The sequence below is a fragment of the Myotis yumanensis genome, unplaced genomic scaffold, assembly GCF_028538775.1.
Source record: "Myotis yumanensis isolate MYYU_CA2020_CCGP unplaced genomic scaffold, mMyoYum1.0.hap1 SCAF_4, whole genome shotgun sequence".
Taxonomy (NCBI): Eukaryota; Metazoa; Chordata; class Mammalia; order Chiroptera; family Vespertilionidae; genus Myotis; species Myotis yumanensis.
Window position 1 is genome coordinate 107,353,283 of NW_027223755.1, and position 141,330 is coordinate 107,494,612.

Consider the following 141,330-nt stretch of genomic DNA (forward strand, 5'->3'; position numbering starts at 1 on the left):
TTGGAGCTGAGACCCTGAAGAGGACAGGGGGGAGACTAGTTTAGGGAGAGAGAGCAGCAAGTGCAAAAACCCTGGGGTGGGAACCAACTTAGCATGTTACAGGGATGACCTGAAGGCCAGATTGGCTGAAAAGCCTTGAGGAAGGGAGCGCAGAAGGAGGGGAGGTCGGAGATGGGCAGACGCAGGCCCAGCAGTGCTGGGGACCCAGAGAGAATGCTGACCCCACCTTGACCTCAAGGAGCGCCTGGTCTGAGAGTGGAGGCAAACTCCTGGGAGTCAAGGGCAGCCCAAGGGGTTCTGTGGTGGAAGGAGAACCAGGGAAGCAGCAAAGCCTCTGGTGAGGAAGGGTTGGCTTGCGGGGGTGGCGGGGTGGGGGGGGGGATGGTGGGTGGGGGGGAGAGTACTTCAGTTCTCTTTCCTCATTATTCACACACTCATTCTCTCTTGATCCTACCGTGTGCCTAACCTGTGACAAATGCTGAGGACTCATGCGCCCTCCCACACCGCAGTCACACTCACTCACACTCACACTCGCATGCCTGTGTGGTCAGTGTTTGAGCCTCGGCAGTTCAGGATGAACGCCACGCTTCCCTCTGTGAGGAGCAGGCCTTCTTTCCTCCAGTCCTGCTGGCTCTGAGTTTGCGCCAGTCTCATCTGCACCCGACAGCAGAAGTCTCACTTGGGGAATGTGTGATCTGGGCTGACGGCCCCGAACTGGGCTCCCACCAGCGTTCTGCATCGTTAAGTCATTCTTTGCTCTTTCCTCGATTGCCCCCAGGCCTGCACCTGCACGCCAGCTCCGCTACTCGCTGACCATGAGACTTGGGGCAAAGCACACCGGTCCCTGAGCCCCAGCTTCCGCCTCTGCAGGGCGGGGTGGCGAGGGACCCCACTCCGAGGGCTGTGAGGGTGGAGGGGTGAACTAGGTGAAAGGTGCTGGGGACAGAGCCTGGCACGAATGAGGCTCCTGTTCACTGTGGTTCTCATCAGCTTGACGGTGAGAAGGAGGCCAGGCCAGAGCCCGCCCTTCAGCCTGTGTGCTGGGCTGTGAAGAGACAGGAAAGGATCGCGCTGGTGTGGTCGGGTGTGAAGGCATTGGGAAAGCTGGGGGAAGGGGATACAGGAATTCTTTGTACTTTCCTTGCAGTTTTTCTGTGAGTCTGAAATTATGTCAAAACAAAGAGTTAAAGAAAACAGGGCATTGTCCTGAGGCCCACGAAAAAGAATAGACGTGAAGTCTGTCGTCTCACACACAGTCCCGCCCAAGCTGTCCACACTGCATCAGGGGCTGCTCTGGGGCAGGCCTGGAGACCGGCCGGGAGGCCTCAGAACAATAAAACCTCAGGCCTGCAATCCAGGGGCTTCCCAGTGTTGCCTCAATACAGGCTCAGCTCAGACTACTTCACAACACACTCACTCGTTTTTAAGCCTATCCTTCGGGTTTTAACAAAGTAGTAAAATTAATTTTAGCCCTGACCCGTGTGGCTCGGTGGTTAGAGTGACAGCCTGGTTTCACTTACTCATCCTCCTCCCCTGGAATCCTAGATGTCACTGGTCTTTTTATTGTCTCTGGAGTTCTGCCTTTTTCAGAATGTCATATAGTTGAAATCAGACAGTGCAGCCTCTTAAGACTGGTTTCTTTCACTTAGTCACTAAGTCTTAGTGAGATGCGTTTCGGATTCCTCCGTGTCGTTTAGTGGCTTGGTACCTCATTTCTCTTCAGTGCTGAGTAATATTCCCTTGTCTGGGAGCACCAGATTCTGTGTCCAGTCACCACTAATGGACTCCTTGCTGGCTTTCAGTTTTTTAAAAAAATATATATTTTATTGATTTTTTACAGAGAGGAAGGGAGAGGGATAGAGAGTTAGAAACATCGATCAGCTGCCTCCTGCACACCTCCTGCTGGGGATGTGCCTGAAACCAAGGTACATGCCCTTGACCAGAATCCAACCTGCCACCTGTGGCTCTCACCACAGAACCCTTTGGGCTGCCCTTGACTTTCAGTCCGCAGGCCGACGCTCTATCCACTGAGCCAAACCGGTTAGGGGGGCTTTCAGGTTTTGCAATTACAAATAAAGCTGCTATAAACACTCATGTGCATGTTTCTGTGTGGGCATATTTTCAACTCCTTTGAATAAATACCAAGTGTGATTGCGGGATCTTAAGGTAGAAATATGTTTAGTTTCGCAAGAAACCCAAACTGGCCTGGTCAGGTGGCTCAGTGGTTGAACATCAGCCCATGAACCAAGAGGTCACCGGTTTGATTCCCACTCAGGGCACATGCCTGGGTTGTGGGCTCCATCCCTGGTCAGGGGCGTGCAGGAGGCAGCCTATCAATGTTACTCTCTCATCAATGTTTCTATTTCTCTATCCCTCTCCCTTTCTCTCTCTCTAAAATAAATAAAAATATATATATTTTAAAAACCAAACTGTATTGCATAGGGGCTGCACCATTTGCATTCCCACCAGCAATGAGCAAGAGTCCTCATTGCTTTGCATTCTCGCCAGCATTTGGTACTGTCAGTTTTTGAAATGTTAGCCCATCCAGTAGATATGCATCTCATGATTGTTTTAATTTGCAATTTCCTTAAAGACGTATTAGCTAAGCATCTTTCCATGTGCTTATTGGTCATCTGTATGTGTATATATATATGGTCTGTTGAGATCTTTTGCCCATTTTAAAATTGGGTTGCTATCTTCTTGTTGAGTTTTAAAAATTCTTTGTATAGTTTGGATATAAATCCTTTACTGGATATGTGTTTTGCAAAGATTTTTCTCCAAGTCTTTGGCTTAGTTTTTAATGATCTTAAGTGTTTGTTTATCTTAAAGCAGAAGTTTTAAATTTTAATAAAGTCCAACTTAACAAAGTTTTTCTTTTATGGATCATGCTTTAAATGTTGATCTAAAAACTCATTGCTAAACCTAGATCCTAGATTTTCTCCTATGGTATCTTCTAGAAATTTCATAGTTTTTCATTGTACATTTAGGTCTATGATCTATTTAGAGTTATTTTTGTGAAAGGTAGAAGGTCTATGTCTAGATTCTTTTTTTCTTTATTTTCTTTCTCTTTTCTCAAATGGATGTGCAGTTGTTCCAGCCCCATTTGTTGAAAAGACTGTCCTTTCTCCATCAAATTGTCTTTGTTCCTTTGTCAAAGATCAGTTGAACCAACTCTTTGATTACCATGTGCCCAGTGCTATATAATCAGTTACTTAATTTTCAAACAACCCTATATATTCCCATTTTATAGATGAGGAAATTGAGGCTCAGAGAGGTTAAGTAACTTGCCCAAGGTCTCGCAGCCAGAAAGAGAACACTGGATGACCCTGCATACCTGCCCTACTCTACAGCCTGTCCCTTCCCCCCTCTGCTTTACTTCTTCTCTGGGACTCTACCCAGAAGCAGCACCGATGGCCTCCTTTCCTTGAGAGAAGGACCCAGACCAAAATGAGCCCCTGTCCTAACAGCTGGTTGGCACCATGACCTGTTTTCCCTCTGCAGCAGACACTGTCGATGCCCCGCCCAGATCCTCTCCCACTTATCAGTCCCAGCCGCGCGTGCGCTGCCGGCACCGGCACCGGAGACTCTGCCCGAGGCATTCTCTGGCCACAGGAGCCAGCTTCACCCGAGCAGAGGGTGTATGAGAGTTGATGCCCACAAGGGCAGGCCTCAGCAGCGATGATTGGAATCGGGGGATGAACACCCGGGTCCTCACTCTCAGGGAATGTGGGGGGCAGCTCTGAGACACGGTCAGCAGCCTCCCAGGGGTCCCAGAGAGACGGAGTCCCGGTCCCCCAGCTCATGGACACACCTCACTGGCTTCTTTCCCTCCTCCTTCACTTCCCCACTCCCTCAGTGTCTTCTGGGACCGTCCCCCGTGCCAATGAAGCGCACTCCAGCCCTCGTCTCAGGAGCCCCTGGGCCATCTTATCTGAGTCGGCCCCTCTTGCAGCATCCTTGATATTCCTCTGAAGAGCCACCCTCTCCAGCTCTCAGTCCAAACAACTCCACCCCAACCCCAAAGTGGGTGGTGACTCAGGACACTGTGGTCTCAGCCATAGTGATTTTGTCAGAGGTGAGCATGTGATCCCTCAGAGCCCATGAGACACTTTGAGATTTTTCCGGGGTGAAATAGCTGCCTCCCCTTTCCACAGGCGTCTCTCACCTGTACCAGCTGGAGGATTTGGGCTGGAGCTCTGAATATAAAGATTTGGGCTTTTTCTGAATATAAAGTTAGAACACGTTTGTAGGAGATTGCAATGATGGTCCCAATTCTTTACCCCTCCCTCCCTGTACCCACACTCCTTGCCATGTAATTTATAAGTGTCTCTCACTTGGACTGCGAGCTCAGCCGCATGACTTGTTTTGGGAAAATGGGATGTTAACAGATGTGATGGGGCAGAAACTTGAAATTTGCTTCCATGACTGGACTTATTTGCATTCATGCCATTGTCATGAGCATGTCTCCAGGATGGGCTCTCCCACAGGATTAGAAATAATGTGCCACAAAGTCACCTTCACTGTCCCAGTCAAGGCCAATCTAGATCAGCCAGTCTATGCCCAGACATGAGAGTCCAGCCAAGATCAGCAGAGCCACCTAATCAACAACCGAGTGTAAGCAATAAATGCTTACTGTTGCAGGCCACGGAGGGCTTGTGGCAGCATTACCATAGCAGTAGGTAATGAATGTAATTCTCAGTTAGAAAGCTAAAGCCATACAGAAAAGTATACAAAATTAAGAGAGCCCGGCCTGTGTGGGTTAGTGGTTGAGCGTTGACCTATGAACCAGGAGGTCACGGTTTATTTCCTGGCCAGGGCACATGCCCCGGGTTGCAGGCTCAATCCCAGTAGGGGGAGTACAGGAGGCAGCCAATCACTAATTCTCTCTCATCATTGATGTTTCTATCTCTTTCTTTCTCCCCCTTCCTCTCTGAAACCAATAAAAATATATAATAAAAAAATTAAGTGAAATAATCTGAAATCTCAGATGTAGCCATTGTGACATTTTGGTGAACATCTCTCTAGGTGCAGGTACACACACATCTTACACACTTCCTCCCATATCCACAGTCACAGAATTTATATCACTTTGGCAAGATTGGGGGAGGATCCTGGGGCAAAGGCCACAAAGATAAGGCTATGATGTCATCCTCATAAATGAGAGTTGTTTGCCTCAGCATGTCTGGGAGGGAGTAACAATGATGAAAGGCCTAACATTGGGCACAGGGAGAAGAAACGGAAAGACTAAGGTTCAGGGCAATTAAAGGAGATTGTAAAGCATGATGGTTAACAAATCAGAGATATAAAATAAGCAGGAATGGAGCCTTGGGAAAGAATCAGGTTGGTGTATCTAAAACCCTGTCACCCAGAGCCCTGGGGTTCATTCACGCATTCAGTGAATATTTACTGATGCCTGTTATGAATCAGCCATCCTAGGAGCTGGGAACTGCAATGGTGAGTAAGGCTTGGTACCAGTTCTAAAAGGGGAGGACAGGAACAGAGAGAGTTTTCTAGAGCAGAGGCCAACTAGGTGGGCATCTGATGGGTGAGTAGGAGTTCTCCAGTGTGAGGGCGAGTGAGACCAGGTGGGGAGTGACCCAAGGGAAGAGACAGAACTTGACAGGTGTGAAGGGGAGACCAATCACTGGGGTAATTCATATGCGATCAGGACGCTGAAGAGGCAGGGAGAGTGACAGGGCAGGAAGGAAAGAAACAGCGTTCTGTTCCAGGAGAACAGTAACTTTTAAATCTCTTTGATGACAACCCACAGTAAGAAATGCATTTTCATCCGGCCGGCGTGGCCCAGTGGTTGAGCATCGACCTATGAACCTGGAGGTCATGGTTCAATTACCAGTCAGGGCTTGATCCCCAGTGGGGGGCATGCAAGAGGCAGCCGATCAATGGTTCTCTCTCATCATTGATGTTTCTATCTCTCTCTCCGTCTCCCTCTCCCTCTCCCTCTCCCTTCCTCTCTGGAATCAATAAAAATATATTAAGCCCTAGCTGGTATGGCTCAGTGGATAGAGCTTCAGCCTGCAGACTGAAGGGTCCTGGGTTCGATTCCAGTCAATGGCACATGCCCGGGTTGCAGGCTCGATTTCCATTAAGGGCATGCAGGAGGCAGCCAGTCAGTGATTCTCTCATGTATCTCTCTCTCTCTCTCTCCCCCTTCCTCGCAGAAATCAATAAAAAAATATATTTAAAAAATATATTAAAAAAAGAAATGCATTTTCTATTTTGGCTCAGTACAATCACACACACACACACACACACACACACACGCACACACACACATCAACAAAGCAATATTTCACCTTGCAAGATGCCACTCATTCATATATTTTCTATTCATATATTTTCTATAGAGGCAGAATAAGCTGATCACAAGATAGTACACATCATAGAACTTCATGTATGTGAAATTCTGTAACAGCAAAACCAAGCTATAGTGGTAGAAACAAGATTAGTGTTGCTTGGGTGCGGGTGGGGTGGGGCAATGTTAACTGCACAGAAGTGAAAGAGAACTTCCTTAGGAGATGGAAATGGTGTATATTTTGATTGGGGCGGTGGTTACATGGGCACATGCATTTGTTAAAAATAAATATACAAAAATAAATGCATGTGAGGAAACTTTCTGGGGTGGTGTCGATGTTCTATATTTTGATAAGGGATTTGCATTGCACAAGTGAATGCATCTGTCAAAACTAATCAAATGAGACACTTAGGTTGTGCATTCCATTGTATGTAAATTTTACATTAAAATTGAGGACAAATATAAAACTGTAGTTGACGATATTCAGGCTGAAGTATTCTGGTGTTTGCAACTTACTTTTTGAAAAACATCAAAAAATAAGATATATTGATGGATGGATAGAGGAATGGGAAGACGGACAGATATGTCATAAAGTAAATATAATAAAATATTAATGCATGTTAAGACAATTCAGTGAGGAAAGACTAACCTTTTCAATAAATGGCACTGAGATAACTGCATATCCACATGCAAAAGAATGAAGTTGGCCGGTACCGGTTTGGCTCAGTGGATAGAGCGTCGGCCTGTGGACTGAAAGGTCCCAGGTTCGATTCCGGTCAAAGGCATGTGCCTGGGTTGCGGGCACATCCCCAGTAGGAGATGTGCAGGAGGCAGCTGATCGATGTTTCTCTCTCATCGATGTTTCTAACTCTCTATCTCTCTCCCTTCCTCTCTGTAAAAAATCAATAAAATATTTTTTAAAAAATAGCATCTCTAAACTGTCAGAAAAGAGTACATATCAGAGGATGAAGCAATTCAGTTGCTTACCCCCTTTTTAAAAAAAGAAAAAAAAAAGAATGAAGTTGGATCCTTATCTCACCTCATATACAAAAATTAACTCAAAATAGAGCAAGGACCTAAATGTAAGAGCTAACGTACAAAATTCATAGAAGAAAACATAAGTGTAAATCTTCCTCAATTTGGATTAGGCAATGATTTCTTAGTTATGACACAAAAATACAAGCAACAAAAGAAACATAGATGAACTTGACATCATCAATTTTAAAAGCCTCTGTGCTTTAAAGGACACCACCAAGAAAGTGAAAAGACAATCCACAGAATGGAAGAAAACTTTTGCAAATCAGATCGCAGCTAAGAGAGTTGTATCTAGAATATGGAAACAACAATTACAATCTATATATAGAAAAGGCTAAGCAACCATCTGACCGTCTGACTGGTAGCTATGACGTGCAATGACCACCAGGGGGAAGATGCTCAATGCAGGAGCTGCTAAGCTGCGGTGACTTGGTAGCAGCAGTTCTCGGAGGATGCACCCTGGAACCAGAGAGGAGGGAGCCCGATTCCAGGGTGCATCACTTGAGAACCATCCTCTCACAATCTGGGACCCCTCAGGGGATGTTGGAGAGCTGCTTTCGACTGATTCCCCACAGGCCAGGCTGCGGGACCCCACCTGCCGGAGACGTGCGGCCAGCTGAGGAGGGACTGGGTCCAGCCTGTCTCGCCCAGTCCTGTGCTGGCCACCTTCTAATTAATTTCCTTTCATGTGCACGGATCCATGCACTGGGGCACTAGTTCAGTAATAACAATAAAGTCCCAATTTGAAAATGGGCAAAGGATCTGAATAGACAGTTCTCCAAAAAATATATATATATATAAGAGGCCAAGAAGCTCATGAAAAGATGCTCAGCATCATCAGGGAAATGCAAATTAAAACCACAGTGAGACATCACTTCACACCCTCATACGCTGCTGATGGGGATATGACACGGACAGCCCTTTGGAGAACAGTCTGGCAGTCCTTCAAATGGTTTAAACATGCTACCATATGATCCAGCAATTCTGCTCCTAGCTATATACCCAAGAGAAATTAAAACGTGTGTCCATATAGAAACTTGTACATGAATATTCACAGAAGCATTATTCATAGTACCCAACTGATGGCAAATAAAATGTGGGGTATTTATACGAGAAAATATTATTTAGGAATTTAAAAAATGGAGTACAGATACATGCTACAACACGGATGAACCTTGAAAACATGTTAAATGAAAGAAGCTGGTCACAAAGGATCACATGTTGTGTGATGGTATTTTTGTGAAATGTCTATGGCAGTGGTTCTCAACCTTGGCTGCATATTAGAATCACCTGGGAATCTTTTTAAAATCCTGATTTCTGGGCCTCATCCCCCGGAAATTCTGTTTCTTTGTTATGGGGTGGGGCCACAACATTAGTAACAAAGAAACAGAATTTCCGGAGGATGAGGCCCGGAAATCAGGATTTTAAAAAGATTCCCAGGTGATTCTAATGTGCAGCCAAGGTTGAGAACCACTGGTCTATGGAGACAGGAAGCAGATGAGTATTGTCCAGGGCTGGCGATGGGACTGGAAGAATAACAGATGGTGTAGGGCTGCAGGGTGTCCTCTTGGGGACTGGAAACGTTCCAAAAATTGCGTGTGGTGAAGGTTGCCCAACCCTGTGAATATACTAAAAAAACCGCACTGTACACTTTCAATGGATGGATTGTAAGGTTTATATCTCAGTAAAGCTGATTTAAAACCTTCATGTGAACACAAATGAAAAATGAGACTGCACTTCAGCAAATGCTTCTGCTCTTCAAAGGTTGAAGAAATAAGGAAATAAAAAGGCACGAATCGGACCGTGAAAAATATTTGCAAATTATATATCTGACAAAGGTCTTATGTCCATAATATATAAAGAACCCTCAACACTCAATGAGAAAACAAATCAATTTTTTAAAAATGGGCAAAAGACTTGAACCTAATAAATACAGATGCATAGCAGGAAGCTCATGAAAGATGATCAACATCATTAGTCATCAGGGAGTTGCAAAATAAAACCACCGCGAGACACTTGACACACAGATTGCAATGGCTCAAACACTTTCAACATGTAGACAACACCAGCTGATGGTGAGGGTTGGAACCGCTGGGATTCTCATACTGCTGCTGGGATTGCAAAATGGTACCGTCATCTGGAAAACAGTGCGGCCGTTCCTTATAAACATAAAAGATGTTTTACCGCACGACCCACTTGTCTAGGCATTTACCCTGGAGAACTCAGGTCCACACAAAAACCCATCTGCAAGTGTTTGTGGCGACTTTATTGGCAATCGCCAACTAATGAAATCAACCCAGACATCCCAGCTGGTGCGTGGATAAACAGCACATCCACACGAGGGAAGACTGTTTAGCAATTTTTAAACATCTGCTTTATACACACTACGGAAGAATCTCCAATGCATTATGAAAGAAGCCAGACTCAAAATGCCACACACTGTATGACTGTTTATATGGCAGTTTATAGGGAGAGAACGTAGACCAGTGGTGGCCAGGGGCCCGGGGAGGGCCGGGGGAGGAGGCGCTGCGAAGGGCCGGGGAGACTCTCTTGGGTTGAAGAACTATTCTGTATTATGGCTGTGGTGGTGGCTACTCGACTGTGTCTGTCAAAACTCACCCAGTGGTCGGCAAACTGCGGCTCGTGAGCCACATGCGGCTCTGTGGCCCCTTGAGTGTGGCTCTTCCACAAAATACCAACTTCTGCGCATGGGCCACGAAGTTTTAATCACACTATACATGCGCGCCCGCATGTGGTATTTTGTGGAAGAGCCACACTCAAGGGGCCACAGAGCCGCATGTGGCTCGCGAACCGAAGTTTGTGGACCACTGGACTATCCACTAAAACGGATGAATCTCACTGTATTTAAATTATACCTTAATCTACAAAATTAAATATAGATTCTAGATCAGTGGTTCTCAACCTGTGGGTCGCGACCCCTTTGGGGGTCGAACGACCCTTTCACAGGGGTCGCCTAAGACCATTGGAAAACACATATGTAATTACATATTGTTTTTGTGATTAATCACTATGCTTTAATTTTGTTCAATCTGTATCAATGAAAATACATCCTGCATATCAGATATTTACATTACAATTCATAACAGTCGCAAAATTACAGTTATGAAGTAGCAACGACAATAATTTTATGGTTGGGGGTCACCACAACATGAGGAACTGTATTAAAGGGTCGCGGCATTAGGAAGGTTAAGCACCACTGTTCTAGATGATGGGGATATGTATGTTTATTGTACAATTCTTTCAACTTTTGATGTGTTTGAACTTGTTCATAATCAGGTGTTTGGCAAAAACATTAAAAAGATCTTAGATGGTTGAAAAAAAAATGTATGCATGACCAAAACAAATGAATCATTAAATAAAATTTAACGAGTCATTTCACCCTTCGAATCTTAAACAATAAAAAATAATACATGTAATGATTACAGCGTTATAGGCCATGATCCATTAAATTGATTTTATAAGCTATTGATGGGCCATGATCTTCAGTTTGAAAAACACTGCTTTAGAGCAGGCTTAGACACTTGAACTTTAACCTGAGAGGGCCTGGGGGATCCGGGCCCCCAGAAGTGGGCTGAGCTGGGCTGATTCCCTGCTCAGGGGGGCCACGGCCAGTTGGAGGTCCTGGGGAGGAGCCGGGGCCTGTGCCCAGCTCAGAGGCAATGGCTGCCTGGTGTCCCCGGGGACGCTGGGCCAGGGCAAGGTCCTGTGTCCTGCATCGGGGAGCCAGTTCGGGTGACCGCAGAGGGAGTCCACGTTCTGGAAGTCACACGTGTGGACTGAATCTGCAGGCCCTCCCCACCATCTGGACCGGATCACACCCTGGATTTTCACTGACTCTGGCTGGGGGAGGGTTTCAGAGTGACAGTGGTTAGCTTTGCGCCGGCCTTGTCACTGGGCACGCAGGTCAGGCTTAACACTAGGAAAGATGTGGGGAACCGATACAGGGTTGAGCCTCGGACTGACCTGCTGGCAAAGTCACAAACAAGTACCAGCTTAGAGGGCTCAGTCCTCTTAGCATAATTAGGCTTGACCTTACAACACTCCCCAGATCTTACCTGGGAAGCTAATGGGCTGAGGGAAGTGCAGAAAGTGTAACTATGGTCAAAACAGGTGAAACTCACAAGAACTGTGTAACTATGGTAACCACTGCCTTTTACCTCTGACTATAAAAGGTTGGTGCGGCCTGAGCACCAGTGGAAGTCCTTCCTCTTGAGTTGGACTTACCCGCCCGGCCCCCCAATATTCCCAAATTATCTCTTGTCTTTTCTCTTTCATTTGTGTGCGGCTCCTCTTCCAGATCCTGAACCCTGAAACATGCAGGACGTGGAGGGAAACATTTACAACAGAAAATCATGCTTCCTGCATCCAAGACCATTGTGGTCAGGAAAAATTGATCTCTATTGTGTCTTAGTTATAGATTGGAGCTGCAGTTAACGTCAATGTATACAGCGGCTCATGAATAAGAAAATGTTCTACTTAAAAGTGCAAGTTTAGAAACTTTGATTTCAACTCATTTCTGCAGTTTTAAGCCTGCAATTCAGACTTGTTTCTGCACGTGGGTGTGACTGACCCACATCTTGGAGCTCAAGATGAGGCCGCAGTGCCTTCTTCAGCCGCCTCCCCTTCTGACCTCGGTGCCCCCACCGCGCAGGCTGCTCACACTGCTGCGGAGCAGCAAGGCCTCAGACCTCTCTGCCTTTGCATAGACCCCCCCCCTCCCACCCCCCAGTGATCTCCTGGTCATCCCTCAGGCCCTGCTTAAGCTGCACCTCACCTGTGCGGGCTTCCCTGGAATTCTTCTCCTCAGGGCAGAAGCAGCGACTCCTTGATCTACTTGTGCATGCAGCTGTCAGGCCAGGCTGGCTTCTCCCTGGATGTACCGAACGCCATGGGAGTGTGTTATTCCAAATAAAACTAAGTCTGATGCCAAGCCCTCTGGCCCCAGAATATAATCAATTACTCTCTGTGGCTGCTGGCATCTCTCCCTGCCTCCAGGGTGAAAGAGAGGGCGAGGCGTCACATGCAGGGCAGACACTCATGGCGAGCCCTCTGGGCTCCCATCTGAGCAGCTGCCGTCCAAGGTCCAAGTCCAAGTCCGCCTGCCCTGCTAGGCGGGGTCCTCGCTGCTCCTTCCCAGCTTGGACATGCGTGCCCAGGCAGCGCGGGGTGTGTGTGTGTGTGTGTGTGGGAGCCTCCCCTCAGAGCATCACACAGGCACTCCCCTGGGTCTTGTCACCTCCCTGAGCACCGTGAGGCAGCCCTGCAGTGTCACCCAGCCCGAAATGCCTGCACCCCTCCTCCCAGTTTGGGGAGCTCGCCTCCTCCTGAGGCCCCCTGGAGCTTTTATTGGAAGCACAATGTGGGTCTCGCGTGCCTAGGGGAGAGGCAAGGGGGGCTGAGGCCAGCGTTTTCTTACTAACTCACGCCCTGTTACATCGATAGCACTTATCTCACCACTTTGTGCTGTTTCAGCTCCCGCCTGGGCTTCCTCTGAACTGTGGGTCTTCCGAGGTCACAGCTGCTGCACTGACCCTGGTCTCCTCCAGGCCGAGAGTGGGCTGACAAATGGTAGGTCGATCGTGGCAAGTTTTTTTCAAAAATATATTTTCATTGATTTCAGAGAAGAAGGGAGAGGAAGGGAGAGATAGAAACATCAATGATGAGAGAGAATCATGGATCAGCTGCCTCCTGCATGCCCCCTACCCGGGATCGAGCCCGAAACCCTAGCATGTGCCCTTGACCGATCATGGCAAGTTTTAAAAATCTCTCTGAGCCTCAGTTTCCTGGCCTGTAAAACACCAGTCTCGTAGCAGTGTGGTTGGGATGAACCAAGGTAAGGCGTGCTGATCCCTTCGAACACTGCCTGACACGCCCCGATAGCTCCACGAATGGTAGCGGCTATATTAGTTTTTATTCTCATTATTGCTGCTTGCAGTGGATGCTGGCTGCCTACCCAACAGCCATCCCAACTCCTTTTTCCCGCTACAGAGACTGAGCGTGCTGTGTGCTCTCCTTCCCGTCCTTGTGCACCTGGGACATGAGCACATGACCCATCTGGGCGGCGGGACTTGGGTGGAGGAGTGCAAAGCCTTCTGGGAAGGATGACCGCTCTGACCAAAAGACAGAGAGATAGAAATCGACTTTGGACAGAGCCGTGGCGCCTGGAGCTACGGCAGCCACCTGGTGACCGTGAGGGCAGAGCTGAGGCTACAAGCCAACACGCTGAAGCTGTCAGAGCAGAGAGGGGGGCGGCGTGGGCCTGCACAGCATGTGGAGCTGCTGCCCCAACCCTGGCACCTTCTAGCTGAGAACACCTTGTTCAGTTATATCTGAGATGTCCTTATTGTGAGGCCACTTTTCGTCGGGTTAGTATCAGCCGCTGAAATATAGTTCATTATTATAGAAAGTGGTACTTGGCAACTCTTGAAAGGAAGTGGCAGGGCCAGGATGGAAATCCTGAACACTGAGGCCCAGGTGAGCGGGCTTTCGATGAGTGCCCCCTGGTCTCCGCCCCCCCCCCCCCCCCCCCCCCCCAGACTCACATTAGGGGAAAAGCTGGCTGCCAATGGAGGTCATAGGTGGGTAATGCTCCTCGGTCCACCAGCACGTGTGCTGGCTCGGGCAGTTTGCAGCCTGCCCGTAGGAAAGTGGGTGAACTCGTGGCAAAAGCGAGTGCAAAGGACGGGAATAGTCCAAAACCCTCAGGCTTTGTTTTTGCTCCGTCTTGTCCCTTGTTCATTTAATATGGGCATCGTCATCCAAACTGCAACCTTGAGCTCAGTCAGCTGCTGGCTGGCAAAGAGCCCACTGCATGCCATCCAGCCTTGCCTCACTGGTATTTCTAACTTGGTTTTGGTCCGTTATTTATTCTCTTCTATTGGAGACCCTGCCTTTCTGTGGCTGAGAAAAGCGGGGAGGAGGTTGTGCTTCTCTTGTTTCTGGTTAATTTTGTGGCTAGAAAAATGTTCTGGGAAAGACACAGGCACAGCCCAGCTTTACCACAACAACTACCGGTCCCCTGGCCTCGCAGGGTGTAGCAGGAATGACTGGTGTGTACCTCGTACAGGTTTGTGTAATACTTACATTCACGCTTCTAGGTGTGCTGGTCCTATGGCAAGTCAAAAGTTAGCTAAAAAGTGGGGAGTGGTGGGATAATTTTAGGAATATGATCGGTCACCTGTAGCCAAGAAATGTCCTCTCTGTGCCCGATGCTTCTGAGCTGGGTGCTCTCTGCTGGTGGCACCACGCTTCCGTGAATCTGACCATAGTTCCTCTCCACCTCGCGCACTTTCTAGGGCCAGCAATGGCAGCGGCACTGAGCACACAGGCCTCTTCCCCTCTCCTCCAGCTCAGCAGCCGCTCCTTCTTCATGGAACGTTCTGCATTGACTCACAGGACTCGGGACCGACTCTCTAGTCAGGTTCTTCTCTTCCTTTTCATCCTGTCCTCTAAACAGAATCATTCCCCACGTCCCCCCTGCTCAGCTCATTCAGAAGCTCACCTTCCCTCATTGGATACATGTCCACATGCAAAGCTTCAGCGTGTGTACGTACATAGTCAGCGGACATCCCCCCGATCTATTCCATCCGGCCCCCCTTCCCGGGAGGACCCAGTAGGAGCCCTTGGAGATGCGCGTGCTGGCGGGACATGTGTGAGCAGAGGCTGCGGCGATAGCGTGGCTGTGCCTGCAGCGCTGTGCTGATGCCCCGTCCCTACACCTGGCCCTGCCCGGGCTCGCATGTCCAGTGCTTGGCGCCCACGCCGGGCAGGCATGTCCCCCGCTCTCCCTCTGACCCCTCCAACCCCAAAGGCCTACGACCAAAGTCACCACCCTTCTCCAGCCCTGCTTCCCTCTGTGCTCTGCCTCAGTGACGGTGTCGCCTCCAGCTAAGCAAGTTGGAAACGATGCCATCATCTAGGGCTTCCCTCTCTGTCTCTGTCTCTGTCTCTGTCTCTCTCTCTTTTTTATGAAGGTGGCATATACTTTCTTTTTAAAAAAAAAAATATATTTCATTGATTTTTTACAGAGAGGAAGGGAGAGGGATAGAGAGTTAGAAACATCGATGAGAGAGAAACATCGATCAGCTGCCTCCTGCACATCTCCCCACTGGGGATGTGCCCGCAACCAAGGTACATGCCCTTGACCGGAATCGAACCTGGGACCCTTGAGTCCGCGGGCCGAGTGGCATATACTTTCAATCATATTATATGTCATAACTTCAAAAACTTTATTAAATGCCAAAGAGTAAAATACTTTTGAAAAACATCAGAACAATAGCAAAATTCAGTGTGTTCTCAACTCCTGACAGGCACTATATGCAGGCTGTTTAGTTTTTCATCTTCTTGTCCCACCCCACTCCCAATCCTGATGTTTAACATCAGATTGTAGACAAAAGGAGAAGCAGCAATTTGGATGTACTTGTCTATTGTTCCTGAAGAAATTAATAATTTTCACATCAGTAAAAAAGTGCCTCAGGAATCTGCTGGACCAAATCCTCCACTTTAAAAGAAAAACCTATAATAATTCTGTATAGAAAAGTGAGCTTAGCCTGACATAATGATATTAAAATAAGCTTGCCCCTCTTTACTTAAAAAAGTTGGTGATTTTTTGCTTAAATTATGTCTATACAAAATAAAAAATACTTAAATGAAAGAAACACCTATAGTACTGGCCAGTGTAGCCCAATGGGTTGAAGCATCTTCCAGTGCCCTAGAAGGTTGTGAGTTAGATTCCTGATCAGGGCATGTACCTGGGATGCAGGTTTGATTCCTGACCCCAAAATATCTTTGGTGAAGATTTTAAAAAAAAGAAAAAAGAAACACCTATAAATGAAAATGATTTACAACCTGCTCCCAATGAGAGAGAGAGAGAGAGAGAGAGAGGTTTCAAAAGTATTTTACTCTTTGGCATTTAATAAAGTTGCCAAATGTGATTGAAAAAATATATATGCCACTGTCATCATAAAAACAGAGGTGTAATCATATTTTAGGATCTCTTTTAATTAATGCTCACTTGCAAATGAATTGGGAAACCAAAGTTGAACAGAAATATATACATATTTTAAATATATATTTTTGTGGATTTTTAGAGCAAGAGGAAGAGGGAGAGAGAGAAACAACATCAACTGGCTGCCTCCTGCACGCAGCCTACGGTGCATGGGTTGACACTCAGCCGCTGAGCCATATCAGCCTGGCACAATGTTTTTGTTGGAATGAACTTGAAGGGCATGGGACATCGGAGATGTGAATAAATTTAGAAGTGTTAGACCACAGGCATGTAATTCACTGGGGACCTTGTTAAAATGCAGATTCTGCTGCAACAGGTCAGGGCGAGGCCTCAGACTCTGCTGCTGCTGGTCCACAGCCCACCTCGGAGGAGCAGCTGTAGACGCTCTGAGTGTGATAAGAATCACCACTGCAATTCAAGAGCTCCTGACAGGCCCACCTGGGGCCACACTGAATTTGGGGTTTTGATCAAGTTGCCGTGAATTCAATCTTTGATCAGTTTTCTTTACGTCTGTTAGGATATTACCATAGCCTTGTCTCTTATCTTGAAATCACTTCTCTGGGAACTTCACTGTCTCTTTAGACACGAGTTGAGAACACAGAAGCAGGCAAAACAGAGGCCTGAGAAGTGAAAAAGGTGTAACCAATTCCACACACTAAAATGTGTGCATTTTCCTGGTATTTAGCTTTATTTATTTATTTTTCCCATTTCATAATAAGACTGGCTATTTATATGCTCAGGCCAGGGGTTGCTGAAAGAAGGTAATTATAAGAAGAGATTAGGACTGCTGATACTCGACAGAGGGAAAGACATGAAAATACTATGAAAAGCTGACTCTATAAAAAATGAAAACTCATGAAATTAAAAATGAAGACACGGAGGTGCCAGAGGAACAGGGCTAATCCTGGGGTGAAGGCAAAAAGCCTGAGATGTAGAAATTGTCCTCAAAGACATCGCTGTGCTCGTCATGTCATAAGAGAGAGATAAGTATATACTTTAGGATTAATAAAGGGAATAGAATTTTAAAAAAATGTTTGTGCTTAAAATGTTTTCTAGTTATATAGAAAATTCACTAATGTGTAACAATTCTCTGATGATGCTGGATAAATGTGGCTGTAAGTATATTCCAATTTTATATAGTATCGATTTCATTATATCTAAAATCTTTGTGATCACATAGAGTCCATTTATTTTGAAAAGTAATATTTCTTGTGACTATAAAACATGCTTCTGGAGGGAGTTGAAACACATAAAAAGTGACAAGAAAAAGTTTACCTAATATCCATCCAATCAGGAATATTCACCAATAATATTTTGGTATATAGAGTCTTCTAGTTTTCTCTCTCTCTTAAAATATGCATTATGGGTTTTTCCCCCCTTCTGACCTCAAGTATTCTTTGAAAACATAATTTTCAGGCTGCATAAGATTTTGCAGAATTTCACTTATTTTGACCACCATTCCCCTTTGTATTTGGAGACGTGTGAGCTGTTGCCATTTCCCCTGAAGAATCAAGGCCATGATGCCCTTCTCTGCATTTACCTTTGTGAGCATCTCTGGTTATTTCCGCAGGCAGGTTCCCAGAAGTGGAATCACCAGGTCAAACAACATTTATGTCCAGGCTCTTAGAGAGCGAGCCGCCACCCTCCCCCCCCCCCCCCCCCCCCCCGCCGCCGCCCCCTCCCCCACAACGGTCTGTGCTGAAGGGCTGAATGGTCCGCACTGCTTCCAGCGGTGTGCGTATTTCCCCGCCCAGTGTCCAAGTCTCCCCGGACTTTACACAGGAACTGTTTTTAAAGATGACCTTTGGGGCCTGTCACCATCCCTCTCTGGTGAGAGATAAGCTGAGGGGAATCATTGTCCCTCTGCTTCACCAGCACATGCCCATCACCTCCACCAGATCCAACTGAAATGTAATAAATAAAAATGTGAGTATATGGTTTCCATAAGCAACTTTATTTTCTTTTGCTTCTTGTTTTACTCATTTCTGCTTTTTTATTATTTCCTTCCTTCTGTTTTCTCTGGATTTATATATTTTTCTACCTTTTAAATCGATACAAATTAAATTTTGTTTTCTTGTTTTTAATTAAGTACACTGAAGGTTATAAATCCCTCTCTAATTATTGTTTTAGTTGGACCCCACACGTCTGATTATGTAAGACTTTTATTGTCATTCACTACTCAATATTTTGTAATTTCCATATTGATTTTTTAAAAAACATATGTAATTTTGTTTCCAAATGTGTGTTCTTTTTCTTTTTAAAATGTATTATAAAATCTGTTAACATAAAAAAGTATAAAGTATAAGAAATAAAACTAGAACATATGCTTATACATTTTATTATTGACTAGAGGCCCGGTGCATGAAATTTGTGCACGGGGAGGGGATGGGGGTCCCTCAGCCTGGCCTGCACCCTCTCACAATCTGAGACTGCTGGCTCCTAACTGCTTGCCTCCCTGCCTGCCTGATGCCCCTAACTGCTCCCCTGCCTGCCGGCCTGATCGCCCCTAACTGCCTCTGCCTTGGCCCCCCGCCACTGTGGCTTTGTCCAGAAGACGTCCAGTCTAATTAGCAGATTACCCTTTTATTAGTATAGATATATAGATAAGTCATAGATGTGTAAGATAAACAAACCATCCTGTCTTCCTAGTCCTTCCTCAGAAGTAACTGCTGGTACTAATTTAAGATATATTTTATGAATTGTATGGGTTTCTTTTTGGATATCTTTTTGTTGTTGATTTTTTAAAAATATATTTTATTGATTTTTTACAGAGAGGAAGGGAGAGAGATAGAGAGTTATAAACATCGATGAGAGAGAAACATCGATCAGCTGCCTCCTGCACATCTCCTACTGGGGATGTGCCCACAACCCAGGTACATGCCCTTGACCGGAATCGAACCTGGGACCTTTCAGTCCGCAGGCCGATGCTCTATCCACTGTGCCAAACCGGTTTCGGCTTTGTTGTTGATTTAAAAAAAAATATATGTTTTACTGGTTTTAGAGAGAGGGAGAGGGAGAAACATCAATGCCTGGGCATGTTGCCCTGCCTGGGAATCAAACCCAAGGCCTTTTGGTGCATAGGATGTTGCTCAACTAACTGAGCCACACGGGCCAAGGCTTGTTGTTGATTTTAAATTTTATTTCATTGTGGTTCATGAATACGATCTATAGATTCTTCGGAATTCATTGAGGCTTCCTTTGTGGCCAGTACAGAGTCAATTTCTGTAAATGTTCCAAACATGTTTGAAAAGACAGATATGCCGATGTTCTTTTTCTGAAATACAAACCAGATGTTACCACTTCCTCTCTCAGCTTCAATGGTCTTCAGGTGAAAGACAGAGCCCTTCGCCTATGATTTGGGCCCTTATCCTAAGATTTAGCTTATTCCTCTCTAGCCAAGGCCTCGGCCACCTCCTTATGTACAAAACATTTATGTTCACACAGCTTTTGTACCTTTTAGGGTCAACTTTCTGAAACATTTGAACTGTCAGAGTTGTCTTGTAGCGGACAGTCCAAGGTCTGGCAAATCAAAGATCTTAATAGAATCTCACTGAATGGGTTGTCTTTTGAGGGTGGACTCATGCTGAGGCTGGACAGCTGCTCTGTGGTGGGTCACTCCCTCATCGCCAGTTCCAGTCTTCACTCACTACTTCTTCCTTCTGAACCCAACCCAGCTCTCTGAGACCTCCAGCTGCTGTGAGCCTGCATGCTGATTTCTCTGCACTTCCCCCTTCCCATCTCCGCCTGCCCATACAAGGACCCTTCCACAACGCTGTCCAGTGCTTCGCCTTCTAGAGACAACTGCACAAGCCCAACAGAGATCATCCCGGGTGGAATCCACACTGAGCTTCTGCTCAGAGGCCCCTGGCATGGGGATGGGAGGTTGGGGAAATCAGGGAGCAACTGTCCTCTCTACACGTTCATGGCTTCAACCTTAGCTGGAACCTCACTTTTGTATTTCCTTCGGAATCTGCTTCAACCTTCTTGATCCCCTTCAAATCTTCAGCATCTCCCCAGCTCCTTTACTCAGCCGAATGATCGTTTGCTACTTTATGGAGAAAACAGAAACATTAGGGTGAGCTTTCGTTTAGTCTTTTCTACCTCCCTTCCTCCTGCTTCAGAAGTGTCTCCCCTCTTCTCTAGGGTAAGAGTAATCCTGTCTCCATATACCCTTGACCCCATCCTCCCCTGTCTCCCTGTGTTTATCTATCCATTACTCACTCTGCCCCTGATCTCCCCTTCCCAACGCCATCCTTCCTAACAGCAATCAGCACTCCTCTTGGAGGCTGACGTGAGCTTCCTCGCCTCTCTATGGGCTCTTATTGACCATTAACTTCTAGATCAGCGTAGCCTATCTTTTATTTATTATTTAGAAAATGTCTTTATTAATTTTAGAGAGAGAGAGAGGGATAGAGAAATAGAAACATCCATGAGAGAGAAATATCGATAGGCTGCCTCCCGCACTCCCCCTCCTGGGGATTGAGCCTGCAACCCAGGCATGGGCCCTGACCAGGAATTGAACCGGTGACCTCTTGGTTCAGGGTTCGACACTCAACCCTGAGTGCACCAGGCCTATCTTTCATGATTTCTCCAGATCACAGACAAACCTGACCACACCCTGCACCTCAAAACGTTCTCTTAGCTATTTGCCTCTGATACCCCTCAATCTTGACTCCCTTTCTTCTCTCGCTACCCCCTCCTTTGTTCTTTGACCCTGAAATGTCAGGGTTCCAAGTGTTTCCTATTCACAGCCCTCCGTCTTTATTTCTTTACACCCCGGGAAAGCACAGGGTGGTGTTTCTGCTAAGCTCTCCAGTGTGGTCTGTTGTTGCCACGTTGCCCCGTTTTTCAGGAGCCGTCACAGTTTTACGTGACCTCCCTTAACTCTAAACATTGACAATGAACTCAAACGTACACAAAACTGTGCAGGACAAACAAAACGCGGGTGGTCCTGCCCAGGACTGTTCTCTTATTCCAGGGCCCCCAAGGCAGCCTATAAAGTTCTTCATTAGCGATGGCAGCTCACACGGATTGAGGGCACACTATGTGCGGACTGAGGGCACACTATGTGCGAGACACTCTCCCAGGTGGGTTGCATGCATTAGCTCATGTAACCTTCACAACAATTACATCAGCGAAGGGCAACCATTATCCTGCTTATAGACGAGCAGGCTGCGAGGGGCGGCTTCGGTGGCTGTCCTGGTCGCAGAGACGCCAAGTTTCAGAACCTGGACTCCAGTCCCGCCGGCCCAGCTCGGACCTCAGGCCTCGAACCAAACATGGCGCGCCTCCCTGCTCAGCAGAGGAGGAGACGGAGGTCCGGCGGCAGAGGTGTCTAAGGTCGCGGGAGCGGGGACTGGCCAGGCAGGATGGGAAGCTCCCGCCAGGGAGGTGGGTCCCGGCACCGGTCCCCGCGCTGGGCGCGCTCCCGGCTCAGACCTGCGGCCCGAACACTGTACGCACGTGGGCCAGGGCCGCCCGGAGCCTCCCACGAGCCATCCGCTCGCTGCTGTTGATCCCTCCACGGACCCTTCACGGCGCTCCCTGGGCCGGGCAGCAGGACCTTTCAGTCAGCACGGCTGTGTGCGAACCCCACAAACACTCTGCCTCACAGGGACTTTCCCCATTTCACAGGTGAAACAGGCTCAGCGCCGCTGCGGGACTTGCCCCGACCCAGCAACCAGTGAAGGGCAGAGGCAGGACTCCAGTCAGGGGACCTGGCAACAGAACCCTCGTTCTTGGCCACGAGCTCACACTACCAGTTCCACACACGGGGGAGACTGAGGCCCGGCCATGGCGTGGGGTCCGCTGCCCGCCTGCTCTCCCCCCTCTGCGGTCGCGGTCTGTCACTGCTGGGCAGGACTCTGACGCCCTTTCACCTGCCCTGCCGAGAGCGGTGGGGAAGCGCGCAATTCCCTACAGAACGGAGGATCCCGCGGCACCATGGCAACGCGTCGGGCGGGAGAACAGGAAGTGTGTCACCCAGTGGGCGGGGCGAATCTGCGTAACCACCAATGGGAGCACCGCATCCGCGTTCGCTCCGCCCGGAAGGAGGGACCGAGCCGCTTTTCGGCTAGCGCCGTCGGCTGTGAGACTCGCGCTTCGGAGCCGCGGAGGGTAATTCTGTGGCGCGCTTTGGGGGGCGGGGGGGCGGGGAACGGAGGAGAGCGGTCCCGAGAGGCGAGGGAAGACGGGAGGTGCGGGCAGGCCCGCGGTCGGCCCGCGCTGTGCCGAGGGGGCGCCAGGTGCGGGGACCCGGGGGTTTCACGTTTCCGGAGGGGGAAACGGAGGCCCAGAGAGGGGCAGTGAGGCACAGAGACCTGAAACTCGACCCTCTCACACACAGACGTTTTAAAATCGCAATAGTAGGTGAAAAAACACTTTTCATCATATTAGGTGAAAAAGCAGAATACAAAATATATCCGAACTGAATACATAAAATAGGCCTTCGCCGAGCACCCTCCGTTCTCTCGCCGTACTTGCTGCTCCCCTCGACTTTGTGTATGAAACTTGTTTGTGCACGTCCCCAGCCCCTATCTTACAGCCCTGGGCTAGCTGTGCGCAGAATCCCGCAGTTCTCGGGTCTCGGAAGGTGATATGGCGCATATCTATGTTCTGCATACATTCAGCGGGGTTCGGGGCAGTGTTTGGAATCAATACATTAATATTTTCACAGATATATCTCTGTCTGTCTATCTATCTATCTATCTATCTATCCTAACTCTTTAAGGGATAAGGAACAACCATAAGTAGCTTCACCTGAGATCAGATCAAGTTTTCAAACTTAAGAGATTTTCCAGAAAACAGGTTGGAGAATTGCAGATAAGGGACTGGGCTCCTGATGTCACTGTCTGCTCCTCCTCCTCCTCGCCGAGGGGTGTGCCACGGTTGCTGAACTGTGCCTTTGCGTGGGCACCCCCATCTCCATCACTAACAGTGTGTGCCACCTGGTGCCCTCAGTTTCCTCATCTGTAAAATGGGCTCAGTAATGCCTTCCTCCTGAGGTTCTGGTGAGGAGTAAATGAGACCGCGGGTGTGAAGCACTAACACTGTGTCTAGCACCCGGCACAGATGGTTAAAATTGAGGTTTGCCTATTCCACAAACGTTTCTATTTTGAAATTATCTGGATAGGTGGTACCTGTCCATGGTTAACCCCCCTGCCCAGTCAGTCTTCAGAGAGATCACTGGTTTCTAGACATAAGCAAGCCTCTCTGTATCTCTCACCCCCATATTCCTTTTACCCCAGGTTATAGCATGGTATTCCTTTCTATGCTTCCTTCTCCTTAACATTTATTTTGGCTGTTACTTAACATCCTATATAATAAAAGACTAATATGCAAATTGTCCCCGCAACCAGGAGTTCGACCGGGTGTTCAACCGGGAGTTTTTGTGTGTGTGTGTTTTTTTAAAAATAAGATAGCTTTTAAAAAATATATATATTTTACTGATTTTTTACAGAGAGGAAGGGAGAAGGATAGAGAGTTAGAAACATCAATGAGAGAGAAACATCCATCAGCTGCCTCCTGCACCCCCCCCACTGGGGATGTGCCTGCAACCAAGGTACATGCCCTTGACCGGAATCGAACCTGGGACCCTTGAGTCCGCAGGCCAACGCTCTATCCACTGAGCCAAACCGGTTACAGCTCAACTGGGAGTTTGACCAGGATGTGGGGCGGCTGGCCAATTGCCTGAGGCCCCTCCCTCACCCCATCAGGGGTGGGGCCAGCCTGCCAACCACCCTTACCCCTCCCCCCAAGCCGTGCACGAATTTGTGCAACCAGGCCTCTAGTATTTACATAATTTCTTCTTTATTAAGATATGTAACATACCTGTAAAAATAATAAGTTTGAAGAATGAAAATTAAACGAACACTACCAACTTAAGGAATAGAACATTTTCGTATCCTCAAAACCCCCACTGAATCTTTCACTCTTCTTGCCAAATACTATGTAACCATTGCTCTGAGTATTGTTGCTAATTTTCTTGTTTTTCTCTGTAGTTTTTTACTGTTGACATCTCTAATGAATGCAATGCACGGTTTTGAATTTTTTATAAATGGGATCCTAATATATATCTTGTTTGACTTGACTTTTGCATATAATATGTGTATTAGATGCATCCTTGTTGATGTGAGTAGCTCTCTACTTGGTCTTCGTTGCTTTGGATTCCATGGTATGATTATACATGCTTTATGGAGGTGTTCTTCAGTTGATCGTCATTTGTACTCTCGCCAGATTTTTGCTGTTACGTGGTGTTTTTACAAACGTATTTCCTGGGGCCGGTGTGGAAAAGTTTCCATAAGGTATATAGCTAACAGATTTTTAAGGACACCCAAATGAGCTAGCAGTACCCAGTTGTCTGAAGTGATTATAAGAGTGTATGCTCTACCAGTGGTGGATGAAAGTTTCGGTCTCAGCCACTTTGAAGGATTTTTCCCATCTGGTGATGGTTAAGACTTTAATCATGGTGGTTTTAATATTCATTTGCCTGATGACATTGAGGTGGAGCATCTTTTTATGTATTTATTAATAATTTGTGCATCCTCTATGTAAAATTTCTGTTGTTTATTTTTCTCTTATAGTTGTCTTCCCCTTATTTGTAGGCGTTCCCTATATGTTCTGAATACAAATATTTTGTGGCTTAAATACCTTCTGGTTTGTAGCTTGTCTTCTCTTTCTCTTTTCCATTCTCGGGTGTTTTTGGTGAACAGAGTCATTAATGTTAACAAAGCTGAATATATCATTATAATCCTTTATGATTTATAGTTTTTTTTTAATCTTTTAAAGAAATCCTACCCTACTTTTGGTCAAAAAGATATTCTTCTAGGCAGTGTGGCCTGGGTGGGGGAGGGATGGTGGTGGTGGGGGAGATATTCTTCTGTGTTGTTGTACCAAAGTTTCATAGTGTTTCCTTTCTTATGACCTTAATCTTTAGCAGTAGATTTTTGTACATAGTGTGAGGTAAGGGTCTCGTTCTTCTTTTCTTTCTCATGTATGGATAGTCAGTTGTTTTGGCACCTTTTATTGAAAAGTTTGCTTTGATCTGGCATTCCATTTCTCCAACATGTCAAGTACCCGTACATATTTACAATTCTGTTCGGAGTCCTTTATTCTGTTTCATTGATCTTTGTCTATTTCTACACCAGTATCACATTTTATTCACTGCTCTAGCTTTCCAGTTACTTGGTACCCGGTAGGACAAGTTCTCCTTTATCTTTTCCAAGAACGCCTTTGCTGCTTTGCCTTTATGTTTTCCATGAAATTTTAGAATCATCTTTGTCAGATCACACACAGACATAAAGCCTATTGGGAATTTGACTGGAATTGCATTGATTTAGTTGCATTGGATTAATTTGGATTTAATTTTTTTAATCCTCACTTTAGGATATATTTTTATTGATTTTAGAGAGAGAGGAAAGGGGAGAGAAAGAGAGAGAAACATCACTATGAGAGAAACATCAGTCGGTTGCCTCCCACACACGCCCCGACTGGGGATGGAACCCACAGCCTTTTGGTGTGTGGGATGAAGCTCCAACTAAGTGAACTACCTGGCCAGAGCCTAATTTGGATTTTAAAGTGATTGCTTTCAACATCTTGTCCCTAAGTATTATGTTTGCTGTAGGTTTTTGTAGACAAAGGAATTTCCTTCTCACCCGAGAATATTTTCCCCATTGATTTTAGAGAGTAGAAGGGGAGGAAGGGAGAGAGCAGGGCGGGGGGGGGGGGGGGGGGGGGCTGGATCTGAGGTTGAGGGAAAGGAGGATCAGGTCTGTGGTGTTTGCATGACTGTGGACTGTACCACCTAAAGCAGGTGATTTGCAAAGAGCACTCAGGAGAAAAAGGGTTGCAGATGCTGAAAGGAGAAGGAATCCGGTTTAGGATTTGTTGAGGTTGAGATGCTGGTGAAAGAGGCTCGAGGAAAGCTAGTAGGCTGGCAGGGAAACCGATCCTGGGACAGTGCATCTTTCCAGCTCCGAGGTCCAGCTGGTGATGCTGTTGGAAAGAACAGTAACTGGTCTTTTTGTGCATCTCCTATGGGCCAGGTCCTTGGCAAACATTTGGTAGTCATATCTCACTTAAACTTATGCCTTAAATATGGTTATTATTACCCTCATATTATAGGTGAAAAGGCTGAGGCTCAGGGTGATTAAACGTGTTAGCTAAAAATGTTTCTGTGTTATATTTGCCTAAGTAACGGCAAATTTCTTGTCAGATCATGGCATCACCTGAAGTGAATGTTAAAAATCTCAGAATGCCAGGCCCCTATGCAGTCAGAACCTCCAGGAAAGAAGCCATGGGTGCGTATTTTTAATGCACAGATTACGTGATTTTTAAGTTCAGGCAGGCCTAGCAAGAACTGGTGTCAGAGCCATCTGTCCAGTTCTGAACCCGCGCTCTTAGGCCCTGTGCAACGACTGGACCCCTGGCAGCAGCGGGCTTTGTGATCAGCTCTGCTCTTTGTGGTTTGTGGAAAGATACTGTTTTAATAGAGAGCAGGAGGTTTAGAAAGTACCCTGTAGTCCTATGAGGTCAGTTTTATTAGGGGTTTGGGAGAAGGGAAGGAAACTAACACTTATTCAGTGTGTGCTAGCATTTCTCTAGGCAGTGAATGTTGTTCTAATTTTTTAGTGAGAATATGGGGCCTCAGCTAAATTTATCCAGGGCCATAGAGCTGGTAAGTGACTAAGCCAAGTTTCAGATCTAGAATCATCCAATAGTGAAAATAGCTAACACTTATTTAGTGCTTCGTCTGTTACCAGGCTTCTCTGTGTATTATTTCATTTACTCCTCATGGTAATTGTGTGGAGAATGTTTTTATCATTATTCTGATTTTACTGATCCGAAACTGAAGCACTTGGAGGTGACGTTTCCCAATTTCACACCCGAGGTGATGGAGCAGCTGTGAATGCCGGCCTCGGGTTGGCTCCGACCCACGCATTTCACCACTGCCCAGTACTCATTTGACTAGCCCCTGACTTGTGTCCTTTTCATTTTTGTATTATTCAGCATGTTGACCTTGATTTTAGAAACCATAACAAACTTATATTTGTTAATGCAAATTCATACACAATCTAGCACATTGCTTTTGGTGTGTTCAGAGGTAAGTTGATTTCATTTACGTCTTTTCTAGCTCCGTCACCATGCAGGGTAGTTCCAGAAGAACGGGCACCATGACTGATGTCCACCGGCGGTTCCTCCAGTTGCTGATGACTCACGGAGTGCTGGAGGAATGGGAGGTTAAGCGCTTGCAGAAGCACTGCTATAAGGTCCATGACTGTAAGTATCGTTTTCCTGTTCCCAGGAGGCTCTGGAGCTGTGTGATCAGGGACTAGTGACATTGGTATAATGCCAGGTAACCTGTCAGCCCATCCTCCTGACCTGGCCATTCAGGGCTCTCACAATCTCCCTTCAGCCCATCTTTCAAATCTCATCTTTGACTTGTTTTTCAGTAAATCTTACACTTAGCTCAGGTTAGGTAAGACTTGGCCTCTGAAGCAGTGGAGTCATGGTTCACAGCAGGCCTCCAGCACCGCCTCGAGCCTGTGTTTCTTCACCACTAAACGGGGAGAATTCATTGTACTTGACATACTGTGTTTCAGAGTTAAGAGACATGATCCATAAAGAGCACCTGACACAGGAAAAGTGCTTAGTTGGCTATTGGTAGTCAGAGGGCAGCTTAGCATAGTGGTTCAGGGCGCAGCCTGGGACGTGGCCATCCCTGGAAAAGTGCCTTCCTGCTTTGCTGGCTGTAGGCATTTGGAATATCTCAGTGGTTGTTGGGAGGGTGAATAAGATAATACATGTGAAGCACTTACGGACAGGACCGCTGGTGCATACTAACTTTTCAGCAGCTGGAGGTTTCAATAAAGCAACGGGGTCAATGTTGATAGATTGATAAAATCAGTATTAGGTCTTGTCGAGTGTCAACCTGGGTAGGTCTTATGGAGTGAAAAGGAAAGTTTATATTTTTTAATATTTATTTATTTATTGTTAATCCTCATCAGAGGATATTTTCCCATTGATTTGCAGAGAGGGTGTAAGGGAGAGATGCAGAGAGAGAAACATCGATATGAGAAAAACACATTGATTGGTTGCTTGCTGCACGCACCCGTACCAGGGCCCCAGATTGAGCCTGCAACTGAGGTATGTGCCCCTGACTGGAATTGAACCGGGGATGCTTCAGTCCGGAGACTGATGCTCTATCCACTGAGCCAAACAGGCTAGGGCAGAATGTTTATAAATTATACCTGTTATATGATGTTTTGTGTTAGGTTTTGTGTAAAACTTAGTGATTTTTATTGTAAATGAGTGCATACATCTGCATGTGAAAATATGGAAGTGGACTGGAAAGATGTGCAGCACACTCACATGCTTGCCTTTGGAGAGAGGAGGAGAGGAATAGGCTTGTCAACAGAAATCAAAGGACTTCATCTTTACCCTGTTCTGTTCTTTTATTGACAAAAAAAGACTTGAGGCAAACATGGCATTATTAGTTTAGTCTAATGGTTGTCACTTCTGATGAATGGGAATATAGGTTTTATATGCTGTGTTTTTGTATTTTCTCTATTAAAAATTATTTTTTAATCCTCACCTGAGTATATGTTTTTTTATTGATTTGAGAGAGAGAAGAAGGAAGAGAGAGAGAGAAAAAATTAAAGTAAGAGAGAAACATTGATCAGTTGTTTCCCCCATGGGCCCCGATCAGGGATCAAACTCACATCCTGGGCATGTGCCCTGACCAGGAATTGAAGCCCCCACCTTCTGGTGTACAGGATGATGCTCCAACCAATTGAGCCACACCGGCCAGGACCTCTCTCTATTTTTAATTGTTAAAAGAAGAGTGGAAAAAAGACGTGAGCCAAGTCAAGAGGGGTGAGGAAAGGTATGGGAGAGGCTTCAAGGACCTAGTCCTAGGCGGAGGGACACGAGGCCCAGTGTCACCTTTGGAGAACTGCGTCTGCAGCATGATAGAGGCGGAAGCCAGGTCCCGGAGGGTGGAGGAGTGTGTGCGTCAGGAGGGAAAGAGTACAGAAACAAGTCCATTCATGATGTGCAGAAGGGAGATGGAGAGGGTGGCAGGTTAGAGAAGAGGCACGGATTGAGCCACTGGTCCATTGAGGTGTTCTGTGGGGAATTCTGGGAGCTTTGTTATACATCCACAAATAAAGGCTTGACGGGTCTATAGTAAGGAAACCTGTTTACCTTTGTTAATCCTGTGTATCCAAACTTAACTGACAAACAGATAACAGACTTCAGGAAACCCTAGATAAAACTATATGATGTGTGTGAAGAGAATAAGTTTTTTTGTGTGTAGGTTTACAGATCTGGAAAAACCCATAGTATGTATACCATAGTAGTGGTTTTTTCTTTTGGTGTGTGTGTGTGTTTTAATCCTCACCTGAGGGTATGATTTAATGATTTTTGAGGGAGGGAGGGAGGGAAAGAGAGAGAGAGAGAGAGAGAAGAGAGAAGAGAGAAACATAGATCCGTTGCCTCCCGCATAGGCCCTGGCCTGAGGTCGAACCCACAATCTAGGTATGTGCCCTGACCTGGAATTGAATGGGGTGATGCTCCAGCCAACTGGGTCACCTGGCCAGGGCTACCATAGTAGTGTTGTTCCCTCCTCTTAATTCTGTAGACAGTGCGGACCTCCAGGAGGATTTGAAGCTAGAAGTGACAGACTTAGTGCCGTGTTTGGGAACTCTCCTGGTGAGAACATGTCTGCTCTAATTGCCTGCACTGTGGTGGACGGGGTCTTTGGTGAGAGCCTCCTTCATGGAATATTACACCTGTCAAGCTAGCTTCTCTTGCTCTTTAAAAAGCACAACAGGGCTTTAAACATACCCCTCAATATTCTTCAGTGATGGGCATAGCAGGCTTTTCTTGTCCCATTAGTATCTTATATATGTCCCGGATATGAACGTTACTATAGATGGGGAAGTTTCATAGCTCACTGCAAAGAGCTGTATGATGCCTTAATACTAAGATTGAAAGTGTTTTTGCCTTTATTTGACCTTTAAAGTAGTTATGATCTAATATAGAAAAGTCCTGTAGAATGTGTCTAGGAAATGATTTATTCTCACACTTTATGTACCATTTCTGCGTATCAAGATATGGTTATAGTTATCAGGGTAGAACTATAGTTTGTTTTCTCCTGTTGTTCATGAAAAAAAAAAAGGTCATTCACAGTATTATTCTTACTTGAGAGGTTTTAAACAAAGAATGATGGAAAGAAAAGACCTAAAATTAAGTAAATACTTAATAAAACCAGTATTGTCAGTCTCTTATCTTTTGAGAGATGCCTAGGAAAGGCCCTTTTACCAACTGGAAACATATTTAGCTTTTAAGAGAAGTAAAAACAAAGGAGTAATTGAAACTGCAAGTTACTCTAATTAATTGCAGTTTCCCTTGGGTTTTGTCCAGTTTATCAAAGAACTTCCTGTTCTGGGCTTTGTTTTGGGGTCTCTTCTTACTGTCACTAGGGGAAAACAAATTTCCCAAATCTCCCGGCTAGTGAAGAATTTAGACTTTGTTCTGCGGTCCTGGTGGAAAGCCTTGGTTTTGGCCTTTGAATGGCATTGGGACTTGTATTCCTAGTGCCCCTTAGATTCTGTGCCAGGGCTTGCGAACACGCATATGGTCGTTCAGCACAACTTCCTGAGACTCTCCCGAGCACCAGGCCTCTGCTAGGGACAGCTGCCACAGAGATAAAGTTTTGCTGCATCTTGGGTCTTGTGCGTCCTACACATATAGAATCAGATGTTTCCAGTAGACACTCCTAATGGTGGTAGGTACAGGAGGCCTCAGGAGTGGTGGTTAAGAAGACTTGGATTTGCCCTCGCTGGTTTGGCTCAGTGGATAGAGTGTCGGTCTGTGGACCAAAGGACCGGGTTCGATTTCGGTCAAGGGCGCATACCTTGGTTGCAGGCTTTTCCCCGGCCTGGGCCCTGGTCAGGGCACATGCAGGAGGCAACCAATTGATGTGTTTCTCTCTGTCTTTCCCTCTCTCTTGCACTCTCTTTAAAAGATTAATGAAAAAATATCCTCGGGTGAGGATTAACAAAAAAAAAAGGAAGACTTGGATTTGAGGATTTCTGCTTTGGATTGAGACAGAGTAACAGGGACTAGTTTACCTTCTGTCTGAAATAATTAAAAATGGACAGACTATATGAAACACTGGGCATTAGTCAATGAAGGACAGTAATCTTTTGACAGAGACAGTGAGGGTTTTTCCTCTTTTTTTTTCAAATCCTCACCAAAGGATATGTTTTTCACTGATTTTAGAGAAAGTAGAAGGGAGGGAGGGAAAAAGGAAAGGAAGGGAGGGAGGGGGAGAGAGAGAAACATCAATGTGAGAGAGAAACATGGATGGATTGCCTCCTCTACGTGCTCCTACCAGGGATTGAACCTGCAAGATAGGTATGTGCCCTGAGTGGGGATTGAACCTGAAACCTTTTGGTGCACAGGATGATGCTCCAACTGACTGAGCCACCTGGTGAGGGCGGTTGTCCCCCTCTTGACACGAAATACATATTCTCTTTTCTAACACCACCTCTCCAATTCCCTAGACACCAACTAGATATCCAGTAACTTAATTCAGTCCTGATACTGACTGCCTAGCATTAGTATCATATCCCACACATTAAAGGGGCTCAATCCCACAAGGGTACCCCCACTTCAGATGTCAGACCATCCTACTTCTCCTATGACACCCTCCTCAGGTTTAACAGTTTGCTAGAATGGCTTACAGACACCAGGAAAACACTCTGCTTACGCCTGGCTGGCCTGACGCAGCAGATGTTTCCTACAGAAAACTAAAGAGACCCTAAGGAGCAGGGCATAAGCAAGATAAACAGAACCTCCGGGCTTAGAGCGAGAGAGGAGAGACTAGTCAACAACTCTCTGCACAGAGTTTAAAAAGCCAACAGCTATTTCTGATAAAAACCCTTAAAAGAGTAGGAAAACTAAGGAACTTCCTCAGCTTGATAAAGGAGACCTATGTAAACATCACACTTAATTGTGAAAGACTTAATACTTTCCCCCAAGAACATCCATTCTCACCATTTCTGTTGTAACCAGTACACTCAGGCAAGAAACAAATAAAGGCCTCCAGATGGGAAAGGAAGAAGGAGAACTCTATTCACAGACATGATCTTCTGTGTAGAAAGTCTATGGAGTCCTCCCCAAAGCTACCAGACATGGTAAGTGAGTTTAGTCAAGTTGCAGGGCACAGCATCCCACTTCTACCCACTAGTCTTAGCGTCTGTTGGTGTTTCTTCCCTAAATGCACTCATCCTTTATTGGTTACCAACTTGCTATGAGGAGCTATTCTATACTCTAGCACCAACCTTTTGGAATTATGTTGTGTTATGTTTTATTTTTAAACTGTTAGTGGGTTTTATATTTTTTAAATTTATTTTTATTTTTTATAACTGTTAGTGGGTTTTAAAATTATCTATTGTCCTAAGGACAAATTAGGTAAAATATCTAAAATTTTAGATTAAAAAATTAGGAGCTGGCATTATTTCACTGAGCAGAATAAATAATATGATGTTCAGGCAAAAAGCAAGTTAATTTAAATATCTGTACCAAGAATAGATCAGTGAGTACAGTATCAGAAGGACATTGGGGTTTGATAGATAGTTTCTGTTTTGTCAAACCTCTATCCACCTTCATCCTAGCTTTCTTTTTCTCATGCTGACTTAGGAGACTAGACTTGCTTCGTTGTTTCGGTGAGTATTTAAGGCTCATGCACACAGTAGGCTGCACGCATGCATGTGAGTCACAGCGATACTGTTGACATCTTGGGTTAGTGTGCCATCTCGTATCTGTAGCTGTAAATACCTTCTCTTTCCAAGGAGGACTCAGTGATACTGAGAAGCTGGCTCCAAGTACTTTCTCCTCCTACAGTGATTTCATTGTACATTTCTCCTCTTTGGACATGATGAACAGTTAATAAACTTACGACTGTCTGGGCCTGCTTGCCTTTCCAGTTAATCAAGGGGAATTATGTCTGTGGTCATAACTGAAAAGTGGCATTAAAATCAGCATGAAAAGTAACATCTAAAATGTAAATTTGAGCATCTGATGGGTCGTCTCAGCTTTGCTCAGGTGAAATCTCAGGAAGAGGAAGCTTACACAGCAGGGACAGAGCCAGCTGCTCTGGTTTCAGGGTGGCCGGCCATCCCCTGCAGAGCCTTCATCAGCAACTTGGGGTTCCCCGAGGCAGGTGGGAGTGGGGCCTGCCACTCATCTCAACAGACCACCTGTTTTCAAAGAGTGAGACAAAAATGAAATGCACATGAACAGCATCAACAGTAAAGTTGAGCTGAAAGTGGTTTAGTTTTCTGCGATGACTCAGATTGGACTTCAGGACTTGCCCTGCCTCAGTGCCTTCACGATGAAGAGTTGGTGCTGCTCTGTTGCTCCCTGGGGCACTGACCGGCACAGCTCTGGGGAGAGGGATGGCGATAGGTGTGTTTCCTGCACATGTGGGGACAGGGGCCCACGTCCACTCCAGCCGTGTTGTTTTATGGGTTTTAGGGCATGCGGCTGATATGCAGGAACTGTGCCAAGCACTGAAAAATAGGTTTTATGCACTGTCATTTGAAGAAAGGACAAAGACTTCCTAACTGAAATAAGCTCTTGATAAAAAAAAAAAAAAGATTTACATATACGCACCTGGAAACAGATCTCTCAACCAAAGGTTTGAAAAAGTCCATTGTTAAAGCCTTTCCACCCTGTACCCGCCGAGTCCTGCCGAGTCCTGGCTAATCCACCTTGTCACAGGTGCTGTCAGTTTTCTCTCTGTGATTCAGACTCCTGAGGGTTAAGGTGTCAGGTTACATTGTTGTTGAGCGCTGAAATGTTTTTTAAGCTTTTATTATGGAAAAAGTGAAACAGAGAGAAAGTAGAGAGAATAATACAATGAGACCTCTTGTACCCATCACCCAATTAAAATGATAACTCATGACTCACCTTGTTTTATCTGTACTCAAACCTACTTACCCCATATTATTTTAAAGTAATTCTTAGGCATCATCGCGTATCTAAATAAGATTTTTCTTTTTTACAATGCATGCTCAAGTCCTTTTGTCACTGCCCTAAACTGAAGTCCAGACATCTGACTTCTGGTCCAGGCTTTGTCACTTACTGGCCCTGTAATCTCAGGTAAGTCCTTAACCTCTGTGGCCCTTGGTGTCCTCTTTTGAAGAACAGACTGTGCCGCATCCCAGCTCACCTCCGTGGAGGGTCTGATGGACAGACCGTAAGGGGCAGAGCTCTAGCACGGGGTGAATGATGTGCAGATGGAGAGAATTACTTGTCTAATATATTTGCTGCACAAAAGACAGCTCTCCTCCCTCCATTCTTCTCAGCACCGTTCACCAGCCATACTTGGGGAGCGCCATTGTCACCTCCCATCTTTTCACTCACATACCTGAATTTCGAGAGAACCTTTTCCCCCTGGAAATTGATGCAAAAGCCACAGTCTGAAAAGTGACCCCTCACACACCTTGGTGGCCCACTGTCCCTGCTTGCCAGCCTTTCCCAGGCCTGGGGTCTGCTTTCTCAGGCCTAATGTGCTCCCCCTCCCGCTCCCCTGTCTGATCCAGGGGCCGAGCTTCCCCACTGTCGGTGCCACAGTCAGCAGGACCCCCCAGCCAGCCTCATCAGATGCGAGGGCTATGACAGGGCCCACAGTGTTTGGTCCCCTGGGGTCTTATTTTTTGCTGTTATTTCCTCTGCCTAAAAATAGCATTTCCTATCTGATGTCTAGTTTGGAACAAAACTACTTATTGTTCAGAAGTTAGGGCAGCAGACTTCCGATTGCCTGCTGGCCGAGAATGCAGTGAGCCCTAGGTACCAGAACCCAGTAGGGGGCCTTGATTAGTAAGAAGAGGTTTGTTGGTTAAATTAAAATTTTAATTTTTTAGAAAAGGAGATAATATGTACAGGGGTGGCCAGAAAACAATCTCTCAGAGTGAATTGAACCAATCCCCGCTTCTCAGAGGAGAAGTGTCCCATTTTGCTCAGTGCTGCCCCAGCGTGTCGACTGCCCTGAGTCCAGTTTGTTAATTTCCCCAACAAAAAGGCATTTCCTGCCAGAGAAAGTGCTGTTCTGTCCTTTCCTGGGTCTTTGGCCTTTAGTTCAGCACTGTGTGCTGACCCCCCGGGACCTGGACGAGTGCTGAGGGCTGGACCTCCCTTCTTTGCCACGGAAGTGATGGCGATGGCCTGGGTTCAGCCTCCAGTGTCCTCTGAGCGCAGCCCTCTGTCTTCAGCACCGCCTCGGGCGTCTCCCAGGCACTGCAGACACGTCATCTTTCTCTGGTGTCTGAGTCCCTCTTTGTGACTCTGAAGATGCAGTGCCTGGTCCAGAGGATGCCCGTGTGACTGGTAGGTCCGGCATGGGGAGTGTTCTCAGAGCATTGTCTGTGCTCTACAGAGGCTGTGGCTTACTGCCAGGAGCCTGGGATCTGGAGCAGGGCAGGCCTGGGCTCCATTTCCAAGTTGTGGGAGCTCTGGAGAACTTATTTAACATCTCCCAGCCTCTTACATGTAAAGATGATATTAATAACTCACGGAGTTACTGTTCTTGCTGTGATGAGAAGAACCAAGCTAATGAACGGTGGGCAGCACATTCTAAGGTGAATTACAGCTCCACATCTGCAGGCCTAACAATAGCAACTTCACCACAGCCCACAGAACGTGCCCAGGTATAGCCTGCTGACAAGTAGAAAGAACACAGGTGGCACCTAAGATCTGCAGACCCTTGCTTGCTTCAGATATGATGCTAAGTGCTGGGTTAGGGTGTCTCTGCTCTCTGAGGAGAGGCATGTGATAGGCACAGGCCTTGTTCCTCACTTCTTGTAGCTGTTCATCCCACGTCACTGACTGCGGGTCAGTAGGATCGAGAGAGCTAGGCTCTGATCCAGCTCTAGCTGCAAAAAACCCCTGATACTTTCATACTTACATGAAGTTTGTAGTGGTTTTTTTTTCCCGATTAGTTTGGGATTCTGAAGGGAGAAGTGCTTTATTAATTAGTTCTGTGAAGTCCTTAAAGTGGTAGAACCAAGACTGGAAATGAAGTAGTTGCCTCAGAATTGTGTGATCTGTTTTTATGTTGTGCACTTCATCTTGAGCGTGGACTCATAGGATATTGGAGCCAAATGGATCCTCCGATGCTCCTGCAGCCCAGTGTATCCCTGCAGGTTTGCAAACGGTAGCCTTGACCATGAGCTGTAGCCATAGGGGAGGGGCTGGGCAGAGCAGTGAAGATGAGCTGGTCTAAAGACGGTACTGGAAGTGCTAATCTGGTGTAACCTTGGCACGTAATGAGCGTGTTAGGGATCTTGTTAGTGAGCCAGAGACCCCAGTTATGGCCAACTTCAAAAGGAACATCCGTGTTGGGAGGTTCCTGGGGAAGGGGCACACAGGACTGTCTGATGGCTGGGTGCCAGGCTGAGGAATTGCCAGGAACCAAGGAGCACAAGGGCTCAACCATAGCTGCACCTCATGGCCAAAGCCACCTCCAGCTCTCCCCTCTGCCCTGCCTCAGACTGAGTGTGCCGGACAGGCTGAGCGTAGCCGCTGGGCCCACTCCTGGCTGACCTAAGACCTGCCTCTTTAGCTTCCTGCCCTCTGGTTCTCTGGATATGGGATAATTCTCCCACCAAAATCGTACATATAGGGGAAAGGCAATTTAAAACAACAAGAAAAGCTAGGGTCTGGTTAGGGTTGAAAACAGCTGCTAGGCAGCCAGGTATCACCAGACAACTTCAGTGGGGCAGCCGGGTTTGGTCACTGGAACAAAATGTGTTGGGGAAGGCGGTGCTTGGGAACTGTGGAGGGTGGCATAGGAACTGTGGAGGGTGGCATGGGAACTGTGGAGGGTGGCATGGGAACTGTGGAGGGTGGCATGGGAACTGTGGAGGGTGGCATAGGAACTGTGGAGGGTGGCATGGGAACTGTGGAGGGTGGCATAGGAACTGTGGAGGGTGGCATGGGAACTGTGGAGGGTGGCATGGGAACTGTGGAGGGTGGCATAGGAACTGTGGAGGGTGGCATGGGAACTGTGGAGGGTGGCATGGGAACTGTGGAGGGTGGCATGGGAACCGCATCTGGTCGGGTCAGGGAGGGCCTGTGTAGGAGGGGACATGTCCGGATGCTAGAGAACTGGAGCCTGGGTGGTTGGAGCCAGTGGTGGTGGTGGGAACACGATTGCAGGGATGTGTGCGAGGCATGTGTGAAGTTGGGGGTAAGGTGATGGGTGGCCTTCAGAGGTGGGAGAAAGGGGGAGACTTGCCAGGGACCCACAGAGAGGTGGGCAGGATGGGGCTGGAACGCACGCACTGCTGGCCCCATGGCACCGGCTGCTTCTGTTGCTGCCAGAAAGTTAAGTTGGTGGGGGAGTGTCACTGAGCAAAAGAGAAGTTTATTCTCAGGTTTATGACACAGGTTGTCTGTGACACGTAGAATATCAGCAGTGAAGAGGGACACGTGGCCCTGAAGGAAGCTTGTGTGGTAGGAGAGGGTGGGACTCAAGGGAACGTGAGCAACTGAGCAGATGGCTGGTTTCCGTAATAAGTAAGGACAGCAGTCGGAAGTAGCTTTTAAAATAAAAATACAGTAAAAACATACATGTTTTTGAAATATGAGACTAGACAGCAAATCAGAGGTGGTGGGGAGAGAGGACAGTGCAGGGTGGCTCATCTTCACGTGGCCCAGATGTCTGGAAAGTCTGATGTATTAGAATGCATTTGATCTGCCCCCAGAGTGCATTTTTCTGAATGGTCCCCAAGAGAGGCCTTTTCAGTGGAAAATGTGAACCATCACTTTCAGAGGGAGGTGGGACTTGCCGCTGTACCACATGAGGCGGACAGGAGTGGTTCCTGCTATGAAGAACCCTGTCAGTTAGTCAGCGAGAGGTAGTTCTTGGAGGTCTGAGGTTCCCAGAGTTTGTGCTCTGCAGGGAGGTTTCCAGCGAGCCAAGGCACAGGCCTGTGCAGAACAGCAGGCTCACCCTCCGTTCTGGGTGGTGGAGCAGAGGAAGAAGGCGCAGAAGCACTTTGCACTGGGGGCAGCCGAGAAGCTTTCATGGAAAAAAGTGTCATTTGAGTTGGCTTTCATAACTAGTAGGCAGAAATAGGAATGAGAAGGAGGGAGGCCTTTCAGAAAGGAAGGACGTAAGCAGAGGCACGGAGGCAGGAAATATGGTCGTGTCTCACCCCTCTGATCACCAGCTTTCAGCAGCTGTGGCTAAATTTCATTGTCATTCTACTGTCAAGATTCTTGTCTATCTCCTTTATGTGGCCCACATGGCTGTGCCTTCTCCTGCCACCAGCGTGATCTTTTCTTTAATGATATTTATGTACACAAGGAGCTTACAAATACCTTTCTCTGTCAGAAGTCAAATACAGAGAGCATTTAAATGCCCTGGGATGACCCCCGTGGTCATCAGCTTGGTGGGTAATCTGCCAGGCCTTTTTCCTGGAGTAATGTTTCCTTGGTTTTATTATTGTTTTTAACATAAATGGTCCCACAAATGTGTTTTCTGCTGGTTTTTCCCTCTCAGAGTGATTTTTAAGGCACAAATCTTTTGAAATCAATTATTTTAAAAATTTTTATCATTTTTTAAATTTCCAATTACAGTGGACATACATTATTATACTAGTTTCAGGTGTACACCCCAGTGAATAGACATTATATAACTTGTTAAGTGATCATCCCCATAAATCTCATGCCCATCTGATACCATACATAGTTAATAGAATATTGACTATGTTCCTTAGGCTGCACTTTATAGCCCCATGACTATACTGTAACAATCAATTTGTACTTCTTAATCCCTTCACCTTTTTCACTCATCCCCCAACTCCCCTCCCATCTGGCAACTGTCAAAACATTTTCTGTATCTGTAAGTCTTTTTCTGTTCTGCTTGTTTGTTTTGTTTTTTAGATTCAATCGTTGATAGATGTGTATTTATTGCCATTTTATTATTCATATTTTTTATCTTTTTTTTCTTCTTCCTAAAGAAGACTCATATAATACTGGTTTGGTGGTGGTGAACTCCTTTAGTTTCTTCTTGTTTGGGGAAGCTCTATATCTGTCCTTTGATTCTAAATGATAGCTTTGCTGGGTAGAGAAATCTTGGTTGTAGGTCCTTGCTTTTCATCACTTTGAATACAAACCTCAGTTCTCAAACATCTCCCATCTTGAACAATTCAGTTCTCAACCAACTTGTTTATGGAAAAAATGTCTGTTGTCCAACAAAACTTCAGTTCTCAACCCGATAACCCTTTACTGCTGAAAGCTATGTGATCAGTCATGTGTCTCAGGCAACAAAGGAGAGAATGCGTGAGTATAAGTCAGTTTATTGCTAAACCTCACATTATTAACATCTCAGGAAATTGTTCTGTGATTATTTTCATGTTCTTTTGCTTTTTGTTGCTGCTTATTGTTGTTACTAAATACCTACAGTAACTCGCCATGGGTCCTAAGGAGGTTAGTGGTAGCAGCAAAGTGAAAAGGAAAGTTGAGAGAACAGTGATAGAGCTTAAAAAGAAATATTTGCGCTCTGGCTGTTGTCCCCAGTGGTTAGAGCACTGGCCTGTGCACCAAGGAATCGAAGCTTTGATTCCAAGTCAAGGGCATGTACTGGGTTGCAGGTTCGATCCATGACCTCCGGGGCGCATGCAGGAAGCAACTGATTGATGTGTCTCTCTCGAGTTGATCTCTCTCTCTCTTTCTCTTTCCCTCCCTCCCTCCTTCCCACTCTCTCTAAAAATCAATGGGAAAAATATCCCTGGGTGAGGATTTTTTTTTTAAAAAAGGAAAACATAATTGCAAAGTATGATAGAGGTGTTTGTGTGTGTCTGATCTGGCTATCGAGGATGGCATGGCAAAATCAACTCTCAGCACAATTTTAAAACATAAAGAGGCCATCAAGAGTGCTGATGTTGCTAAGGGTGTGAAAGTGCTCACGAAACAATGATCACCTGCAATTGAGAAAGGTTAAAACAGGGAATCATTTGGGGGTCTGGAATGGAGTAATTCAATTTACATTTTTTCTAATGGGAAGAAATGATTTGGTTTTCAAACAAATCATTTCTAGAACAGCCTTCTGGAATGAATTAAGTTTGGGAACCGAGGTTTCATTGTATTTCTTGCCACTCCCTTCTGGCCTGCATAGTTTCTTTTGAGAAACCAGCTGACAATCTTATGGGAACTTCCTTGTAGGTAACTAACTGCTTTTCTCTTGCTGCTTCTAAGAATCTCTTTGTCTTTAAACTTTTATATTCACTTGTGATGTGTCTTGGTGTAGGCCTCTTTGGGTTCATCTTGTTTGGGACTCTGCGATTCCTGGACTTGTATGTCTATTTTCTTCACCAAGTTAAGGAAGTTTTCTGTCATTTTTTCAAATAGGTTTTCAATTTCTTGCTCTCTCTCTTCTCCTTCTTGCACCCTCATGATGCAGATGTTGGTACGCTTGAAGTTGTTCCAGAGGCTCCTTACACTATCCTCTTCTTTAAAACTCTTTTTCTTTTTGCTGTTCTGATTGGGTGTTTTTTGCTTCCTTTTACTCCAAATTGCAGGTTTGATTCTCAGCTCCATCTTCTCTACTGCTGCTTCCCTGTAAATTATTCTTCATTTCAGTTAGTGTATCCTTCATTTTTGACTGGTCCTTTTTTGTGTTGTTAAGGTTCTCACTGAGTTCATGGAGTATCTTTATAACCAGTGTTTAATCTAGTAGACTGCTTGTCTCCATTTTGTTTAGTTCTTTTTATGGAGTTTTATTCTGTTCTTTCATTTGGGACATGTTTCTTTGTCTCCTCCTTTTGGCAGCCTCCCTCTGTTTGCTTCTATGTATTAGAGCTGCCACGTCTCCCAGGCTTGAGAGAGTGGTGTAATGTAGTAGGTGTCCTGAAGGGTCCAGTGCCCCAGCCTTCCTGATCACCCACCCAAGCTGGGCACTCGAGGTGCACCTCCTGTGGGGACTGTATACACCCTCCTCTTGTAGTTGAGCCTTGATTGCTGTTGGTACATCATTGGGAGGGATTTACCCCTGGGCCAATCAGCTGCAAGGATTGGCTGCGACCACAGACCACTGACTTCTGACCACCATGGAGGATTAGCTGTGCAGGGGTCCACCCCACAGATCAGGACTTACTTCAGCAGGTCTCTGGTTTCCACCGAATCTGCCACTTAACTGTTGCGTGTGAAGGTGGTTGGGTGGTGGTGCTTTGATGTGATCTGAAACTGTCCACTGGGTGCACCGGCTCTGAGGCCTCCTGGGATGTGCAGGCTAAGGTCAGCCACTGCCTGTGTTCTGCCCAGGGCCATCTGGCATGAGCTATAAAGCAATCTGCAGATGGCTGCTACTTGTGCAGGGCTTGAAGGTGCCCTGAGAAGGCCAACCTGTGAGCCAAGGCTGACTGCTGTTAGGGCTGGGCCTGGGCCACTTAGTAAGCGGTATGGGGCTTGCTGAGGCCAAATGCTGCTTATTTGAGATTTTAGGAAAATCTGAAGCATGAGCCAAGAGAGGCCATTCATATGGAAAAGCCACTGGGAAACAGCGTGGGTGGGCCCCAAAGTTGGGTGGGGCGGGGCCTCAGGGAATCTCAGATATGGCACAGCCTGCTGTCTCTGGGAGGGGAGGGCTCATCAAAGGAACAGTGGCCTCTGCCAGCACTTCTGTCTGGGGGAAAGCTGCCCCTCCAGCTCTCGCCCTGATGCTGGACAATTCAGTTCCTCCCATATGTCTCTGATGCCTTTCAAGCTGCTGCCCCAGAGCTGGAGCTGAGAGCGAGTGAGTCTGGGTAAGTCTGTGCGTGTGCCCTTTTAAGAGGAATTGCCTGGGACTCCAGCAGCCCTCTGTCTCACTCAGCCACAATCCTTGCTGGTTTTATAGCCAGAAGTTTTGGGGACTTAACCTTCCTGGCACTGGAATCCTAGGCTGGGGGGCCGGGTGTGGGGCTGGGACCCTCATTCCTGAGGGGGAACCTCCACAGCTGAGATAGCCCTTTCGATTTTTATCCACCACATGTGGGTGTGGGACCAACTCATTCCACACCTCTGCCCCTCCTGCTAGTCTCAATGTGGCTGCTTCTTTAAATCCCTAATTGTAGAAGTTCCACCCAGCCCGATTTCAGGCAGTTCTGAATGATGGTTGCTCTGTCCTTGAGTTGTAATTTTGATGTGATTGTGGGAGGAGGTGAGTACTGTTTAAGCTGCCATCTTGACTGGAAGTTCAATTGATTATTGAAATAAGTGAAAAGAGTAATACATACTCTTGGTTTTAAAATGTGTCATAGTATAAATGGTACGAAGAGGAAAGGTGACCCTGACCATCCTGCTTCCAACTCGGAAAGGCTCCCCATTGCCCACAGGAGGAAGGCCACATGCTCCCCTGCCCACAGGGCCCTGTGCCATCTGGTTCCTGCTTCCACTGCAGCCCCATCGGCCCTTCTGGCCCTTCTTCCCTCCCAGGCTCCCCGCTTTCCATTCACCCCAGACCCCTGCAATACTGGGTTGGGTGGCCCCACCTGGTGCTCTGTCCATCCCCTCCTCTGATTGGCTGATGGACCCTGCCAGTAGTAGCTGCCTTCTTGTAGTCTCTGGGCTGTGCGCCTGCTGTTGGCAACGTGGAGGTGGGAGAGCAGTCAGCCTGGCTGCTTTCACGTGCCTGATGGTGTGAAGCTTGCGGCATCAGCCTCTTCTCCGCATCTGGGGGAAGGATGGTAGTGCCGGCTCGGAGGGCTGTTGGCAGGGTCAGTGAATTACTGTGTGCAGAACCCTGGGATCAGGGCATCTGTTGGGAATGCTCGGTGTGAGCTGCTGTTTGTACCCCTAGCTGCTGTTCCTCACTGTCGCACCCACGCGTTTGTGAGGGTATTCAGGGTCAGAGGCTTCGTGTAGGGAGCTGGGACGAGGTGGGAAGCTGGGCTGTGAGCTGCGTGTGTGAGGTGCCGTGTGGGGACGGTATTGGGCATCAGGGAGCTGTGTGGGAAAGCAGGCTGGGGCTGTGAGCAAAGACAGAAAGGCCACAGCAGGTTCAGATACCTGTTCCTGGGCCTTTCTACCTCCCAGGACCCGTTGTCTCTTCGGACAGACCAGGAAGAGAGAAGCCACATTCACCAGAGAGGCTGGGGCCTTTGCCCATTTCTGGCTTTGCTCTGCCGTTCAGGTTGACACACGTTTGATGAAGCACCCCCCCTCCCCCTTGCCTGTTTGTTTCCAGGCAACGCTCCTGTGGAGAAGTTGGAGGACTTCATCCACAACATTAACAGCGTCTTGGAGTCCTTGTATATTGAGATAAAGAAAGGAGTCACCGAAGATGACGGGAGACCCATTTATGCGCTGGTAAGTGCCAGACAGAGCCCTCTAGTGGCATTTGTGAGGAACTGAGACTGAGACAACTGCCGGGTGCCTCCTGGGGAAGAACGAGGGTGACCCGCCTCAACGAGGGTGACCCACCTCAATGAGGGTGATCCCCCTCAATGAGGGCTCTGAGACAGGAGGGAGACAGACAGATGGCTGAGCCCTGCCACCTCCCGACCCAGCCCGCTCTGTGCTCCCCAGGCCTGTGGTCTCTATAGAACCCCCTGCTGTTTTCAGGGCGGGGTGACCAGAACCTGCACCTGGACTCTTGCCCTCAGTGCTCGCCTCACTGCCCCAGTGGGATGCATTTGACTTTGTTTTGTTTGTTGACCGTGTTCTGCAAGAAGTCACCCAAATGTATGGAATATTAGCATTAAAGGGATAAAATGCTCTTCATTTGGAACAAGACTTAGAAACTGTGGAAAGAAAAGGTGTGGGGCACAACGGATTGAGCCCATTGGAGCCTCCTGTTTTTAGATTTTCTCTCCTAGCTAGGGAACAAGGTGAAGGAGAGGTGGGAGAAGCCGACAAGCCCCCCTCTTTGGCTAGGGAACTGTCTGAGGCCAATCAAAGGAGATCAGGCTCCTATCAGTCAGGCCCACGCAGACAGACTCCAGTGCAGGTTTCCCAAACTCTACCAGGGAAGAAAGGGTTGTGGAGTCAAATAACCGGAAATGCAAGTTTAAATGGTGGGTCAGACCTCTTCACTGCCCTGCTCAGTGCTTGTGCGTGTGAAGCTCCAGGAGTATGCAGACAGGTCTTCCAGATGTATCTTGAGTTTGAAAAATATTGTACAACTTCTGGAGTTCTCAAATCGTTGAGAATTAAACATGTTGACTGAGCTAAAGATTTATGTCTGTAATCTCAGACTGGTTACAAATCCATCGTTGTGGCCCACAGGGCCTGGACATAGGTCCTCATTGCTGGGAGGGAGCACCAGCAAGTGCATTAGCTGACAAGTGAAGGCACAGCCTGACCATCATGCTGACTTGTTTTTTTAGGTGAATCTTGCAACAACTGCGATCTCCAAAATGGCCTCAGATTTTGCAGAGAACGAACTGGATTTGTTTAGAAAGGCTGTAAGTAATAGGGACTCCCACCAGCCGAGCTTCTTATGGGAAGCCTTCATCATTAGAAATGGAAACTGCAGTCTTCAGGGACCACCGCCATTGCGCCCAAGAAAGCCTTCGAAGGGGGATGTCAGTGAGCGCCCACCCCGAATTTACAGCTGCCCGTGATGGTGGGGAGGTCACCGAGGCTGCCTGGGAGAGGCTGGCCCAGGTCTGACCCCTGACGAGCATCGGGCCTCATGGGCGTGTGATGTAGGTGAACAAGCCTCACTGCAGGCACGGGCATGCGGTTTGGGACCGCCAGCAGCAGCACCCCCGGGGAGCTTGCTAGGAAGGCCTCATCCCGTCCTCACCCAGACCCTTGGCTCATTTACACGGAGTGGCGCTGCTCTGCATGCCCTGCTTCGGAGCTGGTTACTCAGTCCTCATTTCACTCACCTGGCAGAATAGCTGAGTAAGATGGTTCTCAGCCCTGGGTGCACATTACAGTAACTGGGTCAGTAAAAATAATTTTGACATTTGGCCTCACAACAGGTCTATCTAATCCAGGTCCCTGAGGACAGAGTCCTAGACTTATTCCTTTCTAAGCCTCCTCTGAGGACAGTCAGCAGCCAGGATTGAGAACCAGGCTCTGAAACACCCTACATACCTGTGTGTGCAGGAAGCCTCTCTCCCCAGCGACTCCGCCCTGTGTCGGGCTGCTCGCCTGTCAGCCTCCCCCGCCTGGGTCCACAGTGCTTCTGTGGCTCCAAGCTTGCGCTCTCCCAGCCCACCCTGGCTCTGCTTTCTGCCCTACCTGGCTCCAGCCTGCCAGTCAGGCAGCCTTCAGGGCCTGGCCACCTTTGAGCTGTAGGGGTGCAGCTTCATTTACTCACTCATCCATTTTTCAGCTTCTCCATCTTCGGGGAGGTAGGGACATGAGAGGTGAGGTGACCCTCTTTTTTTTTTTTTTTTTTTTTTTAAATATATTTTATTGATTTTTTACAGAGAGGAAGGGAGAGAGATAGAGAGTTAGAAACATCAATGAGAGAAACATCGATCAGCTGCCTCCTGCACATCTCCCACTGGAGATGTGCCCGCAACCCAGGTACATGCCCCTGACCGGAATCGAACCCGGGACCCTTCAGTCCGCAGGCCGACGCTCTATCCACTGAGCCAAACCGGTTTCGGCGAGGTGACCCTCTTTGATTTGGGAGCATTGAGAGGATTTATTTGGGACAGTGTTACAAGAGTGACTGTTGAGTTAGAAGGAGTGAACATGATTATGGCTTTTTAATTTATTTTTTAATGAATTTTAGAGAGAGGAAGGAAGGAGGGGAGAGAGAGAGAGAGAGAGAGAGTGAGAGAAATATCAATCGGTTGCCTCTCATACAACCCCAACTAGAGCACTGGAGATCGAACTCACAGCCTGGGTATGTGCCCTGACTGGGAATTGAACAGCCACTCTTTGGTGCACAGGATAGTGCTCAACCAGCTGAGCCACTGGCCAGGCAGTTTATGGCTTTTGATGCATGTGATGAGATTTCCTGAAGGACCGTACCGGTGTGCAGCTCTGCCTGTGATATGAGTAGTTTTACTAGCCCCCCCCCCCACCAGGATTGGTATCCCTGCTTAAAACTTGTGTTTGCCAACTTAATAGATGAATGTGATACCTGCTGTTTATTCCAGTTGGAACTGATTATTGACTCAGAAACTGGCTTTGCCTCTTCCACAAATATTTTGAATGTGGTTGATCAACTTAAAGGCAAGAAGATGCGGAAGAAGGAAGCTGAGCAGGTGCTGCAGAAGTTCGTACAAAACAAGTGGCTGATTGAGGTACTCTGCCCCGTGGGCTCCCAGCTAGCGTGGCTCCCTTTTTAGAATTCGTACTGTTTCCTTCAGAACCCGATTGTACCCAGCTGATGTCCTTCCAGGGCCCTCATCCGCTTTGATGCCACATGTGATCTGTCCAGGGGTCACAGCCGGTGGCAGAGCCAGGGGTTGCACCCAGGTTTGTGGGCTGCAGGCAGTGTGTACAGCGGTGAAGAGCACAGGTGCAGTGTCAGGTCTGGGCCTGCATCATGGCCCGGTGACCTCGAGTTCTGCGTCTGTAAGAGGGAGTATAGGATCCACCTCAGGGCTGCGAAGGACGGAATGAGTGGTGTGTGTCAGGGGCCCGGAGATGGGCTCCCAGAGGAACTGCCTTCATTGTCATGGTGAGCACTGTCCTGACGAGGACACACAGACCAGCTTGAGGCGTGGGAAGCCTGTGCGAGGATCAGACTGCAGCTTCTAGACAGCCATGTCTGGTTCTACTGATGAACAGAACTGATGCTTCCATTCTCTTCCCACAAAAGACAGGCTCCGCTCTTGCCCAGTTCACCACAGCACCCCCTTCTCTGAGCTGTGGAGCAGCTGGGGCCTGGGGGTGCTGGCTGGCCCCCGACCAGCCTTCCTGGGGCAGCACTGCGATCAGAGGGACACCCTCAGAATGGGCCCTCACAGACACACTTGTGGGCACCTCGCATTCATTACTACAGAGGACTCTAGTGCCGGGGGGCCCTGCTCCTGTGCCCTGTGCGGCCCTCTATTGGGCATGGAGGTGCACAGGTGGCTGTGCGGCCTGTCCGAGGCCCTGGGTGGGGTGGTCAGATGCAAGGCATTGGAGGTCACTTTGTGTGGTCTTCCCTGGAGGGCCTGGCACCTGCCTGGGCACCCGACACGGCCCTCCCTGTGACGCGCCCACAGGGCTGAGGAAGGTCACGAATGAGCACTGGGCAGTTTCAGGCATGTAGCAGGTGTTTCATACACACGGTTCGAGCCCAACTCAGCTGAACAAGGTCCACTTGTCTCCCCTCAGATGTTTCTCATGGGGTGAGGGCTGGTCACGGCAGTGCTGGGACACGGAGGAGCAAAGCAGACCGGCTCATGCTCTCAGGGGCTCATGGCCGGGGGTGGAGGGAAAGAGCCCAGAAATTAGTCAGCCATCTCCCTGAAGTACTTGCAGATAGAAAGCAAACATGATGTCATTATAACGTTAACAAAGGCGCCTGCCCGCGCTGAGGACTGGCACGAGCTGCAGGCTGCGGGAGGCAGCTGGGGTGGGGAAGCTTACCCAGGGCTGGAGGAGCAGCCTCTGCAAAGGCCCAGTGCCCCAAGGGGACAGGTGCTCAAGGAGTGGAGGCCAGAGCGTGCTGAGCACAGGCGTGAGGGGGACGCGGGACACCGTGAGCCTGCGCGATGGTGACGGGCTGGCTCTTCGGTAAGAACGGGGCAGCCTTGACGGGTCGAGGCAGAGACAAGGCTGTTTGCCCTGCACAGCTCAGGGTGCTGCAGCGTCAGGGTGCTGTAGAGTCAGGGTGCTGCAGAGTCAGGGTGCTGCAGAGTCTGGGTGCTGCAGAGTCAGGGTGCTGCAGAGTCAGGGTGCTGCAGAGTCTGGGTGCTGCAGCGTCAGGGTGCTGCAGAGTCAGGGTGCTGCAGCGTCAGGGTGCTGCAGAGTCTGGGTGCTGCAGAGTCAGGGTGCTGCAGAGTCAGGGTGCTGCAGCGTCAGGGTGCTGCAGAGTCTGGGTGCTGCAGAGTCAGGGTGCTGCAGCGTCAGGGTGCTGCAGCGTCAGGGTTCTGCAGAGTCAGGGTGCTGCAGAGTCAGGGTGCTGCAGAGTCAGGGTGCTGCAGCGTCAGGGTGCTGCAGAGTCTGGGTGCTGCAGAGTCAGGGTGCTGCAGCGTCAGGGTGCTGCAGAGTCAGGGTGCTGCAGCGTCAGGGTGCTGCAGAGTCAGGGTGCTGCAGCGTCAGGGTGCTGCAGCGTCAGGGTGCTGCAGAGTCAGGGTGCTGCAGCGTCAGGGTGCTGCAGAGTCTGGGTGCTGCAGAGTCAGGGTGCTGCAGCGTCAGGGTGCTGCAGAGTCAGGGTGCTGCAGAGTCAGGGTGCTGCAGCGTCAGGGTGCTGCAGAGTCAGGGTGCTGCAGCGTCAGGGTGCTGCAGAGTCAGGGTGCTGCAGAGTCAGGGTGCTGCAGCGTCAGGGTGCTGCAAAGGGCTGCAGAGGGGCAGGAGGGGGCTGAGTGCAGTTAGGCGGAGTGAGGTGGGTGGGTGGTGGCTGTGGACAGGGACTCCATATGGATTTGGGAGCTTTTGAGAAGGAAACAGCTACAGGACTATGCCCACAACACCTGAGGCACAGCGCCCGCGCACTCTGGCGCTGGACGGCCTGCAGTGCTGGACTCGAGCACCTCCTGCTGCTCTCCTGCTCCCTGCAGCCAGCTCTTCCGCCTGATGCTCTGCACCCGTGGGCCCGTCTCCCTGTGTGGTCACTGGGGCCACTGTGGTGGCCGGAGCGGAGTGAATGCGCTTCCTGGCTTGGTCACACAAGCACACCATTTCCTGGGGCAGGAGCTGGGGTGGGGGTGCTTAATGTCCAAAGTGAGAGAAATTGCTTTTGCTTGTTGTAAAAATTAGAAAGTAGCAGAAGCACAGGGGCCCTTGGGGATGACGTGGAGGCATCCGTCTTCAGGGGCACCTTCTGGAAAGGCGTCTCCCTCTCCCATCAGAGGCCAGGCTCAGACGTAACAAAATGGTCAACAGAGCACATCCCAGTTCATTGGTTGACTTTGTGAATCAAGATAAACTTACAGGGGCTTCGGTGCCATTTGCCTCCGAACTGGTCCCCCTCAGCCAGCCGCCTCTTCCCTGTAACTTGGTGACAGGCCAGCTGAGCTCTTTCCTCGGGTTTCCCGCATTTCCTGGTGTTCCCAGGGATTTTAGGTCACATGGCGTGTGGACTGTGTCTGGACCTGGGACCAGGGAGGCCCCCTCTTCCCTGCCCCCCCCTCCCTCCCAGTGCCACCACAGTGTGACTTGGGGCCTGCCCCTGCCCTGTTGGCACAGTTCCCAGCTTTGTCTGTAAGGTGATGTGGCCGGGCGTGATCTTGGTCTCTGTGGAGGCTCCAGGCAGCAGTGCTGGGAGGCACCTGGTATGCTTCCAGGGAGTGAGGGGGGCTGTCTTGAGTTCACCCCTTGGGGAGATTGTCTCCCTTCCTGGTCGGCCCCATTGTAGGTGGGCTGCAGTGCAGACTCGTGATTCGTCTGTCTAGGCATGAGTGAGGTGCTCAGAAAATGGGAGGGCTTGGGGTCCTCGATTTCTTTCGGTCTTTGCCTAGGTTCCCACTGGGGGCGCTGCCGAGGGGCCAGCGTGGACACCGTGGGCCGGGGCTGGTGCACCTGCAGTGCTGAGGGCGTCGGGCCTTTGTGCCTCTGGGCCTTGAGCCGTGTGGCTCAGAGGGAACAGGATACCAGCGGGGAGGCTGGTGTTCGGTGGCCTAAGAGATGCTGCCCCGTTGTGTCCCTGCAGAAAGAAGGCGAGTTCACCCTGCACACCCGGGCCATCCTGGAGATGGAGCAGCACATCCGCGAGACGTACCCCGACGCCGTGAAGATCTGCAACATCTGCCACGGCCTCCTCATCCAGGTGCCACTGTGGGGCTCCCCACCGGGTGCGCGGCCCCGGCGCTCTGAGGGCACCTCACTGAACTCTGTGGGCCCCGGCCTCTGGCATTGCCGTCACCCCCGATGTGCGCAGGAGGGCCTCTCCTCGGAGGTGTCTGGGCGACCCCATCCATGAACGCAGCGCCTGGCCCTCTGCTGGTCCCAGGGCTCCTGACTGTATTTTCTCCAGGAGGCGGTCAGAGGTCGGCCGTGTTCCTGTCATCTGGGCTGTTGTGTGGGGACCGTCCTCCCGTGCCCGTTGCTGGTTTTACACAGTGGACTTTGTGGGGCTTCCCAGCCGCTGAGCCAGTGCTGGACTTAGGGCTCCTCCTCGTTCACGTTTATCTTTGTGCAGCGCCAACTGCACTCTGCTGAGCCACTTTGCACCTGCCCCCTTGGGTGCCCGGTGATTGCTGCCTTTGGCTGAATCCCTGGAGGTGGAATTCCTGGGACAGAGAGTGTAGGTGTTTTTTTAAGTGTTTGAAGTACATTGCCCGGTGCTTTCTGAAAAGTTGTATCACATCCACCCGCAGGATATGAGGCCTACGCGTGCAGGGAGCTGAGTTTCGGGGTGCTCTTGCTGCTCTGCGGGGCCTCCCAGCCACCACTGCCTGCCCTGGCCTGTAGTCTTGAGCTGCGTTCGTTGGAATTCTTTAATCAACCCATTGCACCAAGGACTTTGAGATGATTATCATTCATCTGGGGTTTGGAAGACAAACATGTAGCGAGCCGGACAGTCTCCTGCAGGTGTGTGCGCGGAGGTGCGAACGGGGCTCCAAGCTGTCCGTTCTTGTTCCAGGGTCAGAGCTGCGAGACCTGTGGGATCAGGATGCACTTACCTTGTGTGGCCAAGTATTTCCAGTCGAATTCTGAGCCGCGCTGCCCCAACTGTAACGACTACTGGCCCCACGAGATCCCAGGTTGGTGTCCCTGAGGCTCCTGGGCTCTCCTGGCCTGTGGGAGGGGCCCTGGGAGGTGGGGCGCATGTGGGGTCTGCATCAGCCGGGCCGGGACCCCCCATGCAGAGGGCTCTGCGGTCAGCGGGGCTCCTGGTTTGCATGGTTCAGAGGCTCCCTGGAACTCACTAGAAAGCCCCAGGCACATGGGTCCTGGTCTAGACGAGGCTCTCTCCCAGCAGCTCCCTCGAGTGGTGCACGTGTCACCGGGCTCACTCCCGTCCTCGCAGTGGGTGGAGGGTTAGCAGTGAGCACTGTCAGGACAGGGTCCCGGGCACGTCACGTGTAGCTGGGAGCGTGGCCCTTGTCAGGAGTGCAGCCAGCCCTGCCCTTCAGTGTCCTCCGGTGTTCTCTGTGTGTAGAAGTCTTCGACCCCGAGAAGGAGCGGGGGGCTGGACTCTCCAAACCCAGCAGGAAGTCCCTGCGGCCCAGGCAGCACTAGCGGGTGCCGCGGCCCCGGCTGGAAGACCTGTGCCTCGAGTTCACACGCGTCACCTCCTCCGAGCTTTATTTTCCCTTATTAGCAGGTTTGAAATAAAACTTACGTCACCGCAGCCCCCTCTGTGTCACGCGCCCGTCTGTGGGAAGTGCGTCCTGGCCTAGCAGGTCTTCTGGAGCTCTCTGATACGGGAGCCCTGGGTCGGGTCCCAGCGGGGGAGGTGCCACAGCTCCTGCACAGCGCCGGCCCAGGGGCCCACTGTCCTTGCTCAGGGTGGCCTCGCCATCACTCTCCAGCTTTGGTTACTTGTCCCACCAGCACTGGCCAGCCAGACCTGGACTGGTGAGGGCCTTGGCCTTGACCTCCCCATGGTCTGGACTCTCCTCTGGCCCATGATGCAACTGGCCCAAATGGCATGTAGCCTGCAGGCTCGGCTGAAGGTACCCTCCTCAGTGGGCAATTCTGTCCCAGCTCAGTGCCTGGCAGCCCTGCCCATCAGCTGCCCAGCCCTGAACTGGGGGTTTGACCTCGGTGCCTCCTCCTCCCTGGCCTCCTGCATCAAACCTGTCATGACACCTGGCTGCCCACCTGCCAGGTGGCCCTCAGCCCCCCACGGCTGCCCTGGGCCAGGTCCCTCCCCCACCTCCCCTCTGCACCAGCTCCTCACTGCTCCTGGCTCCAAGCGGCCCACCTGCTCCATCTTTTCTACCACAGTGACCGTCCCATGATGCCAATCAGCCTGGCACCCCTGCTAAAGACCCCGGTGACTGCTGACAGGACTCGGGTCCAGGCACACAGGACTCACGGGCCCAGATGATGAGGCCCTTGCGCATCTCATGGCCTTTCCTTCCCCCTTTTCAGCGGGGCAGCATTCCTCAAGGTTCCTGAGCGAGGTCCTGCTCCTCCCTCTGAGCCTTTGCCTTGTCCCCCCGCCCGAACCTCCTTCCTCGGAGCCTGCCTGTGCCTGCTGGTCTTGGCTGGGCGTCACTTCCTGGGTCATCACACTTGCCACGCAATTTCAGTTCCTGTCTTTCTTCCCCTCGGTGTCAGTCAGGACCCTGTTAGTCTGACAGAAACCCCAGCTCCAACTGGTCTAAGCAAGGAAGGCCTGGGCCAGAGGGGCCTCCAGGAGAGGCTCGACCTGGTGTTCCGAGGGCACCGAGCATCCAGGCCCCCATCCCCCGGTGTCAGCAGGAAGAGGGGGGTCTGCTAGTGCCTACCCCACTCGGCAAACATCCTCATGGTTTACAGCTCCAATCGGTTACTCGCAGAGGCGGGGATGGATGGTCCAATTGGCATTACCACCTGGGGCTCACCTAGGGACCTGGGAGCAGCCCCTCAGACACCACATGGCTGAGCAAACTGCAGGTGCTATTACCAGGCAGAGAGTGAACTGTGAGCACCGAGTGGGTGGGGAGGCCTCCATCGGGGAAGGCAGGGTGCTTTGCCTGGTCCCCTCCATAAACCAGTGAAGCGGGCACTAGGAGTGGACGGATGACACCTGCTGGTGGGAGGCTCACCCTCCCAGCGCAGTCCTGCGTCCGGACCCTCATGCCAGCTTCCCAGGCAGTGAGAAGGCTGAGCTCTGTGAGCCAGCTGGGGTCCTGCCCAGTCCTCACAAGGCACGTGCCAGCCGATTGGCAGAGGCCTGTGGGTGCCTATGACTGACTGGGTTGCGGATTCAGTTGTGTCAGGCAGGAACAGGCGCCATCCCGGCGGCTGCAGGACTTTTGGGAGGGAATGAGGGAGCTTGCAGAGACGTGGGGAAGGCAGGAGAACAGTCCAGAAAAGCCGGGGTGGTAAGAGTTACTCCTGTCACATGGCACTGTTGCCACTGTAAATGACCCCAGCAGTTTCAGTCATCCTCAGGATGCAGCCCCAGGGCTGGCCCTCCAGGACTGCGAGGCTGCTCTCCCGGGAAAGGTAGTCTCCCAAATGCAATCCATGAAGAAGGGAGACTAGATACCGGGGCTAAGAGCAAACCGACCCCCGGAGTGGGGGCAGGGCAGCTCGTTTGTCCTGGCAGGTGGCTGGTCTGAGCCGCCAGGGGAGGCAGGGTCTTCCTGCAGGTGCAGCTGAGTCCTAACTGTGACCCAGGAGCCGAACTCCTTGCTGCGGGGACACTGGCCCTCCTGCTACCAGTCTCCCCTGGGCTCATACCAACCTGCACTTCCTGCAGACTCCTGGGCCCAGCCCACCCAAAACCCGAACACAAAACCCCAAGCCTTGCCTGGCACTCACGGCCGCTGTGATGGCCCTGCCCGCTCCCTGCGCAGCCTGACAGTCGCTCAGGAGTTACTGACTGGACCGACACTCCCTGCTCTTCGGATTTCCTGTCTTCCTTTCAGGCCCTTCTCACACAGCAACACGCAGCCCGCCTGCCTCCCTGGCTTAGCCCCGTCCTTCCCTCTGCTGCTGTAGCCAGGTCCCTGCCCACCTGCCCCTGCCCCTGCCATTCTCCCGCTGCCCCCGTTGTACCGGCTCCTCCTCACCCATGACCGACACTTTCCTGCCTCAGGACCGTTGCACCTGCTCTTGGAGCTCCTTCATGTCCCCACCAACCCTTCCCTTGTCACATTTTAACTTGTGACCCTGTTCTGTTGTCTGCATCGCACTCATCACTCGGCACGATCCCATTGTCACTGTCCTCACGGGCCCCCACGACAGTGGGAACCACCACGGGAGGGGCCTTATCCGGCTCAGTCCTGTCCGATGGGCGGGCAGTGGGTCCTCGTGCCAGCACCTGCCCTGGGCTCAGGGAACAGCAGTTTGGCACTTTTTCCCAAGCTGATCTCAATTCTAGCTGCATATCTAGGCGATGTTGGAGCCTTGCCCAGAGGACACGCCCATCTGACAAGGGGCGTTTGCTTGAGGTAGGCAGGCCTCCATGTCAGTTTTTTCAATACACACACACACACACACACACACACACATATATATGTATATATATAATTTTATTTCAGAGAGGGAGAGATAGAAACATCAATGATGAGAATCATTGATTGGCTGACTCCTGCACGCCCCCTACTAGGGATCAAGCCCGCAACCTGGGCATGTGCCCTGGACTGGAATCGAACCCAGGACCCTTCAGTCTGCAGGCCAATGCTTCATCGATTGAGCCGAACCGGCTAAGGCCATGTCAGATTAGAATGATCTCTCCTCTGGTCCCTGACGTTAGAATCACATTCCAGGTGAACCGCTGTTCTTCCACAGCGGCTCAGAGCAGGAGTGGGCAGCTGTGAAGGCTGGGCCCGTGGAGGAAGCTGGAGCCGCAGCCGCCCTCCCCTGTGAAGGGCGAGTTCCGCTCGAGACCCCTGAGTTACGCTCCTCCATGGCCAGCAGCTGCCATGCCTCACTACCTTCAGTGGTGGTATTTGCTGGAAATTCTTCATGTGAAGAATTAGGTGAGTAACTATTAATGATGCCAGAGAGGGGAAGAAATCCTCACAGGCAGTTGCTCAGAACTCGACTCCACATTCTTTAGCTCTGGCGTTGGCCGTCCTCCGTGCACACTGCCCACCTGAGCTCACTCACCACATCAGCTCCACCGCCTGCCTCCCTGCCACCAGCCAGCTTTCCTGTGTTTATTCCAAGTCTCTGCTCAAATCTCTGAAACCCGGAGACCTTTGTGATCAAGTTCAATCTCCTTGGCCAGTTACATTAGCCGCCATTTTAGCTTTCCCCACCGACTTTCCACGCCTCTCCTAGTGACCGGGTGGCCTGGGGTTTCTGAGCCCCCAGGTTGGGTCCTGGTGCTGGAGGATGTGGAGCTGATCAGATGTGTCATCTCCCCTGGGGAGACCCACGTGCCAGAGGAGAGACTGAAGCCAGGGCCAGGCCAGCAGTGTGGCGGAGGGAGGCCTGGCCTGGGCTTCCTCCACGGCATCCCTGTCACGGAGCCACTGCACCTGCTTTGCTGTTTCTGCTTAAACTGCCTGAGCTGGGTTTCTGCCACCAGTGAGCCCCAGCCGCTGGCAGCCAGAGCCGGCACAGCCTCGACTCCATGACCTTTGATTTTATCCCGTGCCACGGCCCTCACCCCATCCTGGCCTCTTGCAATCCCAAACACAGGAGCTGCACCCGTCTCCAGGCCCACACTGTGTCTTCTGTGTGTCCTTCCAGACGCCCTTGACTCCCCTGGTCCAATGCTTCCTCCTCCCTGTGACCACCTCACATGGTCCCACCAGCCTCCAGCACCGTGATTACTGCCAACGAATTGGACTGCCCCTCCCCTGCCCCCGCCGGCCTGCCCGAGGCTGGGAGCAGCCTGCTGCTCTGTCCTGTCCTCAGTGCCTGAGTGCTGCCTGCCCAGAACAGCCCGTGGGACTGAGCCCTACCCTGTGGGATCTGCCACTCCGCCGGCAGACATGTCAGAACCGCAGTAAACTGCAGGACACCCGGCTCGTGTCGCAGGCTTGCTTGGTGCCCCCCGCCCATCTGGTGAGCCGAAGTGTCAGGAGTGTTCCAAGAGCCTGGTGTGTATTGAAAAGGAAAACAGTGGGGCTCCTCCCTTAGCACCGCTGTTACAGGTGACGCCACCTGTATGGACCGGCATGTGTCTCCGACCGCCGTGCGCTGTCTCCTGGGACGGATCCAGAAGAGGATGAGCAGGCCCAGCGGCGGGCGTGAGGGTGTAAGGCTGGGCTGCTGCGAGCCCGTCAAACTGAACCCAGCAGGACATCCTCCTCTCAACACGGAGTAGTTTTAAACAAGCTGCTATCATGTAGCTGGGAGCTTGTCCAAACTGCATATTGTTGAGTATTAGTGAGACTGTATAACTTTGTTGTTATTCCTCTCCCAAGGACACTTTCCCATTGAGTTTTAGAGAGAGATACACCGACTGATTGCCTCCCACACGCACTCCAACTGAGGATCGAACCCGCAACCCAGGTACATGCCCTTGACTGGGAATTGAACTCACAACCCTTTAGTGCTCGGGCCGGTGCTCTAACCACTGAGCACACCAACCAGGGGAAGAGTGTACTTTTTTAAAGGTTTATTATAAGCTTTTAAAATTTCTTTTATGATTGGTTTGAACAGATTACTGTTTACCTCACGGTCACGGTGAGACAAGTGTCACCTGCAGGCAGTCCTGCATAAATGGCACTAATGGGGGACCCGTGGACGGCAAGTAGGCCCGGGGCCTTCCTGGTGTCAGCTGTGGGGATGTGCCTGCCTGCCTGCAGTCACAGGGCTGGGGGAAGTCTTAATGGCTAAACACAAACAACAAGCTACGTTTATACAAACAGAACCAACACATTTATACGAACAAAATAAATGTACATGGAAAGCCTGATGTCCGGGCCTCTCCCCAGACAGCAGTGAGCTGGGAGCTGGGAGGGTGGAGCCCCCGGGGGGCAGGAGGGGCTGCTCGGCGTTGGCGAGGGGTCGCTTTCTTGCTTTGGGAACAGCCTCCTGGGAGGGCGCCCAGGGAATGCACCACGCAGTTCCCCGAAGGCAGGTCACACCTCAGCAGTGACAGCACGGAAACGGAGCTTGGAAATGGAGCTCGGCTGCAGTGTCGTCCTGATGTGCCAAGGTTGCAGGTCCATCCCCGGTCATGTGAGAACCAACCAATGAATGCATAGGTAACAAACTGATGTCTCTCTCTCTCCTCCTTCCTCTCTTCAAAATCAATGAGTAAAATAAATAAATAAAGAACCAAAAAGGATGTCCCTGGACTTCCCATTGCCCAGCAGAGGTCTGAGCTCTCCAGCAAGCTGGCAAGGACTCTCCCCGTGACCAGGGCCATGCCCACCATGCCCACCTGCAGGCTACGGCGTGGAGGCCCCGTCATGACAGCTGTGTGACAAGCATGACTGTCCGGGCTCTGCACACGCTCCACCTCCCAGACCCTCTGTGGTGAGGACCAGTGCCCCGTTTTCCAGGTGGAGACACACTTGCCCGAATCACATGGCACTTAAGCCATGGGGCCGGGTTTGAACCCAGGCCGCCAACCTCAGAGCCCGTTTCCCAACACGTCAGGCCTTATGCCCACGCCTTGCCGTATGGCTGGAATGTCCTGGGCTCTCGCTGCACACACCTGGCCAGCACAAGGCATGCCTATGTCCACCAGAAGCTGACGGAGAAGCTCAGGTCCAGGGCCCGCACGTAATGCCAGTATTTAACGGGGATGAACAGCAGCTCTCCCGGGGACAGGATGCAGGACAGGAACGGGGCCTCCGCAAACCTGGGGAACTTCTCCAAGTCGGGATTCTCCACGTCAACCTGGAGGGAGCAAACAAGTCACATGCCTGCCTCCAGGTGGTAGGCGGGGGGGGGGGGGGGGGGGGGGGAGCTGCAAGGCGCGGGGCCCACCTGGCTGGTGTTGTGCAGAAGGTGCGTGTCATGAGGGTAGACAGCCTCCGACTCCTGCGGGGAATACAGGCGGATGTACTTCCTCCCGAGCACCTGGAAGAGAGTGACCGTCAGTGAGCCAGCTGTGACCTCACCTCCCGCCGCTGCCCCACACTGACTGCAGGTCCCTGAACCCCCTCCCTGCCTCTCTGCACCTTCCACGCTGCTCCTGCACCAGCCAGCCCCATCCCCACCCCCACCCCCATCCCCGCTGCACATGTGCCGAGTCCAGCGTCTGTCCCTTCAGGTCAGGTCCACTGTCGACCAGCGCCTGTCACTGTGGCCGATCGCTAGGCAGTGCCGTGACAGCCACAGTCCCAGTGCTTCACGCGGACCAGCTCCGATCCCACCGCCAGGGGCGGGTCCTCCCCAGCACAGAGCACAGGGCTGGCGAGGCAGCGTGAGCTGCCCGGTTCACAAAGCGCTGGGCCGAGCGGTGTGCAGGGGACACCTGCTCTGTGCACCCATCCGCCTGGCTGGAGGCGTGTTCCCATCGGTTGGACCCTGTGCTTAGGAAACACTAAGGCGGCTGCACAGCTGCCCTCCCTTGCCCTCTTCCGGGTCCCAGGAAACCAGGGGCCGAGCAGCTGCTCCTCATGGGGAGGGTTCTGGCAGGAGAGGCCAGCCAGGCAGGGGCGGGAGGGGAGGCAGCCATGAGGCAGCACTGGGCCGGCGCGGGAGCGGCAGGTGCTCTGGAGCGACTCCCACCTGGGCCAGGAAGTTCTGCTGGGGATCCTGGTGAAGGGGGGACACGGTGCCCGGGGGCCCAAACCAGGCGTTGATGGTGATCTCTTCCTCCTCCCCGTCGCCCAGGCAGCAGTAGTCAGGGATGCTGATGTCCTGCTTCAGCTCCGGGATCTGTGGGTGGCAGAGCAGGCGTGGGAGGCAAGGCCAGGCCGGGCACGCCAGCCCAGAAGTCACAGGACTACCTGACAGAAGGCCAAATGCACGCTGTCCTCCTGTGTAATACACGCCTGGGCCTCACGTGCTGGACAGGAATTTAAAACTCAATTTGAAAAATGTAATCATAGGGAAGAGCTGATTTTATGTCAGACTTGTTTCCATGTCATATGCATTTTATGTGTCTTTCCTTTTAAAAACCCAACACCAGTGCTTTGTCTTTGTACTTAAGGATAAACCAGTTAGGGGCGTCCGGCGACATTTTCACTTAAATGCGCTCAGGCCTCTCAGGCTGCACAGGGGCTCAGGCAATCTACGTGAGTATAATTTCTTATAAGTGTGTCTGTAATGGGTTTAATTCACCCTTTAAAAAAAAATAAACCAGTTGGTAATTTTCTTTTTCTTTTTTTCTTTCAGTTAGTAATTTTCTAAAGAGTTAATTATTTTAAAAAATCAGAACAAAAAGAAAATGGGACTGACGGTCACATCTCTGAGGGGAAGAGCTCCCAGATGTACCGACGGTAAAGAACGACGGCCGCACGCGCCAAGTCACTCAGTTATAAAGCCAGCAGACCGGGCACCCTGCTTGAGCAACCGTGGTAAGTAAGGGTCAACGTACACAGTTCATTCAGAATGATAAGGATCCCACTACAAAGGACAAAAACGAGATAATACCTAGAAATGAATTAGATATAAAGGCGCGGTTCAGTCCTGTTAGCAAAAAATCCAAATGAGATGTTATCGTTTCCCACCCATCAGACTGCAGAGTGGCAGCAGCCAGCGTGGTGAGGATGTGGTGGAAGGGGTGCCCACGCGGGGCTGCCGGTGCACCACGCGGGAAGCCGTTCAGATAGCGAGGCGGTCCTGTGCACAAGGCTTCAAAGCCTGCGCGTCTGACAGATGGAAGCGAGCTGCGCTGCGCTGCGCTGCGCTCCGGGTGGGGGGCTGAGGCTGTGATGTCCGCTCCCAGGAGGCGGCGGCTGCCAGGAAAGCAGGTGCTGTGGGCTCGCGGCCCGCACCATCAGTGTCTGCATCTCGTCTGACGTCAGTGCGTCCGATAAGATGTACTTTAAGATGGTCCCCCTACTGCTTCCTCACCGCCCCTGCCTCCCCAGCCCACGCCCTCTTTGGGCAGAGGCAGCCTGACATCTCTGCCTCAGGAGGAGGAGGGAAGGACACTGGAAATCAAGGTGGCCTCCTCCTCTAAAAGCCCGGGCGGGTCTCCCGCAGGTTTCCAAAGCTGCACACAGGCCGGCGCAGGGACCGCCCCAGACAGACAGTCTGCGCTCAGTGAGTGAGAGGAGGCATTTTCCCTGCGAGCCCAGCCCATTTTGTACTCAACCAGACTTCCTTTATGGCTTTAACTCATGCGATTCTTTTTGGGCCCAGGCTTCAGTTTCCCTTGAATTTCCCAAAGCCTCAGGACCACTGCCAGCGTGGGCAACCCTGGCAGTGCGGGCAGGGCGCGCTGGTCCTGGCCTCATGTGGAAAGAACCAGCCAGCGGCTCCCAGTGAAGACACCTCTCACCCTGGATGAACCCACCTCCTGCCCCGACCCCCAGTGCCGGCCCCACCAGAGCAGCCTCCAGCCCCACCCTGAGGGGTGTGGGTCCCTCACAAGCCCATGGCAGGGCCAGCTCTGAGCCCAGGGGCACTTCCCAGCCTGAGAGGGATGGGGCCTGCCCGGAGCCGCCTCTGCTACTTGCCTCGGGGGCTTTCAGAGGAAGCGCCTGGTCTGAAGGTGCCCAGTGTCAGGTGCCAGGTGTCCTGGGCAGGGAGCCTGGCCACGCTATCCCTGCAGGGGGGTTACTGCGAGTTGGGGTGCTGGGAACAGCTGGAATGTCCTGCAGGACCCTGACCAGACCCTGCAGTCTGTGGTCTAAGTCTGTCTCAGCAGCCGGTGTAGACACAGAAACGCGTCTGTGGGCACTGCTCGGGGCTAAGGGAGAAGGCCCTGTCCGCGGCCTTCTCCCCATACCAGGCCCTGTGGGATGCTGAGCAGCTCACTGGTTCCTGATGACATCATCAGGATTTCCGAAAGGTGGTTGGTTGATGTTATCAGAGCACTGGCCCAGGATTCAGAGACCCCAAGAGACGAAAGCCTCCCGCAATATGACTTAATAGTTAAAAGCAGGCCTAGTGCAGTCGCCAATATATCCTAAATCCGGGGCCTCTGGGAGGAAGTCAATAAGAGACACTGGGCAAGAGGTTGAGTGGGCGGCCCTGAGCCTCGCGTGGGCAGAGAAGGCCCGGAGAGCAGCGCAGAGGCCCCAGCCCCTCCGCCCCGCATGACGCCCCAGGGCCCCGCTGCTCACACTTCCCCACCACGCTCTGAACAGCAGAGGGGAAAACGCCCCTAGGACCCCAGATAAAGACTCCGGCAACAGCCAAAACATCTTCAAAATAATCACAAGCTGCCTTCTCTTCAAACAGCTTCCTCTTGTTCTCCTCCGATGGCTGCTCCAGGGCAGGGAGCCATATTCCTGTGGCTCACGGCCTCCTGGGGGGCTGTGCCCAGTGTGACTGAGGTCTCGGATCACACAGTAGGGGCTGGTCAATGAGAACCCCCTCTCCTCCTAGCAAGAGAGTCCAGGAGGCAGGACCTGCAAGCCCTAATACGGGAGGCCTGGGGAAAAGACAACACGCCCACCCAGCCCTCTCTAACTTTGGGGTGGAGGTTCCTGGAGGGTGGCGCAGCCCCTACTGAACCTGGGACCCCCTACCCCACCCCAGGACAGGCAGTGAGGATAGCGCTGGCAGACAGGGGCCCAGCCCATGCTTGGCTGTGGTCCTGCCACCGACTCACTTGCCTGGCCTCGCCTCCTGCAGGAGCTGCCTTCCCTGGGCATTCCTGCTGCCCCCCTCTCCCCCCAGCCTCCTGTCTCTGGCCTGGCTGAGACCACACCAGCACCTCTCCTGGACTCCTTCATGTAATGAGTCAGTTGGCTCCCAAATCCAGGAATTGTCCTTGATTGCTCCCTTCCCCTCAACCTCGGTTACCCACCAGTCCAGGTGCCAGCACCCCACATGCTGTCAACACCACCCTCTAGTCCCCCATCACATTCGGAAAACTGTCCTTCCTCACCCAGCCCCACCTACTTCTCAGCCCCCACCCCTTGAAGGTGAAAGTTCACTCCTGTTGCTCCCCTTGCCGGCCGCCCTGCTCCAATGTTACCCCAAGACGCCTTCCCTGGCTGCTCCACCCCGAGAGCCACTCTCCCGCCAGCCTCCTCCTGGAAGGCCCCTCCTTCCTCTGGGGACTCCTCACCATCTGAGTGATGGTCTTAGGCCCCCGGGGACAGGAGTGACTCTGACGTCTTTAGCCCCGTATCCAGGGTGCACAGGGGCCTACAGAGAAGCCCACTCCCTCCTGGCCCCGGGTCCTGGCCTAGCCACCCCCCCAAGTGCTGAGTGAGAAGTGAGGGGTGGGCACGTGGAAGGGTCTGGGTAGAAAGCCGAACTTCACCCCTTTCCCCAGGACAAGCCGCCTCTGGCTGCCCAGCCTCCTCAGTAGACAGCGCTGCAAACGAGCCCAACCTCATTCCCGCCACTTCTCTTGGTTCTCGGGTTGTTTGCATTTGAAAACAAGTCTACCTTTTCTCATTATGATGAGCGTTCATACTCATTCTAGAGGATTTGGAAACTACAGAAATGAGAAGGAAAAGACCGCTCAGCGCCCACAGACAATCACTGCTATCTTCTGTGGCATTTCCCATCCTCAGCGCAGCGAAGCGCATCCTTTACGTAGTCCGGCGCCCTGGTTTTCTCCGCTCCCACAGCCAGGAGGTCCTGAGCTCCCGTGACCGCTTCATGAGCTCCAAGTTTGGCAGCTCTGGAGCCCCCGTCACCTCGAGCTCAGCCACCGAGCCCCAGGATGGAGGCCACATGGCTGGGAGCTCCCAGTGATGCCCATGCTGGCCAGGGTCACGCTCTGCTGTCTGTTCACAGGCGCTGATTTGTGGCAGCGGCACCTCTGCTCCCTACGCTGTGTCCATCCCTCCTTCCCCCCCATCACTGTCCCTCGCAAGTACCCCGGCTCCCTGGCTGTCCTGCTGGATTCCATTGGAATTACTGCCTCTCACTAGGAACCCTCCTGTGAAAAACCTCACAGGGCTCCTTGATGTTTTCCAGATAAATCTGAGTTCTTGGCCTGGCATTCAAGGCCCTCCCCAGTTTGGCCCCAGCCTCCCTCCTCGCCAGCTCCTTGCTCTGCAATTCTGGACAAACCCTCCCAGGCTGGTTGATGTACCCAACACGGCCATCCCACTGGCCCCTCTGGCCTGAGTGAGGCACTGCCCGCTGGGAGCTCCTCCTGCCTCTGGCCTCGCTGTGCCCCCTTCCTCCCAGCTGCAGCTGGCACCCCCTTCCTCGTTCAGTTTTCAGCAGGTGTGTCCTCGGGGCCTTAAATCTGGCCCACCAGGCTGGGTACCCAGGGAGTCAAACCCGGCCCCTGCCACGAGTGCGCAGGCCCAGGGTGGGGAGAGCCTTGCCGGGGACATGAGACGTGTCAGGGCGGTGCCTGGACCTGCCCAGAAAGCTGTTGCAGGGAAGGCAGCGACTCGCCCTTGCCTGGCTGCCCGGGACTCCTTCTCCAGTTCTGACCACACCTGAAGCTGTGGACTCCCCCAACTACCCCCGGCCCCCCGCCCCACCGTGTCCCCGCTCCACCCGGGCCCTGGGCTCTCAGGCCTGGTGGCCTTGCCTGCTCTCCTGCCACCTGCTGGTGAGGAGGGCGATGCACAGGGCGCCAGTCTGCTCTCTGCAGGGAGGAGCACCAGTGGCTGGCAGATGAGGCTGCTACCCTTTGCTGCCCTCTGGAGTCAGAGCCCAGGAAGGGAGCAGGGGAGCTGAGAGTGAAGGGCAGAGGAGCGCGGTCTCAGACCTACCTGGTCAAAGAGCTGGTGCTGGGCCAGGTACCCGACGTCCCTCGGCTGGTCCATGGGAGAAACACCAGAGGCAACACAGAAAGCCCGTTAGTGGTGATGGACGCCCTCCAGGTGCTACTACTGTTTAGCTGGCTCTCAGCACCCCATGCCCCTGCCCCTGCCCCAGCCCCGGGCAGCCACGCGGAGGGCCCCCCCTGTCCTGCTGGTCCCCCTCCTCCCACCCAGCGGCTGATGTGGTCTCGGGACCTGTGCCGCCTCTGCCAGAGGTTGCTGGAGCTTATCAGCTTGTGCCCAGGGCTCAGTTGACTCAAATTAAAAATGAAGGGGCAGGCCCTGGCCAGGTAGCTGAGTTGGTTAAGCATCGTCCCCATACACCAAGATTGTGGGCTGGATCCCTAGTCAACGCACATACAAGAAGGAATCAACGAATGCAGAAGTGGAACAAATTGGTGTTTCTCCACCTTCCTCTCTCTAAAATCAATTTAAAAAAAGGGCAGATACGTTGGTTAGATCACTCCTTTCTGCCGTGGAGCCGCGGAGTCAGCATCGCTGGTCTCCCCTCTCGCAGTCATCAACCCTTCTAAGTCCGAGTCTCCCAAAGAGCCAATAGCTGCCAAGGCTCTTCATCGGAGGTTTGAGCTTTGCAATAAACGATGTGAGTCGGAGGAGCCCTTCTGAGCCAGGGGGCACAGGCTGTGATGAGATCAATCACCAAGCGCCCCTGAGGCTCTGGGCTTGTCATGATGCCAAACAGGTGGATGCAGCCACGAATGCCAGGTCAGCAAGGGCTGTGTCCAGAGGAATCTCAAAGACTTGGTCCCCACCGCACTGTGAGGAAGATTTCTGCTGGCTGCACTGAAGAAGACACAGGAGAACTCACCTAACAGGCTATTCTGAACTGTGGGAAGATGGAGTGATTGAAACCATGACTGAGCCAGGCAGTGGCGAGAGGAGAGGTTGGCTTTGGTACCTGACTCCATAGACAGGACTGTCATTCAGAAATACCATCCTGTGAATGGCCACACTGAGAAGTAGGGAGAGCCCTGTCCAAGCAAGAGATGGCCAGTGCCCAAGAGGTCGAAGGGTTCTGGAAACTTCGGAGGTGGCCGTGGAGGTGGTTTGGTGGGAATGACGACTTTGGTCGTGGAGGGAACTTTGTGGCTGAGTGGCTTTGGTGGCAGTGGGGACAGTAGCTGTCATGGGTTGGTAATGATGGGAGCAGTTTTGGAGGTGGCGGAAGCTACAGTGATTTTGGCATCTTCAAATTGTGGACCCATGAAAGGAGGAAACTTAGGAGGCAGAAGCTCTGGCTCCTATGGTGGTGGAAGCGAACACTTTGCCAAACCACGAAACCAAGGTGGCTGTGGCGGTTCCAGCAGCGGCAGGTTTCATTACCAGGAAACAATGCTCAGCAGGAGAGGAGAGCAGAGAAGGGCCAGGGAAGCTGCAGGCTACAGCGACCTGTGAACGCAGCCAAGCTCAGTGGTGGCAGGGCCTCACTGCTACCAAGAAGATGTGGTTTAGACCAACGGTCGCCAACCGGTGGTCCGCAGACCACTGGTGGTCTGTGAGGTCTGAAAGGTTGGCGACCGCTGGTTTAGATAACACTCATGTGAAAGGGCAAAAACCTCGAGGACTGTGCTTGTGACTAATTGTGTTAACAGGTTATTTTAGTTTCTGTTCTGTGGAAAGTGGAAAGCATTCCAACAAAGGGTTTTGATGTAGATTTTTTTTTTTAAATTAAATCTTTATTGTTCAGATTATTACATTTGTTCCTCTTTTTTCCCCCCATAACTCCCCTCCTTCCAGCTCCCACCCCACCCTCCACCCTCACTCCCCACCCACTGTGTTCATCCATAGGTGCATGATTTTTGTCCAGTCACTTCCCGCATCTCCCACACCCCTTTTTCCCCCAAGAATAGTCAGTCTATTCCCTTTCTATGTCCCTGATTGTATTATAATCACCAGTTCATTCTGTACATCAGGTTATTTATTCACTTGATTCTTAGATTCATTTGTTGATAGATGCATGTTTGTTGTTCATAATTTGTATCTTTACCTTTTTCTTCTTCTTCCTCTTCTTAAAGGATACCTTTCGGCATTTCATATAATACTGGTTTGGCGGTGATGAACTCCTTTAGCTTTTCCTTATCTGTGAAGCTCTTTATCTGACCTTCAATTCTGAATGATAGCTTTGCTGGATAAAGTAATCTTGGTTGTAGGTTCTTGGTATTCAGCACTTTGAATATTTCTTGCCATTCCCTTCTGGCCTGCAAAGTTTCTGTTGAGAAATCAGCTGACAGTCGTATGGGTATTCCCTTGTAGGTAATTAAGCCTCTTTCTCTTGCTGCTTTTAAGATTTTCTCTTTGTCTTTTGCTCTTGGCATTTTAATGATGATGTGTCTTGGTGTGGTCCTCTTTGGATTCCTTTTGTTTGGGGTTCTCTGCGCTTCTTGGACCTGTAAGTCCATTTCTTTCTCCAGGTGGGGGAAGTTTTCTGCCATTATTTCTTGAAATAGGTTTTCAATATCTTGCTGTCTCTCATCTTCTGGCACTCCAATGACTCTGATATTAGACTGCTTAAAGCTGTCCCAGAGGCTCCTTACACTATCTTCACACTTTCGGATTCTTTTTTCATTTTGCTTTTCCAATTGGGTGTTTTTTGTCGAATCTTTGGTTTGATTATTGTACTCCTCTGGTCTGCTATTGGGTATAATATTCTTTATTTCAGTCCGTGTATGCTTACTTTCTAATTTCTTTATCGTAGCATCGAGGGTCTCATTAGTTTTCGTGAGGCTCTGCACAAATTTATGGCAAGCCCTCAAAATTGCGATTCTTAGCTCCATATCCTCCATTTCTGTCATGTTTCTTTGTCTCTGCATCTTTTATGCTTTCTTGGTGCACCCCCTTGTGGTCTCTGTGCGCAGTCTTGTTCTAGCCAAGCCTTAATTGTTGTAGTTAACACTAGAGGGATTTGACCCCCAGGCCGGCTGGCTATAGGAATCAGCTGTATGGAAAACGTCTGCCTTCTGGGGAGGCGCTAATCTAGCCTTTGCCTGAGGCGATCGGCAAATGGCTGTGCGCAGGCTTTGGGCGGGGCGGGATCCACAGGGCGGGCGGAGGGAGCAGTTATGGCCACGCTCAGTCCCGTTCCCAGAGGCTCTGCTTCTCAGAACCCCGGCAGCCGCTGCAAACCTCGGAGAGAAAGTTGCCCTCAGGTTCCAACTGATGCCGGATAATCCCGCTTCTCCCGTTTGAGTCTGGGTCCCTAGAGACTCGCCGGGATCTGGAGCCCAGAGTCTGAGACTCACTCCCGACAGAAAACGACAACCGCGCCCTCAGCCACCAGCCCGCTTTGCGCGCGCACCTCGGTACCTTTGTATTTTCCACACTGCGCCGCCTCTGAGCCTCGATTTGCTGTTCTCTTTCCTTCTAGTTGTAGAGTCTCTCTTCAGCCAGCCTTCCTGTGGTTCTGGGTGATGTCCGTTCAGTCTTTTAGTTGTATTTTTGAAATGGTTGTTTGCGGCAGCGGTCTCCGGTGTTTACCTACGCCGCCATCTTGGTCTCGCTCCTGATGTAGATTTTTTGCACCATGCTGTTGATGGCTAAATGGAATAGTCGGATCACGACACTGAGTGACGTGTCTTTTATTACATGTGCTGGGTAAAGCTAGGCTGCTCTGAAGCCATCTTGGTAAATTACCCCAAAGGTGTGACGTCGGAATCACTTCAGAGTGATGTCAGGTTCCATCTGAAACTGCTGGGCACAGGAGCCAGTGTCTTCAGAAACCCTAGTGTGTCGAACTGACATCTACTGTGTAGTGGCCTGCAGTTCACCGTTAAAAGGGTCACCCAAGCAGAGTCATGGAGTCTATTAGGTTATTACTGATTGTTGACTTATCCTGTGCAATATATCTACACTGAATTACAGCACCAGATAAAATTACAGATGGGAATGAAACCTGTGTATCATCCATTACCGTGTGTAATCAATAAACAATTTAATATCCTCTTGGAGAAAAAATGAAGGGGATGATTTAAAAAAATAAAAATGGAATCATATTATATATATTATATGTATTGCTTTGAAATCTGCTTTTTTCATTTCACCACGAATCTCTCAAGTCGATACATACGTGTCTGACTCATTCTTTTGGATATTTCTTTATTGACAGGTACACTGTTATTAACTCACCTTTCCCCCTGCTGGCGGACATTGGGGTTGTTTTGCCCATTTGGGGTGTTTGCTAGTGTTTCATCAACAGCCTAATAGTTTGGTCCTTATATTCATACTAGTGGCCCGGTGCATGAAATTCGTGCACATTAAAATGGAATTAATTAGAGGAAATATTTTAATATTGCTGTTTGCCCTTTCTCTATAATAGAAGTGTCAGAGATCTGGGGTGTGCTGCGGGACCCAGAGTCAAGTCCCTGCCCACCCGTGCACGCCTCGAAATCATGCGAGACCCAGACCCGGCCAGCCCCAACCCCGTCAAGCCCCACAAGGCGGGGGCTCGGCCGCAGGTCCCCTGGCCCTGTCACGAGGGCGTGACGATCATACGCATATTAGCTCTTTAAAAAAAAAAAAAAAATTTTATTGATTTTTTTTTACAGAGAAGAAGGGAGAGGGATAGAGAGTTAGAAACATCGATGAGAGAGATTGACCAGCTGCTTCCTGCACGCCCCGCCCCCCCCGCCCAGTGGGGATGTGCCCGCAACCAAGGTACATGCCCTTGACCGGAATCAAACCTGGGACCCTTGAGTCCGCAGGCCAACGCTCTATCCACTGAGCCAAACCGGTTCGGCTGCATATTAGCTCTTTATTACATAAGATACTATGTCCAAAAGCAGAACTGAGACAAGGAGTATGTGCTTTTTATTTTCATAGCTTCTGCCAGGTTATTTGCCCCAAAGTTAAATGATTTAGACTCTTTCCAGCAATTAATCTGAGCACCCATTTTCCCACACACCGGCCCCGGACCGAGGGCTTCTCTGCAGGCCCCTGGGCCTCGGTGAGGATCCACTGGAGGAGTGGAGGGACGCCAGCCGCGGCCCTTGGGCTCCAGGGCAGAGGTGGCTTGGCCTCAAGCTCTGAGGCTGAAACGGTGTTGAAGGAAAGAAGTTCCTCCAGGATTCCTCAAAAATCTGTCTTTCTGTCTCTCTCCTTCATCCTCTCTTCCTTCCCACAAACAGTTTAGAAATGCCAGACCCTGCACTAAGCGCCGGGCAGAGCCAGATGTGACGTGACCTCCAGCCCCTGGGGCAGAGGGACCGAAGGCCGCGGTAACTGAGCGCCAGCTGTGCTCTTGCAGCCCCCCTTGCTACTCTCGCAATGACCCTAGGAAGCGTCGGTAACCTCAACCGACCCCAACCGACCTAACTAAGCAAAGGTCAGGGCACTGGCGACCCGAGAGGTTAAGTAACCAGCCGACGACACACAGCCAGCAGGGCCAGTGCTGGATACAGTGCTGTTCTGCCTGAACTGCAGGTGCACACCCTGACCCGCGCACACCCTCTGGCTCCGCCTCTGCCGAGCAAGCAGGCTTCCTCCTGGCGGAGGGAGATGCCCAGGCCCGCGCGGGGTGTATGCCTACAGCAGAGGTGGACGTGCACACGGCACGTCTCTAGCCCACAGCTCCCTTTCCAGGCCTCCAGGTGACAGTGAACTGAGCAGAGATGGGGCCGGGAGAATGCAGAAGCAGGAATGGAAGGACGTCTGTGAGCCCTGCTGGAGGGGCCCCGCAGCCAAGTGAACCGCACCGAGTGCCGTGGAGGAGGGGAAATGTAGGAGCGCAGAGATGGGGTCAGGAAGGGCCACGGGGTGGTCCGTCAGGTGAGGAGGTGAGAAGGCCAAGCGAGGAAACCTTAGCCCCATGGTCATTGACCTGGACCGTCAATGCAGCAGAACCATGACCAAACCGGTCAGAGCTTTACAGAGCCCCTGGGCTGGGGGCGGGCTGCCGGGTGCGGCGGAAGAGGTGCAAAGCACTGATGCTGACCGCGCACACCTTGTGAAGGACCTTGCCCACCACAGGTGCGGGTGGACAGCCCCTGAGAGCTCCCCTTGTCCCGGCCAACAGGGATGGTTCAGGCCCCTGCAGACAAGCTGCATTCCCGGCCCTCGCTAGTAAGACTCTGAAATGACAAAACGGCACAGCTGCTTTGGAAAACAGTCTGGCAGTTCGTTCCTAAAAGGTGAAACGCAGAGCTACCACGTGGCGTTACCAGCAGTTCCACTCAGTACACACCTAACAGAAACGAAAACGATGTCCACACACACACTTTACACGAGTGTCTACAGCAGCGTTTCTTTTCTAAATCCTCACCCGAGGACATGCTTTTATTGATTTTCAGAGAGAGAGGAAGGAGAGAGAAACATCGACTGGTTGCCTCCCATATGCGCCCCGACCGGGGATGGAACCCGCAACCTAGCTTTGTGCCAACAGGGAATCGAACCCACAACCTTTTTGGTGTACGGGACGATGCTCCAACCAACCGAGCCACCCGGCCAGGGCTCCAGCAGCATTTTGATACTGACGGAAAGTGCACACAGCTCAACTGCCCCAACTGACGAATGGATAAACAGCACATGGCCTCTCCACACAGTGGAATACGATCAGCCGTAAAGAGGAATGAAGGGCAGCACTGACAGATGCCACAACCTGGATGAGCCTTGGAAGCATGAGGCTCAGTGACAGAAGCCAGACTCAGAGGGCCACACACTGCATGACTCCATCTACAGGAAATGCCCAGAACTGGCAAATCCATAGAAACAGTAGCAGGTTAGTAGTTGCCTGGAGATGGGGGAAAAGGGAGTGGGAAGCGACTATGACTTAGTTTAGGGTTTCTTTTGGGAGTGATAAACATTTTCCGGAATTACATAGTAGGGATGGTTGCACAATGTTAGAATATACTCATGATACTGAAATACAACAAAGTTTTTGAAATGAGCCCCTCACGTCCTGTCATGTGGCCCACCTGCCTACCCAGTAGCCTGCCTTCCTGGCTGTGGCCGCCTCCTGACAAGACTCCTAGAGACTGACCACTCCCAACCCTCCAGTGCGGTGCACGGCGTTATGTGCCCAAATGTAACGTGTTCCTCCAGTAAGTATTAGAAAGGAGTCAGAATGACATACCTCGTTGAGGATGTAGCAGCTGATGAACTCACTGACCGTCATGAGCCTCTGGGACCATTCCTCGTCGGTGTACCTGGAGCCCACTTCCACCGGGACAGTGCGGCAGCCAGCAATTTCTTGTATATACTCCAAGCTGTCAGAAAACATACACGTCATTTCATCACTATTGCTCGCGCGTGCAGGGCACTCTGCTCAGCACGCTGGACACTGGTCTCCTCTCAGCATCACCACCTGCGAGGTGGAAGCTGCCACCCCCATTGCACTGGCTACCACCTGTCGCCAACCTTTTGGACCTCACGGACCACCGGTTGGCGACCACTGGATTAGACCTCTGCCCACCTGGCGCTGGATGGCTTTGCGGACAGATCCAATAAACCTCATTGGCCTCAGTTCTCCCCGGCTGCTCTGCTACAGCTTGGCAGGAGCCTTCTCTCTGCACGCCTTGTCACGCAGCTGAGTAAATGGCCGGCAGTACAGGGTGGAGAAGTGCCTGGGTCTCAACCCTGGTGGCCTGGCATTGACTCCAGACCCTGCCGCAATAGACCTGGGGATCGAGCAAGTTACCTAACCTCACTGAGCCTCTGGTCATCACTGCAAAATGGTGGCGACGACTGTGCCTGTCCCACAGGAACCAGGACAAAGAGAGTTAAACATGGCAAGGGCCTGTCTTGGCACCTGGTACGCAGTGAAACATGTACCACGCAGCAAACATGTAACACCATTGGCATGCAGTGAAACATGTACCACGCCTGGCAAACAGCAAACATGCAACACCACTGGCATGCAGTGAAACATGGAACACGCCTGGCACGCAGTGAAACATGCCTGGCACATGGGCTGCTGCAGTCAGAGCTCCTCTGTCTCAGTGGGAGCCACTCCCTCCACAAGGCTACCACCGTGGCAGGCTGACTCGCTCACCCTTCCCTAGAGACCCTCTTCATTTCCAAAAAGATGCGCAGCTATGGTGATATGGCCACTCTCCAGCTGCCAGCCTCCCTGAGCCTGAGCCTGAGGCGGGACTACAGGCAGGTGTGAGGAGGAAGAAAATATAAGAGCCGTAGGTGCCCAGAGAAGGGGACAGGCTGTTTCTGGGGCTCTGACTTCTACTCTGAAACCTCAGGGCCCTCGAGAAAGTGCACAAAATTCTCAAGATCCTACCAAACTGTTTTAGAGACTTAACCCTGGACTGCCCTGAAGCCCGAATTAAAAACGGCTTCGGGCAAGCAAGTGGGAGGGTGATTGTCTTAGATCTGGCAAAGATCCAGAGCTCTGACTGTTGCTGTTTGTTTTTAATCCTTACCCGAGGATTTACTTATTTATTGTTTAAAGTATTACATATGTCTCCTTTTCCCCCTATTTTTATTTTTTTAATTTCAGAGATGAAGGGGGAGAAAGAAACACTGATGTGAGAGAGACACATCAATCGGTTGCTTCCTGTACGCACCTTACCAGGGATGAACCCGCAACCTAGGTGTGTGCCCTGACCAAGAATTGAGTCCACAACTTTTTGTTGTTGTTGTTGTTAATCCTCACCTGAGGATACTTTTTCCATTGACTTTTAGAGAGAGTGGAAGGGAGGGATGGAGAGAGAAAGATAGAAACAACGATGCGAGAGACACACATTGACTAGTTGCTTCCCGAATGCGCTCTGACCAAAGCTGGGGACCGAGCCTGCAACCCAGGTATGTGCTCTTGCCCTGCAGCCTTCAGTGTGCAGGCTGATGTTCTAACCACTGACCCACCAGGCCAGGGCTGTCAGTTCTTGTTTAACCCTCAGCCACCCACCCCAGGGCCTGGTAGTGACGTGTCCAGGGGCTGTGCTCCTTAGAGATGCTGAGGAGGAGTGCAGGGAGTCTGGGAATGATGAAATGGAGGGAGAACCTCTGGCCCTCAGCAGCCACCCACCTCCACTTCTTCATGCACGGCCAATGGTCGGCCACGCCTTCCAAGATCACAGGCGTCTGTGGAATCAAATAATGCTTCCTGAAATGCTGCAGGGACGGACAGTGAAGCCGAGGGACTGCTTTCTCTGACCTCATATCGGGAATCGAAACATGGCCATTCCTGGCTTTCTGTTTAAAATAAAACAAAACAGGTGGCAACCACCAAGGAATTTGCATCAATAGTAGGCAAGCTTTGGAGTCATTAATAACAATAATAGCTAACATTTATTATCATTACTACTGCTGCTGCTACTGTTCACTTCTCCTGAGAGCAAGGTATTTTTTTCTTTACCAGGTCATTTCCAATGTTTGTTCAATTATAAAAGTAGTATGTTGCTTTCACAGAAATTCTGCATTAGAGGAAAACTTACTATCCCACACTCCACCATCTAACATATGGGCATTCTTTCTCCTTCCCTAGTGCCTTCCCCACCATTTCAGACACATTGCTGATCCGTGGGTAATATACTCATGATGAACACGCAACTCTGCCTCTCCCGTCCAATAATTTATCTAAAGCAGTTTCCCTGATACCACCAGTCCTTGCAATGTCCCAGGAGTGGTTGCATTATAATTTACTTAATCATCTCCCAACTGACTGACCTGAGTAAGTGACTGTCTCTGAGCTTCCGTTTCCTTATGTTAAACTACTGGGAGACAAGTTCTCATGTGTGAACCCAGGATGGCCGCCTGGCGTGTGTCAGCGTCCTCTGCCCCCATCGCCGGACCCCAAGCCAGTTCTCCACATTTGCAGCAGTGGCAGCAGCGCAGCTAACATCCTTACATGCAGGCAATGTGCTGGGACCTGTACCTGCTTGTTCTCTTCACTGTCACAACAAGCTTTTGTGGTCACACTAGAGGCCCAGTGCACGAAATTCATGCATGGGTAGGGTCCCTAGCGGCTGCTGGCTGCCTGCTGCTGGCCGGGGCCTCCCTTCACTGGCTGCCGGCTGCTGGCAGGGGCCTTCTTTCATTCTGCACTGCCCCCTGGTGGTCAGTCAGCACACGTCATAGTGAGCAATCAAACTCCCTGTCGGTTGAACTCCCAAGGGGACACTTTGCATATTAGGCTTTTATATATGTAGATGTCCCTCATCAAAGAGGCCTTCCCTGAACACTCCCTGAAGCTGCCTCCCCCCATCTTTTACAGCCTCACTCGACTGTCAGCGCTGGGAGGACAGGGCCTGGGCCCTTCTGTACTGTACCATCACCTAGCGCTGGCACATCTGGGCCACTGCTGGTGCTCCATAAAGCTGCTGAGAAAACCCCCTCTTACAGGCAAGGGAGCAGCGGGGGCACAGAGGGACTATGACACTTGCCTGACTCACAGGTCATGGATGGCAGTGTGGGAGCTTGAGCCCAGGCAGGCTGGCTCCAGAGCCTGCGCTCTCGGGCCCTTATCTATTAGCATGTCCACTGGCCAACACCACCCACACCATGAGTACCACCTTGGCCATGAAGCCACCTCCATATGCCCTGGGACAGACTCAGCATGGGAAAGGGCACTGTAACACCTGGGTCAAAGGGGACAGGTTTTTGTCCCTTGGTCTATATGTCTGCCCAGCCCTCTCCAAGGTCAGTGAACACACCATGTACTTAGCTCTTGGCACCCTTGGCAATGCTGGATATTGTATAAAAGCTCGTTTAATAATTTCACAGCTAAAAATGACTGCCTGTTTTTTAAAACCAAGATGAGGTTGAACATTTCCCCACACTTTTTTATAGATGTTTCCTCTTTGTGAACAGACCTGCCCAGAGGTCTGTGTGTCAGCACTGGGCTTTGAAGCCGTCTCAGTAAACCATCCTTTGCCACGTGCACTTAAATACCAGCAGGGACATGTGCAAGGATCTACAGGGCAGGACTGATCAGTCACCTGATCAGAAGACAGCTAACTGTGCTATCTCCCCCACACTCAGCAGCACAGGGACAGAGGCAGCCAGGAAAGTGGGTGATACTTCAACCAGCTGACCAAGAAGCTGAAAGAGATGGGTGAGCTGGCTGCACTCTCACCCACACAATCCCTGAGCTGTTTCTCTTAGGAAAGATGAAGCTGCACCCTCCCTCTCCCAAAAGGACACTGCTTCTGCAGAAACCGGAAGAAGAAATTGAGAAAATAGGCGGAACTGTTCTATTTCCAAGTCGATGGAGATGCTATTTTCAGCCAGAGAGGTGACTTGTCCCTTCTAGAAAAACAGGGCTGTTGGGTTGTGTTAGGTGTGGTCGCGGACAATGCCACCAAGATACCTTTAAGCGGGGCTGCTCCGGGGCCGGACCTTGGGCAGGCCTTTTTCCAGGGGGAAGGTGCGCCTGGAGGACAGCAGCGACTTTAATGAGGATGTCATCGAAGATGGCCGCTCCCATCAGCAGGCCCATGTCACAGACTCTGAGGGCTGCGGCCATGGTGGCCGAGTCCCCAGGCGTTTCACACAGACACATGGCTTTCAGGAGGCAGCCGAAGGCATACACCCGACGCCAGTCTTTGTCCACGTCCTGCCACAGCCCGGTATTGAGTTTCTCCCAGGAGTAGTCAAGGACCGCCTCGCTCGTCTGCAGACACTCGCTCCTTCTGCCCCCGTAGAAGAGGTCGGCGGCTTGCTGCAGCAGCACCACCACACTCCCCTCCACGCTCGAACCGAGGTCCAACCGCAGTTCTTCTTTAGTGCGGGGCAGGAGCGCCCGGAGGGCCTCCCAGAGAGCCCCTGGCCCCGCCAGCGCGTCTCGGTTGCTGTCTTCTGCCGTCAGGCCCACCGCCAGCTCAGGCTGAGTGCTGGTGGAGGAAGAAATAAGTTACAGCAAACACCATGAGGGACACGTGAATCCATACAATTCCTTTTTATAAAATAAAACTGTGATGACTCCTGTGGCCAACATGTCAACCACTGAGATTTAGAAAATATATACAGAGAGAGGGCGACCACATACAGACTTGGTCCCCAGTAGGTTCCTGCAGCTTCCTACACTTGTCCTTTTAACACACATCTCATGTGCCAGGGCGAGGGTCCTTTGACAATGGACTCCTCTGCTGGGCATAAACTCTGAGGGCAGGGCCCCATCTGTCTGGGTCACCACTGTGTCTCCAGGGCCCGGCACAATACCAGGCGTGCAGTGGGCACAGGATAAATATCTGTTCAGGAAGAATATTTATCCCTCTTCTCTGGCAAACCTATCCCACCCTCAGTGACCCCCTGCAGGGGCCCGCCAAGGCTCCCGGGCAGTGTTTCATGTTCCAACAGCCCTGGAGCGTCTTTGATAGCAGCTGCCACATGCAGCACTAATACCTGCTCACACGTCTCTCTCTAATACCAGCTTGTGAGCTCTTCCAGGGCAAACACATCGCTCTGCATTTCCCTGGGACCTGTAAACCGCCCGGCTCACAGCAGGCACTCAACGGAGGCTGCTGAACAAGCGAGACCTTAACTTCTCAGGAAGGAGCCTGACGACAGGGCACCATTTGAAACTGAGGTCCTTAGGACTGACTTGGTTTCAATCCTCGCTCTGGAAATCCCATCCCTTTCTCTCTCTATATTCAGAGACCGAGGCTTTCCCCTGGATAATCAGGACCCGCCCCCTGCCTCCCCCCCAGGCATCAGAAGGCAGCAGCCGGGCCGGCCGAATGGGGTCCCAGTCCCGGCCTCGGTCAGGCTGAACATGACATCTTGACCTACGTTATAGGTCAGCTCCTACTTACCCGTGAGACCGGACAGACGGACCGGAAAAGACCTCAAAGCTCTCAAGATCAGAAGATTCATTTCCCTCACCTCACCTCATCATGGGCACCCAGCACAACCGGAACCCCTAACCCACGGTGTCCTGTGCCTTTGCCGGAATAATCTATAGCCAAGTTCCTGCTTTTGGGCATTAGCGCCCGTCTCCTGGATGGCGCCCTTCATCAATAAAACAGCCCGTATTTCTCCACTTCAATCCCCGTGTCGAGCGTTTGGCTCTGCCTGCACCGGGTGGACGGGTTCTTTCTGTCGCCGTGACCCCAGCCCCTCGCCCCCCTGGACGGCCCCCCCTAAGCATGGTGACTTACCGGCCTTCGCATCCTGAGGGGCACAACGCGATGCTGATGCTGAGTTAGCTCCTGCCGAGTGGCCAGTGGGAAAGCCCGGTCCTTCAGCGCCCAGCGCGCGGGCCCCACCTGCTCCCTCGGGCGCGGAACCTGCCCACACCCTCCCTCCTCCCCCAGGCCTCACCCTTTCCCTCCCGGCGCTGCCCCCCAGGTTGGGGTTCATCTCTGGCGGGCCATTCGGAACCCCGGAGTTCAAACGTTCCCAGTCCGCCGAGCTCCAGGCCCAAGACAACGCCGATTGGTCCGGCAGCTACGAGTAAGAAACAAAAGACCGCGCAGGCGCACTAGAGTCAAACCAAGGCGACACAAGAACTGCGCAGGCGCAGAACATCCTGGCTTGTAAGCATACGCAAAATTCTGAAATAAATTCATTGCCCATGCGCAGGGCTACTCTCTCCTACCCAAGGTTGCTCTGGTCTGGAGAGTTGGAGAGTTGCTACCCGGCATTCTCAGAGCGCATGCGCTAGCTCTGTCGGGTCTCTGACGAGCCTTCCAAGGCGCGTGCGCAAAGTTGTCCTCTCTGGATTGGATCTTTAATCCAACGCCTGCGCAGTTCTCCCCTCCTCGTGTAAGGACCTTCTTCGCGTCCGCGCCGCGTCGCGTCTTGCGGGGACTCGTTCCTATTGGTCCGTACTGCCCCCCCCCCCGAGACGTCAGAGGTTCGCGCGAGGGGTGTGGACTCTCAAAGCTCGTCCAATCGGACGGAGTCCCTGGAGGAGCGGTGGGTGCCGCGGCCCGTCCCGGTTAAAGGTCTGCGGTCGGGGGCCGCGCTGGGCTGCTTCAATTTTTCTCCCACGTGGGTCCTGCCTGCGGTTCCTCTGCGATGGACAGCTTCACAGCCATCATGTTTATCCCATCTTTACAACTAAGGTTCTTAGCTTTGAGTTTCACAGCGGGGTAGCCCGAGCTCGGTGACATAAAGTGGCAAACCCTGCCCTTTGGAAAGCGACCGATGCTGACTTTGAGCTCCGGATGCTGCACCCGCGGCCGGTGGGAGTGACGACTGGGTTTCAGTGCGGCCGGTGCCCCCCCTCCCGCCAGGCCGCCTGATGCTGAGCGGGGGCGCCCCTAGGGGTGTGGTTTTGGGGAACCCAGGGACGCAGGCCGTTGTAGCCTTGGACAGAGGCAGTAGAAAGTTCTGCTGATACTTAGTGTGGACTCCGAGTAGAAAAGAGAAGCAGATCCTATATGGTGTTAAATTACCCATGGCAGCTGTAAAAGAGGACGAAGCGGGCTTGGTTCAGGGGTCGACCGCGATGGGGGGTTGCGATGGGGAGGGCGATGGGACACAGCAAGTGCAGATCTGTCACCAAGAGCAGGGCGGGTCCGCGGGTGGAAATATTACAGAGGAAACACGGGGTAAGGGCGATTCTGCTAAATCGACTTCACAGGTTTCTTGCCGGAAGGCCAGGGTCATAGCCATCAAGGCTGAGGGATGAGGAATTCGATGATAGACTAAGGGCAGGGATTTTTACTAAATGGACCCAGCAGGATTCTTGCTAAAACTAAACAAGACCCTAACCCGTATTATGTCAAGGGGAGTCTTTGCTGCTGGTCACCAGGGATGTGTCTGATATTGTCTGGGCCCGTCGGACTCCTCAACATTGTGTTATTCTCCCAACAGCCCGGTGAGGTGGAGATCATGTCTTATTTACAGATGGAGACAGGCTTGCTGAAGGCCAATTCAGCAGGTCAGTGGGCTCCAGCTACTGTACTAGCCCCGAAGAAAACACAGCAAACACAACCCCTGCCCTCAAGGGTTTCTCAGGTAAATAAGATTAACAAATATTCATGGCGCATTTACTACACACCTGGCACTTTCAGAGCACGTAAAAATATTAAAGTCATAGGTAACGCCCTAGCCGGTTTGGCTCAGTGGATAGAGCGTCAGCCTGAGGATGGAAGGGTCCCGGGTTTGATTCTGGTCAAAGGCAGATGCCCTGGGGTTGTGGACTCAATCCCCAGTAGGGGGTGTGCAGGAGGCAGCCAATCAGTGATTCTCTCTCATTGATATTGTTAGGTGGCCCAGGAAAGCGGCGGCGAGGAAAACAAAGAGAATCGAGAGAATCAGAAAGAAAAAGGAGAAGTTTATTTGCGTTCTCGGGCGAGACCCACCGGCCCAAAAGGTGGGGCCAGTGAATTTCGCGACTCCAGGGAGGGAGGGACATCTCTTTATTCAGGTGTTTGGTGAGGGCGGGGGCCTGAACTGAGGAAGTGCCCGCAGCAGGGATCATCACACATTCAACTGAGGGAGTCTCGGCCGCAGGGGGTGGGCGGCACATTCAGGAATGGGTCAGTATCTGTGTGGGGATCTCTGTGAACTTCAAGGAGAAGCAGGTATCTGTGTCTGGCACGTAGACCTGTGAGAGATTCCAGATCTGTGAGAAATTCCAGAGGAAGTCCATTGTCTCATCCCATGTCCGCATGTATCCGATCCCGGGCTCCCTCCGACCTAACAGATATTTCTATCTCTCCCTCTCCCTCTCTGAAATCAATAAAAATATGTTTAAAAAAATTAATAAATAATAAAATCATAGGTAGCTATTATAATTTTCATCCCCAGTTGAGTAGTGACAACGTTGAATTTTATTTGAGCCCCGTGCTTCTGGAAGACAGTGATGGTAAAAGGAATTTCCCTCACCCTTCACCCTTTTGTGTTCCAGAAAACAGCTCACTGCAAAGAATCACCCTTCCCTGTGACTTAGTAAGTCACAGATGCTCCCCTCCCCCTGCCCTTTACCTATGAAAAGGCCAATCACAGGCTCCAATTCCCATTCTTTGTCTCATCAATGATTAGCCCAACTGCTTGTCCCTGCTAATCAACTGGAGCAAAATGCTTGTTAACAAAACTTTGCCTAAATTCTCTCCTTCCAAGCCCCTGAACGTTGTGTCACCCTCAGCCTGAGCCTGCAGACAGCCCCTCCTGAGATAAGGCCACCCTTCCCTCCCACTTCCAGTCCTTTCTAGCCTTGTTGTCTTCTCCCTATGAAAGCATCTTGAGCCCTAAGCCTTAAGACACTTGCAGGCCTTGGTCACAGCATTCTCTATTGCAGAAGTCCCCATCCCCCTTGCAATCATCCTTTCAAATAAGTCTCCCTTTTACTAAGTCCAGTTTTATTTTTTACTTGACAGTGGGTGGCAGAGATTAGTAGGGTGGGCCCTTGGCCTCTAGAACCCCAGACAGGCCCCATAGGAGGGCCCAAACTCAGGACCCCCCGATTCTCTTCCACAGTGATCAGCAATGAGTTAGGGTGCTGCCCACCAGGCAGAAACACACCTCTTTGCCAGCTTGTTTGTGTTTTCAAAACTGGCTTGTTGAAGTGTATTACAGGTGCAGATGAAGTGTGTTCATACAAGAGAAGAATCACAACCTTTCACCAGGGGCTTCACTTCCTGTAGTGTCATTGCCATCTGCCCCCCCTGCCCCCGCCACTCCCCATGCCCCCATTTCCAGCAGCCTTGGAATTGGCCATTAGCTTACAGATACTTTTGAGTGTTACAAAAGTGGTGGCATTACCACACACTACCTCATCTTCAACATGTTTCTAAATACTGAGACATTACATTTCTCATACATTATTTATATCACTTCTACATCCAGAAAGGAAGTAAGGCTGATTATCTATACATTAGAAGAAGAGGCAAGAGGCAAAAAGTTAGTGATTTTTTATAAAATTTAAGAAAAATATAGTAATGAGATCCCTACTATATGATATCTAAAATAATTTTTAAAATAAAAATATGTGAATTTATTTTTGTGATTTTTCTAACTCAGAAATTTTGTTTGCTCAGAAAGCTTATTGCATTTAACATATTTGTTAAACCCATAATTGTAGTTTTTGCTTAAATCGCCCCCCCCCACCCCTGAATTTTAGAATAGTTTTAGATTTACAGAAAATTTGTCAAGATAACAGAGTTCCAATATACACCCTCCCCACCCACCACCAGTTTCCCTGTCATCTTAGGTTAGTGTGGTACCTTTGTCACAATTAATGAGCCAAGGCTGATAGACTTTTTTATAACTAAAGCCCATGCTTTATTCGGAGCTCCTTCGCTTGTGCCTGATGTCCCTTTTCTGTCCTAGGAGTCCATCCAGGATCACATGTATTTGTCTTGTCTCCTGCGTGCCCCGTGGCTATGACAGTTTCTCCCACTTCCCTGTTGACGACCTTGATAATGATGAGGAGTAGTGAGGCATTTTGTAGAAGGTCCCACATGGGGATCTTTCTGGTGTTTTCCTCATGATTAGGCTGGGATTGTGGGGTTGGGGGGAGAAGACCCCAGAGGGAAAGTGCCCTATCATCAGGTCGTATCTGGGGCACGGACCACCAGCACGACTGGTCGCTTGACGCCAGCCTTGATCACGTGGCTGAGGTGGTGTTTGGGAGGTTCCCCTTTTCCATGCTGGATTTCTTAGGAAGCACGTCACTCATGCACAGTTCATGCTTCAGGAGTGGGGAGGTAGGCCCCCCTCCCTGAGGGCAGGAATCCACATGAATTATGTGAACTTCTGCACAGGGCATTTGCCCGTTCTACCTATTTATTTATGCAGTCATGATTTATATCAGTCTTTACTCATGCTTGTTTATTTTATACTTTGGATTATAGTCCAATAGCACATTATGTATTTTGTTGCTTGAATTGGTCCAGCTTTGGCCTTTGGGAGTTCTTTCGGGTTGGCTCCATGTCGCTTTCCTTCTCCCATTGTGTGTGCGTGTGTGTGCGTGTGAGCGCGTGTGCGGGCCTGCGCACAGCCTTACCTTTTGCCACTGGGAGATGCTCCGGACTCATGTTTAATTCCTGCCCCGTCTAGAACCAGCCATTTCTCCAAAGAGCTCTGGTTCCTTTTACTGGAAAGTGGTTTGGAAATGAAGACCTGGGCACCAGGTGCGGTTTGCTGCTGGTGTGTCACCTTTTTAAAACAAGCCCTGGAAGTCATGGATTTCACCTCTGCTGCTCTCCCAGGCCCACTCAGAATCAAGGAGAACACAGGCTCGTCCCCTTGCGGGTCTGTCATTGTCACACGGGAGAGCTAATGAGAGGGGATATCTCGGTGTCATCATTGGAAAATACCATCTGTCACATCAGTGGTGCCGTTGTGCACCAAGGGCTCGTATGTCACTTACAACACCTTTCACCCCTGTCTGGTTTCTGTTTTGCTTCAAAGAAAGTCTTTCTGAAGTTTGGTTATTCTTTCCTTCCCACCTCCAAGTGTGGTTCTTCCTGAAGATGGTCAGTTGATACAGGGGCACATGACCAACACGAAGTCACACTGGGCATCAGTTCTCTGTCGTCCTTTTGTCGGCACCAGTCTCAGCTGGTCTAGAACTGTCGTTAACACATGTGTAACACTCGCTAATTGCTTTCCTTTCTGAACGTTCTGCCCAGAGCTGGCTTGCAGCACAGCCTTGGAGGTAGAATGTATATTGTTTTGTTGTTGTTTTATTACCTGGGTCATTGCCTTCGCAGCAGAGATGTTTGCTGCTCACCAGAAGGCAGTGCACCCATACGTCCCATTCCCTTTGCAGTGAGGCTGGGCTATGTGACTGTTCGTGGCCAATGGGCTGTGTGTGGAAGATTTAAAATTGTGAGTGCTGGCCGGCGTGGCTCAGTGGTTGAGCGTGACCTATGAACCAGGAGGTCACAGTTTGATGCCTGCATTGCTGGGCTTGATCCCCAGTGTGGGGTGTGCAAGAGGCAGCCGATCGATGATTCTCCCTCATCATTGATGTTTCTCCCTCTTTCTCTCTCTCTCTCTCCCTCCCTCCCTCCCTACTTTCCTCCCTCTCTGAAATCAATAAAACTATATTAAAAGAAATAAAATCAGGACAGCCACCCTCCAGGTGTTCGTCTCCTGTTCTGAGCGGTATGCCCTCGCCCGGCCTGAGACTGTCACTGCCTGGGGGCCCTCTGCCAGCCCACACTGCACAAGCAGCGCTAGTCGGGTTAAACCTTTGAACTCCTGAACTGTTCCTGCTGCATTGCCTAACCTTTCCTGCCTAATACACCTTTTAAATAGGGTGAGTGATACTGGATTTTCATGTACAGAATGATGCAAAATTTACTAATAGAAGGTGAGTTGGTTCAAAGAAAACCAGATGAATAATTTGCGAGGTGATACTCAGACATGGGAAACTCCTCAGGGCAGGGACTCGAATGACTGACGTTGGGGACATTACTGTGCTCTCACCGTGCTCCCTGCATGGGAACTCGGGCCTTCCTTTATTGGACTTGCCCAGAGCATAAATCTCTGTTAATTCCCCTGTGTTCCCTGTATGTCCCGAGGTTTAAACAACAATCACCAAAATCTCTTCATTAAAGCTGATTAGTCAAGGATTACATGAAAAGATCTGAATTTTCCATTTGATTTTAGAGCCAAATAGCTTGCCTTTGCCTATCGGGTTCCCCAGACGCTAATCAAGAGTGTGAACCTGGTGAGAGGGAGCTTTCAAGTCCCTCTGTGCCTGGGGTGCTACTCACAGGCGGACGCAAATGGCAAATGGCACCTGACTCAGGACGAGAGACCGCTGGGCGTGGGAGCCAAGAGGGGAGGGTGGGGTGTCACTCAGTCAGCACCCGCAACGCCGGTGTGTGCCGAGTAGTGACAATTGGGTCTTGGCACGGTGCTGTGCCTGTTGGAAACTGCTAAAATATTCATGTACTTGACCGTGTCTCTTCTGATTAGATGTAATAAATGCAGATTTGAACGGCCATATGTTTTATTTTGACGTAATGGTTTTAACCTTTATGGTGTGTGAAGCTCTCCAGTTCTCTGCCAGATTAGAAGTTAGCTGGTATTTGAAGATGTGAATCGATTATTATTAGAGACTCCTTGGGATTGAAAGAATAGGCACAATTAGCTTTTTAGTTTGAAACCTACTGCTCTCGTTTATTCCCTCTTTCCCTCCTCTTCTCTCCCCTCTTTCCCCTCTCCTCCCTTCCTCTTCCTTTCTCACTTCTGTCTCCCTTTCTTGAGTAAGTTGAATAATCTCAGCCTCAGTTTCCTCATCTGTAAAATAGAAATAATAGCAATACTAATGGGAGTTTTTATAAGGAATACAAAAGATACTGTGTTTAAGGCATTAGCACAGTGCTTGGCACATACTGAGAGTTCAGTAAATGATAGCTGTTATCAGGTTATGTAATCTTTCTGAACCTCAGTTTCTCCATCTGGAAATGGGCTCATGCCATTTATTACACCACATAGTTGTGATGTCTGAAAGAGAGAATTAGGTGTTATTTTTATTATGGGCTCAATGAATGAATTCTGGGACTTGTGTGTTAGTCAGGGTAGGATCCCTACCATAACAAACTACCCCCAAATTTGGCCTGACGGGATAAGTTTATTTCTCCCCGAGACCATCTCTGATGGTCAGGAAGCTCTGCCCTGAGCAGTCAGTCAGGGACCCTCACTCCTTCCCACTGAGGCTCCACCCTCTGCAGGAGCCGCAAGATCCTCTTCCTTTAGCCCAGGGGCCATTTGGATATTTATAACATCATTTGCTTAATATAAATTTATGTTGTTGTGAAAGAAGCTCCTAGGTTTATTGAATTTCTAGTCCTGTCTGTGGTTGCCTTGGTGGGGCCAGACCAAATAATTTCTAGGGCCTTATGTGGCTGGTGGGCCGGACGTTCCCACCCCTGCTTCAGGGAAAGAGGGTGGCGGATGGATCTCATGTGTGAGTATTTTTTTTGTGTGTGTGTGTGTGTGTGTGTGTGTGTGTGTGTGTGTTTGGTTAATCCATACCTGAATATATTTTTCCATTGATTTTTAGAGCGAGTGGAAGGGAGGGGGAGAGACACAGAGAGAGAAACATTGATATGAAAGAGACACATCAATTGGTTGCCTCCCACACATGTCCCGACCAGGGCCGGGGATTGAGCCTGCAACCGAGGTGTCCTTGACTGGAATTGAACCCAGGACCCTTCAGTCCTTGGGCCAATGCTCTCTCCACGGAGCCAAACCGGCGAGGGCTCATGTGCGAGATTTTTATGGGCGGCCCTGGCAGGGCTCACTTCTGTTCTGGCTCAGTGGCCTCCCAGGAAAGCTGGGATATGGCCTACCTGTGCGCCTGGGACAGCAGAGGATGCATTCAGCCACTGTGGTTTCCAGAGACCAGAGTGAGGGTCGCCAGCCGCTTCTGAGACTCTCAAGGTAACAACGAATGAGTCTGACTTGAGGTCGTAACAGTGTGAAGAGGCAGGGGAGGTAGGAAGAAGCAGAAAGGAGAAGCGCGGCCGGAGGCGATGGAGCCCTGAGTTCCTTCTGTGGCTCTGGGTCCCGGATGTTGGAGCCGCAAAGTGGCCCATGCCCAACCCACCCTCCGTCCTTGGCCATTTTCTCCTTGGGAATTTATTAGTGTCTCCACCGTTGTGTTTCTGCTTCCATTAAAAATGTCACCAAGACACACGCTCCGCAGGATGCCACTTCAGTCCTCAGTGGGCATTTTTGCTGGATGGATCTGTTTTTTAAATGACAGCATCTGTTTGCTTGTACACACTGATTTCTAATTCTTCCCTTGGCAATTAGAGCAGGGGGTTGGGGAATGGTAACCAGCTGTTTGAATTGGGGGGGGGGGGGGGGAGGCAGTGATCTGATCTGTGAAGGAGTACCAAAGCCCTAGCCAGAAGCAGTAAAAACGGAACAGATGCCCCCAAATACAGAAGCCCAGAAAGGGACTTGTAAATCCCGCTGCCAGCCCTGGAGAGACCACAGCCACACTGGGTGGGCCAGGACACAGTGGGGGAGGGGGGCGCAGCGGGGTAGCTCAAAGGAGCGGACCTCAGCAAGTTGGACCCTCTGATGTGTCCCTGTTTCACTCGGGGTGAAACATGAAGTCCTTACCAGGGTGCACAGGCCCCGCCGATGACCGGGCCCTGTACTCCTCTGCCCTCACTCCCTCTGCTCTCGCCTGCGTCCCTGGGTCTGCCGCAGCCATCCGCCTCCGAGTGCTGGTGCTCCCCCTCGGGGTTTCTGGGCCCCGGCTTCTGTTTGGAGCTCTCCTCGCATCTGCTGTCTGTAGGGCTCACTCTTCTTTCAAATCTGTTCTCCGGTGACACCTCTCAGAACCCCCAGTTAACGTCGCAGCTCTAGTATGCCTCCCTCTCCCCTGGTTTCGGTTTCTTAACACAACCTTCCTAACACAGCATGCATTTAAGCTTTATTTCTGCCGGTTCCATACACGCTTCGTGATGAGAGGGGCCTCGTCTTACCTGCTCCCTGCTGACGTGTGCTTGGCACATAGTAAGGGCTCAGCAAATACTTGCTGACTCACTGAAAGGATTTTCATTTGGGGAAGACATTGTCGGTGTGTGTGTTACAGAAAGCCCCGGTCACTTAGGGGCACCAACACTATATTTTTTATCTCTGTAGCCTCCCAGGGCCTAGCCCAGAGCCTGGCACACAGTAGGTGTTCAATAAATGGTTGTTGAACAAAGAGTTGACAGAATGACCCAAGATGACACTCAACACGCCCAAGGCAAAAACAAGTTGGCATCCAGATTCCTACTTTTATTCTTCAACCAACACCAGTGTCTGTGACCAGCAGCACCTCTCAAACACGCCTTCATGCAAGCACCGGGCTCCAGGCCCTCCATCTGTACCCTGGTCTGAGCCACCATCACCTCCCAGCCAGACTACAATAGCTCCTACTGCTCAGGCTGCTACGCTTGCACTCCCTATAGTGTGTTCTCCACACAGCCGCCAGAGGGCGCTAACAAACTCAGATCCTGCTGTTCTGCTCACCCTCCTCCACAGGGGCTTGCACCAGCATCCACACTCCTGTGGTCCCGTGTGCATGGCTGATCGGCCTCCCTCACTGCGCTCGGCCCTCTGGCCTCCTCGCTTTCTCTGAACATCCCTCAGAGCCTGTGCACCCGCCGCTCCGTCTGCCTGGGGTGCCTTCTCCCTGGTTAGTTTCCAGCTGGTGCCTTATCCTTGGAGAGGCCTTCCCTGACCACCCCTGCCCCACAGAGAGGAATGGCCTGGTCCCAAGTGAGTCCCAGTGACCAGTCTGCCCTGTTCTATCTCCCCATCTGCTGTTGTATACGAGGCAGCATTACATTCTATATACAGCCACACGCTGAATAGCGGCGATTCAGTCAACGCTGGAGCGCATCTGACATGGTACACCTTTAGCCTAGGTGGCAGTAGGCTGTGCCGCCGAGTGTGTAAGCACACTCCGGACGCTCACACCCACTAAGTCACCTAAATGCATTTCTCAGCATGTATTCCCCTCGCTAAGCGGTGTGAGACTGTGTGACTTTATGTTTTCTGTTGTCCCTCCTTCCTCCAGTCCCCCCCCCCCCCCCCTCCGGCCCCATTCCCCCCTTCCCTTCTTATCAAAGCAGGCAGCTGCTGCCTCAGAGGAGGGATATGGCAGAAGGCGAAAAGACAGGACTTTTCCTCTCTTGGAACTTAGGCTGCGGGGATTGAGGTGCCATGGAATGTCCCGAGGCAGCGTATCCTCCCGGTAGTTTTCAGGAAGGAGAGCTCCCTGGGAGGTGGGCAGGTATACCCAGGAGGGATCAGCCATAATCAAGGACATTTCTCTGGCCGAAGCTGGAGATAGGCAGATCCTCTCGGTGGCCCCACACATGAGGCCTGTCTTTGAGCCCTTTGCCTCTCTCCAGCCTTTTCCCCAGAACCTCCTCTAGCTTCCTCTCAGCGACAAGCTACCTAGGGAGCCTTCTGATATCAGAAATTCTAATATATGTGAATCCTTGGGAGGAGAGGAGGCAAGAGGGTGCTCACCAAATACCTCCCAAACCTCCCTTCAGGGCGGGCGCTGGTGTGATGCAGGCATTGCCCCCCTCCAGCTCTCCTCACGTGTGATCCGGTCACAGTGACCCCCAGCAGACTTGCGGTTGAGATGAGATGGGGTCTGGCCAGATCTATGATTCCCAGACCCCGTCCTCCTCACCCAGGAGGTGGAATGGTTGTTTGAGAATCAGACCATCAGCGGTCATGTGGCTTCTGCACAACTTGTGTGACCTCAGAGGGAGACTCGATTTCCCATCTCGAACAGGAATGATAACGATGCCGGCTTCTCAGGCCGGGGGTGGGGCAGACCAGAGTGTAAACTTCCCAGGATGACATGCCCACATTGTCTATGGCTCCCCGTGGACCACGTGCCCACCCTGCACTGTGGCTCCCCGTGGACACTGTGCCCACCCTGCACTGTGGCTCCACGTGGACAGTGTGCCCACCCTGCACTGTGGCTCCCCGTGGACAGTGTGCCCACCCTGCACTGTGGCTCCCTGTGGACAGTGTGCCCACCCTGCACTGTGGCTCTACGTGGACAGTGTGCCCACCCTGCACTGTGGCTCCCCATGGACAGTGTGCCCACCCTGCACTGTGGCTCCCCATGGACAGTGTGCCCACCCTGCACTGTGGCTCCACGTGGACCACGTGCCCACCCTGCACTGTGGCTCCCCGTGGACAGTGTGCCCACCCTGCACTGTGGTTCCCCGTGGACAGTGTGCCCACCCTGCACTGTGGTTCCCCGTGGACAGTGTGCCCACCCTGCACTGTGGCTCCATGTGGACCACGTGCCCACCCTGCACTGTGGCTCCACGTGGACAGTGTGCCCACCCTGCACTGTGGCTCCACGTGGACCACGTGCCCACCCTGCACTGTGGCTCCCCATGGACAGTGTGCCCACCCTGCACTGTGGCTCCCCATGGACAGTGTGCCCACCCTGCACTGTGGCTCCCCGTGGACAGTGTGCCCACCCTGCACTGTGGCTCCACGTGGACAGTGTGCCCACCCTGCACTGTGGCTCCATGTGGACACTGTGCCCACCCTGCACTGTGGCTCCCCGTGGACAGTGTGCCCACCCTGCACTGTGGCTCCCCGTGGACACTGTGCCCACCCTGCACTGTGGCTCCACGTGGACAGTGTGCCCACCCTGCACTGTGGCTCCCCGTGGACAGTGTGCCCACCCTGCACTGTGGCTCTACGTGGACAGTGTGCCCACCCTGCACTGTGGCTCCCCGTGGACAATGTGCCCACCCTGCACTGTGGCTCCCCGTGGAAAGTGTGCCCACCCTGCACTGTGGCTCCACGTGGACCACGTGCCCACCCTGCACTGTGGTTCCCCGTGGACAGTGTGCCCACCCTGCACTGTGGCTCACCATGGACAGTGTGCCCACCCTGCACTGTGGCTCCCCGTGGACAGTGTGCCCACCCTGCACTGTGGCTCCACGTGGACCACGTGCCCACCCTGCACTGTGGCTCCACGTGGACCACGTGCCCACCCTGCACTGTGGTTCCCCGTGGACAGTGTGCCCATCCTGCACTGTGGCTCCACGTGGACCACGTGCCCACCCTGCACTGTGGCTCCCTGTGGACAGTGTGCCCACCCTGCACTGTGGCTCCACATGGACCATGTGCCCACCCTGCACTGTGGCTCCATGTGGACACTGTGCCCACCCTGCACTGTGGCTCCCCATGGACAGTGTGCCCACCCAGCACAGTGGCTCCACGTGGACAGTGTGCCCACCCTGCACTGTGGCTCCCCGTGGACAGTGTGCCCACCCTGCACTGTGGCTCCACGTGGACAGTGTGCCCATCCAGCACAGTGGCTCCACGTGGACAGTGTGCCCACCCTGCACTGTGGCTCCCCGTGGAAAGTGTTCCCATCCTACACTGTGGCTCCCCATGGATGATGTACTCACCCTGCACTGTGACTCCCCGTGGACAGTGTGCCCACCCAGCACAGTGGCTCCCCGTGGACAGTGTGCCCACCCTGCACTGTGGCTCCCCATGGACAGTGTGCCCACCCTGCACTGTGGCTCCCCGTGGACAGTGTGCCCACCCTGCACTGTGGCTTTACGTGGATGTGTCCACACTGCACATGGGCACACAGTAGTTGCTCAACAGATTTCTATCGAGTGGATCACTGTGTTGGACAGCAGAGTCATGTACAAGAGATTGTAGCTAAAAAGCTAAAGGAACACCAGGGAGCTCCTGGGCCACAGGTTCCTGTGGGAAAAATGAGGAGGGCAGGGAGGGGAACAAAGGATTAAGTGGTTGGTCCCTCACCCCCACCCTTGCCTGAAGCAGATCAGCTTTTACCAGATTCACTGGAGGGGTCAGGCCTGCCGCTGTGCATTATTCAAGGCCGAGCTTCTTGGAGGGAGGATGTAAAGCAGGATCTGCATTATTTAAAATCTGCTCAGACCCGAGTCTTCAGTGGTGCTTGTGACTTGCCCACCTTCCAAGTCACAGAATGCAGATTTGCATGAAACATGCCGCAGGGGTTTCAGGGCTCCGGGCGAGATGGGGTGGGGGGTGTTTCCCGGGGTGAGAAGGTTGTGCCCTGCTGCCGGCCTCCCAGACTTGCGGGGGCTGTAACCAGCGGTGAGGCTGGGTCATACTCACCTGACGTCCCAACATCGACAAAGGATTCATTTTAACAAAATTAGAGCTGACTCAAAGGTAGGTCTGGGCAGCTGCGTGAGCTGCGGGGACATTAATTCGTGTCTTTTTTCTGTTTGCTCACAGCTTCCCCCAGCTCTGAGGGCCTTGCTGCAGATGCAGAGCGCCGCCAGAGACACAGACTCCCGGTCCTGCTCCCAGGGCAGGAGGCTCGTTAGCAGGCACTCCAGGAGAGTCGGACTTGGTTGCCGGGAAGGCTGGGAATTTGAGCCTTTCTGAAGGGCCTTTGGCTTCAGAAAGGGGGGCCCGAGGTGGAGGGGGCTGGTGCTTGGAGGGGTATTTCGGTCCCTGGAACTGGTAAGAAGGTGTTGAGGTTCTGAGGGGGTGACACTGTGGTGACAAAGGACCCGCTAAGGTGGCATGTGCTGGGTGGGGGTGGCTCCACGAGGACCCAGGCCTGCAGCCTTGGGAGTGTTGTCCGCGGCACCCGGAACAGGCCTGCACCAGGAGGGGCCTCTCGAGGGCCATCTGTCACCCGTTCCCAAGGGCAGTTGTCAACAGGGGCGTTGCACTTGATGGTGACGATGACAGTAGCAAACATTTATCAGTCATCACCAGTGCTAGGCCTGGTCTCACTGTATTGAATACACACCTGCCCCGCAGGTCCCCGAGCTGCAGGTAACGGGCGGATGGGTTGGGATGGAGGCCTGTCTCCGACATCATCTTCATTATTTTGTGTCAGGGCACAGGGGCCTTTTCCTGAGCCTGCTGTGGGGACATCTGCATGTGCAAGTCCTCTGTCTGGTAACCCCTCCCACGCTGACCCTGTGGCTGAGCAGGGGAGCCCTGGGAGTGAGCTCGGGCTTCGTCCAGACCAGGGCAATGATGTGGCTAATCGCTCCAGTGTGCCCGTTCGCTGACATAATCAGGGAGTGAATTAGCTTCTGCTTTTCTGGCTGTATTTTAAAGGCATTTTTTTAAATGCTTTTTTTTTTTGGAGCCGATGCGCTCTTCAGAAATTAAATTTAGACTGTGATTTTATTACCCTTTTTATTTAATTTATCCTAACGGTTGCATTCAAGCTGTGAACCAGCTGTTGACTTTGAAAAAACATTGTTCAATTTGAAGGGAGCGTTTAAAAACTTAATGTAATGGCTGTAAGTAATCACTACAGCAATCGCACACCCGGAGCTGCGGGCCTCACAGGGGCGTGACGGGGGTTGGGCAAGAGGCAGGCATGCAGATTTGGGGGAGGGGGGCACAGGGGGTACAGGGACAGCGGACCGCAGGAGCATGTTCCTCCTCGCGGGGCTGCCTGGGGCCCTAGGCCTTGGGGATGAGTTGGTCAGAGCCCAGCTTCAGGTGAGCACAGGCCTGCTCAGCGCCTGGCTCCTGCTGTGCCCGTACCAGCCGCTGAATTTCCTCTGCCCCTGCTCCTCCCTGAGTCCCACAGTGTTCAGGACCTCGACCTAGACATAACCCTTTGTCAGCCCCTTTCCACCTCGGCACGCAGGCACCTCCTCATTTATTCAACCGCTGTGGTAGGTTGAAAGCGGCCCAAATCCTTCCCGTTCTGTGTGCAGGGCCCTTGGCAATGTGCCTCTCCCATTAGGAAGTGAAGTCTACTTCTCCGTGTGTACTTGAAAAAATGTGTATTCTGCAGTTGTTGAGACATGTCATAAAAATGCCTATTAAGTCTATCTCATCTATGGTGCCATTCAAGGCCATTATTTCCTTATATTCTGTCTGATCACCTGTTTATTGATATAAGTGGCTATTAAACCCCCCTGCTATCCTCGTATTGTGTGAATTTCTCCCTGTGTGTCCATTAACAATTTGCCCCATGCTGGGTGCATATATATTTACAATTGTTATACCCTCTTCTCCGATTCACCCCTTCATAATTATGTAATGTCCTTCTTTGTCTTCTTAAAAAACACATTTTGTTTTAAAGTCTATTTTGTCTGATATGACTATTGCTACCCCAGCTTTCTTTTTGTTTCTATTTGCATAGAATATCTTTTCCCATCCCTTCGCTTCCCGTCTGTGTGTGTCCTTCGATCTGAAGTGCGTCTCTTGTAGGCACCATATAGATGGATCATGCTTTTAAATCCACTCAGTCACCCCGTGTCTTTTTATTAGATCATTTAATCCATTTACTTTTAAAGTAATTATTGCCATTTTGTTCACTGTTTTTTGGCTGTTTTATAGTTTTCTCCCCCCCCCCCCAAACAATAAGGAGATTTATTGTCACATAACAAGGAAGCCCAGAGGTAGGACAGGGTGGAGAGATGCAGTTGTGTAATAATGTCATGAAGCATCCAAGGTTCTGTCATCTCTTTGCTCTGTCACCCTTCATCCTTCTGTAACAACATCATCCTCAGGCAACAGACAGATGAGGCAGAAATTCTTGGCGTCATCGCTCAGACACGTCAACATCTAGAGCAAGAAGCCCGCTCGGCCGCTGTGCGGATCCGCTTTCCGTCCTGGGTCAGCAGGCTTCTCTCCAGCTGGTCTTCAGTTGGTTATTCAGGATGGCTTTTTTGTTTGTTTGTTTTTGGTATTTTAGTTGTAATTTCAGTTTGGTCCTGGAAGTGTGTCCGTGTAGCATCCACTTACTCCGCCACCATTTTTAATCTCTGTTTTATAGTTTTCTTCTGTTCCTTTCTTCTTCTCTTGACGTGTGTGTGTGTGTGTGTGTGTGTGTGTGTGTGTGTGTTTTATTATTATTTTTTTTAGTGTTGTGTTTGGGCTCCTTTCTCTTTGTTCTTTGTATGGCCTTGGTAGTTTTTGATTTGTGGTTACCATGAGGTTTATGCACATCACTCTTTGCCAACAGCAGACTATGCTGAGCTGAGAGGTGTTGGAGTTTGAACATATGCTGTCATGACTACATTTTCACTCCTCCTCCATGCGTTAGGTTATTGATGTTTTATTTGATCTCTTTTTATGTTGTGTGTCTCCTACTACTCATTGCAGTTTGAGTTGAACTTGACACTTGTTTTAAACATTTGTAGTAGCTTTTAAAAGGTCTGATTTACTGTATTTGTTGACTATTTGGTTTCCCTGTGAGATTTTTCCCTCTCCCATATTTTCTTATTCCTGGTTATGGCCTCTCCTTGCTGCTTATAGAGACCCTTGTGCATCTCTGGTAAAGCTGGTTGAGTGGTGTGGACTCTTAGTTTCTGCTTTTGGGAAACCATCGCTCCTTCAATCCTGAGTGATAACCTTGCTGGGTAGGTTCCTTCCTTCCAGCTCTTCACAGATGTCCTGCCGCCCGCTCTGGCCTGTCCAGGTGAGGAGCAGGCACTTCCTGTGCCTGGGGCACAAGCAGACACTTCCTGTGCCTGGGCGATGAGTGGGCACTTCTGGGGCCTGGGGCACTAACCTGCTGGCTGGGTGGCTCCCAGCAGGGGGAGCAGGTGGGTGTGGTGATGCCCTGTGGTTCCTGCCCCTTTTGTCAGAGGCAGAGGCTCCAGGTGACGTGACCGTGACCGTGACCGTGACCGTGGGCAGGCTGCAGGGGCCCTGCAGACCCACAGAGCCCCACCCGCCCTGTCCAGTGGAGGGGAAGGAAATGTGCCACTAGCTCCTCTGGCCTGAGGCCCCTGTGGCTTCCCAGCCTCTCTGTTTGGTCTCTTTCTCTTGTTTATTGTCAGGAGCTGCTCACTCAGTGCTTGGCTGTCTCTCAGGAGTGATTGCTGCCTATGTACGTGCGTATCTGATTTTGCTCCTGGGAGGACCGAGGTCAGCATCCTCCCTCACCGCTGCCATCTTGGGCCTCCTTGATGACGGAGTAGAGTGTCCATGAAAGACAGAGACCTGGAGCAGAGTCACTGCCAACCCTCGATGGACGGACATGTAACGTGAGCAAGAGCTACTCTTCCGCTCCCCATTGTTTCACTCCCTGGGCCTCGTGGGGCTGTTTATCACACAGCAGTACCTAGGCTGTGCTGACTGGTACACTTGGGCAAAAGAAATTGATCCTCTGGGCTGTAGTTTTCCCACAACACTACCTCCTTGTATGCGTCAGAGAGAACCAGGTGTGATATGTCTGTTACCTTTGGCATCCAGGTGGCATTCAGTAACAGTGATTCTTTCTACTGAGAGCAGCCTCCTAATAAGGACTTATTTACACAGCGGGTGCACATAGCCTGGAGCCAAGTCCTACACGCTGTCTGTGCAGTCGGGATGAGGGCACAGCTCGCTGCCTTTCCAGACCTGTCTCCCTCCTCTCCGCCCCTCTCCTCCTCTTTCCCAGCGGCCAAGGGCATCTTCTGGAGCCAGAGCGTTGCTGCCCAGTGGCTGCTGCTGCTGCTGCTACATCCCAGGTCCCGAGTGGAGTCAAAAATGCCGCCAGAGAAGCAGTGGCAGAGGAGGCCATAGAGGCGAGTGTCCTGATAAACAGCCTGGAAACACTGGCAGTGGGAAGGAATAGCAACTTCAGTACAGAGTCAAAACCGATGGGTGGGGCCTCGCACAGGCGCCAGCAGCTGGGGCTGGAGGTGGGGGAAGAGTGGGCCACGTGGCCCAGAGCTCGGGAGGGGCGCTGGGCCCAGGCAATGCCATGGTGCTGCCGGGCTAAGGACTCTCGCTCTAATTCAGCGGTTCTCAACCTGTGGGTCGCGACCCCTTTGGGGGTTGAACGACCCTTTCACAGGGGTCTCCTAAGACCATCGGAAAACACATATATAATTACATATTGTTTTTGTGATTAATCACTATGCTTTAATTATGTTCCATTTGTAACAATGAAATTGGGGGTCACTACAACATGAGGAACTGTATTAAAGGGTCGCGGCATTAGGAAGGTTGAGAACCACTGCTCTAATTGTTTTAGGGGGTGTGAGGACTTGGCCTTTGAATGGTGTTGAGTTGCTCCATAGGAAAAGCGTGGTGTCTCCTGAGATAGGTGTGAGGTGTAAACGTGATGCAGTTAATAACTTGTTAAAGGCCCATCAGAAGGACGTCCATTCAATAAGTGATGAGTATCCTTAGCCTTTCAAGCTACGAGACAGATTTACACATACAGTTATGACACATTCTCCAGTAAATCTTACGTGAAGGGAGCAAGATGTTGAAAGTCTTCACGGAGCGTCTCCGAGTAGGGGCAGGCGGCGGCAGGGACTACCGTCACGACTCTCTCTGGAAGGGACACTCCCTGAATTGTCACAGCATCGCCAGTGGGGGTTGGAAGTGGGGAGAGGGGGCGTGAGCAAGGCGGGAGGATTGCCTTTGACTCCGCACCCTCTGATGCTGCTTCAGCTGTTACCACGTCCATCTCTTCCGTGTACCTTTCAGCAGAGAGACCGGTCCCGCGGCGCCTGGGATGCCCACCGGGTTTGGGAATCTCCCCGTCGCCATGGCACTAACCCGGTCAATGCAGCACTGAGGTTGTGAAGATCCCAGGTCACTAACAGTTATTAATGAGGTGCTGTGGCTGGGCTCCCGTAGGGACCCCACAGCCTATGGGCTGCCTCCTGTTCTCACCTGGATACCTGCGCAGTGCCGACACTTCCAGGCTGTCTGGGAGCGCACAGCGGGGTCTGGCCTCCTTCGGGCAGGTGTTGGTGGCATCTGGGTGGGTGGGTCCTACTACGGAGAGTGTGTTCCTGGGGTGTGGATCTTGCTGGGACTTCCCTGGGGCAGTCCTCTCTCTCTCTCTCTCTCTCTCTCTCTCTCTCTCTCTCCAGCCTGGCAGGGGCAGGTGTCTGTGCTGAAGACTCAGAGGCTGAGGGAGGATGGTCCTTGCTGAAGACTTTTGCCCTGGGGTGGCCCCTGGGGACCGGCATGTGCTCATGGACGTTGAGACCCACATGGCCCCCCAAATGCCCAGAGTCAGCAGGTGGCTCTCTGCAGGCCTAGAGACAGACAGGGCAAACCCTGTGGGTCCTGGAGCTGCTCGGCCTGGCTCCTCCTCCTGCCTTTACTCTCTTCTGTGGCCACAGACTGTGGGCCAGCTTCCCTCGGATGTGCAGCCCCAGGTCTCGTGGACCCCAGGGAAAGCCTGTGAGAATCCCGAGTGGCATCCGGAAGCCCGGGAAGAAGCCGGTGGTCAGACTGGACTGGATTCTCCCTTCTGCCTCCTTCAGCTCCGACTTCAGGGCCCTCCAGGGTGTGAATAAGTTCCCAAGTGGGGAAAACCAGCGTCCAAACGCATCTCCTGACATGGAAGCGCGAGTCTTGCGGCGTTTGGGGCCAATCCTCATGTCTTTTCCCAAAGCGCCTGAGGTAGGAGACAAGATGAGTAACTTTCCCACAAGTGCGTCCTCCAGCAGAGAGCGCGGGAGGGCTCCGTGCCACCCGCTGGGAACCCCCTCATTTGCATGCATCAGAAACAATTTTTGTGAATTTAATTAATCACAGTTTACATAATAATAACCCTTGAAATATTTTATGGGTAAATAGTGGATTTCCCTGCTGTGAGGGAACCCGTTGGTTCTAGCACTTACTTATAATTTGTTTCCCATTGAGTAATTAGAAAGTGAGGGGCACCTCCAGTTGTGATGGGGGAGCGGAGTGACTTTCATTTCATGCACGAGGCCTGGGAAGGTAGCATCTTCCCCAGCAGGTCTCCTAGTCCTCTTGGTTATAACATGATTATAATCTGTACTAATAACAGGGTAATATGCTAATTAGACTGGATAGACGGGACGTCTTCCAGACATCATTCCAGATGTCCTTCCTGACAAAGCCACGGCTGGCCCGGGGGAAACTGCCCATGGTCCTGGTGCCTGCTCGGGCAAAGCCAGCCCAGGTCCCAGGTTCCGGGTGCCTGTGGCTGGCCAGAGGGAGGGAAGCCTGGGTCCCTGGTGTGGGGGCCGAGGCAGAGGCAGTTAGGGGCGATCAGGCAGGTAGGTGAGTGGTTAGGGGCGATCAGGCAGGCAGGCAGGTGAGCGGTTAGGAGCCAGCAGTCCTGGATTGTGAGAGGGATGTCCGACTGCTGGTTTAGGCCTGATCCCGCAGGGACATCCCCCAAGGGGTCCCGGATTGCAAGAGGGTACAGGCCGGGCTGAGAGACTCCTCCCCCCCGGCCTCCTGTGCACCGGGCGTCTAGTTCTACTATATTATTAACCACCACCATCACTACCACACCCACCATCACTACCACCATTACCATTATCAGTACTTAGACCAGTGTTTATCACCATTTCACCACCACCACTGCTACCACCTCCATTATCACTATTTCATCATCTCTACCACATCACCATCACCATCACCACCACCACCATCACCATCACCATCACCATCACCATCACCATCACCATTACCACCAACATCACCACTGTCACCATCACTACCATTATCACTACTTAGACCAGCCTCATCACCACCACCTGTCACCACCATTTCCATCATCTCCATCCTCACCATGATTACCACCCCCATTCCCACCCCCATCATCACTGCAGCCTTCAACACCATTGTTACTACCACCATCATGACGGCCACAAACACACTGTCTCAGCCTTCCTTACCTTTCTGTACCTTGGGGATGCTACTCCCTCCATCCCTGACCCTCCTTCTCCCTTCCCCTCTCCACACCTCCTCGCTCTGGCACATCTAATCAATCTCTAAATCCGATGGATTCTGCCTCCTGTCTCTTCAGGTTATGTCTGCATCTTCCCTTATATCCCCCCAGTTTAGCGTCTCATGGTTTCTCAGAAGATCTGCTACAAAGCTGGTCTCTTTATTCCTGTCCAGTGCAGCGCTGGATTATGTTTCTCATATGGAAACTGACTTTTGTGAGTAGGACTTTTTCTCACCGCCTCATTGTCACCACTGATACTCAAACCTGAGTACCATAGAAACTGTTTTTATGGAAAACATTCCATGGGCCCCATATTAATAAAAACTTAATAATAATAAAATGTTAAACTTTTTTATTTTAATGCTACTTAGTTACTTACAAACAAAACTCGGTATCAGCTCATTCTTCATCTGCTGTTTCACTGAATTTAAGATGCCATCATGGTAAGATGCATTGTTTTTTCTGTAGCATCAGGAGAGAGAATTACTGCCATACTGTCAATAGTAATTGTAAGAAGCTATAGATTTTAAGGTGCATCCCAATTTCAGAGTCACAATGTGACAAAAATTATGTTTTAGAATCAATAACAAAAGAAATCCATAAACAACTATATGACTAAAAATTAGAAACTAAATACAGATAAAAGTAATAAAATTCAATTAATATTATGTACTCAGTGTGAGAGATGATGTTGTTTTACTGAAACTGAAGTGCCACTGGCTAAAAATGAATTGCTGTGCTAGTGCTGGAGTTTTTGGGTTTGACGGCCCCTTATGTGGGTAGCGTGGAGACTCAATTCTTCCACCCCTTTCTCTGAAAATCTTTGATTGGCATAGCAGGCCATTAACTGGGAGTCTGACCAGGCAGGCCAATCAGAGGCCTGAAACTCTGTGGCTATAGTGATTAGTTCAAGGATCAGCATATGACCCAATGGGGCAATGAAAGGCCAACCTGAGCTTTTGTCAGAACTAAGGGAAGAGAGCACTTCCCTTCTGTTGGGAATGCTAAGCTGGTAGGATGTTAGCTGGGATTCTATCTCGGCCACCAGTTGGAGGAAGCCTGACTGAGAATGAAGTAAACTCTGCTGGCAGCAGAATCAAGAGATAGAAATGGAGAGATTCTTGAAAGTTTTGGGCACCTGGATCGAACTGTGCCTGAAGCTAACACTACTGATGGTCTTGCATGAGCCAGAACCTACCCATTGAGTTGGGTTCAGTTTTGCTACTTGTCATAATATAGCACATTAATTCATCCCCTGAGAAACAGTATAAGAGGGTTCCCACTAGAGGAAGACACTAAACAAAGACAGACAGGTGAACAGGAAGACAGGCGATCTCACCTCTTCACAGGGCAGAGCCAGCCCACCCCCCTTGCCGGATCTGTCCTCGTGTCTGAAGCAGCCTGGGAGGGAGCCAGCACCAGGCAGGCTGCAAATATCACAAAACGTCTGGGGAAAGCAACATTGTTCCCAACTGATGTTTCTGCTTCCCTTCTTGTCTTCTGCATTTTCGCTTTTATTTAAGGCTGTGTTCAGTGTTGTAATTACTTTTCTAATCGGTAACAGGCCTGTCTGGGGCCCGTGGCTCCCTGCCGAGGCGGGGCTGGGCGCTGTAAATGAAGCTCGGCACTGTGGCGGGGAGGCTGCCACGGAAATATGGCCCGAAATAAATAAAAGGCAAATTGGGTATTGGTAAATAACTGTAAATTCCATTGACTTCTTGGGGAATTACGCCTGCATCTGCGTTTGGGACAAATGAGTTCACTGTGAATAATAGGTCTGGAGTGAGCGCCCAGGGAGGAGGGAGAGCAAGCCTCGGTCTCTCCAAAGACAGTGAGACGCAGGACGGACGGCGCTTCTTAAGGGATGGCATGGGCAGCGGGGAGCGCGGGAACCCTAAGAAACCTGGCGTATGCCTGCTGTGTCCGCCAGCGAGAGGGCTCCTTGGGAGGAAGGTCCCCGGGTAAGCTGCTCTGTGGAGGGAAGCGGGTGCTGACATTACCATGTCCCTACTGGGCCCTGGGCGCCTAGCAAACGTGGAGACAGTGGAGGCACCAGCTTTGGCGGCAGGGACCTGGTACACATATTGGTGTTGTCACTATCACTGCTGACCAGCGGGTACACGCGTGGCATCAGGGGGCTTCAGTCTCCTGTTACTAAAGGACTGCAGGGTTGGGAGGGGGACACGTCGTAACAGCAGGGCCTTTGGCACCAGCCTGACGTCCATTCCAATCCCGGTTCTGCTGCTTCCTAGGGTGTGGCCATGGCCCTTACCTCACTGCGCCTCCATGTCCTCGTCTGTAAGTGGGGATCAGAACAAGAGTTAGCTTCTCTCGAAGAATCGCTCGAAGGATTCAAGGTGATCATGTTACTTGCTTAGCAGAACTTTGCTCCCAGAATAGTGATGGCTAGCATTTCGTCTTGTTATCTGCACACAGTCTTTGTAACAGGGTGTCAAAACTGAGGTCTCAGCCCTGACTGGTTTGGCTCAGTGGATGGAGCGTCGGCCTGCAGACTGAAGGGTCCTGGGTTTGATTCCGGTCAAGGGCATGTACCTTGGTTGTGGGCACATCCCTAGTAGGGAGTGTGCAGGAGGCAGCTGATCGATGTTTCTCTCTCATCGGTGTTTCTAACTCTCTATCCCTCTCCCTTCCTCTCTATAAAAATCAATAAAACATATTAAAAAGAAAAAGAAAAGAAAAAAGAAAACGGAGGTTTCAGTTAGACACCGAGATAAGACAGGCGTGTGGTTTCAAAGTGAGGTGCCAATTCCCTGTCAAGGGTGATGGTTGGAAAAGGTGCCACAGCTCCCCATCCCCTCGGACCGACGTCGGAAATAGAAAAGGCGTGAGGATGAGAGGAGGCCCAGGACTGTGAGGGAGATGTCTTCACGGTGAGAAGCCGTCCTGAGAGCCGTTCCCTCTCTCCGCTTCAGGGAGTAAAGGACCCGCCCTCTTCATCCAGAGACGGGGTGTGGAGTGCAACCTTAGGACTAGCGTGTGGGGTGCATCAGTCAGGACAGGACAGGTTTTGCTCAGTAACAAACCCTTCAGACCAATTAAAGGGGACATGCTTGTGAGATCCTGGTTCCCTCTGCCCCAAGCTGGACCTGCGGAGCCTGTGGCCGGTGGGGCCGCGAGAAGAGCAGAATGGCTACTCTCCACTCTCCTTACCTGGTAGATCCTGAGCCCCAAACTCCCATCACTCATTCCAATGTCATCTTCATGACTTTCACCTTTTCTTGTTGCCACCTGCACTTTTATTTACTTACTACTGGTATCAGTCAGGACAGGCTGGGTTATGCTGTGGTAACAAACAATCCCCAAATCTCAGTGCCTCAGGAAAGGGGTACCTTTCTTTCCTGTGCTGCGTGGCCATCACGGGCTGGCTGTGCCCCTGCTGCATGTCACCTGCCCTCCAGGACCCAGGCTGAAGGGCAGAGAAAACACAATATGACGAACCATGTGTCTGCTCTTAACATGGAACCGGGCTTGATGTCAACGGGCAGAAATTACACTCCTGCCCCAGCACAGATTGCCAACAATCATGATGTCCACCACACTACTTAGTACCAGCATGGACTTAACCTTTTCCTTAAGTAAATTTGAGGAGATGGAAAGCCCGCCTTTACTTGCCATGAGCAAGAGGTAACCATGAAAATAAATGCATGACATTAAAGAGCAACACTGCTTGATCCCATATGACTTACAACCATGTTATGTCCCATCAGTGGTGACACGTTGGGAAGCAGGCTGAGCATGTCAGGGCTCGAAGGGCACGAGGGTCAAAGTCACAGGCTTTAGAGCCAGGCAGACGGGCAAGAATCCAGCTTCCTCCCCTCCTTGCCTGTGGGAACGTGGATAAGTCACTTAGCGTTTCAGAGCTGTTTCCTCTTTTATAAAAGAGTAATAATGGGATCGACCCCCCGTGTTCTTGTGATGTTTAAAAGAGACCTTGTATACACAGCCCATAGTAAGAGGTGAGGTTCGTCTTGGCCAGAGTGGCTCTGTGGTTAGAGCATCAGCCTGGTGCACGGAAGGGCCATGGGTTCAACTCCAAGTGAAGGGCATGAACCTGGGTTGCAGGCTTGATCCCTGGCCCAGCTCGGGGCAGGTGCGGAGGCAACCAATTGATGTGTCTCTCTCACATCGATGTTTCTCTCTCTCCCTCCCTCCCTCCTTTCCACTCTCTCTAAAAATCAGTGGAAGAAAATATCCTCGGGTGAGGATTAAAATAAGAAAGATGCGAGGCACCTGGTGATCCATTGATTTGTTGAAGCTTTCTGTGTGCTCAGCACTGTTCTAAGCAGCGCACAAACATTAAGTCATTTGATCCTCAGAACAACCAAACGAGGTGGGTCCTGTTTCTATTTCTACTTGACAGAGGAGGGAGCTGGAGCAGAGGGAGGGCAAGTTCCCGGCCCAGGGCCGCACAGCGAGGAGGGCAGGCCGTCTCCAGGCTCCTAACCGTCCTGCATCCTGCCCTCCGCCTCCGTAATGGGAGCTGTCCGGGGCCCAGGCCAAGCCTCTCAGTTTTCTGAGTTGGAAACGGAGGACCCACGATGGCGATGACTTGTCTCAAGTCTCACGGTCCTCTGGGCCCAGCGGGGTCTCTTCCCTGGTGCCTGTGGGACCAGGTCAGGGCCCCGGGGAGGAAAGGCCAGGCCTCCTTCCTGGCCCAGTGATGGAGGGGCTGCTGAGCAGCTGCTATTGACGCTGAGCCGAGAGGCACACAGGGACCGAGACCTCCTGGGACCCGGACAGGACGCTTCAGGAGGCTGGCTGGGTGCCTGGCGGGGGGACCTGCACAGTCAGACGGAGCGTGGGGCCTGCCATTGCAAGCAAGAGCCAGCAACACGTGCAGACAACACGGGCTTCATGGGCAGGGTGTGCAGGGTGTGGGGACCGCTGCCCATGGCTGCCCATCCTGGCGGCGGGGCTGGCAGTGCTGTTCCCAGGCTGCACCACCAGGATGAAGGGCTGTTACACTTTCCGTCCTGTGTCACTTCATTCAAGATTCAAATCTTGAGAAAGAATTTTATCAAATTATTTTAGGTCACATGCTTTTCTCTGAGCCTGTCACTGTGTCCAAGGGGATGGAGCACTCGGGTTGGCCAGGCTGGGGCCACGTGTTTGTCTCTGGACCAGGGAGGCCCGCCCCACCGAGTCCCAGGGCCCAGAGGCCAGAGGGGTGCTGCCCCCCACAGGGCCAGGCGCAGGCAGAAAAGGAGCGGCCTGCAGCTTGCAGGGGCACGGGCTGGTCTGCAGAGCTTGGGGGTGCAGCCACTCGCCCTCCTAGCAGATGCTTTGTGTGGGAGTGGAAGTGGCCCTGCCTGGCCTTCCCAGAGGCCCCACCTGGTGGACCCTGACCCACCTTTGTTAGTCAGTGAGTAAGTGCACATCTGAGCTCGCTTTCCTCACTTCTCTCTCTGCCCGGTGCCCATTTCCCTAGCCCAGTGGCCACCAGCCAGCTGCTCAGTAGAGTTGCCCAGGCCCTGGGAAAACTCTGGTGCCCACTTGGCCCTCCTGACCCGTCACAGCAGGCGCTCCTGGATGGGGTCTAGACGTCAGCATTTATTTTCTTTGTTCCTTCCTTCCTTCCTTTTTTTTTTTTTTTTTTAAATTCAATACCTTTTAGTATATTTAGAGTTGTGCGTCCAACACCACCATCATTTTTTCCGGTTTGATTGAGACGTCATTAACACACAGCACTGTATCGGTGACTTGACCGCTGTACATTGTGCAATGATGACTACAGTAAGTCTAGTTAACATCCATCATCCCACATAGATTTAAAAAAAGCAAAGGAGAACGTTTGCCACCATCGATGTAAAAGCCCTTTCAGTACCTCACGGAGGCATCATTCACCCCTCATCTGTTCCTCCCCACCCCCAGCCATCGGCAACAGCAATCTGCCTTCTGTCTGTACAGATTTGCCTGTTCTGGACACTGTATGAAGATGGAATCATGTAATGCTTGGTCCTTTGTGCCTGGCTTCTTTTTCTGAGCATAATGTTTTCAAGGTTCAGTCCTACTATGGGGTGCATCAGTACTTCGCTTCTTTTTATTGCTCAATAACATACCACGATATAAATATGCCAGGTTTTATTAATCCGTTCATTAGCTAATGGACATTGGGTTGTTTCCATGTTTGGCTACTATGAATGATGCTCCATAAACATTCCTGTACCAGGTTTTGTTTGGGCACATGTTTCCATTTCTCTTGAGAATATACACCTAGGAGTGGAATTGCCTGGGTCCTGGGGTAACTCCATGCTGACATGTTTGAGGACCGGCAGGACTGTTTCCGAAGTGGCTGCACCATTTAACCTTCCCATCAGGGGTGTAAGAGGGTTTCTGTTTTCCCATATCCTTGCCAACACTTGTCATTTCCTGTCTTTTTTATTAGAGCCTCCTCATGGGTGTGGAGTGATCTCTCACTGTAGGTTTGATTTGCATTTCCCTGTTGAGCATCATTTTCTGTGCTTATTGGCCATTTGTGTATCTTCTTTGGAAAAATGTCTATTGAAATTCTTTGCCCATTTTAAAATTGGGTTATTTGTGTTGTTATTATTGAGTTGTAACAGTTCTACGTGTTTTAGATACAAGTTAGATATATAATTTGCAATTTTTTTCTCCCATCCTGTGGGTTGTCTTCACTTTTTTGATGGTGTCCTTTGAAGCGAAAACTTTTAAATTTTGATGAAGTTCAGTTCATCTGGCTTTTCTTTTGTTGCGTATGATTTTGGTATCATGTCCAAGATCCAAATCCAAGGTCATCACAAAGATGTTCTCTCATGTTTCTCCGCCCCCCTCCCCCATAGGGTTTGACAGTTTTAGCTTTTACATTTAGGACTTTGATCCATTTTCAGTAATATTTGTATGTGGTGTGAGGTAGGGGTTCAGCTTCATTCACTCTTTTGCATGTGGGTATCCAGTTGTCCCAGCACCATTTGTTGAAAAGACTATTCTATCTCCATTGAATGGACCTTTGCTAAAAATCAGTTGACCATAAATATATGGGTTTATTTCTGGACTCTCAATTCTATCCCATTGATATATATGCCAATGCCATACTGTCGTGATCACTGAGGTTTTATGGTAAGTTTTGAAATTCGGAAGTGCGATACTTCCAATGTTTCCTTCTTTTTCAACATTGTAAGACTGTGTTCTGTGCTCCTTCAATTTCCATATGAATTTTAGGATAAGCTTATCAATTTCTGAAAAAGAGTCAGCTGGGATATAGATAGTGATTGCATTTAAATTTAAAAATTTTTTTCAATTACAGTTGGCATCCAATATGATATTAGTCTCAGGTGTACAGCATAGTGGTTAGACATTTATATAACTTACAAAGTGACCCCCCCCCCATAAGTCTAGTGCCTCCTGACACCACGTAGTTATTACAATATTATTGACTCTCTTCCCTGTGCTAGACTTTATTTACATCCTCGTGCATGTACCAAGATGGCAACTCATTTATTTAGGTCTTTCTTAATTTCCTGGAAAGGTGCTTTGTAATTTTCAGAGTAGAGGGTTTGCACTTTCTCGACATCAGTTTTTAACGGGCCCTCGGTGAGTCTAATCTCAGCCAAACTTTCATAATGATTAAGTGAATGATGCCTCCAGAGCTTTTTTCCAGGCCACGGCTCATCATACTTATTCCTCACAATAACCCCACCGGCCTCAAGACCCTGAGGCTTTTTATACGCCAGAAAAAGGAGGCTCCCTTGTTATTACACAGACAGCAGGTGGGAGAGCAAAGACCTCAGCTCTGGCCCACGACCCCAGTCAGGCCTCATACGCTGCCTGATTCTCCCCTCTCCACGCAACACCCCTGAAAACACCTTAGGCCGCTGTACTGCGGGCCCTTTGCCAGGGACGCTCTCCTCCTCCGCCCGCTCCAGGCTTAGCCTTTGGTAACGTTTTCCCACTCCACACGTGAGCTCCTCCGAAAGGCTTTCCCAGGCCCTTCTCCCCCCTCTGGGAGGAATGGCGTGTGGCACCTGCCTCCACAGCAGCTCGGCCTGTTATCTCCGCGTTCGCCTCCCCTTCCCCTCCGCTGAGTCCTGGCTGCTAGAGGTGGGAGGACAGGGTGGCTTCCAAGGCGAGTCACGCAGGCCACAGGCTTCTGCTTGCTCACGAGGATGCTGGCCCTTGGAGCCCTGAGCCCCACGTCAGCCATCGGGCCCCCTGTGAGGGCACCTGGAGGGGCCACAGGTGAAGTGCGCTGGTGACAGTCCTTGACCCACCCAGCGGCCACCAGAGCCGGGAGTGTAGAAGCCAGCTTGGCAGTGAGCCCTGCACCCAGCCACCCCGATGAGGCCTCAGGTACCGGGGAGCAGACCTGACCCACCTGGCTGTGCCTTTCTCAGCCGCTGGCCCACAGACGCCATCAGCATCGTGGTTGCCACACGCCTCTGAACTCCGGAGGTGCCACCCAGCAGACATTCAGAGCAGCGGCTGCTGGACTGTGGACTCTGAGGTGCAGAGTCAAATTCATCTTCTGGCTCCAGAGCCCAGCGGGCACCTAGCTCGGAGTGGGTGCTCATACATGTTCTTGAGAACAGGTGACACTGTCCGTGGTCCAAGGTGCCCTGAGCTGGGGCTTTGCTGACACTAACATGTCCCACTGACATGGCGGCCACGCACCAGACTGGACCACACGCGTCACAGCGCCTGCACCGGAGCCAGAGCTCCCTTCTGCAGGGATGGGCGTGCCTTTAGCTGCCAGATGCGTGCTGAGCGGAGCGCGCACAGCAACTTCCAGCCGGTGCTGTTCGTAAGAGCAGAGCGGTCATACACATTGTGAATACCCGTTACACCCAGGAGGGGGGCGGGGCTGGGAGTGGCGGCGAGGGGGCAGTTTTCACTCTCTGGTCTTTAATACTTTTTGACTTTTGAAGTATGTATTACCTCTTCTAAAATAAATATTAATACTTGTGCTATACAGCTTGACTTGGAACAGAATTAATATTCTTCTTTAAATAGACTCAACTGAAAAAAATAAATACAGTTATTGAAAAGGGACGTTTGCTCTGCCGTCCTAGAAGGACACTCGGCATCCCTCGCCGCACGTGGAGACACGCAGGCGAGTGGCCGTCCTGGGGAGGACAGTTTCGGGAGCTCAGCAGGAAATCCCGCTTTCTCTCAGCTGGGATCTGAGGCAGACACTTAAGAATCCACAGAGGAGATTACAGCGACAGAAGTGAAGGACTGCCGCCACCACACTGTGACTTCCTCGTAATTACACGGCTTGGGGGTCATTAGCCAGGACACCACTGCCCGCTGCACAATCGGTGCTACTAATGCTCTGTCCATTGCACCCAAACGACCTGTGTGGTGCCTGGGGCCCGCCTGTGCCCTGTGGGAAGCCTGTGCTCCCACACCCGCGTGCTCCCCGAATTCCCAGCGGTGGGTCCTGTGACCGGCCCTGGCACCTGGGCTGTGGCATCTCCCGGCGGGTGGCCCAGAGGCTGCCTGTCCCAGCGTCGCAGCCGCAGGCCACCTTCGCAGGGATGAGAGTGAGCCGAGGCACCGAGGTGCGGGGCTGACGTGTGCCTGCCTCCAGCTCCGGCTCCGGCTGTGCCCACACTTGGGAAACACGGCCTTCGAAGAGCCCTTTGCCAACATTGGGCCTCCAGAATCTCGTCTCCTTCCCAGCTGGGCGCCTTATTTTCCCTCTCCTCCTCCTCCCTCTCCCCCAACCCTCTTCCCCCTCTTCCTCTTCCTCCCTCCCGGTATGTCCCCTGGATCCTGCCTCTGATCGCTCCCCATCGCTCTGGGCTTTGCTTATAGCCTCAGGGTCTATTGAGCTTCCAAGGAGCCTCCTCACTGGTTAGTCAGGCGAGCGCCCCAGGAGCAGTCGCCAAGCAGCCTCTGTACCTCCTTTCATGCCTCCAGGGCCTGGAGGCTCACCTCCTCTCCCAGGGGTCCGGCTCGTCGCCGGCCACACCATCGGCGCTGTATTAATTAAACAGCACGTCCCTCTTCCCATCCACAGTCCCGTGGCATCGCTGCCCTGACCAGGAAAGCCTCCCTGAAGAGTGACATGGGAGCCGAGCCCGTGTCCCTGAAGAGTGACATGGGAGCGGAGCCCGTGTCCCTGAGGCCACAAGCTCGGTGGCTGGAGGGAGGACAGGAGCCAGGTGTGGCCAGAGTGTAGTGATGAGAGAGGAGGATGGAGAGCAGGCGGTGGTGAGGCCCTGGGAGGCTGAGGACCAGCCGCCGCCCAGGCAGGAGCAGAGGGCACGCTCAGGGGTGATGACGGAAGCTGGGAAAGGAAGTTCCAGAGGTGGGGGTGGGCGGAGGGAGGCCAACAGGGAGCGACAAGCCGCCTTGGGACCAGCAGTGGGGTCCCTGTTGCCGCCCCTAGTCTCAGGCCCGGGAGGAGCAGTGGGGAAGCCAGAGGAGTTGTGGCTGTAGGAGGCCGCCAGCCGCTGTCCTCAGTGGGACCCACCACGGCCACCCACGGCCATGAAGAGAGGAAGGTGGGGAGTAACACCCAGCCTCTCCCCCCCACGTCCCCGAGATCTGCTGCCCATGGTCCGATGGGGAGAATCCAGGGGCAATGGCTGATGCGGCCCCTCAGGCCGCCCTGGAGCAGTAAGGATGGCGCAGGGTGGAGCGTGATCTGGCCCTGGCCGGTGGCTCAGTGGGTGAGTGCCATCCTGACAGGCCCAGGTGGCAGGCTCGGTCCCCCTCAGGGCTCATACGAGAAGTGACCAATGGCCTGGCCGGAGGCTCAGTGGGTAGGAGCGTCTTCTGTATGACAAAGGCTGTGGTTCAATCCTGGACAGGGCACGTGCCTAGGTTGTGGGTTTGATCCCCTATCGGGTGCATATGGGAGGCAACCGACCGATGTTTCTCTTTCACATTGAAGTTTCTCTCTCTCCCTCTAATCAATACCTCCCCCCCCCCCCCCCCCCCCCGCATATTCTCGTGTGAGGATGAAAAAGAAAAAGAAGTAACCAATGAATAGATGGAACAACAAATCTCTCTCTCTCTCTCTCTCTCTCTCTCTCTCTCTCTCAGTAAAAAAGGGGCATGGTCTGGAGGACACCCGGCTCCCCCCTCAGGCGCAGAGCCGTGGTGCCTGTGTGCATTTTGTTCTTAGTTCCTAGACTGGAGGGAGGGGCGGGGGTGATCTGACCTGGGATCAGCCTGTCTGGCTGCCGCCTGGAGCCTGGGTGGGGTGGGGTGGCGGTGGGGAGGGCCAGGGGAGGGGGAGCAGTTGGAGGCAGTCTAGTTGTCCAGGTGGTGGTGACAGCACGGGGGCCAGGAGGGGTCAGGGAGGGTGGAGAGAAGCGCTGGGCTCAGGGTGACCTGAGGTGAGACTGACAGGAATTCCGGAGGCTTGGGGGGGTGGCGGGGGGACAAGGCCCCTGAGAAAGGGGCGAGGAGGGGAGCACGGAGGCCTCACACTCAGGGTCACTCGAAGCTCGGGAAGCTCACAGCTCTGTGTGGTGGCCCTTCACCCCCGGGACTTGCCCCCTGGCCCCCTCACTGCTCCTCAGGGACAACATCCTTAGGACAACCTTATGGGGCAGGCGTCTTCTTAGGTGAGGGGTTCAGACGTCAGCGAGGACAAGCGGTCTGCCCGAGATCACACCGCACGCGGCACCGATGGGGGTCTGGACTCCGGTCTGCCTTTTAGGAGCACCCTGTGCAGAGGACCCGCTGGGCCTCTTGCCTGGTACTTCAGCCACCAGCTGGGGCTGCGCTGCCAGTGCGCTCGGCCTGGACTGGCTGCCAGCACAACAGGCCGCGTGCCCGCCTAAGGGCTGCCAGCACACCAGGCCGCGTGCCCGCCTAGGGGCTGCCAGCACACCAGGCCGCGTGCCCGCCTAGGGGCTGCCAGCACACCAGGCCGCGTGCCCGCCTAGGGGCTGCCAGCACAGCAGGCCACATAACCGCCTAGGGGCTGGATTTGGGCAGAGCAGCAGCCCCAGCAGAAGTGCTTTAGTCCCCGTCTCCCCAATTTTTACAGAATTGGGGGACAAGGAAGGAAACTAACATTTATAACTCTTATCCATTCATTTATTCATTCTTTAACTCAAAAACCTGCTCCTGAATGCCAGGCTTCTTGCTGGGCAGGCACTTGCATTGTCTCATTTAATCCCCCAAATGAACATCCCAGCAGGGTCAGTGCCTGGTTTTGCAGACCTGAGGAAATGGAGGCTCAGAGAGCGGAAGGACTTGCTCAAGGTAACACACCCACCCGCTCTCTGCCCCAGGGCACTTCCCACGGAGTGCAAGGCCCGCTGGCTGGTGGCAGGCTGCAGAGAGCAGTGGTTAGAAGCATGGCGTGGAAACCAGGCTTCAGTTCTTGGCTCTCCTTCAATAGAAGTGTTACCTTGATGTCCACATCTGTGCAATGGGTTAGCGATAGCATCTCTCTGAGAGGCTGTTGCAAGGTTGGTGGTGATGAGGCATAAGAATGACTGGGCTGAGCAAGGGCTCAGGGCACTTGAGCATCACTTGATCTCTCTTCCCCAAAACAGTGTCAAGCTCAAGCGCCCGGTGCAGACGCCTCAGCCATGTCTGGGCTCCCTTACTCAGAAAGCAGCAAGTACCAGATCAACAAGGCTCCCCTTCCTGAGATGCTGCTCGGCCCCAGGCCCTGGGTGGGGCACAGGATGGGAGGACAGTCTCTGCCTTCAGGCCGTCACACCTGGTGGGGAAAGGGGTGCAGGCAGGAGACGCACATCAGAATGTACCAGGTGCTGTTACAGAAACTGATTATAGTGGGCTCCACCTCACCGCCTTTTGCTGCGTTACCGTGTGTCATTTATTGCTCAGCACTTCTTAGTATTCAAAATTATCTTGTGCGCTCATTGGTTGGCTTGCTTGTCGTCTGTCTTCATCACTAAGTACACGTTCCACACTCCCCCTCATAGTGAATACTGGCCGAATGCATGAGTGAGCGGATGGGTGAAATGAAGTTCACGAGTCAGTGCTACGCCTCCTGACATGGAGGAAGGAGGTAGGAGACAGGTGTGGAGGGACTGGGTGCCTCCGTGGGAGCCTCCCTGACGCCCAGGGCCTTGCACACAGCCGGCCATCGGGGTGCTGGCAGGGCCTGCAGCCTTGGGCTCCCAACACTTCCCCACCAGCTCCAGCGGCTGTGTGAGCTCAGCCCTGGAATTGAAGGGAGAATTTCAGGTTTGGGGGTGGGGGAGGTAGGGTGTGGACAGCAGACTGTGGACAGTGGCTTTGTCTTGAGGACCTGTGGAGGCTGGGGTGTTTATCTGGAGGTGGGGACCTCGCAGCACCCGCTTTTTGCAGGATGGCGGGGCCCTAAGCCTGTGAGCTCTGGATGGGCCTTCATGGCTTAAACCCGGGCATCGCCTCCTACAGGCTGTGCCCTGAGCTCCCCTGGGCCTCAGCTCCTACCTGCCCGTGGCTGCCTGGGGATAACATGAGCCCGCATTTGAAAAGTGCCGGGCGAAGGAAGCCTCGGCCAGTACCAGCCGCGCCCTTTCAGGGACCCTTTCAAAGACCGTGGCAGGCGGCCTGGGTGCGCCACCTCCCAGGGACCCACTCCGAGCAGCTCTCCGCCGGGACTGTCCAAGCTCTAGCAGTGGCCGCTGGGCTGCAGCAAAGAGCTTCCCTCGATGCTTCAAACGTGACTAAAAAAAAAAAAAAAAAAAAAAAGAAGGGGGAAACCTTTCCAGGATTGTTGCCCGCGGCAAACACGGCTTAAATTAACTTAAACCATTTCCTTCTCCCTCCCCACCTCGTTATCCTTTTCACGGAGGAGGGAAGAGAAAAGTCTTTTCAGGAAAAAGCTACGGGAGACGCTTCCCTCTTCCCTGCAGCGGATGCCAGCGCAGGAGATGCTTAAGTTTGCAGCCGCGTGCGGAGCGGGATTCGGGGCCCTGGTGCGGAGGGCCGGTTGCTAGGAAACACGCGGGGGCGGGGCGGGGCGGGGCGGGGCGCGCCTGTTCCCCTGGCTGGCCTGCAGTGCTGCATGCTGCCGCCAGAGGGCAGCAAGGGCCTGCGGATGCGTCCACGTTGGGGCAGAGGCGGGAGTGCTACGACGGCGGGGCTCCAGGCTGCTGGAGCCCTAGGTGTGGCCCTCTCCCTCCACCGCCTCCCCCGTCCTCCCCGCTACCCTCCCGCCCTCTGTTCTGGCTGCCCCTGGGCCCTAGGGCCCACCTTTTCCTCCCCTTCATCCATTCTTTCTTCCTTCATCCCCTCTATCCCACACACTACTCCCCCCCCCCCCTCCCTCCCTCCCTTTTTCCCTCCCTCCCTCCCTCCCTCCCTCCCTTCTTCCTGGAACTGGGAGCTCCATCAGTGGTTTCCAGGTGGGAAGGGTGCTCCGTGCAACTTTTTGCCGTTATGATGTCACCACTTGGCAGTGTTAACACAAAAACATTCAAACCTGCAAAGAATTTTTGTGAGTTTATTTGAGCCAATCTGTCCACAATTGCCCGGAAGCAGAATCTCAACGGATAGGGATAATGCTCCGGAGAATGGCGGGTTACATCTATATTTACACATTGCAATCGAAGGAAGGGACGTAGGTGGGTTACAAGACATCCTGTGGACTGAAGGGTCCTGGGTTCAATTCCAGTCAAGGGCACACACGTGGGTTGTGGGCTTGATCCCTAGTGTGGGGCGTGCAGGAGACAGCTGATCAATGATTCTCTCTCATCATTGATGTTTCTAGCTCTCTCCCTCTCCCTCTCTGAAATCAATAAAAATATATTCATAGCACTCGTTTGACAAGGCAGGAAGGCTCAGAGAGGTTAGCAAACTGCCTGACATCACTGTGCTCGACGTGACTATGGGCGCAAACATGCCGGGCTTTCCCCATCCCTCCGTGTTCAGAAGGTACCTTTCCCAGGCTTTGGGGTGAGGCAGGGCCATAGGACTAGCCCCAGGCCAGGAAGTGGGCGCAAGTGATGGGTGTCCTTTTAGTCCGAAGCAGGGAACACCCTTCTATGATGATGGCGTGTCTCCTCCCCGCCATGCACCCAGTGGGGTGGAGGGACCACAGTGCTGAGCAGCTAGCACCCAGAGGTCAGGTCTTGCCAGGCCGCCCTGAGGTTGAGTAGATTTGCACAAAGACAAACACTTTGTGTTAAGCCACTGAGATTTGGGGGTGTTCTGTTACCACAGCAGCTCCCGGCCCACCTTGATGAATACCCCACAACCAGGAAGAGGGGTGGCGGGGATCCGAACCCACACCTTTCCCACCAAAGACTTACTATGACATTAGAAGCAGAACCTGGGAAGGCAGGTGCTGATAAAACTCATGGAAAGATACTCATTCCCCGCTCCCCGCTCCCCACGCACATGTCAACATTCCCAGAACCAGGTTTGTCTGGTAATCATGGCCTCTCACAGTCCTTGTTGGCTGGGGACCACGTGACACAGTTGTCATTGCCCGAAACCTTTGGGCAAGATTTTAAAAAAGTGCCAGCATCAAACCCCGGAGAGTGTGCGTCTCCTGGAGAGGAACCCTGGGGCAGGGGCGGGCACTCCCAGGGGACGGGTGCCACCTACGCTGGCGATGTCCCCACGACCACACTGTGTGAAGAGCGCACACCAGGGACGCTGAGCCAAAAGGCACTCACAAAGGTCAAATTCTGAAGGTGAAGATGTTGTCGGATGACTTGACCAAATTGTTGTGCTGATATTTTCCGTTTTATACATGCACAATAGTCATATGTAATAAAAATCTATGTTTAAATACGTCTTAGAGGCCCTTTCAATGCACATAAAATAAAAACTCCCTGTGATAATAAAGCAGCGTGTCCTGTTTAATTGGTGGCGTTTTTTCTTTCTTAGTGGCCCATAAAGATGTCCCTGCAATCAATGGCCTCTCCCATGAGCCGAAATATGGGCCCAGTGGATCTCCGGAGACAGAATTTGCCACCACGGACAGCTCCCTGGGGGGAGGGGGAGGGGGGATACGCCAGGCAGGCCTGCTGGTGAGAGCTGGCCCCACAGGCTCCCTCCTCAGACGCCCCTCTTGGGCCCGAGGACCCTGGCTCTGACTCTTCTTCTCTGTGGATTCCCTTTCCGACAGCTCCTGGTTTAAGGCTGCCCAGTGGAGCAGACAGAGTTCAGGCTCCACGCAGGCTCCACACAGGGGCCCAGGAATCCTCAGAAAGCAATAGAGAGAACAAGAGAGCTCCCAGACCCCTCCCGGAAATCTGTGAAGTTCCTAGAATGAAGATGGGGACAGCGGGCCTGTCTTCCTGTCCGTCTTCCTGAGTGCCAGGGGCCTGGGTGTGGCTCTGGCTTAGACAGCAACTTGGTGGGGCCAGACCTGGGGGTGGAAAGGAGCGGGTGGGGCTGGCTGATGCCAGTCCTTCCCCTCCCGCTCCCTGCTCTGACCCAGCCACCAGGGCCTGTGCAACCTGCAGGAGCAAACGCCCTCACGGCTCAGCCTCAGAGGCTGTAGCCACAAAGGTTTCACCTCCCTCCTGCTCTGCATCCCTCACAGGTTCCTCCTCACCCAGAGACCCTGCCGGACAAGCCTCCCCCCGGGGCAGTCCACGATGCCCACTCAGAGGTGACCCATGGCTGACGCCAGTCTTGCGGGCACAGCTCAGGGAAAAGGACAGCATCCTCCACCTGGTGGGATGTTTCTGTGCAACCCCCCCTCTGTGAACACCCTCATCGCTGGCCGCACTTCACCATAGCCCTGATTGTGTCCCCTCCACCGAGGCTGCATTTGCCAGACGGAGTCTACTGAAAGTGTAGACTTGTGTCTACTCTCCTCCAGCACCTCCCGTGTCACCTACCGCTCACTTCCCTGGCCGCATGCCCTGCTGGGCGGTGTGCCTCCTTCCCAGGAGCTGGCCATTCGTTCTGTGCCCCCATGACAGCACCACGCCGGCTGGGCTGTCTGGGGTACTTGCGTGGGTCGACAGCAGTGTTTCTCATTCTGCTGGTGATGGACACAGGGTGGCTCCCAGCGTCGGGAACTGTGGACCTTTTTATTTGTGTCACTGGTTCACTGGTTCAGGGTTTATCGAGCTGTGCGCCTGGGAGTCTGGCTGCTCGCTCATGGATTTTCTTATCGAAAACTCGAGGGGCGAATGCAGCCTGTTTGAGCAGTTCACTCATACCTTTCTCTCGTGCGAGAATTCCTGCCATTCGCATCCATGCTATTTGCTCATCTTTTACTTCAAAACATTTGCCAATCTGTCTGGCGTGAATCGAGACCTCCCGTTTTCATTCCCATTTTCCTAATTACCAACGAGGGTGAGCTTCTTTTCAATGCTCATGGGTTGTCGGAGTTGCCTTTTCTGGGAAATGCCTGTTCATGTTGTTCGCCCATTTCCTTTTCCTGTGGATTTTGTCTTTTCTTACCAATTCATATGAATTCTTAATAAAATGTGAACGATTTTGTCCAGTTCTTTGCTGACTGGCTTTGTGTGCTGTAAATATCTTCTCTTCCATGCGTACATTCTTGAAAAAATTCCAACAACATGGCAACAACTGAAGTTCTATTTGCAGTGCCCTCCATCCGTTCTTTCCCAGGCTCCCCGGTGCAACAGATGGGGCAGCACAGATGCAGGACACATGACTCCCAGGCAGCTTGGCCCCAAACCCTGCAAAGGCCCTCGGCTGCGTGCACATCCTGCCCAGGCCTGCGATGCGCTGACACCGGGGCTTCCTCCAGCCCCTGGAGATGGGGTGTCTGGGGGTCCCGTCCTCAGGGGCCAATTCTGTCTCCAGTGGCCGTCCATCTCGGTTCTGCAGGTGGCCCCAGCGGTACCTGCAGGTGCCCAGGTGACTTCTCCTTGGGCACCTGATTGGTCCGCCCCTTTTTTCTGTCACATCCCCACCCCCTCTCAGTGCTTCCTGAGTTGCCTCCCGGATAAACCACCTGCACCCCAGCCCTCGTCTCACGGTCTGCTTCCGGGAAGCCTGACAGGGACACCTTCGGACTGTAAATTCCCTCGCCTTCCTCTTCTGCGCAGTCAGACCCCGATTCCTTTCCCCGGATGACAGTGACAGGCTCCTCACCAGGCCCCCTGCCCCCCCTCTACCTGCTGTCAGTTCCCACAGGGAGGCCGGAGGCCAGCCCGCACGGCATAAACACAAACAACCTCACCGGTGCCACTGGCCACCCTCTAATAGCTGCACCTGAGGTGCTGAACCGCATCCCCCCAAAGGCACAGGCCGACCTCTAACCCTCCATCCCTCCGAATGCGCTGCCTTTGGGGACGTGGCCTTGAAAGAGGCGGCTGAGCTAAAACGAGAGCAGAGAGCTGGGTCCTGGGCCATGTGCCTGGTGTCCCTGTGCAAGGAGACGAGGACACAGACAGGCACAGGGGGCGGCCACTGAGGACACGGAGAGGATGGCCAGCCACAAGCCCAGGGGCGGCCTCGGGAGAAAGGAGCCCTGCGGACACCATGACCCTGGGCCTCCAGCCTCTGGTTAAGCCGCCGTCTGTGCGCTCCCGGGCAGCTCGAGCGGACCGACACTCCCCATTGCCCAGGGCTGGTGCCCAGGTCCCACAGATTGGCTTCTGAAGCCTTCGCTACCCACCCTGACTGACACCCCGGCCACGGGCGGGACGTCCTCGCCACCATGGGCGGGGGTGCCGGGTCTGCTCCAGACAGTGAGAGGCGCCATGACTGTCCGAGGGAAATCGGGCTCTCCATGTGGCTACAGGGAGCTGTTAGCACCCGAGGGGATGCAGTTCTAACCCCCGCGGGGAGGCTGGGCCTCCTCGGCCTGGTGAGCGTGGGGACCAGGCTCCCCTGGGCCTTGCGAGGGGCAGGGGAGGGCCGAGCCGGAGCTGCAGAGTCTGCCTGTGGAGGGGCTTGTCCGCACTCTCCCTGCATCGCTGGGCTGCCCTCTGTCCCCTGTCCGGGCTTTGTGTCTGTGCCTGGCGGCTTTTCGGGCTGCTGGCTTCTTCGGCTCCAAGTCTAGCTCTCTATCTGAGGCCGGAGGACACCAGGGACTCGCGGGGGTGTCGGCCCTGGGCCCCAGTGTCCTGAGCTGCCTGGTCTCCTTCTGTCCACCGGTCAGAGCCTCAGGACTGTCCCGTATGTGACGGCGGGCTTTCTCGTGGTGCTAAAGTAGGGAGAACGGTGAAGCAGACACCGACAGGTCATAGTTCAGTGCAATATTAAAAAGTCAGAGTGAATGCAAAGACTATCCAGGACGAACAAAATCCACAGATTTGAAGTAAAGGCAGGGTCAGTATTAGTGCCCTTGGCTCCAGTAGGGCTTGCCACAGCATGTTACTAGCCCTGCATTAATTTAAAATGCTTTTATTTGGTTCACCATGGATGTTTGTTAATTTTGAGAAATATCACATTAAAATGTTTATCTTGGTTTTTGCGTTTTGGTGACGGCCCTAAATATTACCTCCGAGACGATGCCTCCCTGGCCCAGCCTGTCCTGGCCCTGGTTCCCGCAGCCTTTTACACTCGCGGGAGCGGCTTGGGCCAGTGCTGCTCAGCAGGCCCCACTCCGGCCCCACGCTGACCCCGACTGCACGCAGCCCGCAGCCCGCAGCCCGCAGCACATAGCCCGCAGCCCGCAGCCCGCAGCCCGCAGCACATAGCCCGCAGCCAGCAGCCCCCAGCCCGTAGCCCGCAGCCCGCAGCCCGCAGCACATAGCCCGCAGCCAGCAGCCCCCAGCCCGTAGCCCGCAGCCCGCAGCCCGCAGCACATAGCCCGCAGCCCGCAGCCCGCAGCACATAGCCCGCAGCCCGCAGCCCGCAGCACATAGACCGCAGCCAGCAGCCCCCAGCCCGAAGCCCGCAGCCCGCAGCACATAGCCAGCAGCCCCCAGCCCGTAGCCCGCAGCCCGCAGCCCGCAGCCTGCAGCCCGCGAGTGCAGGGCTGTCCCCCCTCTCTGGCTACAGTGGGACTTGGGAAGTCCTCACAGGCTGCCCAAACTACCTTGTGCCAGAAGTTGCTGAAATTGCATAAGCAGAATAGAAACAATATTTAGTGAGTCCGTGACCCGGTAAATGGGTCCCTTGGCAAACTGAGTTTCTATGCGTCTGTGAGTGTCCCCTGGAGGACGTTGTTGCCCAGTGTCTGAGGTCATCTCCAGGGACTCCCCCCCCCTCCCCCCGCCCACCGAGGCGGCGAGGAGCGGAGCCCGCCCAGCAGGGCTGTGAGCTGCCGAAGTCCGCCTGCCCCTCCTGAGCGTGCGCCCTCGGCCGCAGGGGCTCAGGCCTCCTGTTTCATCTGTGGCTGAGGTGACAGTACTGGCTCGGGAGTGCGACTGGATTGGGAGACGGGCTTTGGGGAGGGAATTAAAGTTAAGTGAGGTCATAGGGTGAGGCTCTGAACCCAGTGGGGTTGGTGGCCCCATAAGAAGAGGAAGAGCCCTGGCCGCTTTGCTCAGGGGTTAGAGTGTCAGCCGAGGACCGAAGGCTCATGGGTTCGATTCCGGCCAAGGGCAGCTACTTCATTGCAGGCTCCATCCCTGGCCCCGGTGGAGGCACGTGTGGGAGGCAACCAATCGATGTCTCTCTCCCTCTCTCTCCCCCTGTCCCTTCCACTCTCTTTAAAAATCAATGGGGGAAAATATCCTTGTGTGAGGATTAACCAAAAAACAAAATAAAAACAAAACAAAACCCCAACACAAACAATAATTAAAGAAATAAATAAAAATAAAAAAAGAGGAGGAAGAGTGGTCTCTCCACCTCCCCTTCTTCCCCACCCCCTCCAGTCCCCACCAAGCCCAGGCCACGTGCGGGCACAGGGAGAAGGTGGCCCTTCCCACGCCAGGCAGAGCTCGCACCAGGACCCGACCGCGCCGGCCCTGAGCTCGGGCTTCCAGCCTCCACACTGAGGAGGTGAATCTCTGTGCAGTAGGTCCCCGGGCCACGGTGTTGGCCATGGCAGCCTGAGCTAGACCAGGGCCCGCACCACCTGCTATTCATCGCTTAATCCAGGGAATCACCAAACATTGAGCCGTCCTACTAAGCACGAGGTAGCATGCGAGTCACTGATGAGGAGGCTAGAGAGGTCAGATGTCAGTGCATGAGGAATTGGGGGAAACGAATCAGGGTTGGGGGATGGAGTTGGGGAGGAGCTGTGGTTTCGGTGGGGTGGAGGGGGCTTCTTGGGGTGATGTTCGAGTGATCTGAAGGAGGCTGGACTGCAGCAAGCACTCCAGGATGGGGCGGACAGCACGTGCCAAGGCCCTGGGGCCAGTGAGGCAAATGCGACAGCATAGGGAGTGCGCAGGCGGGGGCAGCAATGGGCTCAGGAAGGCCTGAGAGGTGGGCGCCCAAGTAGAATTTGAGCTGAGGAGGGTGGGGGTCCGGGGTGGCTGCTGTGCTGAGAGGACACCGAGGGGCTGGGGTGGCGGAGACCAGAGGCCACTGCAGGGGCCCGTGAGAGCGGCTGGGGCAGGGGGGTGGTGAGCAGTGGAGACCTGGATATACTTTGACGGTAGATGCAATGGCGTTTGCTGATGAATCACATTCGAGGTGTGAGAGCCCCTCCCGGAGCGACTGGTCCCGCCTGTGGGGGCAGCCCCTGGCCCCGAGGCCTGGTGGCCTTTGTGCCCTACTGCTGACACCTGCCCCAAAGCTCCGCTGAGCAGCACCAAGCAGGCACGGTGGGAACAGGGGCTCCGTTCTCCCGTGTTTGCTTCAAAGGAAAACCCAGCTCTTTTATCAAAAATGCATTAGGAGGAGCTGCTCCCTGGGAACAGCGGGGAGACTGGGAAGCAGGGAGCATGCGCAGCCGGTGCTGCCGCTGCAGGTGCGGGATGGAGCTGGGAGCTGGGAGCGCCCAGGCTGCAGCCTTCCCAGGAGCGGAGTGGGACACAGGCGGGCTGATTTTGTTGGGGAATTACGTGCAGAGAGTGAAGGGCCCAAATCTCCCGTGTTCGAGAACATTCAGGACACCAAGAAGTCTCCCTGCCCTCCCAGCTGAGATCCCCCAGAGACAACCCTCTACGGCAGCGGTTCTCAACCTGTGGGTCGCGACCCCTTTGGGGGTCGAACGACCCTTTCGCAGGGGTCGCCTAAATACATCCTGCATATCAGATATTTACATTACGATTCATAACAGTAGCAAAATGACAGTTATGAAGTAGCAACAAAAATAATTTTATGGTTGGGGGTCACCACAACATGAGGAACTGTATGAAAGGGTCGCGGCGTTAGGAAGGTTGAGAACCGCTGCTCTATGGTCTCTGCCACCACGGACTGGTGTTTGGGAAATGGAATCGTACATGTCTGCTCCTGTGCACGCTCTTTCCCTCCGTGTGCACCGCGTGACTCATCCGTGCTGTGCGCACAGCCCGCTCTCCTCCCGGCGGCGCACAGGCCATTGGAGGGAAACCACAGTTGAACAAAAAAGATCCAGAGACATTGAAACATGCAACACGCTGACATATTTCAGAGGGAAAGGGGTGGTGGGGGTGGGAGCTTGACCAATGAACTTACATGCATATATGCAAGCCCATGGACGGACAACAGTGCGGGAAGGCCCGGGGAGGGGGCGGGAGCAGGGGAGAGGGGGCCAAGCTGGGGGAAGGGGGCATCTGTAATACTTTCAACAATAAAGATAAAAAAAGAAAACGTACAGTTTACTCATCTTACTGTCGATGGATGTTAGGGTTTTCCAGTGTGGGGTTGCGTGAACACTTCTGTATGTTCTTCATTTTTCTTGGGTGTATGCCCAGGAGCGGAATTGCCAGGCCAAAGGGTAGAGGCGCGTTGAGCTTTGGCAGATACACTGCTCAACAGTTTCCCAAAGTGGAGGAGCCATTTCACCCCCCTCTAGCATCTGTGAGAGTGCCCACTGCTGCACAGCCTTGCCATTGTGGTGGGGGCGCAGGGTTCTCAGTGGTTCTGATTGGCCTGGGATGTATACCTGACCGGAAGCTGGGCCAACCAGAATTTGGAATTGAGACCCAAGATCAGGCTGATCAGGCTGCTGAACACTTGAAAGGACAGAACATCATGGAGCCAGCTGTGTCCCTCTCCCTCTTAGAGGAGCCAGAGAGGGAGTCTGCAGAAGGGGAGGGAGTCTGCAGAGGGGGGAGGGAGTGTGCAGAGGGGGGAGGGAGTCTGCAGAGGGGGGGAGGGAGTCTGCAGAGGGGAAGGGAGTCTGCAGAGGGGGGAGATAGAGTCTGCAGAGGGGGAGGGAGTCTGCAGAGGGGGGGAGGGAGTCTGCAGAGGGGAAGGGTCTGCAGAGGGGGGAGATGGAGTCTGCAGATGGGGGAGGGAGTGTGCAGAGGGGGAGGGAGTCTGCAGAGGGGAAGGGAGTCTGCAGAGGGGGGAGATGGAGTCTGCAGAGGGGGGAGATGGAGTCTGCAGAGGGGGGAGATGGAGTCTGCAGAGGGGGAGGGAGTCTGCAGAGGGGGAGGGAGTCTGCAGAGGGGGAGAGAGAGTCTGCAGAGGGGGGAGAGGGAGTCTTCAGAGGGGGGAGGGAGTGTGCAGAGGGGGAGGGAGTCTGCAGAGGGGGAGGGAGTCTGCAGAGGGGGAGAGAGGGAGTCTGCAGAGGGGGGAGATGGGAGTCTGCAGAGAGGGGAGAGGGAGTCTGCAGAGGGGGTGGGGAGGGAGTCTGCAGAGGGGGAGGGAGTCTGCAGAGAGGGGAGAGGGAGTCTGCAGAGTGGGTGGGGAGGGAGTCTGCAGAGGGGGGAGATGGGAGTCTGCAGAGAGGGGAGAGGGAGTCTGCAGAGGGGGTGGGGAGGGAGTCTGCAGAGGGGGAGGGAGTCTGCAGAGTGGGTCAGGGCAGCAGATGCGGGAAGGGACAGGGTAAGAGCCACCGGTGTTCCTGGGGGGAAGTGGCCCTGAGAGGAGCAGTCCTGGCCTTGGGGGGGTCTGGGGTGGACGAGGCTCCACGGACCCAGCCTCGTGCCCTGTGTGCCGGAGGGACCCTCTGTCTGAAGTAAGCCGGTCCTTTCCTTGTCACCTGACCTTCCGCTTCAGCCGTTTAGAGCGGATTGTTCTTCCCTTGCAACGAAAGAGCCTTGAAAAGCAGTGCTGTTATCTGGCTACTTTCTGTCCCTCCTCTTCTCTTTCAGAAAGCAGGGCTTTGGGAAATGCCCGTCTCTGGCTCCCCGGCGTTTCTGGGTCTCGCTGTGTGCAGCCTCGCACAGGTCACTGGCTCCGACGTGTAGCCCACGGCCCCCCTCACAGGTGTGCAAAGCGAGGCGCGGAAAGGTAGGGATGGGCTCAGAGGTGGCTCAGGTGGGCCGCCCCCCCGGCTGACATGGCTTGAACCCTGGGTCCTAGTTCTGCTGGACTCCACCCCTGCACCTGGTCTCTGCCGGGCTTGAGTCTGAGAGCTCAAGGTGGCACACGAACACCTTGGTCACTGCTTATGGAGACTGCGCCCACTGCCACCAAGACGGGGGACAGCCCAGGTGGCGTAATGAGAGACTCAGAGTCCCCCAGCTCTGCCACCCCAGCTCCAGAATTCCGTCTCATTTCTGTCTCCTGCCCAGCAATGGCTTGTTCCAAATGCCCTTGGAGAGGAGCCTAATTTGCTTCCAGAAAGTTCCTCCTTGTCTGCACCTAAAATCCCAGGGGATATTGTTGTGTCTAAGTAGAGAACACACTGGCCACTAAGGCAAAGAGAGAGACTTGAGTCCGAATTCCATTCTCCACATCAGTGAGCTGTGGAACCACGGGCCTCGGTTTCCCCGTCTGTGAAGTGGGAGTGAGAAATCACCCCCGCGGAGGTTTGGTTGGAATTAAACAAAGTGAAAGGGAAGTGTTTAGCCTCACACTTGGCACACGAGTCGCCAATGCATGGCAACGGCGTTTCCTTTCACTGTCGTTGCTTTTGTCCTGGGCGCTCCTGGCAACAGGGGTTCTTTAAGGGCCTGACTCCGAGGGGCTTCCTGTTCTCAGTGGCTGCTGCTGCCCAGCACCCTGTCCCCCGCCACCCCCCAAATGCCTCACCAGCGAGCCAGGCCTCTCGGGACTTTGCTAGCGGATCGCCGGCCAGGAGGCGTGGTTTGCTGATAGATGCAGGAAAACAAACTGTTGTTTTAGAAATATGAATAATTGAGAGGGTTTCAGCAGAGACTTGGCCGGCATTAGGGGAATTGAAGACTAAGACCAATACACCACCTGAAGCGGATTTCCTGATGAATAATTCACGGGACATGGCCCTTCCGTGTCTGTCCTCCCACGCAGCCACCACCAGCACCTGGGCGCTGTCCTGACCTCGGTGGGGCAGGGCGTCTGGGGAGGGAAATAAGAGCCAACAATGCAAGGGGTTCCGATTTGAATTTCGCGGCCGCTTTGCCCTGCGGCTGCGATCGCTGATGGACGCTGCCCTCTCTGAGTGGTTGTCCTGCCATCTCTGAGTGGACGATGATTCTTTGAGGAGGGACTTTGAGCAACACGGAGGCCTCTGCAGCCCAGAGCATGTGTAGGCGAGTCTATTCTGTTTTCAGCCCCCTCCCTCCTCCCTTCAGCTCGCCTTCACAGAGTGCCTGCTCCGTGCCAACCCCGGGGCCATCGTGCCAGCGGAGGAGAAACCTGTAAGGGACAACTGCAATCCAGAGAGACGTGGAGAAGGCTGGAATGGAGCAGAAGGTGTTCGCTGCCCGAGGTGTGATCAGGGAGGGCTTCCTGGTGGAGGGGACACCTGGATTGAGTCCTATGGAGAGTTGGGTAGGAAAAGAAGGAAAGGGGGAGGGTGTTCCAGGTAGAGAAAGAGTTTGTGAAAAGCACCAAAGCAAGAGGAGGAAAAGTGCATTTGTGGGACCGCCTGGCTACCTGGGCTCATGTGGGTGGGTGGGTAAATGTCTGGGGCCTGGAGGGCCCTGAGGGTGAGGCATTTGCGTTTGGACTTGAGCCTGTGGGCCATGGGAACCACTGATGGTGGAGCAGGGCCTGTTTTGGAAAGATCCTGGGAGCTGGGTGGGCCAGCGGGCTGGCTTTCTGGCGGAAACCTCAGGCCTCGGTGTGAATCCTTCTCAGGATCGCGTCATCCTTTCAGGAACAGCCTTGGGTTCCACCGGTCACCACGCCTCCCGCTGCTGCCACCTTCCTGTCCCTCCATCGCATGAGCTCTGAGGGGTGGGGGCAGGAAGGAGCTGGTGTGGGGTTCCCCAGGAGGACACCCGCCCACCCCTTTTCTGCGTTGTCAGCTCAGACCTGCCCCTGCCCCTGCCCGCTTTGGGGTAGGAAGGCGGCTAGTGCCCACTGAGACCCACCTTCACCGGGCAGACTTACCCGGAGGAAGTCTCGCGCTGGGGCTCCCGGGGTGAGTCTGGCCTGCGGGAATGCTTTGTTGGAACAGTGCGTTGTTGGGGGGAAGTGGAAAATGCTGTTTAAATACCAGGAGATTTCTCATACAGCGTCGGAGCAGCTTTGCCCTGCGGCTCAGCTGTGGCCGTGCTGCTCACGCATCTGTTGTGGGTTGGTGGGTCACGCGGGGCTGCCTGCGTTATGATGGCCTTGACTAAGGCTGGGGACTGGGGACCGGGGACTGTCTCACCCATGACAGGCTGGCCAGGGCTTGCTCACGCATCGGCTGCGGAGCGAAGAGGGTGTGGGCAGGAGCTGCAGGGCCGGGCATCGCTGCCCCCACAGCTGGGGAAAGCACATCACAGACCAGCCCAGACTCAAGCCTCGGAGAGACACACTCCTCGCAATGGGCGGTGCTGCTCAGGGCTGGGCCGCGTGCCGGCTACCACATAGGTCTTGATTAAAAGGTGATCTCATTGGGAGGTAAAGAGGCATGTTAGCTTCGGTGGGGAGAAGGGATCGGGGCGGTGCCGACCTCAATATCCTCCCTGCCTCTCATCATTCGCCACAGAATGCCCAGTTATTCCTCCGCACTGCTTGCTGGAATAAGAACAGATTTCCTCATGTCCCTGACAGCAAGGCGTCGCCATGTTGTGTGGGGCCTTTAGGAAGTCTCCTTAAAAAAGAGCGGTCACACCCTGGCCTGTGTGGCTCAGGTGGTTGGGGCATCGTCCCATAAACCAGAATGCTGAGAGTTTGAGTCCCGGTCAGGGCACATGCCCAGGTTGTGGGTTTGATCCTGGTCTGGATGTGTACAGGACACAGCTGATCTCTCTCTCTCTCTCTCTCTCTCTCTCTCTCTCTCTCTTCCCCTCTCCCTTCCTCTCTCTCTCTCAAATCAATAAAGAAAACCAGATCTTTGAGTGAGGATTAAACAAATCTACAAAAAAGAAGGGTCAAGCCTTACTTCTCTCCTTCACCAGACCCCTGTTCTCCTTGCTGCTGGATGGGGATGTGCTGGACGGAGATGTGCTGGACGGAGATGTGCTGGTCGGAGATGTGTTGCTGGCACTTGGGCAGCCATCCTGGGCCATGAGGATGGTGGACTGGAGATCTGGAAGGGGCTGGGCTCCTGATCACTGTGGAGCCACCGTGCCAACCTGGACTGCCTGCCCGGTGTTGCCACCGGTGCCGACAGCTGTCCCTGCTCTGCAGAACTGCTCTGGGTTGGAGGGGAGCTATTTCACCAGGACGGTATGTTCCCCACACGTAGGCTGTGCAGGCATGAAGGCCACCCTTGACTGAAGGTGGAACCAGCTGAGTTACAATTGCCGCTCCCCACAGGGTCAGCCTGAGGCTGGTCCCCAGCCCCATCCCCTCCCATCCTCCTTCCGCATCCCCTTTTCCTTGGAACTCTCACAGGACTCCTGTCTCAGGCTCTGCCTCCAGCGACCCCACCCTGGACCCCACTCGCTGCCCCTGTCCACGATGAGCCTCAGAACCAGAGTCCTGCGCACCGACCAGCTCCTGGCTCAGAAAGAACCTCAGTCACCAGATGCAATCCATCCATTCCGCCCCCCGGTCTGGGAATGGGCAGAAGAGGGGCCGGGCACTGCTTGTGTGAGAAATGACCTCCTGCCAGGCCAGGGGACCAGGCTGGGCCAGGCGGCTCAGGAGGAGTGACCCCAGGTGCCCCAGAGCCTCCAGCCTGTGAGGCCCGCTGCGAACCCTGCCCCCTTCCTGCCTGCACGCTCCAGGCCTGTTTGAAGTCTGCGGCTGGCTGCCGCGGTCTGCTGGACAGACAGCATTTGTAAGCAGCTCTCTCCTCCGCTCAGTTAATAATTTAGGCACCAGGGCCTGCAGCCAACCCATCATTCCAACCCCACTGCACCCCGATCTCCGAGCTAGTGGACAGGAAAGAAAAAATCACCGTGCCCGCGTGAAAAATGGCCTCACTTCAAGTACCTGCCTTGTCCCGTGCTGGGCAGGGGAGTGCAGAGGTGTCTGGGGCCCACAGTGGGGGAGGGGTGGGTCCGTGGACTCAGCTCGCACACCACGCCATGTTTAACGCTAGATCCTGAGCCACACCGGTGTTTGGACGTGGCAGGACCCAGCTGTCTTCCTCCGATTCAGCCTTTCCTTCTCCTCTCGCTCGCTCGCTCATTCATTCATTGGGCAGTCCCTGATGCCGCTGATGGGGAAGTGGGCAGCGAGGACACACAGTGGGGAGGTCAGCACCTCCCCTTAAGGGAGGCAGACACGCACAGTGGGGGCCCCGCGGATGGCTGCAGCCTGCTGCCTGGGTCTGGAGGGGCCCTGAGTGTGCAACGCAGAGCGGGGAGCAGGGGGAGGGGAGGGAAGAGAGCTTAATAGTTAAGACCAGGGAGCCTGGGGTTCAAATCCCAGCCCTGCCAACAACCTACGAAGAGTTAGCCGCCCCATGCCTCAGTTTCCCCATATGTGAAACAGAGTCACTAATGGGAGACATGCAAACTACCTTCTGTTGTTAACATAATGAACAGGGGGTTAGTTCAATCAAAAATCCTGAAACGGTGACAAGGCGCTGACCGCTACGAAGCTGCTTCCAGGAGATGATTTGGCCGTTTCTTACGAGGTTAAGCACGCAGCCCACCCGCATCCCTCTCCTGGGTGCTGACCCAGGCGACGGCGAACACACGCTCACCAAGTCCTGTGGGCAGTCTTTAGGAGCGGCTTCCCAAGCTCCCAACCTGGGAACCGCCCAGGGCAGAGTCAGCAGGGGGGGCAGGGGGCGGGAGGCGTTCGGGGACAGACGGACGTGGGGCTCGGGCGGGTCCAGGATGGACGGCTGGAGGGGACGATGCTTTCAGCCAGAGAAGCCATGACCGCGGAGCAGCCGAGAACATGAGCTGCACAGTGGCTCCCAGGCATGTGAAAGCCGATTGAAAGCAGCTGGGCTCAGGGGCTGCGTGCCGTGTGACTCCCCGTATGTAACATTCTAGAAAACGGGGGAACAGAAAACTGGTCAGCGATTGCGGACGGGGAGGAGGGCTGACCACAGGCACGGGAGATTCGGGGCTGATGAAACAATTTGGCTCTGGGTGTGTGTGGTGGTGGACACACGACCGTGTGTTTTGTCAAAGATCATAAAGCTGTACATGAAAAGGGTGAGTTATACTGCACGTACGTCATGTTGCACTTAAATCATACTGCATGTACATCATGCTGCATGTACATCATGCTGCATGTACACAATACTGCATGTACATCATACAGCATGTACATCATACTGCATGTACATCATGCTGCATGTACACAATACTGCATGTACATCATACAGCATGTACATCATACTGCAGGTACATCATGCTACAGGTACATTGTGCTACAGGTACATCGTGCTGCATGTACATCATACTACATGTACATCATACTACAGGTACATCATACTGCAGGTACATCATACTGCATGTACATCATACTGCAGGTACATCATGCTACAGGTACATTGTGCTACAGGTACATCATACTGCAGGTACATCATACTGCAGGTACATCATACTGCAGGTACATCATGCTACAGGTACATCATACTGCATGTACATCATACTGCAGGTACATCATGCTACAGGTACATTGTGCTACAGGTACATCATACTGCAGGTACATCATACTGCAGGTACATCATACTGCAGGTACATCATACAATAGGTACATCATACTACAGATACATCATGCTGCAGGTACATCATACTACAGGTACGTCATACTACAGGTACATCATACTACAGGTACATAATACTACAGGTACATCATGCTGCAGGTACATCATACTGCATGTAAATCATACTAGAGGTTTATCATACTACAGGTACATCATACTACAGGTACATCATACTACAGGTACATCATGCTGCATGTACATCATACTGCATGTAAATCATACTACAGGTTCATCATACTACAGGTACATCATACTACAGGTACATAATACTACAGGTACATCATGCTGCATGTACATCATACTGCAGGTACATCATACTGCATGTACATCATACTACAGGTTCATCATACTGCAGGTACATCATACTACAGGTACATCGTGCTACAGGTACATCTTACTGCATGTACATCATACTGCATGTACCTCATACTACAGGTACTTTGTGCTACAGGTACATCGTGCTGCAGGTACATCATACTGCATGGACATCATACTACAGGTACTTCATGCTGCACATAAATCATACTGCATGTACATCATGCTACAGGTACATCATGCTTCAGGTACATCATACTGCATGGACATCATACTACAGGTACTTCATGCTGCACATAAATCATACTGCATGTACCTCATACTACAGGTACATCATACTACAGGTACATCATACTACATGTACCTCATACTACATGTACATCATACTACAGGTACATCATACTACATGTACATCATACTGCATGTATATCATACTGCAGGTACATCATACTACGTGTACATCATGCTGCGTGTACATCAGTCCAGGCAGAGGAATGCACGTGCCAAGGCCCAGGGGCCTGAACTCTGGTCTGCGATGGTGTGTGGTGGTCAGGAGAAGGAAGCAGCGGGCATCGAGCTGGACATGTTTAGGCCAGTTTGTCCATCTGTCCAAATGCCATGCAAACCCTCTGGTCTGTGGAGGGTCCAAATGTTTCTACGCGGCCAACGAATACCAGCAGAGTGTTGTTTCAGAGGTTGTGCTGTTGTCCCTGTAGAAGCGAAAGCCGCAAGATGTACGCGCCGGATGCTTCCCTCAGAAATGCTTTCGTGCGCCCACCCCCACTTTTTAAAGGATTTTGAATTCATGACCAATATTTAAAATCAGAGATTTTTTCATGGGATTCTGGACTTCTGGCTTCTCTTTAGACGGGACACACACTGTCCAGTCCACCTAAGCCCACCCCTGCCTGGGCCCTGCGGGTGTCAGGGGTGGAAGTGGGTCCCAGGAGCTCAGGGCCCCACCCCATGCCCAGGTGATGTCAATGGCCCAGGTGATCCTCATGTGCAGCCAGGCCCAGCAGCCACCGGCCTGGGCAGAGGCGGCCCGGCCGAGGGTCAGCAGTCGAGGCGGAGACCAATGGGATGTGGGCTGAGGCAGGGGCAGGGCAGGCTCCCGTGTGACACAGGGACTGGGCTTGGACACCTGGAGTGGACGATGCCACCCGCTGCGAGGGGACGAGGAGGAGGTGGCAGGGGCAGGCGGCCCCTGGTCCGAGGGCTGTGTGTGCAGCTGTCCAGCGCTGCTGTCACCCTGCATTCTCTCAGCCTGGGGAGCAGGGACTGTCCTAAGGGGAGAGCTTCCCCCAGGGCCGTGGGCAGACGAGGCTCGCTGAGCCGGGGCTTTTCTTGTCCGCCTGGCTTGTGGGTGCTCGGGACCCGCTGAGCGACTCTGCCCAGAGGAAAGCGGGGAAGACCCCTTCTCCAGGTCCAGTCACTGTCCCTTCTGTGCTGAGGGGAGCAAGGCCGAGACCACGTGCCCATTTTATGGACGGGTGAGGACAGGGAAGCAGACGCTTAGTGCCTGCTACTTGCCAGGGACTTCCTGTGGGTTTTCATATACATGACTCTCCATCTATGTATGAAGTGGGTTCTCGTTCCCATTTTCCAGATGAGGAAACCAAGGCTTGGGAAGTTTAAGGGTTTTGCCCAGGGACTCACCAGCTTGGAGCGGCAGAGTTGGTGGCTAAGCCCTGCTGGTGTTGGCTTTCTTACCTGCCCCGTCACCTTAACGTCACCGTAACCTCGGCCGGGCGCACACACAGACTCACACACTGACCACCTCTCCTGACACCTTTATTGTCTGCGGTGCCCCCTCAGCTGCCGTCAGGCGCCTGGTGGAGTCTTCAGGACTGTTCTGGCCTCCATTGCTCCATGGACCCCTCACTCCCCCCGGGCTGTGTGGTTGTTCTGTGAAGGGACAGGCGGGGACCAGGCCTCCCACCCCCGAGGGCACGGCCACTAACCGGCCCAGAGCGCTCCCATGGCAGCGTTCTCGCTGGTTGGTCTCTGTCACCTTTCAGCACGTGTCCCGCGTTGTCCCGCCATCGGCAGCACTACCGGGTCCACCAGAGAACCAAGCGGACACCAGGGAGCATGTCTGGCAGATTCCGGCTGACGCTGCCCGGGAACAGTGCTCACAATGAGTGGGAAGCAGCCTTGGGCGGTGCCCTGGGTGCGGCTCCCTTGGCACAGCCGTCAGGAGTACTTGGTTGGATGCTGCTGGCTGTGTGGGTGCTGCTGGCTGTGTGGGTGCTGCTGGCTGTGTGGGTGCTGCTGACTGTGTGGGTGCTGCTGGCTGTGTGGGTGCTGCTGGCTGTGTGACCACGCGGCCGGGACCGAGCCCGGGACATGCTCCTCGCGTCGCGTGCGTGGTTGGTGTTTGTTCCTTCTGAGCGCCAGCTGCAGGCGCCATCGCTCAGGGCGGAGTCGCCAGAGCTGCTGGTGGGTCTTAACAGAGCTGGCACTTGACACTGATAATGCCCGTCCCAGGCGACGGCTCTGCCTTTGGTGGGTCCGGTGAGGAACGGCCTGTCACTCACTGGTGTTCGAGGGCTGAGGTCATTGCCACGGGGGTCCGGACACAGCCGGCCCCGCCTTCCCTCGGCAGCGGTTTTCCCGGCGGGGCCTCAGGGCCATGCTCGGTGAGGGTGGCACTCGCCATCACTGGTTCCTGCTGCACATGACCCTCCCGCTGCTCTGCAGATGGCGCTGCTTCTCGCTGGTCCCGGCACAGCCAGTGTGCACTTCCTGTCCAGGCAGAGGAATGCACATGCCAAGGCCCAGGGGCCTGAACTCGGGTCTGCGATGGTGTGTGGCCTGGTCCCTCCTTGTTCCGACAGAGCCCTCCGGTGACGTCACATCTGCGTTTCCCGAGGGCTTTCGCGTAGAGGCCCTGGCGTCTGGGCGGGCTGCTTCTCCTCGGCGACCTGGTCGCTGGCTTTGGCGCTGTCCCCGCCGCTATCCCCAGCCTTGTCCTCCTGCGGGCCCGTGGTGCTCTGCGGCCCGCTCTGCACGGGGCTGTCCACGCGGACGCTCTGGCAGCTGCCGGCGTGGCTAGGGGGCAGGCTGCCCAGGGAACCGCACACGGTGAGCCCGCTCACCTGGTAGGTCAGGAAGCTGCTGCCCGGGCTGATGAAGCCGAGGCTGGTCAGGCTGCTGGCCCTGCTGTCGGGGGTGCTGCCGGGCGGGCCGGTCTCACGTTTCCCCTCCAGGCTGCCGGGCGCTTTGGGCTGGGCTGGCCGCCGGGCTCTTCAGCTGGTCGGGGCGGTAGGTGGTGCACAGCTGGCTGGTCTGGGTGCCCACCGCTTGGGTTCCGCGTCTTCTATTCAACTGCACGGTGCGGTTGCCGCCCACCAGGCTGACCTCGCTGTTCTCCTCGTCCCCCGAGTACCCACTGCTCAGCTGGCTGATGTGGCCACTCTTCTTCAGGCTGCCGTGTCTCACGCTCCGCAAGCTGCTGTCGCTGCTGTCACTGCTCCCGCTGCTCCAGGCTGGTCCCAGGTTACTGCCGGGGACTTTCAGGGGCTCCGGGGTGGCTCCTGTGTCATGGCGTGGCAGCAGGGGTGGCTGGCGCTCTGGGTAGGGTGGCTGTAGGCTTACATCTTGGCCCTGGCCATTCCAGCCACAAGAGTCCCCTTTCCTGTCCTGGAGGAAAGTGGGGGGCAGCTGAGCTGGCTTATCCAGAGGGAAGGAGCCCGGGGAGGCCTCTGGATGTTGGGTGTGCTTGTCCTGGGAGGGGAGGCTCAACGTATAAGGCTCCCTTTCAAAACAGAGCGCTCTGATTGGCTGGCCTGGTTGCCATGGTGATGGGGTTTGTGAGGTGCGGGTGTGGGGTGAGGCAACAATGGTCTCCTGGCGCTGGTTACACTGATGGCGGGGCTGCAGTGGGGCAGAGGAGCCCGGGCCAGAAGCGGTGAGGGTCACTTTCTGAGGGGCCACGGCCTCTGTTGGGCCGCGTCGAGGCCTGGGCAGGCATCCCAGCTGAGGATGCGTCTCTTTAGCCTCCTGCTCCTGGCCAAGGCGGCTGTAAGAACGGCAGAGAATGAAGACCAGAGCCCGGAGTTCAGCCTGAATCCCTGTCAGGGCTGCATGGCCAGCCTGGTCCCATGTCACACCTCCCCGTCCTCACCTGGGCTCCCAGTCACGCTGGCCGCTTCCTCCTCCTGGGCGCTTCCCTGCGCAGGGCCCTTGCCTGGCTGTTCCACCTCCCGGAATGCTCTTTCCTCAGCCCCTGTCCTTCAGGGTCAGCTCAAGTGTCCCCCGGCCCCTCAAGGAGTCCCTTCTGTTAGTCTTCATGTCACTCCCTTTTCCAGGGGCCTGGTGGCGCTACTGACCATTTGCAGTTAGATTCTGATGGCCTATTCTCTGCTCTGCCCCGATGCCCAGCCTAGTGCCAGCGCAGTGCCTGTCATACAGCGGGTGCCTGGAGGGCATTGCAACCACCTCGGGAGCTTTAACACACACACATTTGGGTTTCCTCAGTCAGAGGCTCCCTGTGGCTGCCCATTGGAGTCCCCGGGGTGCCTGGGTCCCCCCAGGTGCTGGGGTGTGGCTGGGGTGAGGCTCTGGCATCAGAATTTTAAGGAGCTCTGCAGGTGGCTGCCCTGTGCCCCTGGCGCCCGGACTGCTGTGCAGCGGGAGAGGCCGGCCGGCCGTGCTTTCTGTAGGCAATTCTCTGTGCAAGCTGATGAGGGGTCGTAGGGAGGACACCCCACCGGGCAGCTGGCAGACACTTCGTAGATGTTCATTGAATTACTGACTGAACGAAGTTCATTGATCCCTAAAGGTTTTTAAGGACTTTGGGGATGAGTTGACATTGTATGCAAAATTTTCAATAAGTGACATGTATGTTTTCTCCTCCCCTAGGGAAGAGTCATAGCTCTCATCCAGTTCTCAGGGTGTTCATGGTCCTCAAATGATTGATCGAGAAGCATAAAGATTTACGGGACTCCTGCCCTAGAGCTGGGAGGTGGGTGGCCCTGGTGCATGGCTGAACTGGGACCCATTGGAAGGGGCTGCTGGTGCCTCTTGGGGTGTGGGGTGGGGGAAGGAGGCGCTCATCGGAGAGCAGGGTGTCGCTCAAGTGTCCCGGACTCTGCAGCCTCAGTTTCCCCATTTGTAAAGGGAGGCAACTCTGTCAGTCTGCCTCCCTGCCTGGGCTTTAGGGTGCAGGTGGGGCGCTGCCCAGAATTTTTGGAGGAGAAAACATTGCTGGGCAGTTAATTGTCCCCCGGGGTGAAGACTGGCCCTGGCCGCCTGCCAGGTGGCTCCCTGGTGCTTTTCAGTTAGCACCCAATTAGCAGGAGCCCCAGGACCCTGAGAGGCTGAAGGGTGAGTGGCCTTTCATCGGGTTATTCCTCCTCGCTCAGAGAGAGGAGGAATTATTGGCAGAAAACGAGGATATAAAACCCCCGAGCACCTTACTGAGGCGCTTGGAAGCTGTCCAGCAGGTCGGCTCATTTTTAATGGCCCAGGACTGTAGTTCATCTGTTTAATTCAAACGAGGTGACATAATATCTTTCATTTGGACTTATTACCGGCGCCGCGGTGCTCCGGCTCCCAGCATCCTCTGGGCAGGACATTCTGCCGTTACTGCCCATTTTCTCTCTCTGGCCAAATTGAAAGTCTGTGGGAAGGGCTGCAGCCTCTGAAAGGAGCGATCAGCGGAGAATAGGTCACAGCACCGGGCATTAAGGAATGGAAATGAATTCATTCTTTCCTCTGGAATAAGCAGCTGGACTTGGTCTCTGTGATCCATGAAATAGGCTGTCAGGAAAACGGGGAATGGGCGTCGGAACCTCCCCGTGGCTTCTGCCCCTCGCCGTGGAGACAGGTGCCCCCGCCAGTACAGCTGGGAAAAAGGGGGCCCACTTTTGTGGGGCCCAGCGGGTGCCTGGCGCCTGGCTTCATCGGCCCTGGGAGGAGGGAGATGCATAACTGCCCCCATTTTGCAGATGAGGACAACAAGGCTCAGAGAGACCCAGAGACTTGCTCAAGGTCCCCAACGTGCAGACCTGTTTCAGTCTGGGGGGCTGACGGAGCCTTGTGGGTGGGAGTTTGGGCCCAAGGGCCTCCAAGCCTCGTTGTCCTGCGGGCCAGCTGCTCAACATGCAGTGTCAGCTTTCCGGGCGATTGGAACACCCCGGCCCCTGGCGTGCGTGCGGGCTAAACGAGGGCGGGCTCGGCCCAGGGCTGGCATAGGGTTTGCTTCCAATGTTGTCTTTGTTATTGTGAACTCGCACCTTTTCATTCCTGGGGTGAGAGAGAGTGAGCCCGAAGCCTGGGAAACAAGGGACTTGTCTCAGGGCCCGTGCAGGTGGGGGTGGGGCTGGGGTCGGTCCCTTGGACTGAGCCGGGAGTCCCTGTTATTTCTGCCACACCAGGGAGTGGGAAGTCTGGGCTGGCGACAGGGTTTGAGATGATTCTTATGGAATCGCCCCCTTCTCTGCTGTATTCTCTCCATCACAGCCTTTGCCAGCTCTATGCCTTAGCCTCGGCTCTTTTGTTCACTGTTGATCTCCCATCAGCCCGAGCATCTCCCTGAGGGAGGGGTTTAGACTAGTTCACTCTGCACCCCTGGCCTAGAACCAGGGCTGGGATAGAGGTCAGACAGGTGAGCAGGTCCTGGAAGGGCAGGCTTAGATCCTGTCTTTAGATAAAATGTTGACATTTTGTTCATCACAGACATTTTTGCATTATCTATGTTTAATAATCGCATTAAAATATCAATGACCTTGATTCTGAGTCTTTTGCCCCCCAGATGAGTGCCTCCCCTGCCTCCCCTGCCTCCCCCTGGTCCTCGCTCTGCCCAGAGCGGTGCTGTCACCGACTAACGCATGGTGCCCTGTCAAGTACTGGGACTCATTTCCGGAGCCCCCGGAGGAGAGAGCATCTCCCAGTGGGTATCCCAGGCTCCTGCTATCCGAGGGACACTAGGCCCCCAACTGAGTTTCTTTCACTTGGCTCCGTAACTGGGGGACAGCTGAGTATCTCTGATAACCGGGGGCTGAGCACCAAGAGCGTGTCCCTTCCAGGATCTGACTGTGGAACCAATTAGAACTCAGATCTCTCCGAGTGACTCCTGGGAAAAGGGAATGGGAGGAATCAACGGTCCCGGGAGCCTGTGCAGAATCCCACGTGGTCATTAGCGACCTCCGAACCCTCCTCTCCTGGATGTTGCTTGCAGTTGAGAGCCACTTCCGGTTGTCCTGAGATCGTTAGTGTAATGAGGTCTGGCTGTGAGTGACACTGTCCCTTCTCCCACACCCAGCCCCGGGCCGAGCCAGTGAGACACCCTGCTACCCCGTTTCAGTGGAATTTCAGACCTTGCCTCTACCTCTGTCTGTATTTCCCTTCAAGGCTGAGGTTTCATCGAGATGCATTCTTATAATTAAGGTGGGAGTGAGGAATAACCTCCTATATAATTTGAAATGGTAAAATTATTGATACCACTTTCAGCCTTAGCTTTAAATCTTAGCCACCAACGACTCCCCTATTAATGGGCCTAATTAAATCCATTTTTCAGGACGTCTTTGGCAAATTCCATTTTAGCAAAACTGTAGGAAGTGCAATTTGATTTGTCTCTGCTCCCCAGGGCTCTCCTCTAAAAGCGAAGAGGGGGTGGGTGCTTGCATCTCCTGTCTTATGTTAATTCACTCAACAATTTCTCACTGAGCACCTGCTTTGTGCATTGGCCATGAACTAGGGGAGGAAAAGGGAGCAGAGAAAGGACAATAAAGTTCCTATCCTTATCGCCAGAAGGGAATGGGAATGGGGATCATTCATTCATTCATTCACTTGTTCATTCGTTTATTCAACAAACTCATTGCATCATCAAGGAGGGGCCGCTGTGCTCAGCCCGGTGCCTAGAGGTGAAGGCCCCCCATGGCAGTCACCACCTGTCTGAGGTGGCGCAGACAGTTAACATTTGCTGTGTAAATGCCCTATAGGCTGCAGCAGAGGGAACTCAGAGGGAAGCTCTGGGTTCAGGCTGGGAAGTTGGGTCAGGAAGGTTCCCAGGAGCTGAATATTAAGGGGGAAGTGGTCTCACCCACGAAGCAAGGTGCTCCAGGAGTGGGGCTAGGTGGGTACCGCCTGGGCGAACACCGGAGGGCTGGGAGGGACTCTAAGCCACTAGGTTTGGTTCTGGCAGTGCCTCTTGGGTCTGGCTGCACTTTAGAACTACCCCAATGCCTGCCCCTCCCCCTGACCACAGGAAGCATACTCTCTGGGGTGGTATCAAGGCACTGGCATTCCCTCAGAACTCTTCAGTGATGCCTGTGTTCAGCCAGGTGGAGAGCCACGAGGCTAAAGCATGCACAGTGGTGAGCGATGAGGCTGGAGAGAGAGGCAGGGACCCGATTGTGAAGGGGTCTAGAAACCTCTTAAGGGATTTGAACCTCCCCCGAGGGTGGTGAGATCACTGAGTGTTTAAGCAGGGGGAGTAGGAGCTCATATTTCTGCATCTGAAGGAATTACTCTGCTAGCATGTGGAGGATGGGCTGGATTGGGGTCGCTGGTAAAGACGCTATTGCAGCAATCTGGTCTAGGACATGGCCATGGGATGAGAGGAGAGATATTCAACAGGCTGGACTGACTAGACTGGGTGGAGAATTGTGCGTCTCAGGCAAAGTAGAGGAAGCAGTTAAAGATAACTCCAGATGGCTTGGTGACTGGGTGGGTGATTGGGACATGAATCAGAATGGACAAGGAAGAAACAATTTGGGTTTAGGACATGTTGGAGGGATTTGATTGGCAGCTGGGGTTGAGATCTGACACTGGGGATGGTGCTCTGTGCAGGCAGAGCCACTGAGAAGTCAACTGTGCCTCCTAACCGGAGGGTGTATCACCCATGGAGAGCATGCAACCTCCGAGTGAGAGGAGAAGACCAAGCGTGGTGGAGCCTGTAGGAATCTCAGCATTGCAAGGGCAGCTGGAGTGTCAAGGAACTGAGGAAGACCTTGACGTTGAATGCAGACATGGGAGGAAAGCAGACAGTGACGTCATGAAGCCATGGAAGGAAAGAGTTCTGAGAAGACAGTGGCAACATGTTGAAAGTTGTGCAGAGGCCAAAGAAGATGGAAGGCCCATCTACACATTTGGGAGAAACAGTTTTGATGAGGCACTAGGGTAGATGCCAGACGGCAGAGCGCATGGAAGAGAGATGGGTATAGCTAACATGCTGGTCCAAGACAGAACCAAGAGATTGGCCGTGCCCAGAGGAGATGTTGGATTGAGCAGACGACACAGGACTGAGAGCAAGTAGTTTATTTGGGGGGTGATCCCAGAAAACACCAGTGGGGGAGTGTAGAAGGGAGACATAAAAGATAAGGGAATCAATAAAGGGTGCACCAGCAAGCAAGCAGCCACTATGGGAAATGGGGCCTAACCTCGCTGGGTAGCTCTGGGAAACAGCACCGAGCCTGCACCTCAGATTCTCCCCGGGGGCAAGGGAGCTGGGGTACTCACCCACCGACTCCCACCAGTCATTGGTTGTGGGCTGTTCCTGGGGGTTGGGGAAACATGAATTCCCAGGCACGTTTGGCCTGCCACGTGCATGGGGAGAGGGGGCTTTGGCAGCCAGATAAAGTCCTCAGGCAAAGAGACAAAGGTGGCGGTAGTTGGCAGTTGGATTGAAGTGACGCCCATGGAAAAAGCGGAGGGGATATGGGGGCACTGAGAGCATCTGCTACGGGAGGGATTTAGTTCCTTCCAGACGGAAAAGAATGTGTTGTGATTGAGAGTTGAGGATGAAAGACAGAGGTTGAAGATACAAGTAAGTGGGAGTGAGTGATGGAGAGTGGTTCCAGAAGAATGGAAGGGGTCGTGAGTAAGAACGTAAGTGAAGGGTGTGGTTGACATGATAGAGCATTGTGGTTGGTAAGAGGCTGGGATTCAAGTTCAAGCAGAGGCTGAACATGTCATGGTCACGGGTGTGGGTGGTTGAAGTGGATAGAAAGTGAAGTCCCGTGGATATGGGAAGTTAAGGTCGAGGGAAGCAAAGATGTGGACTTGTTCATTCACTTGGATGTCCCCAAGGACTTCAGGGAGAAGAGGAAGACCAAGTCACCTGCCAGGAAGGAGCCATGTTGGTCAGAAGACCAGATCATCTGAAGAGGCATTATCTAACTGGTGAGTCTGGCTGGAAGTTAGAGGACGGAGCTGAAATGTGGTGCCAAGAGCCTCAAATCCAACAGGTGAACAGGAGGCCATTGGATGGAACCAGGGAAGTCAAGAACAGGTTGGGAAGTTAAAATTTCTCAAGGTGCATGGTTTAGGATGAAGGCTGTGGATAGGAGGGGAAATAAGACCCATGCTTCTTTGGGGCTTCAGGGGATGCGGGGCACACATAGTCAAAGAGATGGACAAATCTCTGCTTAGCTCTCCCCTGTTCCCTGAGGCTTCACGCCTGCTGAACCGCAGGGCTGCATGGAACCCAGTTAGACAACCTCAGATGAAAGTGAGTGAGTTCGAACTCTGGAGTCAGGTTGACCTGGGTTCAGGTCTCTGCTCAGTGCTTCCTAGCTGTGAGTCTGAAGCAAGCTTATTAATTTGTTTATTTATTTGTTTTTACCTCTGAGGATAATGGAATCGATATCCAGGATTGTTTTGAGAGAGAAGTTTGACAGAGTGTCATATCGCTGATCTTTGTTCTTTTTGCTCAAAAAGTCACACTCACCACTTTAAGATGACAGTATGGTAGGTGCTCATGAAGCAACGTTACCTAGGGTTATGAGTGTCATGGGGCACTTGACCTAGTGACTAGGTCCCAGTCAGGAGGTGAAGGACGGCTTACCTGAGGAGGGGCTGTTTGAGCGAACACCTGCAGAATGCAGAGTGAAGGTGGAAACGCAGTAGCCTAGGAAGAAAGGGGCGGCATGTGCCAAGACCCTGGGAGGGGCCCCTTTTAGTAGCTGACGGGCAGTCCACTCAGGGCCTCATCTTTATCAAGAGAAACGGGAAGTCACGGCTTTAGCAGGAGGATGACTTGGTCAGTTTGTGTTTGCTGGATAAAGGAGGGACCATGGGAGCCAGAACAAGTTAAGGGGGGGCAGTTGGGAATTTGCTGCCTTCATCCAGGGAAGGGATAAAATTGGCTTGGAATAGGGTACTGGACATGGAGCAAAAGGTAAGAGAATAGATTTGAGGGATGTTAAGAAAGTAAAATACACTAGACCCAGTAATGAAATAGGTGTGGGGTAAGGTTTGGTTAGAGCAAGCATGTCAGACTTGCCGCATGCGGCCCGCCGGCCACAAGTTTGCCATGCGTGGGTTAGAGGGAGAGGGCGAGGTTAAGGGTGATAACCTCATTTCTGGTGTGGGGGTCACACTTAGCGGCCCACCTGAGTCATTCCTCCCTTTTTCTTAGTGTCACAACCCCAGTTTCAGAGGCTCCGTGTGCTCAGCCTGGCTGGCTTGTCCACGAGTAGTTTAAGCCAAACACGACCAGACCTTCCTGCCTAGTGACTGAGCGAGGAAAGGTGGGGTCCAGAAGTGGCCGGTGTGGCACAGAGATGGCCGGTGAAGCCACGAGGTTGCTCTGGGAGCTGGGGCCTGGCTCTGAGTCTTTGGTAGCCTCAATATATCAGAGCAGGCACCGGGGTGACCTGCAGAAGGAGCAGAGGAGTAGCTGGGGACCCTGTGACTGCGGCCACAGAAGCCACGGGCAGACGTTTTAGGAAGGAAAGAGCAATGGTGCTGGATACGCTCTAACATCAGGCAAGGGAAGGCGCCAGCTCTTCAGAATTCTCTCATTTTCCTGATGAGGAATTTGGAAACCAGACCAAGTACATGTGTTTATTAGAGTCACACAGCAAGGTGGGGGGCACAGCCTCCTGTATCAGTCATCTATGGCCATGTAAGAGAGTTCCAAAATGGAGAGACTCAAAACCACAAAGATTTATTATTTCTCATGAGTCTATAGTTTGGTTGGATTATTCTGCTGATCTGGGCTGGGCCTGGCTGATCTTGACTGGACTCCGTCCTGGTTGGCTGGAGGACTGGTCTAGGATGCCACGTGGGACAGTCTGTGTTCCATGTGGTCTCATCTGTCCAGTCCAGCGGTATGTATGGTGCAGGCAGGTGCAAAGACCCTGAGGATGCTTGAGGAAGGGCAGGAAGACCAGTGTGGCTGAGCAGTGTGATGGGGAGAGGCAGCAAGAGATGAGTTCAGAGAGGAGGTATGGGGTGAGGAAAATATCATGCGTGTCTTATAGACGACTGTAGGGACTTTCGCTTCTTCTTTCACTGTGTTAGGTGCATCTTCTGCTGTTACCCGGCTGACTCCAGCTTGGCTTCCCCTGCGGGGAGAGGGTTTGCATTCCATGGCCTTGCTGATGAAGACTCTGCTTCTCCTCTCCCTCTGCTGACATTCCTGCATCTACACCCCTCGGTGGTACAGGCCAGGCCAGAACTTGCCCCGAAAGCCCCATCCCCCACTGCCCACCAACTGCATTTATAAACAAAATGCCACTGGACTGAGCAATGCCCATTCATCTGCCTATGGTCTGAGTCCACCTCTGTGCTTGGTGGCAGAGCTGAGTACTGAGACAGACTGTATGGCCCATTAACAGTAAGTATTTATTATCTGCTCCTTTAGAGATAGAGTTAAGCTTCCAGGAACTTCCATCCATTCTCTCCTGCTTTGAGGTGGGGAAGGTCAGGCCCTGGAGTTGCCGGCGGGCACAGGTGGTGCCTGTGCCTGTAAGTCCCACTGCGCTCTGGTCCCCAGTGTCTGTCCCCACTCCTCCTGGCCTCCTGGGCCAACACGCAGCTCTGTCCTCCATCCAGCCCCTCCACCCAGCGACACTTCTGATGTCTTAGCTGTTCGGCCGCTGAAGCAAGATGCCACTGACCGGGGCTTAAACAGCCGACGACGTTTGTTTCTCGCTGCCGCAGTGGAAGCTGGGATGCCCACGCCAGGTGCCAAAGCGAGCGAGCCCCCTGGTCTCTTCCTCTTCTTATGAGACCCTGGTCCCACCTGGGGCAGCTTTCCTGGCCGCATGCAGCCAAATGCCCACAAAGGCCCCTTCCCAACACCAGCACTGGGGGAGGGCTTCGGCCTATGCATCTGGGGGACCACACTCCCCCCAAGCAGCTCACATCTGCTACCCGTCTACCTGTGCCGTCCCTTGGAGCTGACGGTGACAGAGCAGGGCAGGTGGTGGCCAGGAGCGTGGTCTCTGGAGTCAGTCACACCTGAGCTCAAGTTCCCGAAACCCTAACCCCGGGGAGATCCCAGAACACCAGTTTCCTCAGCAAAAG

At 52.6% G+C, this 141,330-nt stretch overlaps 2 protein-coding genes and 2 long non-coding RNA genes across 6 annotated transcripts; 2 read left to right on the plus strand and 2 right to left on the minus strand.

Annotated features, from left to right (window-relative positions):
* Positions 1-18,759: 18,759 nt before the first annotated feature.
* LOC139008348 (uncharacterized) lies at positions 18,760-21,489 on the minus strand. Of its 2 annotated transcripts, XR_011471138.1 has the most exons (3): positions 21,292-21,489; positions 20,327-20,421; positions 18,760-19,650 (listed from the first exon to the last, which is right to left on the minus strand). It is a non-coding gene; the product is annotated as an uncharacterized lncRNA (long non-coding RNA). The 2 variants fall into 2 exon arrangements; XR_011471137.1 differs by lacking the exon at positions 18,760-19,650 and having other exon boundaries at positions 21,288-21,489.
* A 937-nt stretch (positions 21,490-22,426) lies between these two features.
* Positions 22,427-51,789, plus strand: NSMCE1 (NSE1 homolog, SMC5-SMC6 complex component). The gene is made up of 8 exons (XM_070413632.1): positions 22,427-22,493; positions 27,508-27,653; positions 43,618-43,739; positions 44,759-44,836; positions 46,496-46,642; positions 50,146-50,262; positions 51,079-51,199; positions 51,598-51,789. Exons 2-8 carry the CDS (start codon positions 27,518-27,520, stop codon positions 51,675-51,677), a joined length of 801 nt encoding a protein of 266 aa, XP_070269733.1. The 5' UTR covers positions 22,427-22,493; positions 27,508-27,517; the 3' UTR covers positions 51,678-51,789.
* Positions 51,790-56,252: 4,463 nt separating this feature from the next.
* On the minus strand, positions 56,253-76,664 carry KDM8 (lysine demethylase 8). Its single transcript, XM_070413822.1, has 8 exons — positions 76,660-76,664; positions 75,141-75,663; positions 72,858-73,024; positions 70,953-71,085; positions 63,818-63,862; positions 58,740-58,889; positions 57,993-58,085; positions 56,253-57,902 (listed from the first exon to the last, which is right to left on the minus strand). Exons 1-8 carry the CDS (start codon positions 76,662-76,664, stop codon positions 57,738-57,740), a joined length of 1,281 nt encoding a protein of 426 aa, XP_070269923.1. The 3' UTR covers positions 56,253-57,737.
* Positions 76,665-77,629: 965 nt separating this feature from the next.
* LOC139008349 (uncharacterized) lies at positions 77,630-80,662 on the plus strand. 2 transcript variants are annotated; one of them, XR_011471140.1, is made up of 3 exons: positions 77,630-77,689; positions 78,593-78,736; positions 78,989-80,662. It is a non-coding gene; the product is annotated as an uncharacterized lncRNA (long non-coding RNA). The 2 variants fall into 2 exon arrangements; XR_011471139.1 differs by having other exon boundaries at positions 77,680-77,838.
* The last annotated feature ends 60,668 nt before the right edge of the window (positions 80,663-141,330 follow it).

Bases quoted from the DNA above. Each gene is read 5' to 3' on its own strand.
- NSMCE1 (XM_070413632.1), top strand. From the start codon at position 27,518: ATGCAGGGTAGTTCCAGAAGAACGGGCACCATGACTGATGTCCACCGG. The intron at 27,654-43,617 runs GTAAGTATCGTT...GTTTGTTTCCAG, and splicing joins CTGCTATAAGGTCCATGACT to GCAACGCTCCTGTGGAGAAG. The intron at 44,837-46,495 runs GTAAGTAATAGG...TGTTTATTCCAG, and splicing joins TGGATTTGTTTAGAAAGGCT to TTGGAACTGATTATTGACTC.
- KDM8 (XM_070413822.1), bottom strand. The intron at 73,025-75,140 runs GTATCTTGGTGG...TATTTTAAACAG, and splicing joins CGGAGCAGCCCCGCTTAAAG to AAAGCCAGGAATGGCCATGT. The intron at 57,903-57,992 runs GTGGGCCCCGCG...TGCTCCCTCCAG, and splicing joins TTCTGCACAACACCAGCCAG to GTTGACGTGGAGAATCCCGA.